Here is a 144,179-nt window from a genome sequence, read left to right as displayed (position 1 = left end):
CCAGGTCTCTAGCGAGGTGGATTTGCTATAGATGGTTTCCTCGTCTTCGCCGACCGCCGTCAGAATGCACTCTGGTTCCTTCTAGGTGGCGTAGAGGCGTTTTATTCGTCGGTAGAAAGAATTCTTATCGAGCACGATATTCGACATTTTCGGGGCCTTTCAATTATCGCATCAAACGGTTTTCGATGCGGGCACACTTCCGGTTGCTCTTCGACTTTTTTCTTTGTTGAGTCCTGTTGTACGGCTGAGACCACTCACAGTGCATCTTCTTCTTCTTCTTCTTCTTCTTCTTTTCTTAATTTAACGTCGGTCTCTGTTCCGCAATCTAGCTGGGGTGGGACGTGCTGTCAAATCAGCCTACTGATCATTCTTATATGAAATTGGTTCAAATCGTAAACAAACCCTGTAGGTTTCTTATGGCTTGTTTACGTTTAGAACCAGTTATGCGAGGTAGGCGACGATTGTTCGTATTTGACTGCCACCTACACCCCCCCCCCTTGCAATCTAGTGCCAATCACGGACGGACATCGATAGCCATCCATTGACGGCTATCGAATGTGCAGGAAGGCAGCTTCCTTACCTGCGTAGGATATCGCACCCATTCAAACACACATGGGCCGGGACCAACGGCGTTACTTCCCTTTCGAAGGAAGACATGACCAGAGATTTTTATGCCTCAGAAAAATCCCACCGACCTCGGCTGAGATTGAACCCCGACCCATTGGGGTGAGAAAGCAGTCACGCTTACCACTACATCACCGGCGCTGCTCACGGTCCATTTCTCCAGCATTTTTCCTGGGTTGTCGTTGGACCGATGTTATCCCAGCGATTGCAAACCAAAACATTCAAGCTGTCAGAAATACCGAGTTGCCAAATAAACCACCATATTCGAATTTTACAAAAAAAAATCGTAGCTTGCTCTATGACCGGCACTGCCGGCATAATCGGTACACTGAGAAAAATGTTGACCTAAGATTGATGTGTGGAGTGATCCACCCCTTGGATTGAATGATACTAATTTTCAATAAAATTTTTTTTAATAAGCATAGAATTATTTGCCGTATCCAGGACTGAATAAAATTTTACCAGATTTTGGGACTTAATAAGTTTATTGAGTTTGTTTGTAAGTTGTAAGTAAGTAAGTAAGTTTGCTGTTCACAGTAAGATATAATTAATTAGCTAAACTAGCTAGCCGTATATGGGACCAAACAGAAAAATACACTTTTCCCATACCGTCTCTTACTCAAAATTAATTATATCTTAACTGAAAATTGAAAATATGATTGAAAAACTGTGAACAGCACAGCTTAAGGTTCAATTTACTTTGAGGCTTTTTGGAAAATTTCAAAAGCAGTTTTTTCCGACGCATTATTTCAGATTGCAAAAAACTCGTACTATTCGATTCCTTTTGATATTTTACACAAAATGACGCGAGCTTTTTGCAATCTAAAATAATGCGTCGGAAAAAACTGCTTTTGGATTTAAACAAAAAATGCATCAAAGTAAATTGAACCTTAAGGGAATTAATTGGGCTTTTTTTAAATACTTTAAAGATTGAACACTCACGAATAACATCTCAAAAGAGTGAAAATTGCTCAAATTATGCGACAAGTGAATTTTAACCTACGAGTATCTCGAAAATAACAACTTTGGGCAATTTAAGCATAATGAACTTTTATGTTGTAAATTTAATGTGTTTTAATATTAACGCTTAAAGATATTCGATAACTGTAGGTGGTATTTTAGAAAATACTTATTTGTTTCAATAATTCATAACTTTAGTGCTTATGATTTGCCCAGCAAATGCACAGTGTCAGTAGGTATTACTTTATCTAAACTACAAAATAAATATTAAAAAAATTATTTTTTAAAAAAATTTACAATTTGAGTAATTTAATTTTTTTTTAATAATTTTTTACAGTGTATATTTTTTCTTGAAAGGCACAATACTTGTCCGCAACTTCTTCGAAGACACCATCTCAATCAAACAAATCGTTCGCAAGACATATGTTTTTCTATTGATGCGTATCATTTTTGCATAAGCCCTTTTCAAGTGTTAGTCGTGTACAAAACTAGGGAACCAAATGTGTAAAATGGCATGTTGGACAAAAACAAACAACTGTGCAAAGTTTCAACATAATCGTAGAATGTTGATCAAAAATTTTTAAAAAAATTCGTCATTTGAAATGGAACTGCTGTATTGGTCCCCTCCCCCTTCTGTTGAGTGAGGGTTAGGGCACGTTCTGCCAGGTTGATCGAGGCAGATTTCATGTGTGAGTAAGTGATGAATATTGTTATGTGCAGTTCACTTTAAAACGTGCGTTTCATATTTCATCACATGTAGTTCCAAAGAGCCTGAATGAAATGTGGCGCTTGCAAAGATCCCTAAATACGATATGACGGAAAATTGATACTAATTGTATAAAACACTAGTTTTTTTTTATCTTTATTATAGAGATTTTTAGCCGGAGGCTAGTTCATCTCTTATAAAACACAAGTAAATTCTCCCACATATTGAAAAAAGTGTTGATTGTTAGAGAACAAATGTAATGTTGCATTGAAATACTTGTGTTAAATTTAAATGTTCCCTCATTTCACTCATTCTGAACGGCCATCCCGTTGTGTTTATATCACATAATTGCTATATCTTTTCCGGTACCATGGAGTCAACAAAGTAAAAGTGAAAGAAGAGTTGCAAAATGGAGCACATGCGATACGAAAATGGAGTGATGCTCGTTAAGAAAATACCCGGAGACAAATAGCATGGGAGACTTTCGGGAGGATAGTAGCGACTAGCAGTGATGCAGAGAAGGGCAACGAGTTCACAAATAGATACGAAAATTGGTCAGTGGGGTGAAGAAACAGCGAATGTTGGTGGGATCGTTTTAAATCTTTAATTTTTATTATTTACTCATATATACAAAATAATGCTGGGATTAGGAGGGACCATCAGGGCACCCGATTGAAGCGATTTGGATGGGGAGAGTAAAATTGTCAACTCCCTGTTGTTAACAGCTCGTGGAAAAAGGGCGGGATCTTCTCCACACTCATTGGGGTATCATTCTGTCGGACGGCTCGTTTTTTGACCAATTGTATGATCATGTGGCTGAAAGGAGATTCTCTACCATCCCGTGGAGGCGTATAGGTGAATTTACCTATCGATCCACCAAACCCGTTTTTGACCCTTCATACAGTGACATGTTGAGGACAATCAGAGGTTAAGGCTTGTACTCGAAAAAAATGCATCATTTTTATCCGTGTGTAACTTTTTTATCCGTGGGTAAAAAATGATGAAAATCTGGGTATAACTAGTTTGGAGTGAATTGTTTACATGTGCAAAATTTCATAACAATCGGTTCAGTGGTTATTGAGATGTCATCGAAACAAAAAGAAAATCGCCGGAGAATTTTGCGCGCCGTCATGGAAAATCCGACTGCGACCATGAGATGGATCGGAAGACAACTGGGAATCACCCATACAACTGTGTCTCGGGTGGTAAAACCGTTTGAGGAGTCTCAGACGACCGAACGGCGGGCTGGAAGTGGAAGAAAATCGAGGACAGCTGACCCTGTGAAGGCCCTGAAGGTGTTGGATTATTTCAAGCGTAATCCGAACCTTTCGATTCGCGACGCGGCTCTGAAGGCAAAGGGTTCCGCCTAGTTTGTTCAGTAAACCATGAAACGAGCTGGGCTTCGTGTATTCAAGGTCCGGAAGGCACCGAACCGGCGTGATCAACAAAACACGGCGGCCAAATCCCGCGCAAGGAAGCTGTATCGAGAGTGGTTAACGAAACCGATGTATGTGGTTATGGATGACCAAACCTACATCAAGGCAGACGCAAACTTGATACCGGGGCTGGAGTTCTACATTGCCAAATCACGGTTTGATGTTCCGGAAGACATAAGGAAGAAGAAAGTGGACAAATTCGCCAAAATAATACTTGCTCTGGCAGGCCATATGCCAATGCGGTAAACTGAGTAAACCGTACATCACAATGGGTACCATCAACAGCGAAATTTACCGCACCGAGTGCCTCCAGAAGCGTCTGTTCCCCTTCCTGCGGTCCCATGGAGGCGAGACAATATTTTGGCCAGACCTGGCATCATGCCATTACGCGCGATCGACGTTGGATTGGTACAGAGACAATAACGTTGTTTTTGTACCAAAAACCGCCAACCCCCCAAATTCACCAAGATTCGTCCGGTGGAAAGATTTTGGGCCATAATGAAGGTCAAAGCTCGAAAATCGTCCAAGGTGTTTAAGAACGAGCTGGAGTTGAAGAAATAATGGATGAAAGTGACCAAAAAGGTCGGCTCCACCATTGCAGAAAATGTAATGAGGGGTCTTAAGGGAAAGGTGCGGGCTTTCAGCGATGGAAAGAAAATTGAATAATGTAATTATGGCGAAACATAATCCATATGTATTAGTTCATTACCTGAAAGTTTTTAAGAAAATCAGACATAAAATGAATTTTTGGCGAATACTTTTGTCTGGTGCATTTTTTTTTTTGAGTACAGGCCTTATTACCCAAGTAACAATTTAGCAGCCTTTTGGCTTTCACACTGATTAATTGTTGTTTTATAATGGTAATAAGCAATCTTTTTTGTTTAAATACAGCATTTGAAAGCTTAACACATTCTTGGTCAGTAGTTTAGCATTTTGCTGTTTTAAAAACCTATTAAGTCTGGCGATAAAGTCAAAACGGGTCTGGTTTTAAAAATGAATTTAATGCAACACTCTATCCCTGTATAAAACTGTTAAGTTAGTCAATCATAAACCTGCTCGGTATTTTTTTTATTGATGCCACGACAAAATACTCCATAAAGGTGTTTTATTATTATAAAAGCAATTATAAAACCGCTCGGCTTCAAACGGGAACAAAAAGCATATTTTGCTGCTTTTTGGTGTCAGTAAAGTGCATCACAAAACTTCCTACTGTTTACAAATTAAACTAAAAATATGGATCCGCCTAGAGACAGAGAAAAACAAATCAATTGGAGCTTTTAAACGAAGAATCACAAGAAAATGCCAAAAGATAGTCGAATAATAAATAATACTAGCGATAGTAGGAGGAATAATTCTAGCGATGCTGTCGACGGAAAGGAAAAGAAATCCAATTCCAGAACTTCCGGGGAGGCCCAGCAGCTCCGACTGAACCGGTCAACAATGACAGAACAGCCGACTGAGAAGAGTGAGTGAATGTGGTTCACAAAGCACTGAAAGCCGTCAAATAATACGCTGAAAATTGATGGAAATACCCATAATATTATCAATGGCGTTTGCGTCACGACCTGAATAAACACAGACAAACCTTCTCCAGAAATCGTGTTTCGATGATGATTCGAATATTGCATCAGTGCCTTCCGAACCATAGCAGCGGTTTCATTCGGCGAAAGGGTTCCTGTTCCAAAAAATCCAAGCAAGCGCACATTAATTTCCTAGGATCATCCGGGAGAAGGGAAACTTATTGGAAACAATTGAGCTTCCACCTGTTCCAAGTTATGCAGATACACTTTCTGGTTAACTGCTTCCAATGGATGATAATCGCCCTTATCGAGAATGCCACGCAACTTGTTGATCCAACGCTGGAGTATAAGCTCGGTGCAATGATCGCGTAACTAATGTCGTTTTCGTTTTTGCGGTGTAGCTACACCGGTGCTACACTGCCGTACACCGAAAAATTTCAGGGTGTAGCTATCGGTTGCACCTTTGTTTACAAACAAATGATGATGAGCTGTCAATGACTCGCGCTTATTGCTGCTTACACTACACCGGTGTAGTGTAGTAAAAACGAAAACGACATAAACTATCGAAATATAAACAAATTTTGACGTTTATCTTTTTTCCAGGCATCATTAATGCCGTCATAAAACTAAACGGAATAGGATAAAGCAAAATGGTCTTAGATAAATACAATTCAGTCTACAAATTATCTTCATTAAAGCCAAATTAAAACGTTTTGTATTTGTTAGGGATTTCATGAAAGCAAAATAGCTTTTCCACAATTAGCCTATGGAAAATCAATTTTTATGCCACCGCCATATTGCTATTATTACATTTGTTTTTTTTTTTAAATTTCTTCGTTTTTCGAGATGTTTTTATTTTGAAAATAACTTTTATCTTATAAATTCATCAATAAGCAGTAATAGAGATTCCAAAAAAATCATTAAATTATCTCGACTGGACGCAATGATCAATATAAAACATAAATATACGTTGTTTCCTAAATTAAAAATAATAAGTAAAATCAACGATTTCCAAAAGCGGACTTATTTTTTCGATCTTTCGAAGCACATTTCACATTAAATTTAATCTGTCACCTAGAAATAGACCACAAAATGAGAACTGCTTTGATAATTTTGGTAATTCTTTCACATTAGATGAGGAAATTTATGATTATTTTTGAAAGATTCATTGGTAAGATCCGATGGTATTTTGGTATCTCTTTTTATCTTGATTTATGCTTTATTTTCAGTGCGGTTAGCAAGCGTCAAAGTCAACAGTTGCTGCCAAATGGCTTTTATTGTAGTTATAATAGGGATTTCAAATGGTTTTCAATGCTTTCGCCGTATAACCTTTTTGCAGCAAATCAATCTTGAAGTGCCTCGAAAATATGCCCTTCAAAACCTTCTTCAGGGTGGGCCAAATAGACAAATTCTAGTCTTAATGAGGTTTTGGTGGATGTAATAAAGGCAAAGCTGTATTGACCAGGATTTTATGAATGTTGTTTTATAGTAGCCTTGTAGTATTTCATAAAACGTAAAATGTTACTTGGGTAAGCTTGATCAAATCAAATAGTGAAGAGTGCCCACTGCTATCGGACTTAGTTTCCGTGCTACAATGAGTGGTAGACAATTATCATACATCATACATACAATAATTCAATCTACTGTTGGTAAAAATTAAGTAGCACTTTTCCATATATCAAGTTCAAGAGCAGCACCAGGGTTTTTGTTTATTATCGCACAGGTTTCAGCTCAATTGATCTTAAGAGAACAAAGTTACAGCATTTCAAAGTTGTCAATTGTGTACGAAACTCGGCCTGCGCTTCTATTATATCGAACAGTACTGTATGTGTAAAATATAGCTAGAAAATTGTTTGTAAACATGTTAGACACATCACTGATGAATAGTTAAGGGTCATTCGCTTGATACCATAAATTCTGTGTAATCAACAACCAGCAACTCCTGTACTTTCCCATTCATAGGCATGCAATCGTTGCCAAACTTCATCTCCCTTCGTTCCCAGCAACTGCACAAGTCTAAGCAAAACATTGAAATTGCTACTGTCATCCCACGAGTAAAATAATATACAACTAGACATCATCATTATTATCATCATTATTATCATCATCATCATCATCATCATCGTCAACTCGCTACGATTCGCATTTCTCCGGCGCAGCCCACCTGTTCGACTGAGAAAAAAAACTATCCACTAATGCGCCTAAAGCGCTATCGCCCCCGATCGCCTACCGGTGCCGCCAGTGAACAATAACAAACAACACTCAACGACGACCCGAAGCTCATATTCCCTCAATTAGCAGCGTATCAAAATTATATGGAACATATACACAAAAACCACGTGCTGCCCGTGTCGCGGGGGAAGGCATTATCGTGTGATTGATTCAATGGTTGGGAAAAGGCGACCGGTGCGGAATTATTTACGCCACTTGAGCACGGTGAATGCAAATTTATGGTTGTTTGTGGTGACGGTTTGGCTATAGATTTCGATGAACTTGGATTCGGGGCTCGTGCTTTCCACAACCTTATGTAACGGTTGTTGTAGTAAGAGGCGATGTTTTAGTATGAAGAAACGACGACGACGACGTGTGCACCGTGTATATGTAAATTGTTTTATGAATTAGATTGCACCGATTTCGTGATTTAGATCGATGCGATAAAGAGGATAACAATTGTGTGGATGGATCAGAGGGTATCAATTTAAGATTGACTGCGAACTTAGGTCGAAGTGCTACTACATTGTTTGTGGTCGTGCGTCGAAGTTGTTGATGTGAATCTAGAGGCATAGCGGCACTATGATCGAATTAAGAATGATGGGAAAATTGTACCGATAAGGGAGACCTTCTAGAACAAGTTCTAGCATTAGAATTACAAAACATACTCGAAAGTTCGTTTTGTGATATTTATCAGTAAAGCTTGAAAAATTCAAAGTCGTAAACAAAATTAGAAAGACAAAAGAGTGGTAGAGAGTCCATGCATTACTGTTCGACCGCTAATCTATACTAGATAAAAAATATATTTTTTAAATCGCTTTGGGAATTGCTACAAGTTCTAAATATTGAATTTAAAATAAAACACCTTGATTTTTTTTTATTAATTGCTTTATTTGTACAGGCTCAATTGAATAAACTTTACAGAGCCGATATAAACTAAACACAAGGTTAATCAAACTTACAATCTAAGGTTAATATTCTTAAAGTAAACATATATGAGCATCATAAACTCCAGATCGCGTCTAGCCAAAATATCCCGAACTGGAACATTAAGTTGTCTACTTTGGGCTCGAAGGGAATCGTACAGCTCAGATCTGACTCCACGATGCTCAGCACAAGACCAAATAATATGATCGGCGTCCTGGTAATCTTGTCCACATTCACAGAGATTGCTGTCCTTCAGCCCAACACGGAACAAGTGAGCGTTTAACGAATAGTGATTGGACATGAGGCGAGACATCATACGAATGAAGTCTCGACCCACATCCAACCCCTTGAACCAAGGACTCTTCGACACCTTAGGGATGATCGAATATAGCCATCGTCCCAAACTCCCTTCACTCCACTTATTCTGCCAGCTGACGAGTGACTGTTGACGATAAATGAAGAAACATTCATCGTAGGCGATTTGTCGATCGTAAATATCGCCTTCCATAGCGCCCACCTTTGCAAGTGAGTCCGCCATCTCATTGCCCAGAATCGAGCAATGAGATGGGACCCATGCAAAGGTGATGACAAAAGATCTTAAAGATAAAGCTCTCGAATTTTCATTAGAAAATACGAGGAGTGCTTTACCGGCCTCATGGAGCGAATAGCCTCGACAGAACTGAGACTATCCGTAAAAATAAAATAATGATCTGGTGCAAGTGAGGCGATCGTTTCTAGCGTATAATATATTGCCGCCAGTTCAGCAACATATACGGAACAAGGAGCTTGAAGCATTCGAGAGGCGCTATGAAATTCGTTAAAAATACCAAAACCAGCGGATGACTCTATTAGTGATCCATCTGTGAAGAACGATCTTGCGGAATCAACTTGGCCAAACTTTGCAGCGTAAATTGACGGAACAATCATGGAACGATGATGTTCTGGGATTCCGTGAACCTCTTGCGTCAGCCACTTCCCAACAGCATTAGGGACAGATAAATCAAAACTGACTGAATTGCCGAAGTCGGAGAAGCATACACGATAAGGATTTTGGAAATTTAAACCTCAGAATTTTTATTTATTTTTAAATCCCGGATCATAATTTATTTTTCTGAGTTCTGTGTTCGAAAAAAATCTATGTTTTAATTAATTAGTTCTGCAGGATTTCTGAAACATTTTCTGACATTTTCTTAGTATCATTTACATCAGAGATGCGTAAAATATGTCGAAATGGCTAGACCTACTGTGCAGCATTTAAGGGGCAAGATGATTCTGAAACATCCAGTCTGTTTAAATCAAAGATTTAAACACGATGCTTCAGAGTCCAATAAATGGATGAAACGTGTAACCTTCCGTTGTAATGTTATTTTTAAATGATTGGTTGTTCTAAGCATGTAGCCTAAAAAGGTTAAGTGATACTGAACTGGTCGGGATATGAGCACTAACTCTTGTCGCAGCCCTATATGGCTTATGGTTATTGCGCCATTACTCACTTTCTGAAAAGATAAGAATGGAAGAAAAGGACGTACGAAATGGGAAAAGAATGAAGGAACGCTACCTCGATCTTTCCTTGTATGAAAGCTGATAGAAAGCTAATCAATCTAGGGGAAACGCTCCTATAGTTGCGGAACGTTAGAAGCTTAGAAGCGTTAGGTTCCTATAGTTGTGCATGGAGACTCAATACACAACTAACTATAGGAACCTAACGCTTCTAACGTACCGCAACTATAGGAGCGTTTATTCTTTATTTAAAAAGCCGACAAGCAATATAACATTATCCTTCTACCACTCCGATCGAGCTTTGTTGCAGAGAGAGTTTGTCGTTTTAGTCGTAACAATCGTTTTGTCTTTATCTTTGGTTGCTTTATGTGTTGATCCGGAGGGTTGACGCGGTCCTTCATGGAGGCCGTGTTCAGAGCCAGATCGGCGTAAGTCAGGAATGTTACATCTGAGCCTACTACTCACCAACGATCAATTGACGAGTTTTGAAAGTATCCGGAGGCCTGCCAAGGTTTTACCGGGACGGGGGCAGCCGCACTATCAACCCACTCGCCATTTCAAGAAGGTGTCATCCTTCTTTACTCAGGAAGCAGAATAGCACGACTTGTCATCCCTGTAGCGTGGTATCCAATCCGTAAATTATTCCATGCCGTGTCCAGTATGCCGTAATTAGGATTTTACTGGCGTCAATCCCAATGTGCCGGTTTGCATTCCTACTGGTTGACTGAGCTGCTGTGTGTGTGTGTGTTTACAATCTAACTACCACTGTCTGGCAGTGTCATTATGGATAAAATGTGCCTATAATCATTTCTTATGAATGCAATAAGGGTTGATGCATATATTATGTCACGCTCTAAGGGGGAGGGGGGTCTAAGATTTTGTGACAAGCAATGCATTAGGTATAGGAAAAACGTGACGATAGGGGGAAGGGGGGTAAGTTTTTCCTCGATATAGCGTGACATAATTAATACATGGGTCCTAAGCTTGAACACGGGAGTTAATAGGTGACAGGTCTACCGCAGCTCCAATAGTCCATTTCAAGAATTAAAGCAGTCCGAAGCTATTGACACACACGATAAACCCCGCTCTAATAAATTATCGATGCTAAGACTTTCAAAACTTACCATCAACCAGTAGTGCAATATTAGATTAACGCATATTTAGCAAGTCTTAAAATTATCGTCTCAATTAAGATGGATAAAATCTTTACAGGACGGAACGAAAAGAACGAAAAGGCAAATAAAGCTGAATGAAGGGATGAGATTTGATCATTTTCACTGAACCACTTTTCAATACAACTTCTGTACTTTCAATTAACACTTTTTAAAACCGATATTGTAGATTTTTCACAATTTTACAAGAACAAAAACGACGCAGCAAAACAAAAACACGTCATTTTTGCATCGCGGCCTACTTCGATCACTAGGACAACCTTCTTGCCTTTTTGACGTTTAATCGTCTTTCACATGGATGAATGCACGGTTTGTTTTCCCACTAATCTATTTCCCTCTTGCTCGTACTCGTTCGATTTAAATGGTGCAGTAGTGTGCGCCGGTTAAACGTCAAAAAGCTCTATGAACCAATCAAGCTGAACATTGCATTAGGCCCTAAGTAACATTGACAGATTCTCTTCGTCGACTTTCTCTTTGTATCGCCACGGCCATGTAAAGACATTCCCAGGTACTCTCAGCACACAGATCGATAAAGGTGTATTCAGATCTGAGCGATATTTCACGCGCGCAGAGAGATTTTACGAAAATACGAGAGGAAGAAAAGTACTAGTTGTCTCTCTCATTCCAACGCAAATTTTGCTCCACTCCGCTAATGTAGGCTCAGATCTGAATACACCTTAAAAGAAGCTTTTATCTAGCATCTAATACGACAAACACAACAAGAAACGGTTATGTGCTCAAGTTATTAACGAAAGAGAAAGTCGACAAAGAGAATCGATCAATGTTACTTAGGACCTAATGCAATGTTCAGCTTGCAATGGGCAAACCTGTGCTGGAACTTGGCCATTCTTTCTCGTTCCCAACTTCTGAAAATAGCACGATTGACATTTCCCAACAGATTACACCACGAAAGCGGCTCTTCAAAATTATGTCTAAGGCAAAGTTGTAACAGTACCGAAACAGGTGAATAAATAAACACCAAATGAACGATGGTTTACCTGTGAAGCAAAATCTGGAAAAACTGATGCATATCCAAAGTCTAGCGCAACATTTCACAACATTGCATCGAATCTTCATTGTAACTCTTGCACAGTTCGTCTCCAATGAGAATCATCGGGCTAGCATATCGATCGTCTTACTTCCTTTGCACCAAAGTTCTTTTCTAGAGTTATACTAGAGTTACTAGAGTTACTGAATTATTGCACAATTTTTCGAGCAAAAACGCGATGAAAAAATCAAATACAGAAAGAAAAATTCCGAAAATTTTACACTCCATTTTTCAGTACATCCGGAAATGGAATGATTTTGCTCGTTCGAAAGTGATTCCGAATATATCTGAAGTGATTCCAAACTTTTATGAATTGTTCAATACTTCTGATGTGATTCCGAACAATTCTCAAGTGATTTAGTACTTTCCAAAGTATGTCAGTTCTTGCGGCATGGATCTCAAAATTTTATGAACTGCTTCAGTACTACGTGTAGTAATTTCAAAATTTTCTAAAGTGATTCAGTAATTCTGAACTTTTCTGAAGTGATACAGTTATATCCAAATTTTTATGTAGTGCTTCAGTACTTTTCGTAGTGATCCAGTACATGCGGAAGTAATTACAATTTTCTCTGGAATTATACAGTATTTTCCACAGTGATTTCGAAATCTAAAAACTATTCTGGAATTGTGATTCCTAAATCGAATTGATCCCAAACTTTTTTCAAGTGATTCAGAACTTTCTGAAGTGGCTCCAAACATTTCCAAAGTGATTCCATACTATCCGAGATGGTTCAAAACAATTCTACAGTGATGCAGTGTTTTTCGAAGTGAACATATCTGAAGTGTCATTATCTCGTGTGATACGTTTTCTCTTGGGAACTTCCCGTTACTAGTTTCACACTCCAATATTTCCTCGAATCACCAACGCAAGGATACGAAAATATTGGCAAATATTGTAAAATTTATCATAAATTCAGACTCATGAGATGTTAAAAATACACTTTATTGAATTGATTACATTTCAAAATCATATGGAACCTCTATTCTTGAGCAACAGTGGATTGCTGGTGAACCACATAGGGAATCAAGAACGATACATACATCATCGGATGTTGCTGCTGCTGTTGCGGCAGTTGTTGTTGTCCTTCCAACGAGCGGCCCTGCACTTGATCGTCGTGCTTACCTTTCTCCGATGCAGCCTGTACCGGAAATCCATACGGCACGGCAAAGTACGGCACGTAGGACTTTGAAACCACCTTGTGCTGCTCGGGTGACAGGCGGAGGTCAAAATCCGGGACGACAATGGGCGCCTCGAATCCAACTTTTGGAACCGCTGCACTCGAGTCAGCCAACAGCTGATTGGTACTGGAAGCGACGAACCCGTTCTTATCGGCACGGTACACGACATTCTGCGATACACGGTTGCCATCCCCGTATTGGTATGATCCAAGCACGGTCCCATCAGCGGTTCGGGATTCGCCTTTCACTGTATGACCATCGTTGTATCCGTACTGGTAGTCTCCGAGCTTGCCCATTTGAAAGAAGTGCTTTCCAACCTCGGGAAGCTTGCTCTGATCGAAAGAAGAACGAATGTCGATAGGCGGAAAGACGTCGGGAGTTTCTGGCGTCGTGGTCGTTGCAAATGCAGCTTTGGGTGCCGTTACGGGAGGTCCAGCCAACAGATCACTGGCACTGTACACGACGAATCCGTTCTTATCGGCACGGTATTCGACATTTTGCGGAACACTGTTGGCATCCACGTATTGGTATGATCCACGAACGGTTCCATCGGCGGTGCGGGTTTCGTCTTTCACTGCATGACCATCGTTGTATCCGTACTGGTAGTCTCCGAGATTTCCCATTTGAAAGAAGTGCTTTCCTACCTCGAGAACCGTGCTCTGATCGACGGAGGAGCGAATGTCGACATTCTGAACGACGGGAGTTTTCAAAAGGGGCTTTCCAACCTCGGGAACCTCGCTCTGATCGATGCAGGGGATGGCGGGAGTTTCTGGCGTGGTGGCCGTTGCCGTGGAAGTAGTGGCCTCCGTTACAATGCCAACTTTGGGAGCCGGTTTAATCAGATCACCCAACTGATCACTGGTACTGGAAGCGACGAACCCATTCTTATCGGCACTGTATTCGACGTTCTGCGTTACGTGGTTAGCATCTACGTAGCGGTACGATCCACGAACAATTCCATCGGTGGACCGAGTTTCATCCTTCACTGCATGGCCATCGTTGTATCCGTACTGGTAGTCACCCTGTTTACCCTTTTGAAGGTAGTGCTTTCCTACTCCGAGACCTTTTTGAGGAGCCGACTCAGCAAAAGCTGCAAAAAGCAGAACTGAAATCAGGATACGGATCATTGGTGTGCTTCTCTTGATGGTTTCCCGTCGAAAGAAATGTTACTTCTGATGAGTCCCTTCAGTGGCTGTTAGGTTTTATAGAATTTATTTAGATTTAATCAGCAAATGCCTGTTGGGAATAGAATATTTTTCGTAACGGGACATGAATATCTGGATTATTTATTTTTTTTTTATTTTTCGGGGAAAACACATATCCTTTGAGGATTCATTCACATGCTAGAACAAGTTTTATTACATCGAGCGATGCTGTTTGATGGTTCTTTGTTTTAACAAGCTAGCCTCATGCGACAAACAAACAAAAACGATAATCATCCCCGGATAAGCGATCGTTCCTAACAGTGATGTCGCTAGCACGTACCTAGTCTGTTTAAACTAATTAAACGAACATTACCGGTAGGCATACAAGCACCATGAGACATTGCAGTGATGGTAACTGCCCGGACTTACATCTCTCGATGTCATAAATGCACGCAACTGCACGATCACATCCATCGATGTAATTACTCGACTGTGAGCCACAGCAAGGTTTGCCGATTACTGTACAATTCATCTCAAGTAATGCTGAGGCGCACGAAGTGGGAAATAATCTGCCAACGCTTAAAATCAACGTCATTTAACATCGGGGACGATGCCCCACATGTCGAAACGATATTTACTACCAGTCATAAACATTCACGAACGGCCAAAGGCGATTTTGACGATTAGCTATCCTTGTCCGGACGAGTATGTATGATTTGCAACATCTGGAAGGTAGTTTTGAATTTTACGACGTCTCAATCGCATAACTAGGCTTCGAACGAATAGCTACACGGCCAATGAGAACGACCCAAATCTGAGTTTAGTGTCGTACTACTCCTAGACTGAGTAAAATTTTCGTTTCCTCATTTTTCGGCAGATTTTTTAGGTTTTCCACAGGAAAACATGAAGCAAATTTACTCATCGCTGAGCTCCTGCACTCTGTGCGATTAAATGAGTAAACTGAACTTAAGTTTGGGTCGATCTCATTGGCCGTGTAAACCGATCGAACGTGATAGAACGTTACATCAAATGCAAGCTTTGAAGTCTGAAACCCACCAAACGATACAAAAATCGAGTGACTGCAAATTGTATCGCTAGACCATACAAAGTGATCGTAGCGAAACGATCAAAGCGAAAACCGCAATTATCAACTTCTGCGTCCCATTCTCCGCGGAGCAATTGTCATAAATTGAAACAAAATCGAACCCCACTGACTGCCCGGCGGTCGTGTGGTTTGGTGCACTTGTCACGCTCTGTTGCAATAATCGTCTGAAACTTCCCGTCGATCAGTACTTGAAAATTGTATCACAGTCATCATTATGGCTCGGAGCTAAAATGTATTATAGACACACACAAAAAAAGGTAAATTTAAAACAAAACATTCGCGGAAGACTCAACTTCTGGTAAACTATAAATAGACGGCCAAACCGGACGGACAGCAACAACAAGAACGGTTATGCTTGGGTAAGTGCAATGGGCACGGTAGCAACTTATCTAAACGATTCTTGCCTTTAAAAAAAATAGTTAAACGTGAGAATCGTCACGGCACGTACGAAGAAAGGCACATATCGTAGGGCACACGTGTAACAGTTTACAGAACAAGTGGTCAGATGGTATTTTCTGTCCCTGGGAGAATGTCAAGCTTTTGGATGGCGGGATGATTTAAAGGAAAGGATTCTGCATATTATCTGAATCACACTCTCGGCTACGGAAACATGATTGCAATCAAATTACTAGTTTCTGGCTAATTAAAGTCACACTTATTTTCCAGAAAATGATTATTTAATATAAAACACGCATATTGAGCATTTGGATTTATTGTAACGGGTCAATCGAAATTGCCTTAAGTATTTTCAGGAAACTCTCCACGAATGTGCCAGATAAAAGTTTTTCGATTTAACATTGCCTTGTAGCATTTTTCATCTGCATCGACCAACTTTGCTCAAGTGTACCCCATTTTTATTCCAGAATGTGACAAAGATTAACCTTTTGACAGAGAACGATAAACAGCCGGCAAATTACGCCGTAATCTTGAATCTCCGCCCCGCCGAAATTCGCACACACGAGTGGAGACTAACTCCTTTTCGTGACACTTAGGTTGGGAGTCAAAACACATGTTTTCTTTAGCAACCGGAATTGAAATTCGGAGAGTCACCATAGCAGTATCTCCCTTCGTGTGCAGTCCTACATCATTGTGCGTAATAATTGTAACAGTTGTTGAAATCTCATCTGCCTGATAAATCAAATTTATTCCATTTGGCCAAAATTCGTTAAAAATCTAATTGGAAAAAATATATAGTTTTTAAAACATATGTAACATCCAAATCCATAAATATTTGAATACCTGAATACCAATTTCTATGAAAGTCTGACAAACTGCGAATTGAGGAATGTCTCCTGACTTCCAGTTTAAATTTTCTTGGCATTTTCCGGCAAGGAAGCTTCATATGTCTATAATATGCAACAGTTTTAATTACTCAAAATATTCAGCTGTTTTAATCGATTTGAGAATTGATATGGAACAGCTCTAGTATGGTGCTGGACACTCCGAACTACTATCATTGAACTGGTTACCCAGAACTTGTCGAGATGTACCCAATGTAGTCCATAGCACCAGCATTGAACTTGTTTTGGTGGTGTCTCATGACGGTTTTGAACCCTAGTTAGAACCTGGTCCCTTAACTGGGGGTACCCGAAACATGTCCAGATGTGCCAATGTAGTCCATGGCACTAGACATGACCAGCATTGAACTTGTTTTGTGATGGGTGACGAATGGGATCGACCAAGTAGAAGGTGACCTGAGGACGCTTCGCATACTACGAGGCTGGCGACGTGTCCCCATGGATCGAGTAGAGTGGAGACGACTTCTTCGGACAGCAGAGGGCATCAAAGCCTTAGTCTGATTGATACGATAAAGTATGATGGACACTTTTCCAAGGACACCCGAAACATGTCCGGGTGAGGCTAGTGTTGTCCTGGGCACTCCAAGTTATTATCATTGGACTTGTTTTTGTCCTGTCATGTGATTTACATTGACGCATGACTTTTGAATCTAGTCATCAAATCATATTTTAAAAATTTCTGTATTTATACAAAAAATTGTTATATTTTTTTTTAAGTATTCCATTCGATTACCTATAGCTTGAAACGGATAATGTTATTGAAATCAAGTCGATAGGTTGTATCGTTAAAAACGTACCGTGTAAATCGCGACTCAGTGGTACTAACCGTGTCAAAAAAACCGCGTAAAAAAACGTGTAAAAAAGACTTGACTGTAATTTGAACTGCATTTGCAAATACATATCATTAGAGAGCAAGACATCAGGTGGCGTCAAATTTTGTTCACCAATTCTAACGTAATGTAATGTAAAGGGACCTTGGATCAAAAACACGATCTTCTGCTCAGTTATCAAAACGGTTACCACTAGGCCATCGAGCCCCTTTCATTACAAGGGACCATCCATAAATGACGTAGTATACAATGCATCTCAAAATTGATCGTACACCCTAGAGGACAATTTTTTGAAACATGGTGAATAGGTATATTTTTTTTAAATCGTGGTTGGTGGTTGAACAGATGTTTATTGATTTATTGCTATAGTTTTGGTCTTTATTGGAAGAGCCTGTATGAAGTTAGATTTATTTTAGTGAAATGCTCGATTTTCAACCTTTTACCTAGTAGACGAATTTTGGTAAAATTAGTGGCATATGAATGATCCTTACTACGACTAAAAATGAGTTAAATTTCAAAATGTTATGATCATTTCATTTCAAGAAAATAAGGATTTTCAAGAAAAAGCGTTTTCCATAAATTGCTCTATTTTTATTTTGTGAAATCAACCAAATATACCTTATACCGAGACAATAATTGATAAATGTATGCTGAGTCAGCTGCCAAAAAATTAGAGACGTATCTATTTAGCTTGTGCTTTTAGAGCCGTTTTCCTAAAACTTAAATACATCTGTACGATCAATTTTGAGATACACTGTATGATGACCAATTTTAGACTCTCCCACCCTCCTCGTAGCGTATTTTGCTATACCTAATACATGCCCACCTTCTCCATCTTCCCTCAAATGCAAAAAATACTACGTCATTTATGCTTGATCAACATCGAAACATTCGAACTCTACAACATGCAGCTATACAAATGGAATCGATGTGTTAAAACATGTAAATTTTGTTAATTACTGTTTATTACAAAATAGACGTACCCGTTTGGGGTAAGATCGGAACTATGCTCCTCCGTCTTTGGCTCGCTAACCTTTTATATACCTGTCGGTAGGTGCATAGAACATGGTTCATATATATTCAACTTAATTGGTTAGTTACTTTTTGCACAGTAGCCGAATTGATTTGTAATGGTCTACATAGTTATTCTGCACTACACTGCTGAGCGCCACCTACAAGGTACTCTCCCAAATTCTATGCCACCGTCTGTCACCATATGCAATAAGAGAGTTCGTGGGGCAATACCAGGCGGGATTTATGGGTGCCCACGCTACCACGGATCAAATTTTCGCGATTCGGCAGGTTCTGCAGAAATGCCGCGAATACAACGAGCCCACACATCATTTGTTCATCGATTTCAAATCCGCATACGACACAATCGATCGAGATCAGCTATGGCAGATTATGCACGAGTACAGATTTCCGGATAAACTGACGTGATTGGTCAAGGCGACGATGGATCGAGTGATGTGCGTTGTTCGAGTATCGGGGACACTCTCGAGTCCCTTTGAATCTCGAAGTGGGTTACGGCAGGGTGATGGACTTTCGTGTCTGCTGTTCAACATCGCGTTAGAAGGTGTGATCAGAAGAGCTGAGATAGACACGAGTGGCACGATATTCAGGAAGTCCATCCAGCTCCTTTGCTTCGCCGATGACATTGACATTATGGCAAGGAACTTTGAGATGATGGCGGAAACGTACATCAGACTGAAGGCTGAAGCTAGACGGATTGGACTTGCCATCAACGCATCAAAGTCAAAATACATGAAAGGAAGAGGTTCTAGGGAAGACAATGTTAGCCTCCCACCCCGAATTCAGATTGACGGTGACGAAATCGAGGTGGTCGATGAGTTCGTGTATTTGGGCCCACTGGTGACCGCCGAAAATGATACCAGCAGAGAAATTCAAAGACGCATTATGGCAGGGAATCGTGCCTACTTTGGACTCCGGAGGACGCTCCGGTCGAATAAAATTTGCCGCCGCACGAAGTTGACTGTCTACAAGACGCTGATTAGACCGGTGGTCCTTTACGGCCACGAGACCTGGACTATGCTCGTGGAGGACCAACGCGCCCCTGGTGTTTTCGAATGGAAGGTGTTGCGTTCCATCTGCGGTGGAGTGCAGATGGATGACGGAACGTGGAGGAGGCGAATGAACCACAAATTGCACCAGCTGCTGGGAGAACCATCCATCGTCCACATTGCAAAAATTGGGCGACTACGATGGGCTGGGCACGTCGTAAGAATGCCGCACGACGACCCAGTGAAAATGGTTCTATAAAGCGACCCAACAGGAACAAGAAGAAGAGGCGCGCAGCGGGCAAGGTGGATCGACCAAGTAGAAGGTGACCTGCGGACCCTTCGCAGACTGCGAGGCTGGCGAACTGTGGCCATGGATCGAGTAGAGTGGAGACGACTTCTTCGGACAGCAGAGGACAACAAGGCCTTAGCCTGATTGGTAAGTAAGTGCATAGTTATTCTGCATGAATTGCCCAATCTTAATCTGAAATATACCAGATTTTGATAAGTGTGAATTTGTGACCCTCTTTAAAATCCTGGTGCAATTTCAGATTGCAACTGTGAAAATCCGTTTCACTCATTTCTCAGAACGGTCGTCCCGGTCGCGTTCAAATTTCCAATATTCCTTGCAATTGGGTGATTTGCCCTTTATTACCTATCGGGGGTCTCAAAGATTCCAGTTTCTTCTCTGGCAGGATCGCCAGAAATGTGAAATTCCGCCGATATTAATTATGGGCAAATCACCCACGACGCAACACCCAACTGTCAGGAAATGTGTATGAAAAGTCATGACCTACCTAGTTATTATCCATCTCATAGCAACCACATTCCTTAATATGTTGTATAGCTGTTGAAGGCTTCAAAACAAATGGAAAGAGCCATATAGAGTGAATATGTGTGAGCTAGCCTTATAATCAGCACTGCAAATAAAGAGTGCTGCCATCAATATTTGGTTAAACATTTGGTCCTTTACCACGCAATCGAACTTCATCAGAATCGTCGTGTGCAGCTTCCAGGATCGCGTTTTGGCCGTCTTGTTTTGTTTATTGTCGCAATTTGGAGTCACTACCTTCTTATAAGTCTATAGTGCGGCTCTTTTTTTAGTTCGACACACGGTTGTAGACGACACTCCCAGCTTTCGACTTTCGATTTCTCCCTGATCCATATTTCCTGGCTGTCGACAAACGTTCTCTGAACACATTTATTACGTTGGTGACAGTTGATATGGCCACTATTAACGATTTCGCTAACTCGGCGTGCGAGTAGTTCGGATTTTTGCGATGCGCGTGCAATATTTTGATAACTGAAGAGAGGCATCATTCTGCACGCACACGCCTACAAAATGGGTGGTGTTCAGGTTTTTTAAATGCTCAATTAAAAGAAATGCGTCAAGTTTACATTTACCAAATTTTGATCGTAACACCCCTTAGGGTGATGGTCTTACCCCGCTTAACGAGCTACGGTCTTAACGCAACAGAGCATCTTTTTTTCAAAATCATTACATATTGTTGATCAAAATTATCTATAACCGTACAAGGATGATGATAAAAGGTTAAGATGACAATATGTGTTCAAAACAACAGGACTCCAATCTTTTAGTGCTGTCAAACCCATAAAATCTGCTGGCAAAAAATAACATCCAGCAGCACACGATAGATACTTAGGTATGTTTCGTTTATTTTCATAGAATTTGACATTTTATTGTGAGTCCAATGTTCAAAATAATGAATAGAAAAAATTACCCTGTTTTGCGCTAAAACTGATTTCTGGTTAAAGTGAGTGGCTTAAACGCACTTCCCCTTAAGGTTCAATTTAGTTTGATGCTTTTTGGAAAATTTCAAAAGCAGTTTTTTCCGACGCATTATTTCAGATTGCAAAAAGCGCGCACTATTCGATTCCTTTTGATATTTTACACAAAATGACGCAAACTTTTTGCAATCTAAAATAATGCGCCGAAAAAAAAATGCTTTTGAATTTTTTAAAAATGCAACAAAGTAAATTGAACCTTAATAACATATGTAACATAAGTTCTGAGAAAAATTCAAAACCATGCCATTTGAAATCAAACAATCAAATTTTAAAATCCTCTTCAATGTATTTTATTCTGTTTATAAACTGTTGAAAAATACATTTACAGTACACTCAATGGACCATTATCTTCGATTCAGGTTCTGGACGGTGTCTATGTCGATTTCTTTTACATTTCGCTTGATTCAATCAGCCATCTGTTGATTTTGAGCTTCCCAGCCATTGTCATACACTATACGCTTGAATACACCCGATTGGAGGCACGTTTGGCGGATTATCCTTTTCCGGTATGAATGGTATTTTTTGCTCAGTTCCAAAATGATGCACTTTCCATTCGCAAAATGTTCGTGACGAAATGCACGGCACCATTTTGGTGTTTTTTCGAGTTGTTGCTGAGTATATTTTGGTGCACGCTGACGTTTTCATAGATTACGTTGTTTAAAATCCGATTGATTGTCATGTTTAAAACGTGAAATTTTCGTGTTGATTGACCAACTTTATTTTCAGCACTTGACAGCATTTCTTTTTATTTTCCGGTTCTTTACCATCACGGCAATCTTCAAAACACGATAAATATTTAGTTAATATTGGCTTCTCTTTGAACACGCTTAGAATTTCACTTGTACTGAGCTGTTCAAAATAATTAACTTCAAAGTTTAATCCGACTAATATCTAAGAACATCCATATGAATTAAAATAGCATGTTAGGCAACAGAACTTTTGTAAAACGGTCTACACTTATTGACGACAAATAAATAAAAATAAAAAAGTTGGTGACTTGTGCACGTAAATTCAACTTGTACTTCATTTTGAATGGAAACTACTGCGCAATTTGTGTTTGACAGTTCAATAGGAGTATACATTATACAAGCTATTTTAAAACTACCCAAATTTGGGTAGAGTCCACCCAGATCGGTCAAAACTGAACCTACCCAAAAATGGGTCAACTATGTTGGGAGTGACAAGTTGACAAATTGACAACATCGACATGAATCCGATCGACTTTGTTTATTTGTCAACTTCAAGTGGGTAGCCCTGTAAATCAATGGGCGTTCATGGGTTAGCTTCTCCAAGCTTCTGGGAGGATTTTGAACCTATTCTACGAACTTTCTGGAATGAAATGAAGTTTCCAAAACTTCCAGGAAGATCATTAACAAACCGGTAAGAAGTTCCGTGAACGAAGATCTGTGAAATTCTAAGAAGTTATCTGAACTTCTGCTGTATTTCCTGAGTTTCTATGAAATTCCCTGAACTGCAACAAAGTTCGATGGATTTTACTAATTTCCTTGAATTCATATGAAGTTTAAAAAAGATCCTGTAATTGCTACGGTATACGGAAAACCTTTACAAAGTTTGCTGAACTACTATGAAGTTCACTGCATTTCTGCAAAATTCTCTAAACTTTTAAAACTTCGTTGATTTTCTGCGAAGTTTTCTTAAGTCCTAAAAAGTTTCCAGAACATTTACAGAAAAGGTTGTCAGAACTATTCCAAGTCAATTGAACTATAACGAAGTGCACTGAAGTTAAAAGAAGATCCCGATACTTTTGTGAAGTTTCCTGAAAGTTAACAAAGTTTCCTTAACGTCAACTAAGTACCCTAAACTTGTACAAAGTTCCCACTTCAATGAACTTTTCCCAAACTTTTACAAAACACCTTGAATGTCTACGAGGTTCTCAGAAGCTTTACAAAGTTCTACGAATTTCAATTCAATTGTCTAAATTTCATTTTTTCGAAATTCAATGAAGTCAAAGAAAAATCCCTGAAGATGATGTTCTCCAAATTTCAACAAAGTTCAGAAGATATATTAAATTTCTTCAACTACGAAAAAGATCCAAGTCACATAGATTGGTGAGAGAAATGAAGGAGCAACTTTTGAAAGAAGGAAAATCAATATGATGGCATATTTTATTCATGATGTCTAAAATCCCAAAACCATTGAAACACTAAAGAACTGCTCATGTTTGAAAGAAGGAAAAGTTCTTTAAAACATTGCATTTAAGTTGCTGATTAAACACTTTTGTTTCACGTAGGACTTCGTCTGTGTACATTTTTATATGGGGGTACACTTTGTGAAAACAGAAAATGGAACATGTAACAAAATTATGAAAGATTTTGAACGTTAATAACTCAGTTGCCCCTGAATCAATTTCAATAATTTTATCACCATTCGATCAGAAATATTTCTACGCATCTGTTAAATTTAAGACATCATCATTCTGCAAAATGTCACTATTGAAAACTTCACGAATGTGCAACTGTTGATATGATAATTAAAATAATTACCGCGATTGCCTGCGAAAAACGATTTCCCTAACGCAGGTGTAAAAGTTGAATTCCATCCGGTCTCACCAAACGGTGTTTATTCAATCACCGCGTGGTGAGTGGTGGTGTTCTCCAGTAAACAACAAAAGGCTCCCCACAAGCAGCTAGCTATCAAGGCTGCCCTCCACCGCTGATCGGATTCAGTTCCACTCACCGTGTGTGGTGGTGTCCGGTCGTCGGCATAATCAGAAGCAGCAGCAGCAGCAGTGCTTTCAGCGTTTGGCGTTGAACATTGTTCTCCAGTACACAACGAAAGGCTGCCTGCAAGCAGCGAGCTGCAGCCCACATGAGCATCCATAGAAGGAGGAAGAAACCGCACCGCTATTGATCGAAATCAGTAGCTCTTCGTGCGTCTCTGTGGGCCATCTATGTCAAGCGCGTCACCCTTATTCCAAACAACGTACAGCTCACCAGCCTCATCTGTGTTTAACACCCTAATAGCTCAGCATTACTCAACCATCACGACAAAACGGTCCTTTTCGGGTCGATCTTGTTTTCCGTGCTGAGCACCAATGATACCGACGCCAGGAAGGCAGCTCCCACACCTAGACCCTACCTATCGACCCATCAACTCATGAACCGGTGACCAACGGCAATCAGAGATGTTATGCCTCACAACATCCCGGTGGCGCCGACTGCACCATAAATTTGTAAGAGATTATTTTTTGGCCATTTGTCAAGGTCATCAATCGGATGTCAGTTCCCATATATGTATAATAGTATGAAGTGTGATATCCACGGCAATATTTTCAAAATTAAAAATCCAGAACTGTCACAATTATTGAAGATTCTGGGACTTGAATCCACTTTCAGGGTCTTGTACATGCAAAGAAATCAAAGATCTCACATGCGGATCAATTCTCAAAACTCGTAGACTTGAAGAAATTTACGAGATCCAAGACTAGGCATAATTAAAAATTCAAAACACCGGCTTTTTTCAAAATTAAAACATCAAAAGGATATCTAATAAATCTCTCATTTTCCCAAAATTTGCTACAAATGCTAATAATCATTACTGATCTATTGCAAACGAGATTTCAGTATTTTTGAACCACCTTATGCTCTACCTTTGCATGAAATAAAAATAAATAAAACAAGCAACGTAACGTTCATTCAATGTTTAAATCATAAAAACAATGTGAAGGACGAAATATTTCGCCATCCCTGATGTTGCGATAGTACTGCAGGAACCATCTATACGGCTCGAAAGCTCTAATTGCCATATAAAGTTATAAAATTGGAAGGTGCACGTGTTCCTACTAAACAAATCACGTTTTGATTACCGTAGAGGACAAGCACCTTCCAAAATAATGTTTTGATTGCATCACCCTGAACCGGTTTCGTCAATTTAATTGAGTTCATACTTAGCCGTGCATATACCATGTTTTGATGTCACTGTCTGTATAGAGCAAGCTATAACGGCCGATAACGGTGCATCACTTCCAATTGCCACGGCAGCGGCCTTTGTCAGCCTGCACTAATCAGCATCCGCATCGTTCCCGAAGCGATATATAAAACGATCACAAGCGGTGGATTAATCACACCAGTTGAAATCAATTCAAGAAATGACGTATTTTAGTGCCAAAATGTATGTCATTCTGACGATGCTATTAAAAATTATAGATGCATCACCGCCCATTTTACGTCAGATGGAGGGTAACCAGTATCTTGTGATGGGCACAAATGGAAACTATCGATACGGATACAACGAAGGACATTCCGCGAAATTAGAAACTCGCTCGGAGGATGGGACTGTTCGGGGATTCTATATCTTTGTGGATGCCAACAGCGACCTTCAACCAGTTCATTACCTCGCTGAGGCAAGAATAGGATTTGTCGTTGTTCCCACGATCAGTACGTCAAAAACCGAGCAGTCGACATTTCCAGAACAACATGTGAAAAGGGCATACAAGCTTTTTGTAAACAAACCTTCTTATGCCCTTTTCTCGCCACCCATATGACACCAACGCAAACCTTTAACATCACCGGATAGGGGACACTTTCCCCTTCCCGATGATATTGCTGGTTTGCGTGGGCGACCCTCGTTTGGCGAGAAAAGGGCCTACAAAGGTTTGTTTACAAAAAGCTTGTATGCCCTTTTCACATGTGGCTCTTGATTTCCTGAGAGCCGAAACGATCCAGCTTTAGATGATGAAAATGAACTGCAACGCACCGTTGATGCGTTCTTCGATCAACCTGAAAAGGTTGTCAACTAAAACAACTTTTCTCTTTTCAATGAATAAACTTGAAAGGTATGCAATCTCACTACTCTCTTTTCGGTCAAATTACAGATCACATCCCCACCCGCTTCAACATCGCCATTATGCTGTTCATGTCCTGCTTCGTGAGCTACATGTTGCGGGTCAACATGTCGGTCAACCTGCTAGCGATGATCCAGCCAACTGCGAACTTGGCACGACCCATTGCCCGCCTGTCGAACGCGACCACCTCGAACGGTACCTCTTTTGCTGCACCCGCAGACGCAGTTATGAATGTAAGTCCTCAAATACCATCATCAGCTGATGCACGACCTACATAACATTTGCCTAATGGCTTCAAATCCTAATACCATCTTTCTTTCAAACGACCTGAAAACCAGTACGGCCCCCGCTACAACTGGTCCTCGCACGATCAAAGCCTGATACTGGGTTCCTACTTCTACGGCTATCTGCTGACGTCGCTGCCGGCTGGAATCCTCGCCGAACGATTCGGACCGCGGAATTTAGTCGGCTTCACGCACGCTGTGAGCGCCTTTCTGACGGCTCTGACTCCTCTGGCGGCATCCTACGGACTGTGGTTCATCGTTGCCAATCGGGCGGCGCTGGGAATCTGCGGGGTAAGTCATCATCATGCATCAATATGTATTTGGAGTGACACCGTGCATGGCGCCAAGCACGAACGATCGCTGTTGCTAGGCGCCCATGAGCGGTGCCTCCGTCGGGGTAGAAAGAAGCAGTGAAAGTAAAACTCGTCGAAAGAAACTTTAAAGGTCAATCCCGACGTGAACGTGCAAGCGCGAAGCGGAGTGGGATTTTCAGCAGCATGAAAGAGTTAACTAGCGCTACACGTTAAGAACGGAAAACCCAAATATAGGTTTGGTTTACCCAGATTGGGCTAGACCCGAGCAGCTCAGAATGTTGGTCAAATTTGCATAACACTAACTCATATATGGATCGCATTTACCCATATTTGGGCCAAGAAATTTACCCACAATTCTGAGTTTGTCCGGTCTACGCCCAATCTTTTTGAGGAATGTGGATAAACTGATCTTAGCGTGTAGTTGATTTTTTTCATTTTGCAACAATGCCCACTTCGGTCCATGCGTGCACGCTCATGTCTGAAACAGCTTGAAGCTCAGCAAGTGCAGTGCCGGTTGAACGAGGGGACAAACCCGGCATTGGTTTATGTGCGAAAATGATTTACCGGTTGAATGGAAACACGGCATTTTGATCGGTCGGTATAAACAAAACTGTAACCAATACGTGCCGTGCATTCAAGACGCCGTATACGTCGGAATAAATCTTCATTGAAGACCTGATGTAACACTGAAACCGGTGTTTTTTTTATACTGAAGGTCAAGGGGTCATGTCAATTAAATACTCAATAAGGGGCAGTTCATAAACTACGCATGGAAGCCTAACAGTGGGCATCGTTGGGTTGCGGCAATAGGCATGAAGCCCCGTTTAGCGCCGACGGTGGAGATTGGGCCGTTCATAATCCACGTAGACCAAAATTTGATACTTTTTAACCCCTCGCTCCCCTTTTGTAGACGATAGTAGACTTTTCTGAAGCTTCCCCCACCCCCCACCGTTATTATGTTCTATTCATCATTTTGAATAGCCTTTGGCAGATAATATTATTCAAAATATTAAAAAAAAAAAATAATATTACCTTGGACTTCCGTTACAGTGAACAACACTTTGTGTAAATTAAGGTGAATCGCTGTGACATCCTTAAAGGGCGAACACGAAATTATTGCGACACATTCAACAGGGCATAACTTTTTTACCATTGGGTAAAAATCAACCAAATTTTGCACACTTTCTCATTGATGTGTATTGTGTACATGCTGTCAAACTCGAAGTCGTGTTTTTCGATTCAACGAAAATGGAGGTGAACCAACGCGAGTTGAGAGAACAAATTCTTTCCAAACACCTGGAATTTCCTGACCTGTCGCACCGGCAGTTGGGAAAAATGTTGAACATTCACCATTCAACCGTCTCCAGAGTGTTGAAGCGGTTCCAGGAGCGGTTGACGTTGGACCACGGCAAAGGAGCTGGAAGAAAACCGGGACCGGAGAACAAAAAGACGGAGGGAAAGGTGAAGCGGATAATTAAAGCAAATCCCAACGTCTCAAGCCGTGATTTGGCTAAAAAGATCGGCATGTCGCAGAGCTACGTCCAGAATGCAAAGAAGAGAGCTGGACTACATACATACAAGGTACAGAACTTCCCAAACCGCGATGAGCGGCAACAATCGACGACTAAAACTCGGGCACGGAAGCTCTACGAGAAGATGCTGACAAAATATGGCTGCTGTGTGATTGACGACGAAACGTATATAAAAGCTGATTTTAAGCAAATTCCGGGGTTGGAGTTTTTCACCGGCAAGAGCAAGTTCGATGTGGACGACAAATTTAAGAAGAAGAAAATGTCGAAGTTCGCCTCCAAATATCTCATTTGGCAGGCCATCTGCTCTTGCGGACTGAGGAGTGAGCCTTTCGTGACAAAGGGCACAGTAAATGGCGAGATCTACAAATCTGAGTGCCTCGAGAAGCGCCTTTTGCCGTTCTTGCAGCAGCACGACGAAGCTCCGCTATTTTGGCCAGATTTGGCATCATGCCACTATTCTAAAAGTGTCCTGGAGTGGCATGAGGCCAATTCTGTCCATTTTGTTCCAAAGGACATGAATCCGCCAAACTGTCCGGAGCTGCACCCGGTGGAGCAGTACTGGGCAATAATGAAGCGGGAACTTCGGAAGAGCAAAAAGACAGTCAAAGACGAGAAGGACATGTTAAGAAAATGGAAAAAAAAACTGAGAAACTGGTACCGGATGACACTGTAAAGACTTTGATGGAGGGCATCAAGCGAAAATGCGTTCAATTTTACACTCAAGGCTCCATCGATTAACTTTTCTTTTGATTTTTGAAGTAAATATATGTATAAAACTACCCTAAAATTTTGGTTTGATTCTTAACATTATAAGAAAATTGGCATGACATTTTCGGTGTCGCAATAATTTCGTGTTCGCCCTTTACTGGAATAAGTTGCAAACAAGTTATCACGACTTTTCAGTGACAAGTGTGCTGCTAGGGAAGCTACTAGAGAGAAGCTTTTCGAAGAAACTTCTAAAATAAGCGTAAAGTCATGAAGCTTCTAGAAGATTTTCTAGAAGCGTCCAGAACAAAGCTTCCAGAAATAGGGTTCTAGAAGAATCTTCTAGAAGAAAGAAGGTACCAGAACAAACATAAGCTTCCTGAACGAACCTTCTAAAAATAAGAATAAGCTTCCATCCAGAAAGAAGTTTGTATATCAAGGTTGTGTAAGGGGCCTCCAGAAAGAAGTAAAAGAAGCTTCCAGAAATAAATTTCAAGAAGAAGCTTCCAGAAAGATACTTCTAGAAGGAGCTTCCAGAAATAAGTGAACTACACTTCCATAATGAAATAGAAGAGACTTCCAGACGTAGAAGGAACTTTCATAAAGATGAATTTCAAAAAAGAAGTTTCCAGAAGACTCTTCTAAAAGAGCTTCCAGAAAGAAGTAGAAGGAACTTGTAAGTTTTTAGAAGAAACATCCAGAAAGAAACTTCTAGAAGGTGCTTCCAGAAAGAAGGAGGCGAAAATTGTAGAAAAAGTAGAAGAAAGTTCCAGAAAGAAGTTTCATGAAGACCCTTTTAAAAAAACCGTCTCGAAAGAAGCATCTAGAAGGAGCATCCATATGGAAACTTCAAGAAGGAGCATCCAGAAAGAAGCTGCTAGAACATATTTCAAAAATAAGCTTCCAGAACTAAGCTTATCTTTTGAGCTCTTCTCTAAGCTTATCTTTTGACAGATACGCGTATTTCGTCTACTACTTGCAGGCTTCATCAGTGCCAAGTACGTGGCAACAAGTAGTTTTGAGTACTTGACACTGATGAAGTCTGCAACTAGTAGACGAAATACGCGTATCTGTCAAAAGATAAGCAATTATAACGGAATTATAAGGAAATCAACCAACACACTCAAAGCTCTTCAATAAGTTTCTAAAAGACGCTTCCAGAAAGAATCGTCTAGAAGGAGCTTCCAGAAAAAGTAGACTAAACATCCAGAAAGAAGTAGAAGAAACTTCCAGAGAGACGTAGAAGAAAATTTGAGAAAGAAGAAGAAGAAATTTCCAGCAAGAAGTTTCTAGAAGACTCTTCTAAAAGAGCATCCAGAAAGAAGTAGAAGAAAATTCCAGAAAGAAGCTTCTAGAAGGAGCATCCAGAACGAAGCATCTAGAAGAAAGAAGCCACTAGAATAAACTTTAAAAATAAGCTTCCAGAATGAAGCTTCTATAAGAAGTTCCTTTGAGAAGCATTTAGAAAGATGATTCTAGAAGAATCTAAAAAGTAGCGCTTCGAATGAAGCTTCTAGAACGAAGCTTCTTGAAAGAAGAATAAGCTTCCATAAAGAAGCTTCTATTAGAAGCTTCCAGAAAGAAGTAGAAGAAGTTTCTAGAAGGAGCTTCCATAAAGAAATTTCATGAAAAAAAAAACTTCTTGAAAGAAGTAGAACAAATTATAAGAAAGAAGTAGTAGAAACTTCTTGAAAAGTTATTGATGTCCAGGCCAAATTTTTTAAAAAACATTTCTGTCCCGACCTTCTCCAATTTGTATAAAACTATGCATGATTGTTTATTATGGTCAATCAATCACATTTGAGCTCAAATTGGAGAAGGTCGAGTCAGATCGATTCGTCATTTGGCGTACGAAACAAAAATAATTCGTCGTTCATAAGTCAGAAGATTGAACTACGTGTGGTTAAATCTACGATTCTGTCTACACATTGATATGACTATTAGGCATCTTGTTGCGATGAAGCAGACTGGAAAGTAAACCTGATAAAATTTGGGAAATTATTATTTGATCGAATGCCTACGATGCCGAAATATCATATTCATACACCTTGATCAACCAATCTTAATCTGAAGTTGAAAAAATGAATACTTCCACGACGAACAGGGGAAATGTTCCATCATTGAACGTACATAGTCTCACAACCACATTGATTGGCCATACTAACCACCGACAGCGTTACATAATCATACTGATATTAAAATCCCGCTTCCACAGGGCGTCCTCTACCCGGCTCTGCACAATCTCGTTTCCCATTGGGCCCCACCGGACGAGAAAGGCAAATTCATTTCCGCCTTGATGGGAGGCACCTTCGGAACCGTCGTCACATGGCCCCTGGTTGGAGTGTTGATCGAAACTCTCGGATGGTCCTTCGCCTTCTACATCCCGGCCGTGATAAGCGCCATCGTCGGTGCCTTTTGGCTGATAATAGTAGCCGATTCCCCTGCCAAACATCCACGCATCGGAAAGGAAGAGCAGGACTACATCGAAAAGTCCCTCGGTGATACCATCTCCAAGCAGAATCTGCTTCCGCCGATGAGGAAAATGATGACGTCGGTACCATTCCTTTCCCTCCTGGTGCTACACTTTGGCAATCTCTGGGGACTGTACTTCCTCCTGACGGCAGCGCCCAAGTTTATGAGTGAGGTATGTATTATCGAAACGCTATTAGGCTATGACGCAAGAGGGAATTAACCATCATTATTAACAGGTTCTTGGATTCAAACTGGCCAAAGCTGGTTTCCTCGCAGCTCTTCCGTACCTTGCCCGAGCCCTGGCTGCATTTGGATTTGGAAGCATCGGCGATTACCTGAGAAAGAAATCGTTCTTCACTGTTACCACAATTCGCAAATCATTCTGTCTGTTCTGTGAGTATTCATTCGCAATTCGCAAGATCCTCCCAGCTAGATCCCACCGCATGACGACGGCCCTAATAGAACTTGTATGGTTATGTTGCTTAACATCGTGTTAAGGGTATCATCCAAACCATTTGTGGAATAGTTCCAATAGGTCATCGTTCGGGAATGGTATTTTCTATTATTAGGGATATAAAGGTGGTTGAACTTGTCTTAAACTTTCCTTCCTTCAAATCATTCATAGTGTCAATGAGTCAAATCATCGGAACTTGATTTGATAATGATCACGTGATAAACAATCTCATTTTTTGCGAAAGGTGTACAGCGAAACCCCTCTCCCCAGTGCGCTCATTTCGCAATCATTTTTTTTACTGCCAGCTGCCTCAGCTGAGAGAAGCAAGGAATGGCCGGAATGCAAACAAACGACAATTGCTAAGCAAAAAGAAAACCAAAGCGTGAAAGAAATACCGTTCGCAGTGGAATATTACCGGGTCGGAGCACGCTTGTATCTGGGCTAAAAAGCAAATCATCGTAGCCAAAACAAAACTGCAAAAACATCCGACCACCCTGGGACCCCGTGTTGGGGTCCCCCACCTCCCTTTCCAATGTTACCTTCTCTAGCCTAGTAGGTAGGTACCGAGTGGAAGCAGCAGCAATGGATTGGCAAATGAGACGCGAATGCAGAAAGAGCAAAACGCCGATAGATATAAGAGCGAATCGCCTCTACTGCCCTCACCATGGGACTGGTCGATGTAGAAAACAGCAACGGCAGCTCGTTGACCGTGGTCAGAAGAGAAGATCTCCCAGTCTCTGAGTGATCGGTGTATATTTATAGATGAATTGACTCTGTGCTCAAGTGGGTTGTGAGTGGTGTGGTTGCCATGCCAAATATTGTTGTAACTTTATTTATAGCGTATATGTGATTTTGGTTTTGACCGCGACAATTCTCGGCTGTGCTGAAACCAATTGAGCTGAGCTCAGCTGAGATTTTGGAATGTGATCAGTATCAACCATCATCAACAGAAAATTAGCTCAACTGGTTAGAGGATAGCCGGGACCGCTATTTCCATGGCACCAACCACCGCGCTATTCGGAGGATTCCTGTACTCCAAACTGCTGGTTTTGCTAGTTTTGAGACGGTGAAAGGAGATGGGGAATCCCTCGACCAGCAGCCGGTTCAGATGCGTGCTCGGTGCCGATGTCCAGTATGAACTTGAAAAGATTCGAATGTTCACGAAGCGACGAACTCGAATGCCGAATGTGATGTAGGCGAGAATAACTATATCTCATGGAAAGTTCCATTGCTTTTTTCACTTTGTCTGCAATCTTGGGGGCTACCCTACCAAATGAGAGCTAAGGCTGTTACCAAAAAAGTTTTCTATAGCGGCAACTCTGAAAAGCGTGAGTGAGAGGTGGCACCGACGAGATTTTTGAATAAAATCGATTTTTCATAGTCATTGCTGAAAAAAGATTACATACACATTCCTATGAGGAAAATTTGTCACAATCTGCTAGATACTCCAATTGTTCATAACGTCTTTTTTTTTTAATTCTCGTAAATCGCGATTTTTTAGGTCATCATCGTCATCAAAAGTGGGTATCAAAATAAGACCTAGCATCAATTTAATACAGCTCATGTACATATTTTTTTCTGAATTTTACTGGTGACGTAAACACCGATGCATGCAAACGTTCCTGCATGTAATCTTTCAACTAGCAACTTGCAGGAAATGTTGATTACAAACATGGAAGAGATGGAATATCTCATAAATTGACGCGATCTATAATGTAAACTTGAATGACATATGACGGTCCGTTTATGTGCATCATAGTAACATAAATTTACACTACTTTTTCAAACTGTTATATTCTGAATAACTTTGGCAGAAAAAGTATACGTCTATTGTTGGTCGTTATAAAGCTATTCATGATTTTGTGGAGAAAGGATAGTCATATTTTTGCGGATTTCCTTTAATTTACACAACAAAAAATTAATTTTAATATCACATCAAAGTAGATGCACTACAATCGTGTCGAAAATATGGTGTAATATTACGTGCCAAAAAGGACAAAATTATCATTAATACAGTGCATGAACTGAAATTACGCTGCTCTTGCTGCATTTGTTTATTTTTGTGTCCATAAAAATTACATGAGATTTTCTACATGATTGAAGTCCATCCTCTTTGATGTAATATTAAAATTTATGTTTTGCTGTGTAGGGGAAATGGATGTAATATCAGCCTGAATGCCCCTAATTTGGTCCCATACATAAATTCAGCAATCGACTAAATTTTCAATAGCTACCAAAAATATGCATTGGTACCCAATGACGCGTTCATCTAGATAAAATTGATAAATAGTAGATTTTTAGCGATGAGCCCAATCTTAGATCCATAAGCCATCATTATAGTCATTTCCCCTATATATTCGCAATGTCATACAAAATCGGTCAATAAATGGGAGTAATTTGGAAAATTTATCAAATAAATAAATTTAAAAAGCACCTTTAAGCAGTTATTCAGATATCAAGTATTTTGCAAGCGTGGATTCGGATCCCATCATCGTCGCCAAATTTTTAGAATAGATTTTGGAATAATCTGTTAACTGAAAAGAACAACTAATACAACAACAGGAGCAAGGAAGCAAAAATATCTCCAATGACAAAATGACAAGCGATCAACGAACCGAATAATGATATAATCTTCTTCATTCCTTTTCATGACAAGCAGACCGTGCAACACAACTCACTCAGGGCGGTAGAAGGAAAAGATCAAATTGTTGGCAAGCTGCTTCACGAAGCAAAGCCGAAGATGATACACGTGTGTTAATGAGATTTTTTTTGTTATATCTTTTTTCGATTCAGATCATGCTATGTCCTCATCCGTGTATATTGCATCAAAGCAGGCAAGCAATATATCATTATCCTTCTACCACTCCGATCGAGCTGTGTTGCAGTGAGAGTTTGTCGTGGTAGTCGTGCACACTAGAAAAAAATGTAAATTTCAGTGCCCTGAGACCGACACATACAAGCGGCCCTTTTGACATAAGAATCAGTTAAAAAGGACGGGAAAATCAATTCAATCAAACGCACTTTTCGTCGAGTTGTCTATGTTTCAGTTTCAGGACTCTTAATTTTACATGCCATTTTTGTTTACGTTCCATGATTTACGTCAAAGCTGAATTACGTCTCGTGTGTAGCAAGAGTTTTGTCCGTATCGTTGGTTGCTTTATGTGTTTGGATTCGCTGAACAGGAGTAATCTCTTTAGCCTCCCTATTGGTGTATGGCTCAAGATCGAATACAATGTGGTGAATATCTTTACACTGAACAGTATCTCACATCTGATTTCAACTTAATCGAACATCTTAACGATAGACAAGAATATAAAATTTAAAAAATTCTACATAAACATCAGTGTTAAGCTAAAACTTGTTCAAGACTCACTGGCGTGCACAGGGTGGGGCAATATTTTTATAAGATTTTTATTTCCACATTTTCGAAGTTATGATAAAAAATATCTAGATTTATTGATAACTTGATTTGAAGTTAAAATTGAAACCCTTTTATTGCGACAATTCCTTTGAGATGGTGCTTGAAAATTTCACCACTAAGGTGCATGAAGAGACAAACTTCAATGAAATTTTTTGGCCAAAAAATTGCACCACATTGGTGAATACAAAAAAATTCTGGTGCAATTTTTTTTTTCTAGGTTGTTCATGGAGCGTTGAAAGAAAAGCGTAAATTTGAGATTAAAAAAATTCACCTTCGTTGTGGTAAATCGAAGAAAAAGCTTTTTATTGAATATTTCTGGTGTAACAATGTCATCAAGGAGGGACTTAACAAAATGAATAACTCTGGTTCTAAAATTGAATCGCGCTAAAAATTTGAAGATGCAGATTTAACTGAAAATTTATGGTGGAAAGTTCGCAACACTGTGGTGAATATAAAAGCAAGGTTTATTATTTTTTTCTGGTGCATAATTTGCATCGTTCTGATGAATGCAAGCTTCATTGAAAATTTATGGTGGAAAATTTGCCCCATTCTGCATGAAGAGGCAAAGCCTGAAAATTGCACCACAAAGGTGCATGGTGAAACAAACTTCACTGACAATGTTTGGTGCACCATTCTGGTGAATGGAGGAGCATGCTCTATTGAAAATTTCTGGTGCGAAATTTGCATCGCTTTGATAAATGAAATGAACAGAAAATTTCTGGTGGAAAATTTGCACTAGTCTGGTAAATGAAGGCACAAGCTTTACTTAAAATTAAGCTAAATTTAAAATTTCTGGTGGAAAATCTGCACTGTTCTGGTGAACGGAAGGGCAACCTTTTTGAAAATTTTTGGTGTTAATTGCTGAATAGAGAAACAAATTTTAATAATAATTTCTGGTGTAAAATTTGCACCATTCTGATGATTGAAGGGATGCTGCTTTACTGAAAATTGATGATGAAAAATATGAAAATAGGGGCAAGCTTTATTTGAAAATGTCTGGTGGAAATGGAAAAAGGAAATCGGCACCAATCAGAAGATTGGAGAAGCAATTTTAATTGAACATCAAAGGTGGAAAATTTACATCGTTCTGGTCAATTCAAATTTTCTGGTTTAAAATTTTCTGGGGGCAAGTTTGTATTGAAAATTTCTGGTGTATGATTTGCAACATTCTGCTGCATGGAGGGGCAAGCTGAATTAAAAATTCCTGATCTAAAAATTGTACAGTTTTGGTGAATGGAGGGGCAAGATTTATTAAACATTTCTGGTAGAAAAACTACAACGTTTTGGTGAATGGACGGACAAATTAAACTTGATTCCCGAGTAGAACGTAGAGGGTATTGAATTCTGAAGACAGTTCCTAAAGAAAAGATTTCTGGGGATAATTTCATGAAAATTCTGCGAATAATTTCTAGTGAATCTTGCAGATAGTTCCAAGATAATTTCGAAAAGAATACAGAGAGAATCAAATTTTGAATGAAATTCCAAAGAAAATTTCAAGGGAATTCCGAGGATAATTTTAAGCTAATCCTGGGAAGAATTTCTGGAGAATACAGAGGAAATTCTTCTGAAACTTAAGGAGAATTTCAGTTCCCAATGTTCTGAGAAAAAAAATGTTATAAAATATTCCGAGAAGAACCTCAAAGATATTGAATTCTTAGGACAGTTCCAAAATATTTCTGAGAAGAATCCCAAAAAAATTCTACGGATAATTTCTAGTGCATCCTGCGGATAGTTCCAAAATAATTTCGAAAAGAATACCGAGAAAATCAAATTTTGAGTGAAATTTCAAAGGGAACAAAATTTCAAGCGAATTCCGAGGATACTTTCTAGCTCAATCCGGGAAAAAAAACTCTGAAACTCTAAAGAAATTTGACTTCCAAGGTGTTCTGAGAAAAAATCATGAAGAGATCTAAGCATAATTCAATTGGACTTCTGAGAAGAATATCAAAAGAGCTCTTAGGAGAGTTCTAAAAAAATCTGCGTTCAGTTCCAAGGGATTTCTGGGGAGTATTCCAAGAAAACTCTGCAAATAATTTCTAGCGAATCCTGCAGATAGTTCCAACATAATTCAGAACAGAATACGAGAAAATTAAATTTTGAGTGAAATTCTAAAAGGATTTTGAGGAAAATTTGAAGAGAGTACCGATAGCCCAATGGCTGGCAGCACTGCTGGAGTACAAGCCAAGTGCAAGGACGAAAATAGCAATATACTTTTATGAAGAGCTTTGAGTGTGTCGGTTTATTTTCTTTTGACAGATACGCATATTTTGTCTACTACTTGCAGACTTCATCAGTGTCAAGTACTCAACACCACTGATCAAGATTGGATTGATCAAGAGCAATATACTTTTTGTTCACTGCTATGAGCACTGTTTGAAGCTTGTACTTGTCGACGCAGTGTGTATGCGAAAGGAGAATGTTCGGATTTATTCTTTGGAATCACCGTTTGCTAACAGCTATTAGCAAATGGTGATTCCAAAGAATAATTCCTGAAGAAATCCGAACAAAAATCAAAGAATTTACTACTACTTTAAAGGATGGACTCGACCGTGGGAGATTGCATGAAATGCAGTAAGTCAAACCAAATAAGCGACATGGTACAGTGCGATACTTGCCAATTGTGAGCCCATTTCTCCTGCGTCGGAGTGACGGACGTTATAAAGGACGCAGATTGGAGCTGTGACAAGTGCAGCAAAGAACTCCAGGTACCGAAAGCACCGAAAAATACCGGAAGCTAGAAAGGGAGCTCGACGTCCAAAAGCGAAGGTGGAACATCTATTTCAGACTCGACCATGGGTCTGAACGATGCAATACGCCAGATGGAGGAAGAACAGCGCGCAAAGGAGAAGGCTTTGGAGGGTGAGATGATTCTGCGAGAAAAGCACCTCGAGATAGAACGCCCAAGTAACAATTTTGGTTTTATGAAGGTCATGTAGACCATGATTTAGACTTTTAGAATGCTATAAAACCTCTATAAAACTGGAAATGTTACTTGGGCGTGTTCTTCTGGAAAAGCGGAGGCAGAAGGAGAAGGAGTTCCTCGAAAAGAAGCTGCTGCCAGATAGGAAGTTGAAACAGCAACAACTGAAGGAGGAACGGGAGATGCTGCAGAGACAGCTGGAAGAAGAAGCCAAGTTCGCTAGTGAGCGTAAGAAGATGCACGAGCAGTTTCAAGACGTGAAGAAGGTCATCGCTGAAGGCGACAAATTGAAGTGTGAGAAGGAAATGTCGTTCGAGAAGAAGGTTCAGTTCTTGTTGAAGCAGCAGGATCAAAGTCGAAGTGGAGCAATACTGGCAACTCGGAGCAGCATGAACAAGAAAGCGCATACGTAAGACCGTAATCAAAACAAACAAAAAACAATTATTATTCACCGAACGTGGTAGCGTGGTTTTATTAAAACATTGTAATTCCTCTAAATAGTATAACGATGAAATAAAATCTTAATTTATTGAAAATTAGTTAGAGTAATTATAGTACAAGTACCGGTCGATCAGTCAGCTTTAGGCTACCTAACCTAAGATATAAAGTGTGAAGATACACGATTAGTTTACAGGAATCGATCTGTCGATCTGCACTAAAGTAAAGCGAGATCCATTTGCAAGAGAGAGACAGATTGGAAACTAAATTTTTTGATTTTTGTTCGGATTTCTTCAGGAATTATTCTTTGGAATCACCGTTTGCTATAAGCTGTTAGCTAACGGTGATTCCAAAGAATAATCTGAAGAAATCCGAACAGAGAATGTGATTCTTATTGGTCATTCATGTCGGTTTGTAGGTGCTATCTCCACCATCTGAAGTGACGTGAGCTGAATCCAACCACCAAGGCAACAACATTGCAGCAAATGTATCATTTCAGTTAAAGCCCTACTATTGCAACCATTTGACGAACTGATCATCATCGACATTGTCGATGGGATTAAATTGCCAATTCCATTGGCTGTCTGAAAGCAGTTTCCATTGAAGAAGATGAACCACCACCGGAGTAAAAAATAAATAAAATTATCTAAATTGAACAGTAGGGAAACAGTGGTGGGTGGACCTCACTATCTCCCATGCACTTTGGAGTACTCCCCATCCCCAGATTAAATGCACCATAGAAAAAACAATTGCCCCTCCTTCACAAGATTCCTGTGCACGCTAGTGGACTATAGCTAATAAAAAAATGTACTTTGGGCAGTGATGTCCTTGAACGCGTTCATACTCTTGGGTCCATACTATGTTCAGCACCTATAAGCCGAACCGAAAGATGACAGTTGCACACTAGACTGGCCCACAAAAATAAAGGTTCTAATTTTCCACGGGCCAACCCCTAGATTTGTGCCATTAGGTGAGAAAACTACTCTCTGAAAATTTCAGCACATTCGGATGTAACGCGAGCTGGTGCTTTTAGTATGAATTGTGTATGGGGAATTTTTAAAAAATACATGAAGAAATGATACTCTAACACTCTATTGATTATAAAAAAGTTTCCTTATTATGGACTTGATTCACATTTTCAAAACTTGTACTTCAATCAATGAGTAACAACTTTGCTGAAGATTGCATCATGAATCCAGTTAGTTTTATTGAGGTATTCGTTTTTGAATGTATATGAGCATATTGTATATGAAAATTTAAACCAAATCTCCTACATGGGCATTAAACCAAAAGCACCAGCGCGTGTAACGTCAAAAAGAGTTGAAACATTCAGAGAGTGGTTATTGCACCAAAGACACGAGCCTGGATGTTGGTATGGGGAAAATATGAACTTTTATTTTTAGTAGTAATCTAGTTGATACGTTGCATTAGCTGCCTGTATTTTGTTGCAATATACGAGCAGAATGCACATAATTAATTAATATCTTCCTAATACTAACTTAAATCGTGACGCTCCCTTGAGCAAAGTTGTTCCTTATAGTGTGCTGAAATTCTAAGCTGAATCGCGTTTGCTGAATCAGTTATAGGGTAGAGCACTACTTCGTCGTAATCGCCCATTTCAGTTCTATCGATCAGAAAAGATCAATAATATCAATGATTTCACCGTGCACAAATCAATAATAGGTTTGTTCCGATGCGTTGGTTCATTAGCTACAACATAAACCCTGTTAGAGCGCATTGTATGAATATTAACGCTCATTGTTCTTAAAAGAAAAGAAGCGCTCCTAGCGAATCCCCTTTTTCTACCATCATCCGTAGGTCGAAGAAAATCTAATGGCGTTTCAATGCGTTTGGACGGAATTGAAACTCGTAGAACGAATTTAGAATCAAGAAGCAGTATTAGATTTTAAACAATATCTCAACAATTTGTGACTCTTTATCAAATCCAACGGTACGCATGGAAAGATGAATAAATTTAGAAGTCATCTTTGACAGAAATATTTTATTTTTTTTTGTTTAAACTCGTTCAGAACAGAGAGGTAAAGTGCGGGTTGTGCTTAGTAGGACGGAAATTAGATTTAAAACCCTATGCACGAAAGAGTGAAGTAATATTATTTCTCCATACATTTCAATAAATATCCCCATATAAATTTTAAATCTAAAGCGCCAGCTCGTATTACATCCTAATGAGCTGAAATTTTCAGAGAGTGGTTTTCTCACCTAATTTCACAAATCTAGCGATTGGCACCACGAAAAAAAAATGATAAAAAATTTACCCCACATAAATGTGGGTCAGTCTATTGCACACCCTCTGTTTGGCTCTCGTGTTGCGAACGTAACCGAACTATGCGTTGAACGAGTGCAGACGGACCGAGCGAATGGGCTTCGTGCAGGTTTTTTAGTAACAGGAGAGGAACTTCGGATCAGAAAGTGGCTCCACTTGTCATTTGCGAACACTAGCGCACCTAGCGGTAAAATGCATCTTCTGTCTGCAGTTAAGATAGGCAGCATGCTACGATAGTGTCAGTGCACATATTTAGAAAGCCAGTGTGGAACGCTACCACATCACTTCGCTTGTTGAGCAGAAAAACGAACCACTTTTTGATTCACCGATTTGTTTGCACTTCCCCTTCTGTTCTGTGTTAGTAGTCATAACTTTCCAACTAACAATTTTCGCAAAGTAAACGCTTTACTCATTTCATTTATACAGCCTCAAGCTGTATTCAAATGTTATACGATATGAGGAAACCTTTATTCAACCTCTAGCAAACTTAGTCAGCTACTTATGGTTGTTGGGACGGTTGGGACAAGCTATTATTGCCTATCCATTAACGCTTCTATACAGCTGTTATCCTGCTGTTTAGTTGTGTGTGGACTTGAAAGGCGCATATTCAATCTTTTCTCGGTTATCCAATAATCACTACACAGCTTTGTATTGAAGCCGAGTTAAATATTGTCTACGATATTTTTTAATGACGGAATATATTGAGTTTATATTTTGCTGTAAATCAAATTAATCCAAATTAGTTACAAGCAACACCACCAAATTATTTACCCTGCACCGGAAATCTGGAATCGAACTCGAGGCGACCGCATTGGCAATCCTTGACACTAACAACTGTGCTACGCCAACACTTTGAACTGATGTAAAAAAAAAATCAACATGCCCTTCTACAACAAAATCGCTGAGTAGAGGCTTTATAATAGTGTACATGACTCACTTTTCTCGACTAGTTACTTCACCTTTGTAAAGGAGCAGAGTAAAAGCTGTAAAACTGCACACGTCTAAAAATAAACCTAGCTGACTGTAAAAATGCGTCCAAAGTAGCGCAGTTGATTAGCTGAGTACAGGTTGTTTAGTTGTTGAAAAAACACTTTTGATGTTTATGTTATTCAGCAAGAGTGGTTGGTTGTGTAGAAGCCATCAAATGCAAGGGCGTAGCCAGGTTTCGAGCTAGAGAGGGGCGAAAAAAAAAATTACCATGGAAAATTTGGCCGAATGCCATTTCACCGAACGCCATTTCCTCGAAAGCCTTTGTGTTGCCGAGTTTAGGGGGGGGGGGCAGTCGCCCCCCCCCCCCCCTGCCCCTATCTGGCTACGCCTATGATCAAATGAGTAATATATTCACTTTATTAGCTTTGTTTTGCAGCTACAAGTTGAAAGTTGATTAGAATGTGTATAAAAGTGAGCTTAGCGTTTATTGGCTGTTGTTATTCAGTGAGATTGGTAAATTGAATAATGGTTGTGAAAAAGTTGAGTAAACGCTCTACAAAACAATGTTGCTAGCTTCTGCTTGTAGCTGTATCTGCAGCCTTTTTTCAGCTACTCTACAGCGCAACGCTGCAAAAGTTGGCTTACAAAGCAGAAAATGTTAGTTGGGTTACAAACGGTGCGTGCCACTTCTCAAACGGGCTATACGCTTAGACGGAGACATTGTGGGACCGCTGTTGCTGAAATTTTTCTTAAAATAATTCATAATCGATCCATTTAAGATGGCCAAGTTTTGAACTCACCACAGCATGCTTTTGGCACTACTGTGTTTTTTTTATACAAGGGGGAATCTGCTCCCAGACACCTGAAAAGAAAACTCATGGTGTGGGGATGGGAGAAGTAGCGCTCCCGACCCACTAAACCTTACCCTGTGCTCTTGGCCCTTGCCCTCCCCGGAACCACCCGAAAGCATTACCTCATGGGAGGGGGCCGGTTGCGCTATCACACTAGTGGTGTTTCACAGACGTGACACTCGCTACTGCACAGTGAGCAGCTGTGCAGGGCCTTCCTCTTATTGTCCGCCGTTAATAGTTCGCCTGAGTTCTAGAGCAGACGTGGCAGCAATCCAGCTGTCCACGGCGGGTCAGGACAGACGTGACTGCGTACCAGCTGCGTGTGCTGCGACTTGGTCAGAGTCGTCTACACTCTAAGAACCCGGTGTCACTCCTGCCTTTGCACAACGAGGGTTTTTGCAGGGCTTATCGACCTCCTGGGACGAGCTGGAAGGGGCTTCAGCGTCCTTACTCTGCTGTAGTTCGTTTAGCCGCAATATCTCTCCCTTGGGTTCGAAAATTAACGTTTCCAGGGCACACTACGAGGAGGTGAACTACTTCATGTCCCTTGGCACTACTGGGTTTTTTTTTATATACAGGGGGGAATCTGCTCCCAGATACCTGAGAAGATAACTCAGGGTGTGGGGATGGGAGCTGTAGCGCTCCCAACCCACTAAACCTTACCCTGTGCTCTAGTCCCTTGCCCTCCCCGGAACCGCCCGAAGGCATTACGTCATGGGAGGGGGCCGGTTGCGCTATGGCGCATCACTAAGTGTTGTGTCAGATGTGACACTCGCTACTGCACAGTGAGCAGTTGTGCAGGGCCTTCCTCTTGTTGATCGCTGTTAGTTGTTCGCCTGAGTTCTAGAGCAGACGTGATAGCCAGCCAACTGTCCAGGGCCAAACAGGACAGATGTGACCGCTTACCAGCTGCGTGTGCTAAGCACTCTAAGAACCCGGTGTCACTCCTGCCTTTGCACAACGAGGGTTTTTGCAGGGCTTATCGACCTCCTGGGACGAGCTGGATGGGACTCCAGCGTCCTTACTCTGCTGTAGTTCGTTTAGCCGCAATATCTCTCCCTTGGGTTCAAAAATTAACGTTTCCAGGGCACACCACGAGGAGGCGAACTACTTCATGTCCCTTGGCACTACTGTTTAAGGATGATCAAATGTAAAATACTGTGGTAGCCACAGCACAGTTCTGTCAAAACCTCAACATTTTAATGTAAAGCCTAGAATCATACACACCTTACCTATACGGGAGCCCGTAAAGCTGCTGCGACAGAGTAATTAAACATAAAACCCTCATACACTCACTAAGCCACATTATGGACGTGATAGGGATTATCCAGTCGGTGGTCACTCCGTAGATGTACGACACTATACCAAACCTAGATGAAAAGTACGATGCTAATAAAGGGTGTCCCACATTAAATTGCATCACGAAAAAAAAACGCTGTAGAAAATTACCCATTGGGTATTTTCTCTTGAATATTTGGGTAGAAGTAGTTTAGAGTGTATTGTTTACACTGTATTTATATCGCTGTCAGTTTTTCAACAGTTGCAAAAAATGTTGGAAGCACATGGAAAATCCTCAACTCTCTCATCGGGACATCGGAAAACCACTCAGGATCGTGCAGTCAACGGTGAGTCGAGTGATTAAACATTACTACGAAACTCTGAGCATCGAACGGAAGGAGAAATGCGGTCAGAATGGATGTTCTATTAGTGATCAGGATCACAAGCGTGTCGTGAAAGCGTTTAAGCGGAATCCCAATGCTTCGGTCAGGCATGTGGCCAAAAAGTTGAATCTGTCCAAGTCTTTCGTTCATAGAAACAAAGACCGGGAGGTACTGCATACGTACAAAGTGCAGAAGGCTCAAAATCGTGTCGAAAAGCAAAATACGGTGGGAAAGTCACGGGCCCGGAAACTGTACACCCAGATGCTGACGAAGCTTCATTGTCTCATCATGGATGATGAGACTTACGTCAAGGCGGACTTCCGGCAGCTTCCGGGGCTTCTGTTCTTCACCGCCCAGCACAAGTTTGATGTTCCGGAGGAAGTAAAGAAGCAGAAACTTTCAAAGTTTGTCAAGAAATATATGATTTGGCAAGCGATCTGCTCATGTGGCAAACGGAGTGCGCCGTTCGTGACTACCGGGACTGTAAACGGGGAGATCTACCTCAAGGAGTGTCTACAGAAGCGCCTGCTTCCTCTGTTGAAGCAACATGAGGGTCTTACGATCTGCTGGCTGGATCTAGCTTCGTGCCACTATTCAAATGTTGTCCTGGATTGGTACGAAGCCAACGGGGTCACTTCCCCCCAACGCACCGGAACTTAGGCCCATCGAAAAATACTGGGCTATTATGAAGCAGGCACTACGGAAGCATCCCAAGGAGGTCAAATCCGAGGAAGACATGAAGAAAAAGTGGGTTTCCGTTCAGAAGAAGCTGCAGCCGGATGTTGTACAGAACCTAATGAGTGGAGTTAAGCGTAAGGTGCGAGCGTACGGTTATGGTATTGAAGTTGAATTAAATAAATGTGCCAAAAACTTACTAATGGGTTATATTTTATTGTCTGAAAGTTTGAAAAGGATCGGTCAACTATGTAATTTTCTACAGCGTTTCTTCCGTGATGCAATTTGATGTGCGACACCCTTTAAAATAAGAGCCTGACGATTCTTCAATCAACTTGGGCCTTATCACGTAACATATGTGGAACTCGATCATCAAAAATCGACCCCATTTCAGTGATTTCATGTGGTATAGAAGGACACCAATCTGTCAAATTGATTATACCAGCTGTAAAATGAGTAAGGGGATCAAGGCGTAGTCAATTTTATTAAAATAATTCTAACTTGGTTTATAATGATGTGTCTTCTTAGTACTCGTAAACTCATGTCTAAGTATTCGCTTAACCATTTACGTTCTTCGTTTAGAATAATATAGCAAACTTTATTTATAATAATTTTGTAACTAACTGTATCAATCTTTGATTTCATAAGGTTTCGTATAAGAAAAAATACGGCTGTGGAAATTTGGAGTGCATTCAATTAACATAATATCCATAATCAATCCAATACAATTCAACCAGGTCGAAGAGATGTTGAAATATTGGATCTGTAAATAGGTAAATTACTGTTTAACAACGATCTTTATTGACTTCTGATCGACTTGAAAATACTAGTGAAAATATCCTTTGAAAAGCCCCCTGTAGAGCTATTCGAAAAAAATAATGGCCGCATTATCAAATGAGTGGTAAACAGTAAACTCCGTCAACCATTTAAACAGCAGAGGAACAAAAGAGACGATAAATTCTCTGGGCTTCACCTCTTTACCCCCATTGCGCATTACCTTGACAATTGACAATTCGCGTTTTAGTTCACTCTGTAACATCAGTCTGTGCGTGAAACATGGTAAACATTTCCTTAAGATACTGTCAATCTTTCCTTGAGAAGACGGTGGCTTTCTGGTACCATGGTGGAATGAAGAGATAAGACAAAACCCGCTAGATTTCAAGCACACATTGTCAGATGCTTATGGGATTTTACATAGGAGTAAAGAGTTGCAGAGTTGCCGTCAACAGCAATGCTTACTGAGCATGCAACGATATATCTGCTTTTCTTTCATAAAGGACAATTCCGTAAACGTAAATGATTACTTGTTCGATGAATTTCTCGAGAGTGAAAACTCACTCAAGTAAACCATCACAATGATTGTGTAGAGCGAGAGTCCTCCTATCCGATAGAATTCGTGGCTTATATTGAATGACTTTTTTTTTTAATGCGTTTATTTTCCAGGCTCATTTGCCGTTGCTTTGCGGAGCCGATATTCATCGTTTGGGCTACAAAATTACTTAAAACTAACGTTAGTAAAGCGGGGGCTGATTACTCGCGGCTATCTCGATGTTAGGGGTAACAAATTGTAACAAACGAGTGGCAGGGTAGGGATTGAGAACACAAGGTTTTTTAGAGCAATGTGCTCTTGATCTAGAACTAAGCGACATACTGGAAAAAAAGACAAACATGGGGGTACACCGATGGAGACCTAATTGATTGACTTTGAACTACGAGAAATTTACGAAAGAAGTCATTGTTTACGTTTTCGACATTGGTCCTTATGAACGCTGAGTGTCGATATCACGTTAATTTTGTTTTGACACATCGATGGCCAACTATGCCAGTTATACCACTAAGGCAACACAAAAAAGGCGTCAACTTTTAGTCAGCTATTTTGCATGAAGTTCCACATATGTTATGTGGCCTTATCCAGGTTCTTCAGTAGGCAATTAGACCTCACTAAAATTGCTCCATGCTCCATAGAGACACATCAAATTATAAATTATGTTGGTTAATAAGCTACTTCATATAGTTATATATTGATTTTTTTTGTTTTTTAAATAATTTATAACAAAAAAAAGTTGAACGGGATCCTTGGTGGACTATTTTTAAACAGGTGTCAAATGAAAGGTAAAAAGATATATTTTCAAATGGTGAAAGATTCAGTGATGCTTATTTTTTTGTTCAAAAGTTTCTTTCCATACACACCGTGAATGCGTTCTGCAAAGTTTCATGCAAATCAGAGAAGGTCGCGTCAGATCGATTTGTCATTCGGCGTGGTAGTTCCAATGACCAATTAGGAATTAAATGAAAATTTTTCCTTCTTTTTGGTGAACGTTCAATAGACATCATGTAACTAAAATTCAGCAATCTGATTGTCAAAAGGTGCAAAAGTCTGCAACGTTTCACCTCCTTCCAGCTGCTCTCCTAACACACTTGAATCACCCGACCTAGTAACGCCATGGGTGAACATTTTCCAGTGTGCTTTTAATTGCATCGTTGTGACATGGAAGCCCCTAATTGCCCTTCGTCTGTTTATGCTGTGACGAAAGTTGTTGCGATTTGTAAGTTGCAAAATATCCAAGAAAGAAAAAATCACCTCATCTAGCACTTTTCACACAAAAGCAAGGCTATAAATAGGCTCCAAGTGGGCTGAAAGAAATATCAACCACCGAAGCAAAGCGATCATACGACCGGGTACTGCGGCCTCCGTGTGTATTAATAGGAATAGACACGAAACCTATTAGATCTATGATTAGTTCAACTGCCAACCACTGCGGTTGCAGAACATGCGAAATGCGACAAAACTGACTGATTTTACTTTAATTGCAGCTCACATAATTCCCGGCCTGTTCCTCATCGGGCTCATCTACGCCGGGTTCGATCCGTTCGTGTGCGTCGCCATAATCACCCTCTCGTTGGGTTTCAACGGCGCCTCCACCATGACGAATCTACAAAACTCACAGGACCTCGCCCCCAACTTTGCCGGTACCCTGTACGGAGTGATCAACTTTGTCGGAACGACGAGCGGCTTCATCTCTCCCATGCTGGTGGCACACTTCACCGCCGTCCAGAGCACGATGGACGAGTGGCAGTATGTATTTGCGATAGGAGCCGCGGCCTACATCATTCCGGCCTTGGTCTTTGTCCTGTTCGGCTCTGCTGTGGTACAAGAGTGGAACGAGCCCAAGCAGCATGAGCCCAAGACAACGACCAAACAGGTGCAAGAGACGTTTTGAATATGGGGAGGCAAACCCAAGCCCTCTTCCGAGGCCTCCTCTTCACCCACAGTGATCCAGTAGCTGTAGAGCTGGTTGGAGCTTTTCCAGCAAGCTTTTCTCATTTTTTTTTTTCTTTCTGTAAATATAGCTGAGTAATGCATGTGTGTTAGGAAATTCACATCTCAACGAATCTCATTTGTAATGATAGTCAACTGTAGCCGTTAAGTGAACCAAGGAGAAGTATTATTAGCTAGGGCTGGCCAAGTTATAAATATCGTAAATTGGTATATAATTTTTCTATATACAACAAACCGGCACGTAAATTATGTAATTCAGTGAAGCAAGCGTGGAGATAGTGGTCCGTTTTTTATGTAACGACAACTGTATGGGCTCTTATGCTCAGCCTAAACTAAACCATTGCGGCATCGAAAATAATATAATAAACATGTCATTCGAAGATAGATTTGCCACAAACCTATCAAACGCAGACCGTTTGATTAATTGCATGAAAATGATTGAGAAATCCAATACCAGAACTTCGCGTTCATTGCAACAGTAATGATCTGGATTGAGGCACGCCAGTGCGGTAAGGTCCTCGACAAGATGGTGAATCTTTTTTTTATATTCTATATGATGAAATTGGCAAAATCAGCTTATGGATGCAAAGAGTAGAAGGAAGTTTAAACCCATAAGAGTAAATAATTGAAATGATGATACGAAATGGATCTGTAAACATGACAAAGTGCGGGGATTCCTGTGCTCACATTGTTTGGGAACAAAGCAATATTTGCACATGAAAAAAAATCAGCTTGTCCGGTCGAAGCAGGTAGGGTAGGATGGTATAAAACACACCCCTGAATTAAAATGGCACCGCGCTGTTTTTCATAGCTTTCCGATCGTTAAATCGTGTAATGGGTAATGGGAAACCATGCCATTTTACGCCAGTGGTGCATTATGGACTGTTCCTCCATACACCTTCAAACATGGCAAATATTTAGATATCGTCGTTTTCGTGCAGCACTGTCACAACTCATAATAAAAATCGGCGAAAATGTCACATTGTTTTCGATTTTTTTTATGTTGATTTTATGCCTGAACTCCAATGTTTTGTCAATCCACCACTAGACGAACATATGGCATTTGGAAATAAGGTGTTAGAGGCACGCTATGTCTGAAGGCAATTATTATGCAAGTTGCATGTACCTCCGATTTTTTTTCACAGGAAGTTAATATAGATGATAACAATCAAATCTGTGAAAGACTTAAAATATTTCATCTTGGGTTTTTTGAGAAAAAGTGTTATGAAGTTGACATCAGGCATCGAAAATCATTTACATTAATTTCGTGCATTCATTTAAATTTGTTTACCAATAACTTTTTTCATAAACCAAATTTTGTTGAATAATATATGCAGTTTTTGTAGGTCTTAATATTTGTTACAACTTTTGTGAACATCTCAAATCTGTATCTCTTATGCATGACGAACTAGAGAGATTAGTGTTTTTCGGAGATTGTAAATTATTCAATGAAAAACAATATTGGTCTCTGCTCGCTCTAGTTCATCATGCATTAGAGATACAGACTTGGGATATTCCCGAAAATTTAAGTCAATATCATGACGTATAAAAACGTGATACATTTTTTTTACGATATTCTGTTGATAGACAAAGTTAAAAGCAAATAAATGTATATAAATACACGGGATTAATATAAAAGATTTTCCATACCTTCGGCTTTCGATGAAGGTGTATAACAAATATTAACGATACAAAACTATTCTCTGACAATACAAATCAATAATATAATAATATGATTTGTTTCAAAAGTGGATTAAAGTAGTCATAAGTATAAGTATTGGCGCTACCATAAGGTTTCACGACTTTTCCATAGTTTTATTTTGCATTTATAAGTATGTAAAATATTAAAACAGTTATTTTTTTATCAAATTGTTTTTTTTTTTTTTTTTTGTATATTAATTTATTTGATAAGGCTCAACCGAATTAACTTAACAGAGCCGAGGATTCATGGTCACTATACAAAACATCTTAAAGCTATAGTCAAAAGGTACAACACAATAAACACTTTATCTTCCGCTATCCAAAAAGCCTCCTCCATCAGAACTGGAGCCGCTTCCAGTAGTTTCATTGTATGGCAAATTGTTGTACGCCAACGAGGGTCAGAGCGCGTCCATTGCAGCAATGGACGCAAAACGTGGTCAGCACTCACACACTCATCACGAAACGGTTGCTTTCCAAAGTCGACGACGCATCGACCGAAAGAACTGCTGATGAAGAACAATGAGGAGGACCACACAATGGTTGCTGCCGAGTAAACAGACGATCGCGTAGCACACATCGAGAGTGGCCTGCTTTTGTCGACAGCCGAGTGAACACTGTTTTATCAAATTGTATTATTTTTAATAATTTCCTTCATTTATTATCAGAACCTATATCTATATATAATGAAAATGTTAAGCAAATGTGATGCAACAAATAAAATGAAGATTACTTTATATGAGCGCTGTTATACGAAACCACAGCTTTCAACAGGTTCTCTTCGTATTTAACATGATTCTCCGCCACTTTAAAGTTACTCCATGTTTAGATGAAATCATGATGCACTGCTTCTGTTGCTGTGATATTTGACAATAATGTGATATTTGACAATATGGAATTTAGGGGTTACTGGAAGGTTTGCGGTAAGCCAACTTTCACAAAAAAGATCAATGGACTTTTCGAAATCATCGTTGAGCTCATCGCCAAAACAATGGCTTATCATTGCATGCATGTTGTCCAAAACCTTTACCTGACGATCTAGATTGCCTCCTATCAAAACTGTGCGTTTATCCACACACTTAATCTAGCTCGGTAAAATCTCCAACAGCCGATTATCTTGGAATTAAATTTTGCTGATAACTCTGCAAAATATCTATTTGTTAGCAAATATCTCAGCAAAATGTTGTTTGTTAGCTGAGTCTCGGCAATTGTTTTACTGAATCTCAGCAAAATAAATTGCAAAACTACTCGGCTGTTGGAATCTCGGCAAAAAAATTTAAGTGTGCAGCAAATATCTACAATGACGCCCAGCGAATCCAAATTGGGCATGCCGAGTTGCATTTGCGGCAGCCGCCCAGTTTGAAGCGTAATTGGGCTCATTTTCGGCCACGTTGTTGTAAACTGTGTTCATGAGGCCCAAAAAGAGGTGTAGAGCAGGTGGAGGACAAATATCCAGAATCTTTGTATCATCATCACCGTTCAAGACAGGTTGATTTACACAGTTGAAAAAGTTTTTGGCATCTTTGTTGATTCCTCCAGATTCTTTCCAACTGTTCACAAAAGTCCTGATGGAACCAAGTGTCCGTGCAAAGCCATTGCATTTCCCTAAATCACTCTTGCGTGCCGTGCAAAATGCGCAAAGAAACGTTGCACTATTTGACATTACTCCAGCCAAAATATTGATAACCTTGAGATCACCTGAAACAAAAGAAAAAGTTGAATAATGATAATGGGACAAATTAAACCTTAATCTCACCAGTCACAATTGCTTTTATTTTATGTAATCCAAGCCTCAACCACAACAGGGAAATGTTTTTGTAGTTCTCTTGAATTCCTGGAGCCAAGGCAAGAATGAAACACTTTCGAACACCTGAGTCTTTTAGTCCGGTAGTGCTCATTCCTTCTTCGATGGTCATGATGATTTTAAGTGATCCTTGTCCGCCATCGATCCCGATCTTGCAAATGATCTCTCCCGCATTACGTCGAGCTTTGACGTACTCAATCAACCCCTCAACACTTGTACACATCACAACAGATCGATTCTCTATTGCGAAGGATTTTCCTTTGCATGAAGTCATGTCGCACTTCATCACGGAAAAGAAATCCTCGAGCTCGGACAACATGAGACCAGGCTGGATAATTTGACGACCGTTCTGTCTCATGTGCTTAGCCAATTTAAGCGTCTGTATTATCATATTATTTATTTAGACGAACCAGATAACATACTGTTATATACTGACTTTATTAATACTCAGTGTTTGTGCAATGTCATATATATGTGCAACTACCCTACCCACTATACCACTACAATATACAAGCAACAATAAATTAGTGTCTCGTATGCCTCCGCCATGGCAGGACGGCAAAGCAATCGGTGTAGTTTTATTTTATTTACTGATCACAACGCAGTAGGGTCCTCCCGTGCGCGATCACTCAGATTTAAGTCCGTTTTAATATTGAGTAAATCTTCGTGAGAGAACTGTGATTTTTTTCCCGGTTGTTTTAAATTGAAATGCGTTGGTTTTCCTGAGACGTTCGAAAAACTAACTTCCGTTAGTTTTTTGTCAGCTACCTCTCTAATGGTTTTGGCAATAAAATGGTCCTTACTTTTGTCCGCTAATTCGGAGAGATTTTGCAGTTTCCGGGTTTTACTACATGTATGTCGTTTCTCCGGGGAAACTTGCGTCAAACATGCTTTGCAGATTTTAATATAACTTTTTTTCTTTTTCAGCGATACCTTTTTCTTGCACATATCTACACATTTTAATTGCGTAGCTCGACAGATGTCACACTCAATATGGTTTGAACTTCTTGTACGTATCTTTACTTTTAGATACACGTGAACCTCAATTCTCTTGAACGGCTCACCTTTCTTACACCGGTAAACGGCAATGTAGCATGCGTGGCACAAAACTTTCGGATACCTTTCGTCTTCTACATTGAACTCCGGTAAAAATCTTCCAACGATCGTCCCTAATAAAGTGGCGTGAATTTTTTTTGGATGGAATCGCTTTTCCGAAGCACAAAAGGCACCCTTTCTCTGTATTTTTCTCGTGAGATTTCTTCATTTTTGCGGATTTGCTTAACGATACGAAAATATCACAGACGATAGACCACAATATTTACACGTGACAAAAAATCAATGCTTACTTAGATTACATGGCTGCCTTTGACTGTCATGCCCATTGTTATCTCTTTTACACTTATGAGGGATGAAAAATGCGAATAATTGTTGATCTAGGAGACAACTTTAATCGATCTTACGCAAAGTGGTCAGAATCAAGATGGTTGTTACTTGAGAACAACAACAACAAATAGAACACTTAAACGGAAAATTAACTACTTGAATCCACTTGTGAAGCAATTTAAAATTGATTTGTATAGTCAGAAAATAGTTTTGTATCGTTAATATTCGTTATACACCTCCACACGGGAAAAAATCCGATCTCCGAAATGAGAAAAATGACTCATGATTTCATGAACACAGCGTATTTTCATGTTATGAAAATACACCATGAATAATATTCATGATATCATGAGCAACTTTTGCGTAACGCAGCAAATATTCCCAAAATCATGAATCATCCGAGTTGAAATCATGAGATAAATTCATGGGTTTAACTTTTAACCAAAAAATGCAAAAAGAATAAAATAAAGCATCAGACTGGATTCGAACCAAGAACCTTGAGATCACTAAACCCATACTTTCACCACTAGACTATCAGTACTTGTATAAGTTGGAAGACAAAAGGCGTATAAGAGATACCTATGTAGTGCGGTTTATGAAGACGGTTTGCCAGTCCGCATCGTGCTCTCTTGCCGTGCGGATCTATTTGCTTTTTGCTGAAGGAAGTGTTACTACTACCTAAAGCTACAACAAATTTAAACAGCACTTTTCAGTGCTCAACCTGTAAAAATTTTCTACCTTGTTCAACTCCTCTTATTCCTCTTCGATCCTTGTTTGGACCCTACCCGAGGTAATCCTTCTTGGATATCGATTTGGAAAATTCCTCTTCGATCCTTCAGATTCTTATAGTAATCTGCTTGGAAGTCGATTTGGATAAAAATTTACTGCCGCCATGGCGCCTAAACGCAAAAGAAAGGGGCAAACTCTTGACCCCCCTTCTGATGAAATTAATTTGAGTAATCAATTTGATATGCTCACGGATGATGAGAATGATCCATCATCCAAGAAAAATTCTAGTAAACTTTCCCGGCTTAATGCCAAGAAGGAAAAGATTCCCCCTATTGTGATAACCACTACCGATTTCCATGCTCTTCGCATGGAACTTTTGAATTTCGTGAAAGTTAAGTTTTCACTACAAATTGGACGTCGGGGTGAATGCCGTGTATTGGCTGAAACCTTGGACGGATTTAAATGTCTTCTCAAGTATCTTACTGAGAAGAAGCACAAATTTTTTACTTACGACACCAAAACTGAACGTGTGTTCAAGGTTGTCATGAAAGGACTGCCCAGTGGTGAATCCCTGGATCAGATCAAAGATGAACTGGCAAAATTACTTGGAGTTGTGCCACTCCAAGTAATCAAAATGAAAATGAAATCCCGTCCTGGCGATTCGCGCAACGGGATTTCTAATGATTTTTATTTAGTTCACTTCAAGTCTAGTGAACTAAACAACCTTAAGGCCTTAGAAAAAGCTAGCCTTATGCTCCATGTCCGAGTGAAGTGGGAACACTTCAGGAAGACTGGAGGAAATTTCCAAAACCTCACCCAGTGCCGTAAGTGCCAGGGATGGGGTCACGGAACTAAAAATTGCTACATGCCAGCTAAATGCATGAATTGTGGTGATTCCTCTCACGCAAAGGACGACTGTCCTGTGAAGGAAGATCCTAAGAAATTTAAATGTTCAAATTGTGGTGAAAACCACAAATCCAATTTTTGGGAATGTAAGACTCGCAAAGCGATCCTACAATCTCGTTCTAACCGACAGGTAGGAAACGCTCCACACAAATTCCTCTGCTGTTAACAACGGTCAGCGAGGAACAAATTCTACATTCGTACCCGTAGGTACAAATATCTCCCCTGCTTCAAATGTTTCATCTGTACCTACTCCCCTCGCTGCTAACAATGTTCAGCGAGTTAATGGAGCTACCTATGCTGCTATTGCAGCGGGTAGAAATCAAAATACTAACCAACGTTCTAACGGAAATTTTGACAATTTTGACTTAGGAAGCATTACTGCCCCCAAAATGGAATTTTTACAGAATTCATTAATTGACATGATTTCTGATATGCTTAAATCTAACTCCATGTTTGATGCTATTCAAACTGGAGTAAAATTTGCAAATAATATTGTCATGACTTTAAAATTCAGTAATGGATTTTAAAGCATTAAATATTGTAAATTGGAATGCTCGATCTCTTAAAGATAATGAAGACGAGCTATTTAACTTTTTGAGAGTTCATAACGTGCATATTGCCGTTATAACTGAAACGTTCCTTAAACCTGCCCATAAGGTTAAGAAGGACGCAAATTACTTGATTTATAGAAATGATCGTCTTGATGGACCCTGTGGTGGCGTTGCCATCATTATTCATAGACGAATCAAACATATAATTCTTTCTTCATTTGAAACAAAAGTTTTTGAAACCTTGGGGGTTTCTGTTGAAACAAAATTTGGACAACTTACGTTTATAGCTGCCTATTTGCCATTCCAATGCGTAGGCCAGCAAAAGAATTTTCTCAAGGGTGACCTCCAGAAACTTACCCGTCATAGGTCTAAATTCTTCATTATTGGTGATTTTAATGCAAAACACCGCTCATGGAATAATGCTCAAAGCAATTCCAATGGTAATATTCTGTTTGATGATTTTTCTGCAGGTTATTACACTATTCAATATCCAAACAGCCCAACATGCAAGAAATCCCTCCACTATTGATTTGGTCTTAACTGATTCATGCCAACTTTGTAGCCAATTGGTTACCCATGCTGACTTCGGTTCTGATCACCTTCCAGTAACTTTTGAAATATCCCAAGAAATAATTTCTAATCCCAACAGCTCTACTTTCAATTACCATAGGGCTGATTGGGAGCAATATCGAACATTTATGGAATATAACTTCGATCCAAACATTCCTTTGCAAACCAAAGATGAAATTAATTATGCTCTTGAATCTCTGACTACTTCTATAGTTGAAGCAAGAGCTGCCTCAGTACCAAAATGCGAGGTTAAATTCGATTCAATTATAATAGACGATGATCTTCAGCTCTTGATCCGTCTTAAAAATGTCCGTAGGAGACAATATCAAAGAACACGCGATCCTGCCATGAAAGTTATTTGGCGGGATTTGCAAAAACAAATTAAAAAGCGATTCTCTGCCCTGAGGAACAAAACTTTTGAAAATAATATTTCTAAATTAGACCCGAGTTCCAAACCCTTTTGGAAACTCACAAAAATTTTGAAAAAACCTCAAAAGCCTATTCCAGCGCTTAAAGAAGGTGGTAAAATTTTGATCACAAATTTGGAAAAAGCTCAGAAACTTGCTAAGCAATTCGAGAGTTCCCATAATTTCAGTTTGGGTCTTACTAGTCCTATTGAGAATCAGGTTGCTCGGGATTTTCGGAATATTTTCTGTCGGGAAAATATTTTTGATGATTCCTGGGGGACTGATTTGGACGAAGTAAGGTCTATAACTAAAAATTTTCAAAATATGAAAGCTCCAGGTGATGATGGAATTTTCTATATCCTCATCAAAAAACTCCCAGAGAGTACCTTGTCTTTCTTGGTAAAATTATTTAACAGATGTTTCCATTTGGCATACTTTCCTGATAAATGGAAAAATGCAAAAGTTGTTCCAATTTTGAAGCCGGATAAAAATCCAGCTGAAGCTACTAGCTACCGTCCAATAAGTTTGCTTTCTTCAATAAGTAAACTTTTTGAAAAGATAATTTTGAATAGAATGATGCTTCACATCAATACGAACTCAATTTTTGCAGATGAGCAGTTTGGATTTCGCCATGGGCATTCAACTACTCATCAACTCTTAAGAGTTAACAATTTAATTCGTTCAAACAAATCTGAAGGCCACTCAACTGGAGTTGCTCTTCTAGACATAGAAAAAGCATTCGACAGTGTTTGGCATGAAGGTTTGATTGCTAAATTGAAAAAGTTTAATTTTCCACTTTATATTATGAAATTAGTTCAAAATTATTTAACTGACAGAACTCTTCAAGTAAATTATCAAAATTCCAAATCTAATCGACTACCTGTTAGGGCAGGAGTTCCTCAGGGTAGCATTCTTGGGCCTATATTGTATAACATTTTCACTTCGGACCTCCCTGATTTGCCTCAGGGTTGCCACAAATCTTTGTTCGCTGATGACACAGGCATTTCCGCTAAAGGAAGAAGTCTTCGTGTTATTTGCAGCAGACTGCAGAAAAGTTTAGATATTTTCTCTTCTTATTTACAAAAATGGAAGATTTCTCCCATAGCTTCCAAAACTCAACTTATATTATTTCCACATAAGCCTAGAGCTTCGTTTTTGAAACCTATTAGTAGTCACATAGTCACTATGAACGGAGTTCCAATTTCCTGGTCAAACCAAGTGAAATATCTTGGATTAATACTTGACCAAAAATTAACTTTTAAAGATCACATTGAGGGCATTCAAGCCAAATGTAACAAATATATAAAATGTTTGTATCCTCTTATAAACAGGAAATCCAAACTTTGCCTGACGAATAAACTTCTAATATTTAAACAAGTTTTTAGACCGGCCATGCTTTACGCTGTGCCAATATGGTCTTGTTGTTGCACTACCAGGAAAAAAGCACTTCAAAGGATTCAGAACAAAATTCTGAAGATGATTTTGAAGTTGCCTCCCTGGTACAGTACTACCGAAGTACATAGAATTTCGAATGTTGAGACTTTAGCACAAATGTCCAACAAAATAATTAATAATTTCAGGCAAAAATCGTTGCAATCCTCAATTGCAACGATTAATTCCCTTTATACTTAGTTAAGATTTAGTTTTAGTTTTTAGTTTTAAGATATCAATTGTTATACTGACATGCAGGTTAAAAAACCTGTTTAAAATACTGAATTGCCAAGACATGAACAATGGAAAAACACTTAGATATATATCATAACAATTAAGGCTGGTACGTTACTGCAGTAACTGGAGCACCTAGGTTAAAATGAAATGTAATTTATTTTGAATTTGGAACAAATAAAGAGTTAAAAAAAAAAAAAAAAAAAGACGGTTTGCCAAGTACGTGTAACGCTTGTAGCGGTCTTGATTCCACTGCATTATGAAATCATGAATTTCTATGACGAAATCATGAATCATTGTTACGATTTCATGGGATGGCAAGTTTTTTCATTTCATGATTTTTTATTCATGAAAATGGCATCGGATTTTTTCCCGTGCATGGAAGGCAGAAGGTATGGAAAATCATTTACATTAATTTTGTGCAATTATTTACATTTATTTGCTTTTAACTTTGAGTATCAACAGAATTTCGTAAAAAAGATGTGTCATGTTTTTATACGTCATGATATTGGCTAAAACTTTTGTGAATATCCCAAGTCTGTATCTCTAGTGCATGATGAACTAGAGCGAGCGGAACCCAATATAGTTTTTCAGTCAATAATTTACATTCTTTGAAAAACACTGATATCTCTAGTTCGTCATGCATAAGAGATACAGATTTGAGATGTTCACAAAAGTTTTAGCCAATATTAAGACCTACAAAAACTGCATACATTATTCAACAAAATTTGGCTTATGAAAAAAGTTATAGGTAAACAACTTTAAATGAATGCACGAAATTAATGTAAATGATTTTCCATGCCTGATGTCAACTTCAAAACACTTTTTCTCAAAAAACCCAAGATGAAATATTTTAAGTCTTTCATAGATTTGATTGTTATCATCAATATTAACTTCCTGTGAAAAAAAATCGGAGGTACATGCAACTTGCATAATAAGTGCCTTCAGACATAGCGTGAGAGGGCTGAGAACTACTTCGGCGTAAGCGCGTATTTCCGTCATCGTATTGAGCAGAATAATCAAAAATAGCTACAGTAACTTATCAGCCTTAAGTGTTATGATATAGGGGAAATGGCTCTAATGTTGGCCTATGGATCTAAGATTGGGCCCATCGCTAAAAATCTACTATTAATCAATTTTATCTAGATGAAGGCGTCATTGAGATGGTACTAATGGATATTTTTGGCCGCTATTGAAAATTTAGTCGATTGTTGCATTTATGTATGGGCCCAAATTAGGGACATTTAGGCTGACATTACATACATTTCCCCTATATCTAAGTGTTTTTACATTGTTCCTGCCTTGGTAATTCAGTATTTTAAACAGGTTTTCCAAACCTGCATGTCAGTATAACAATAGACATCTTAAAACTATAAACTCAAACTAAATATTATCCAAGTATAAAGGGAATTAATCGTTTCAATTGAGGATTGCAACGATTTTTGTCTAAAATTATTAATTATGTTGTTGGACATTTGTTCTAAAGTTTCAAAATTTGAAATCCTATGTACCTCGGTATTACTGTACCAGGAAGGCAACTTCAAAACCATCTTCAAAACTTTGTTCTGAATCCTGTGAAGTGCAACAAACTAGACCATATTGGCACAGCATAAAGCATGAGCGGTCTAAAAGCTTATTTAATTATTATTAGTTTATTCTTCATGAAAAGTTTTGATTTCCAGTTTGTAATCCGATACACATATTTTATATTTCCCTGCCGACCCGGACGAGATTGGATACCCGGTATTAAAAAACCTCTCCCTCGACGGAAAAACGAGGCTACTCGCCCTCTTCAACGATCTATGGCTCACTGTCTCGTATGCGGACCTCTGGAAACAAAGCTTGGTTGTGCCCATTCCGAAGAACAGCACGGCGAGTGAAGAAGCCTCCTCCTTTAGGCCGATTGCGCTCACTTGCTGCGCGGCAAAAGTGATGGAGAAAATGGTAAATCATCGTCTTAAGCAGTTCCTGGAGTCAAACGGCCTCCTTGACGAACGGCAGCATGCGTTCCGGCAAGGACACGGCTCCTCCACTTACTTTGCAGCCCTCGGGAATGTACTTAAGGAAGCCCAGGACAACGGTCACCATGCGGAGTTAGTCTCCTTTGATATTTCAAAGGCGTTCAACAGGACATGGACACCTGGTGTCATCAGGCAGCTCATCGGCTGGGGCCTGGAAGGTCACATCACACATTTTGTACGGAATTTCCTCCTTGATCGTACCTTCCAGGTGACCGTCGGGAACACTCGCTCGGATCCGTTCCCCGAAGAAACTGGAGTGCCCCAGGGATCCAGCGGTAACGCTATTCCTGGTGGCAATGAACGGGGTATTCAGCCGATTGCCCAAGAACGTACACGTAATCGTTTATGCCGACGACATACTCATCGTCGTAACGGGACGAACGACTAAGCGGACTAGGAACATAGCTCAAGCAGCAGTCTCCGCCGTCAGCAGGTGGGCGCTTTCGGTTGGTTTCCAGCTCTCCGCTCCGAAGAGTGTACGGTGCCATATCTGTCACTCGGGCCATCTGATTCGAGGACCACCGATCATCAAGATCACCCGATTCCGCTCAAGAAAACAGTGTAGTACTGGATCGCACCCTAAGCTTCAACCAGCACTTCAGGATGGTGAAAGAAAACTGTCGTAGCCGCATCAACATAGTCAGGACAATCTCCCGCCCACATCGCTCCAGCAGCCGTGAGATCCGCCTTCGTGTCGCTCGGGCTGTTATCGACTGTCGACTTTTCTACGGCCTCGAAATAAGCTGCTTAGCCACCGAGGAGCTCAACCACACCCTCGCTCCGGTATACAATACCTACGTACGCATCGTATCCGGACTTCTCCCTTCCACGCCTGCAGACGCCGCATGTGTGGAAATCGGAATCCTCCCTTTCCATTATCAATCTGCTGCAGCCATTGCTACGAAAGCCGCTGCCCTCGCTGCTAAGACATCCGGGAATGAAAGGGTCTTTCTCCTCAACGAGGGGAACAGAGTCCTCCGCACTGCAGCCAACCGTGACCTCCCCCGGTGGCCAGGGTCCACTGGCATGGAGAGAAGAGTTGGCGATCAAACGTCGTCAACATAGATAAGCGGATTAAGAGTGGATTCCAAGCCGGAGATAACTCTGTAGCTTTGAGACGTTCTGTTGCAGAGCTTCTCGGGTCGGTTTATCCGGGGCACGTTCATCGTTTTACGGACGGATCGCGGTCGCGGGCTGGAGTTGGACTCGGAGTGGCAGGACCGAACACTGCAACGAGTCAAAGTCTACCGGAGGAGTGTTCCGTCTTTTCCACTGAAGCCGCTGCTATTCTAGACGCAGCCATCACTCCGGCAGATCAACCGATCCTCGTATTAACTGACTCACACAGCGTCATCCAAGCGCTGGAAGCCGAAGCCCCGAGTCACCCCTGGATACAAGCCATTACACGGTACGCCCCACCTTCAACCGTCTTTACGTGGATCCCCGGACACTGCGGTGTTCCCGGAAACGAGCCTGCAGACAGACTGGCGGGATCTGGCGCATCCCGTCCCCGCTACACCAGGAACGTAACCCTCCTCGACGTCAGGCGTTGGATTGTGAATACCATTATGGAAGTCTGGCAGCAGGAATGGTTCCAGTCACGGACCACTTTCCTGAGGAAGATCAAGGGAACCGTACGCTCCTGGCCGGACAGCCAAAAGTACAAGGACCAGCGGATCATCTCAATCTGTTCAATCTGCAGCATCCCCGCCTCGGTGGAACACGTGCTGTGTGTCTGCCCGGAGTTCCAGAAGCTACGCGAACAACATGGACTCCCGGAGAACGTCAGTAATCTGCTTGGTTACGACCCCTCGACGTTGGCTGATCGCCTTTCTGAAAGAAGCCCACTTGTATGACCAAATCCAGCCCCCCGTCGGTGGCTGCATTGATCGTGCATTCCTCACGTTTCTATTTTTTTTTCTGCCGTTGGGGTTTCTCCGCCGGACCGGGCACTGTCTCCTACGGTGTAGCTCTACCTTGTTCGTGCACCCAGTCCTCACCACAGCCCCGATCTAATCCTCACCATACATTGAGTTTTTAACATGTTGTCTATCTCATTCATTGGGCAATCAGAGCCGGCTATAATCAGGAAGGTCCGAAGTGAAAATGTTGTACAATATAGCCCCTAGACTGCTACCCTGAGTAACTCCTGCTCTACAAGGTAGTCGTTCATATTTGGAATTTTGATAATTTGTGAGTGTTTGCGTCTCAATGTCGAGTAATTTTTAGAATATCGTATAGAGTACTCGTTAATATGTTGAAAAATCATGGCAGGTAATCTGATTTAATTTGTGATACATAACGAGGGACAAATGATTCACTGTATATAAGTCGGAAATTTGCATTCTATGCTATTTAACTGAAACGTAATGCGATGTATGTCATTCTTAAAGTTCTGTCCAGTTAGAATCCGGAATCACTTATTGTGTTGCAGCGTCACGGAAAGTGACCGCTGCAAGAATTATTTTATATTATTTTACGGTTTGTTTACCTAGGCGCCCACTTTCTGTAGTATAATAAATTTCACGGTGTTTCGTGCAGTGAGTCAAAAATTATTCCAGGTGGAAGCCGAGAGGAGAGAAAAAATTCTGCACACCCACGTTGATAATCCAACGTGGTCCGCAATAAAAATCGCAAAAACGTTGAAAATCGCCAAACGTTTCAGAGAGCGAAACAGCGTGGATCGAGTGCCTCAAGGTAAGCGTCGTAGTGGAACATATGACCGCAAGCTGAACCAGAAGGTGTTGAGAACCTTCAGAGCAAGCCCTGGACTATTAGATAATGAAATCGCACAAAAATACGCTGCTGCTCGCAGTACCGTTCGAAGAATTCGTTTGCGAGCAGGATATCGTTCTTATCGAGCCAGCAAGCAACCAAACAGAACGTTGAAGCAAAGTTTCGTCACCAAAACTCGAGGTCGGAAATTTTACCAGTAGGTTTTGACGAAATACCAAGGATGCTTGCTCATCGACGATAAAACCTACGTCAAAATGGATTTCGGACAGCTTCCTGGTCAAAAATTGGCGACGGCACGAGGAGATGTTCCTACGAAGTTTAAGTTTGCTTTTATGGAAAATTTGACAAAAAACTGATGCTTTGGGAAGGGATATGCAGTTGCGGAGCAAAGACCAAGGTGTTCGTGACGAATAAGACGATGGACTCGAAGCTGTACAAGGAAGAATGCCTCAAAAACCACGTACTACCTTTCATTAAAGCCCATTAAGGTCCCGTGAAGTTTTGGCCAGATTTAGCGAGTTGCAACTACAGCCAGGAAAGTCATCCAGTGATCATCTGGAGCATTCATATTATGAAACTTTTTTGTTATCATCCAAATGAGTCCCCCAGGAATCATCAAAAATATTTCCCCCAGAGAAAATATTCCCATAATCCCTAGCAACCTGATTCTCAATAGAAGACCCAAACTGAAATTATGGGAATTCTAAAATTTCTTAGCAAGTTTTTAAGCTTTTTCCGAATTTGTGATCAAAATTTTTGATCGCTAGAATAAGCTTTTGAGGTTTTTTTCAAAATTGTTGTGAGCTTCCAAAAGGGTTTGGAACAGTGCTGTGAAGGATGGTCCCCCGACGAGACAGGGGATTGGGGCAGGCCCAACAAGCCGCCCTGGAAAAAAAACACAAGGTTGCAAATACTGAAGAAAGAAACACGGATCGGAACAATCGGCACAGACCTACATGACGAAATAAGGACTACGATTGGAAACTCGGAACATAGAACTGCAAATCGCTCGGCTTCCCGGGCTTCTTCTTATTCTTCTTCGCATTTCAAGCTTTTTGCGTGCTCTCAACTTAGTGTTCTAGATGAACTTCCACAGTTATTAATGGAGAGCTTTCGATGCCTGTACCATTTTTGCATTGGTATAATTGTGACTTGCAATCATACTTCTGTGCCCAGGGAGGTCGAGAAATTTTCCAACCCGAAAAATTCCTAGACCGGACCGGGAATTGAACCCAGCCACCTCCAGCATGGTCTTGCTTTGTAGCTGCGCCTTTACCGACTGAGCTAAGGGAGACTACCGGGGCTGCGATAGGTTAATCTGTGGACCCTTTGCAGACTACGAGGCTGGCGAAGTGTGGCCATAGATCGAGTAGAGTGGAAACGACTTCTTCGGACAGCAGAGGACAACAAGGCCTTAGGCTGATTGGTAAGGTAAGTATGATGATCCGAATAACATGCATCAGTTCCAAACTGGGAATGCGGAAAACTGCCGACAACAAGGGGTAATGAACTCTGCACACTGTGCCGAAACACATCACGGCACACTGATCGGCAGGTTAGGGCACACTTTGACAAGTATGACACAGTATGTAATATAAAACGGCATCACTGTTTTTTGCTGACGATTTTCCAATAGTTGCTAAGGTTGAAACTGACTTACAGTACAAGTTTCATTAACAACCCTATTTGTGAAATTAATTTGCGCCTTTGAAATAGGCAACAAAAGTGCTCGAATCAGTAGGTTAGAATGATATTAAGGGGAATAGCATGTCAGTTAATTAATCAGGCAACAAAGAAAATTTAAATACGAATATTTAGAATCATGCACGATAGAACCGGAATAAAAACGAAATTTGGAAAAAAAAATAGGCTTCTGATCACGGAAAGAGCACTGTTGCCGCGAGGCAATTAATTTAGGATCAAGTCTATAAGCCAACTCGCATAGTTGCATAAGTCTTAGCACTGGTCAAGGCCAAGGAAAAGAAATGAAAAGTAGGGCAAAACAACGACAGCTCGTTGAATCCGACTGCACTATTTACTTATGATGCATATGCGCTCGAGTAGGATAAACACGCCCACACGCGACATATCTGCGCATGTAGATTAAGATTAGTTTTCCCTCTTTGTTCATCCTTCACGAAGGATAATTATCTAATGTTGAACGTTACAAATGTTCGAATTCTTATTTGAAGAGCCATATCGAATCTGAGTGTCAAAAAGCAATAAATTCATGAGCATAATGAGAAATCCTGGTTCCGAAAAGGACATGGTATATAAGGACTCGAAAACATAGATTAGCCCTTTTTAAACCCGCGTAGAAATTTAATTATAACTAGCAGAAATTAGCTTAAAGTTCAGTATTCATAACGACATGGAAAATTCCATAGTGACAGGAAATGATTTTACATAATTATAGATCGCTAATGTAACACATTAATTTAAGATCACCTTGTACAGAATGGAAGAATAAAACTAAGTTCGTAGGTTATTCCAGATTCTTAATTTTTTGAATCCGAAAGAACTTTCGGCCTACAAGCGAAAACTTTTCTCGTTAATAGGAGAAAAAAGTAGCTCCTAGAATCAAAAAAAAACTCGATCTTTCCCGTTCAGACCGCCGAACTGTAAAGTCTTAAATCGATAATTTTAAAAGTGAATCTAGAAGCTAATTGAAACGAAGTCTAAGTGATGGTGAAAACAATTTAAACGTAATGAAAAAGCCATAAGTGAAGTGTGTTGCAAAGTAATAAATACATAATTTATTATTTCCTGTTGAAATTAAATGAAAAGCTAATATAATTTGTAAAAAGTAAGAGCTGCAGTAATTTTGAAAAAAAAATTGAAGATTGATGTTTAATTTTTAATACAAATAAAAACGTGAGTCTAGAAACTTCTAACAAGAAAGCGCATCCAGGCAATTGAAACTACGCGAGGGTGGTGGAAAATATTTATTGCGTGTTTGGAGTGCTAATCTTCGCTTATCCACAGTCACCATACGTGATCGCGTCCATTGTTGGAATATTGGCGAAACGGTTTATCGGGCCGAATGTGTGAGTTGCCGATATCTTGAGATAGCTAAATCAGCACCCAAAGCTACCCTAATAAACAAATACCATAAACAAACAATAACCCAAATAGTTGAACTTTTCCACAAATGGTTTGGATGATACCCCAAACACGTCGTTAAGCAAAATAACCATAACAAATTTATTAGGGTATCCATGTGCTTTTGATCAGACTGGGGTGCAACGTTGCCAGAATGGTTTAAAGCTTATCGGTATCAAAGGTTCAAAAAATCGGCATTTATCGGTATTTTCGATTTTAATTAATTATACATTTTTGCCGTTTTTGAAAGCAAAATTTTAACTTTTTGACTAAGATCAGAAAACTCCGGGAGAAAATTCCGGGGAATGTTTGAATTAGCCTTTGAACCAAGCTGAAAAAATACATCCAGGGAAAGAAGAAAGAAGCTCCCTGGACGAAGTTTGAGGAAAGGTCTAAGAAAAGCCGGGAAAACTTCCAAGACAAGAATTGAGAAACTTCTGACGAAAATGTAAAGAAACCATCGGAAAAAAATTGGATATCACATCCAAATGAAGCCAGAAAAGTTTCGGAAATCGGAAGGAAATGCCAGGAGTAGCTATTTCCAATGGAAGCCAGAAGAAGCTCGGAAAAACCTTCCAATAGAAGTCGAAAAAATCCTATGGCTTATGACAAACTTCGAGAAGACGACGGAAGAAACTTCTGGGAGAAGTTTAATTGAAAATCCTGGAGACGCTGGCAAAAACTTACTAAGGTAGATTGGAAGAAACTTCTGGAGAAAGTCGGAAGCTTACAAAACAGTCGATAGAAAAAAGGAAATAATTCAGAGATTTCTGATCCAGCAAATTTTCATGATATTCATAAAACGGCACTGAAGACCCCGCAATGCCCCTGAAGTTTTCGGAAAATTCCTGAAATGCACTTATTAGAATTCCATATTTCCACGGAATTCCTTAAAATTTCTCGAAATTTTCCTGAAGTTAATAAGGCTGATTTGGAGTTTTCTGATCATCCTTCAAATACTCGGAAACAGGGGTTGAAACAGTCGACGTTTTTTACTACACTCGCTCCGTTGTCGTGCGCGACAGTCTGTTTATATTCGGACACTCATGCTCTACCGTCGTCTTGCTCACACAACACGAGCGGTAAAATAACATTCGAGCTAAAAGAAAATTATCAAAATAGCTATCATATGACATGAGTGATTTCGTTGTAATTCCTCAATTTGGTGTAAATCAAACCATTTCTGATCAGAAATATTATTACTAGGACATCATTGCTTGCTATTTTCAGAATTCACACAAGCACACCATCAGCAGCTCTTATTATGATAAAAACTAAAATACATACATTCGTGACGGTCTTCGGCGACAGTGTCGTATGACAGAGCCTGTCATGTGGCATTTTAGTTTGGTACTGTACTATGAAAGCTTGTTTTGCAAGTGTCGGAGGCAAAGGCAGTCAATTATCACAGAAAATGTGTCGACTGCTCGGAACTTCCCTGATTATAATGCTACTACTGAAATTTCTCTAATCATCTTTAAAGGTCTCTGAACTTTCTTGATGATAACGAAATTTCTTACGTGCTCTCACAATTGCAATTGAATTTATTGTAACATTAAAGTTCTCTGATCTTTTTCCACTGCGTCCTAGCAAGAAGTACGGTCGACTTAGTTCGCGCTCCGCTATTTTGGAAGTTTTCTCGCTATTCGCTTGATTTAAATTGTCAGTTTTTTCTCGCTTAGAGTTCCCAGATAAATAATTAACTAAAAGTGAGTTTTTTTCTGAGAAGAAAGTGTGTTTTCGGCATCATCGGAAGGAAAATTGTTTTTACGATTGCCAATTCGCCAACCATTTTGCGCACCATCGGTGCGTGGTAACGCATACCTGCACACGGATCATCGTCATCGAGTGTCAGCATCTGCCTCCGCATTTACACCGCTCATCTATCATCGTGTGTTCAGCTGAGTGCCGACCCTCACATAAGCACACACCATCGAAGACCGCCCGCACACGCTGATCGAAGATCATCCACGCTGCGCGTCGCTCCGCTGCTGCCGTTTAAACGCTCGGTGGTAGTAGTATAGGATTATCAGATAAGTTTTTGTTCTTGTTTCTCTCTTTCGCCCACAGTTAAATTTTAAGTTTGTGTTCTGTGTTTGTAGTTTTTTTTTGTGTATTGTGTCCGAGTGATTATCGTTTCAGTGGTAGAGCGTTTTTCGCTCCCACTAGTACGGCAAAATGGACATTTTGTCGCAAGACGAAATGGACGTTTTGTCGGAAGATGACACCACTTTGCCACGCGATGGCAAGAAGGGTCGAAAACGTACGTCATCTCAGAAGAAAGATGATGTCATCCCTGGTTCATCGTCTCAGTCTGGCAAAGGACAGGCTCAGATAAACCCCCGATCGCGAGCCTATCCAGATGACTCGACTGGCCCATGGGTTGTCTACTTTCAGCCCAGAAACAAACCTTTGAATGTAATGCAAATTACTAATGATCTGACGAAGCGATACTCGGCCGTGACTGAAATCACGAAGGTAAGGCACAATAAACTTCGTGTCTCCGTCTCCAACCTGAAGCAGGCTAACGAGATTGCTGCCTCCCAGCTCTTCACGCTCGAGTACAGAGTTTACATACCAGCTCGTGATGTGGAGATCGAAGGTGTGGTCACCGAAGCGAGTCTGACCCCCGAGATCTTGGAGAAGCAGGCGGTTGGCCGTTTCAAGAACCGTTTGCTTCCCCCGGTGAAGATACTGGATGTCCAAAAACTGGGCTCAGTATCTGTCAGCGAGGGTAAAAAGAGTTTTACCCCCACAGACTCGTTCCGTGTGACCTTTTCTGGTTCAGCCCTTCCTCACTACATCGAGCTGGGAAAACTTCGACTACCTGTGCGTTTGTTCGTTCCCCGGGTCATGAACTGCCAAAACTGTAAGCAGTTGGGACATACGGCCTCCCACTGTGGCAGCAAGGCACGCTGTTCCAAATGCGGAGTGAAGCATGGGGATGACACCTGTGCAGCTACCGCACCAAAATGCGTGTACTGTAAGGGAACTCCTCATGGTATCTCGTCATGCCCGGTGTACAAACAACGCGGGGAGAAATTACAACGCTCACTTAAGGAACGTTCCCGGCAGTCTTTTGCAGAAATGCTTAAGACGGCCACGCCATCGACCATCGACAAAAATCCCTTTTCTCTTTTGTCAGATGACGAGACTGACTCTGACTTGGCTGAGGAGGGAACTTCTTTCTGTCTTTCAGCACGGAAACGAAAACGCATCCGTTCGCGGAAAGTTGAGAATGAAGAACCCCAAATCAGCTTGCCCAAATCAAGGAGTGGTGGAAAAAAGGAAGTTTCTACTCCTCCTGGATTCAGAAGAACTGACTATACCCAGGATTTTCCACCTCTCCCGGGGACATCCAAAACCCCTGATGTCCCATTTTTAAGAACAGAAGCCCCTTCTTCATCTGGGTTGTTCTCATTTGATAAAATTGTGGACGATATTCTCAAGTACCTGAATATTTCTGATCCTCTCAAAAGCATTGTTCTGGCAATGCTTCCTACTGTGAAGACCCTCTTGAAGCAATTGACATTGAAGTGGCCCCTCATTGCAGCAATCATTTCCTTCGATGGATAATTTTCCAAACGAGGTCGGGGATTTGATCACTGTTCTACAGTGGAATTGTCGAAGTCTTATTCCTAAATTAGACTCATTTAAGTTTTTAGTTCACAATAATGATTGTGATGCATTTGATCTTTGTGAAACATGGCTCTCTTCAGATATAGATCTTCCTTTGCATGATTACATTATTCGACTGGATCGTGAGGATTCGGGTGGAGGAGGGATACTTTTGGGGTTGGGGATCAAAAAGTGCTGTTAGATGGATCAGCGGAGAACAGTAGTTCTGCGCCAAATTTTCTTTCTTTCAGGGCACCACAGAGCACAACGGGAACACTCAAGTCTTTATGAATCGATTTCTTTTATTTTTCTCTTTCCTATAATTTCTAATTACCACACCGATACAGAGCACAAGTAACTAGTACAGGCTTCTTTAATTTAATTACTGAAGTAACCTGTTCACTACTTTTATTCTTAAACTTCTAAAAATATAATTCAAAAATAAACTACACTTAACTTTCGGTTTCACTTTGTTTGTTGTGATTCTGCTGGTTCGTTGTCGATGGGTGTCGAGTTGTCGCACGAAAAAGAGGCTGAGCACGTTGACAAGTCGGCCTTTTATAGGGGATTCCTCCATTTTGCAGAAGACCGGATAGAGTGAGACCGACAATTCTCTTTTTAGCCGGGCGCCATGATCGACGAACGAGAATGGTTTATGCTGTCGGTCCATGAGGGTTGACTCCTAGATGGCGCGCCGATACACTTTTCGTCGATGTACGAACAAGTGCCATAGAGTGAATCTTCCACAATTTCCAGGTATTAAATTTGTCGCATGTCAGGATATTATTAAAGGTAAGAGCCTTTGTATTGCTTCTGTTTATATCCCTCCTAGAGCCGTTGTTAATCGAAAACAACTTTCAGATATATGTTCAGTACTTCCTGCTCCATGGTTGATTATGGGAGATTTTAATTCCCACGGTACAAGCTGGGGGGAACTATATGATGACAACCGTTCTACTTTGATATATGACCTCTGCGACAGCTTCAATATGACAATTCCTAACAATTAAAAAGTAATACGTTCGGCTAGCCCATCCTCAAATTGATGTAGATTAGACCTCACACTTTGTTCTAACTCATTATCGTTGGATTGCACGTGGAATGTGATCCAAGATCCCCACGGTAGTGATCACTTGCCGATCAAAGTTTCAGTTGCCAGTGGGTTCAATCCGTCGGAACCCGTTAACGTCGCGTACGATCTTACCCGTAATATCGATAGGACAAAGTTCAAGAATGTGATAGAAGATACCCTAACGTCAGTAGAAGGGCTTCCCCCGTTGGAGGAATATAACTTCCTCTCCAATCTGATCTTGGACAGCGCGCTTCAAGCTCAAACTCGGCCGGTTCCAGGAACGTCTTTCCGTAGGAAACCTCCTTCCCCTTGGTGGAACCAGCAATGTACTGAGGTTTATCGTAAAAAGTCCGACGCGTTTAAGATTTTCCGGAAACGTGGAACACCCGTACATGTCGAAGCATACTTGGCTCTTGAACGCGAACTCAAGAGCCTCATTAAAGCCAAGAAACGCGGATACTGGCGGCAATTCATGGACGCAATATCGCACGAAACGTCGCTGAATACGTTTTGGAACGCGGCGCGAAGGATGCGTAATCGGTCTTCAAACAACCCAAACAACGAGAGCAAGGAGTACTCAGATCGTTGGATTCTCAAGTTCGCGCGAAAAGTATGTCCTGATTCCGTGCCGGCACGGATGATTCCTGGATGAAACGACGAATTCGGTGGATCAGCCAACCTTTTTCAATGGTGGAGCTCTCAATCGCGCTCCTTTCGTGTGGCAATTCGGGCTCCGGGGGCTGATAGGATCAAGTTCAACTTGTTGAAGAACCTCCCAGACGTCGCTAAGATGCGCATGTTGAACTTGTTTTGTCAGTTCCTGGAGCTCAATATTGTCCCGGATGATTGGAGGTGGGTGAGAGTTATAACCATTAAAAATCCTGGCAACCCCGCATCAGATTAAAACTCGTACCGACCCATCGCGATGTTGCCGTGCCTTCGAAAATTATTGGAGAAGATGATCCTTTTTCGCTTGGACAAATGGGTTGAGACGAACCACCTACTTTCAGATACTCAGTTTGGTTTCCGTAGGGGCAAGGGAACGAACGACTGTCTTGCGTTGCTTTTCACAGAAATTCAGTTGGCTTTTGCTAAAAAAAAAAGAGCAAATGGCTTCTGTGTTCTTGGATATTAAGGGGGCTTTTGATTCAATATCGGTTAAAGGCCTTTTAGACAAACTGAACGCTTGTGGCTTCTTTCCATTAATTAATAGCTTTTTGTACAATTTGCTGTCAGAGAAACATAAGGCATGTACTCGAAAAAAATGCACCAGACAAAAGTGTTCGCAAAAAATTTATTTTAAGTCGGATTTTCTTGAAACTTTCAGGGAATTAACTAATACATATGGATTATGTTACGGCATAATTACTTTATTCAACTTCCTTTCCATCGCTGAAAGCCCGCACCTTTCCCTTAAGACCCCTAATTACATGTTGTGCAATGGTGGAGCCGACCTTTTTGGTCACTTTCATCCATTCTGGACGATTTTCGAACTTTGGCCTTCATTATGGCCCAAAATCTTTCCACCGGACGAATCTCTGGTGAATTTGGGGGGTTGGCGGTTTTTGGTACAAAAACAACGTTATTGTCTCTGTACCAATCCAACGTCGATCGCGCGTAATGGCATGATGCCAGGTCCGGCCAAAATAATGTCTCGCCTCCGTGGGACCGCAGGAAGGGCAACAGACGCTTCTGGAGCTACTCGGTGCGGTAAATATCGCTGTTGATGGTACCCATTGTGATGTATGGTTTACTCAGTTTACCGCATTACCATATGGCCTGCCAGAGCAATTATTTTTTGGCGAATTTGTCCACCTTCTTCTTCCTTATGTCTTCCGGAACATCAAACCGTGATTTGGCAACGTAGAACTCCAGCCCCGGTATCTGTTTTGCGTCTGCCTTGATGTAGGTTTCGTCATCCATAACCACACACATTGGTTTCGTTAACCACTCTCGATACAGCTTCCTTGCGTGGGAATTGACCGCCGTGTTTTGTTGATCACGCCAGTTCGGTGCCTTCCGGACCTTGAATACACGAAGCTCAGCTCGTTTCATGGTTTGCTGAACGAACCAGGCGGAACTCTTTGCCTTCAGAGCCGCGTCGTTAATCGAAAGGTTCGGATTACGCATGAAATAATCCAACACCTTCCGGACCTTCACAGGGTCAGCTGTCTTCGATTTTCTTCCACTTCCAGCCCGCCGCTCGGTCGTCTGGGACTCCTTAAACGATTTTACGACCCGAGACACAGTTGTAAAGGTGATTCCCAGTTGTCTTCCGATCCATCTCATGGTCGCAGTCGGATTTTCCATGACGGCGCGCAAAATTCTCCGGCGATTTTCTTCTTTTTTCGATGACATCTAAATAACCACTGAACCGATTGTTATGAAATTTTGCATATGTAAACAATTCACTCCAAACTAGTTATACCCAGATGTTCATCAATTTTTACCCACGGATAAAAAAGTTACACACGGATAAAAATGGTGCATTTTTTTCGAGTACAGGCCTTATGAACTGTTCTCATGGAAACTCTACAGCTTCACGATTTAGCTACATGGGTCTCCCCCAGGGCTCATATTTAAGCCCCCTTTTGTATAATTTCTACGTCAGAGAAATTGTTGCATGTTGCATGTTGCTGCATGCATGTTGCTGCTCTCTGATCAATTTTCTAAATTGTCCCTTAGGCTCCTCACCCGTTGTGAAGTTATGAATCCACTGGTGATTGCAAACTCTGAGATGCTTCTTGAGCTAAACCGTCAAACTCGTTTTATGTCATTGTACTACGTGCAGTGTTGGAAAAGTTCGCGATATTTCACGAAGTTCACCAAGGGAAAAGTTCGGGAGTCATAGGGAACTTTGATGAACTTTTCCATCACTGACTACGTGTACATAACACAGGATGTCAGCCCTTCACAACATAATCCTCATCGTGTATGCTTCTCTGACTTCGGCAATTCAGTTAATTTTTATTTATCTATGACGCAAGAGATTCGTGGAATCCCAGATCATCATCTTTCCCTGATTGCTCCGTAAATTTTTGCTGCAAAGTTTGGCCAAGTTGATTCCGCAAGATCGTTCTTCACAGATGGATCACTAATAGAGGCGTCCGCTGGTTTTGGTATTTATAACGAATTTCATAGCGCCTCTCGAATGCTTCAAGCTCCTTGTTCCGTATATGTTGCTGAGCTGGCGGCAATACATCATACGATAGAAACGATCGCCTCACTTTCACCAGATCACTACTTTATATTTATGAATAGTCTCAGTTCTGTCGAGGTTATTCGCTCTATCAGGCCGGTAAAGCACTCCTCGTATATTCTCATGAAAATACGAGAGCTTCTAAGTGCTTTATCTTTAAGATCTTTTGTCATCACTTTTGTATGGGTCCCATCTCATTGCTCGATTCCCGGTAATGAGAAAGCGGACTCACTTGCAAAGCTGGGTGCTATGGAAGGCGATATTTACGATCGACAGATCGCCTTCAACGAATTTGTCTTCATTTATCGTCAACAGTCGCTCGCCAGCTGGTAAAATAAACGGAGTGAAGGTGGGACGATGGCTATATTGGATCATCCCTAAGATGTCAAAGATTCCTTGGTTCAAAGGGTTAGAGGTGGGTCGAGACTCCATTCGATGTTATATCTCGCCTCATGTCCAATCACTATTCGTTAAACGCTCACTTGATCGGTGTTGGGCTGGGGAACATCAATATCTGTGAAAGTGTACAAGGTAACCAGGACGCAGATCACATTATTTGGTCTTATGCTGAGCATCGTGGAGTCAGATCTGAGCTGTACGATTCCCTTCGGGCTCGAGGTAGACAACCTAATGTTCCAGTTCAGGATGTTTTGTCTGGACGCGATCTGGAGTTTATGAAACTCATATATGTTTTCTTGAAGAATATCAACCTTAGATTGTAAGTTTAATTAACCTTGTGTTTAGTTTGTATTTTATGTGTGTGTGTGTGTGTGTGTGTGTGTGTGTGTGTGTGTGTGTGTGTGTGTGTGTGTGTGTGTGTGTGTGTGTGTGTGTGTGGGTGTGTGTGTGTGTGTTTTTTTTTTTTTTTTTTTTTTTTTTTTTTTTTTTTTTTTTATAGTAAGGTTTAGGAAAGCTTCAAGAAGCCTGGCCTGTAGTGAAGGTGGCACGGTGTGGTATCCACTAGTTGCCTAGTGCAGCTCCACTAAAACCCATTCCTTACTCTCTCCTCTGCCTGGATCCCCCCGGGACCACTGTGAAGCGACTACTTCGGGGGGTGGCTGTGCTCATGCACTTGTCGTACTCTCAGCGCTAGCTGGCGTTGCTAGATCGCTGCTCTTCTCTCCATTTACGCTGCAGCTCTGACATAATCTGTGTGACTGCCCTGCTGACGGCATTCCAAGAGTCCTCCTCTCGACACATTTCATCGACGACATTCTCCACGTTAAGGACGGGCATCTCCGTTCGCACTGCCTCGAACCTTGGACAGTCAAAGACCACATGCTCCGGCGTTTCATCGACGTTGCCACACTCCGGACAGAGGGGTGACGCTGCGTGTCCGAACCGATGCAGGTATTTCCTGAAGCAGCCGTGGCCAGACAGGAACTGCGTTAGGTGGAAATTGACTTCTCCGTGTTTTCTGTTCACCCAGGTCGAAAGAATCGGTATTAGTCTATGTGTCCATCTACCGTTCTCCGTCGTGTTCCACTCCTGTTGCCACTTAGCCAATGACTCCACTCTCACAACTTTCCGTACTCTTCCGGCTTCTCTCTGCCTGTAGCACTCACTGTCCTCCGCCAGGGTGATGCCGATAGGGATCATACCGGCGATAACGCATACTGCTTCCGACGAGATGGTTCTGTACGCACTCACGACTCGCATGGCCATGAGCCGGAACGTACTGCTCAGTTTCCTTTGGTTCTGCTTCGTTTCCAGCGCTGGAACCCAGGCTGGACCTCCATATCTCAGTATCGATGATGACACGCTGGCCAGAAGACGCCTCTTGCTACTGCTGGGACCAGCGTTGTTCGGCATGATTCTAGCTATCGCGTTGATGGCCTTCGAAGCCTTCTCACAGGCATATTCGACGTGGCTGTTGAAGTTTAGCCGGTCATCGATCATCACTCCCAGGTATTTTAACACACGCTTCGAGGCTATGGTGTGCTCCCCGACGGTGATTTCCGCCCGCTGTACCGCTTTACAGTTACTGACCAATAACACTTCCGTTTTGTGGTGGGCTATTTGCAGCTTCGCTCCTTTCATCCAGTTACCAATCATGTCGATTGCCTCGGTTGACAACACTTCCACCTCTTCCAGCGTCTCGCCTGTTACCGTCAAGACGACGTCGTCCGCAAAGCCAACGATCTCAACTCCTTTGGGCAGTTTCAGCGTTAGCACGCCGTTGTACATCCCGTTCCAGAGCGTTGGACCAAGGATGGAGCCTTGTGGAACTCCCGCTGTGATCCTAATCGATCTCTGTCCCATGTCTGTCTCGTAGACCAGAACCCGGTTCTGGAAATAACTCCTCAGGATCCTGCACAGGTAGTCAGGGACCCTCATTCTATGCAGTGCTTCGGCGATGGCCTCCCAGCTGGCGCTGTTGAACGCATTCTTGACGTCGATCGTTATGACGGCGCAATATCGATCTCCTCTCCGCTTCTGTTTGGACGCCTTTTCAGCTCTCTCGACCACTGTCCGAATTGCATCCACCGTCGATCTCCCTTTCCGGAATCCGAACTGCCTCTCCGACAATCCGTGCTCACTCTCCGTGTATTTCGTCAGCCTGTTTAGGATGATCCTCTCCAAGAGTTTTCCGAGTGTATCCAGCAGGCATATAGGCCAGTATGATGCTGGATCCCCCGGCGGTTTTCCTGGTTTCGGCAGCAACACTAGCTTCTGTATCTTCCACCTGTCAGGGAAGTGACCCTCGTTCAGGCATTTCTGCAGCACCATCCTGAACATGTCCGGGGATGACTGGATCGCCGCTTTCAACGCTACGTTGGGGATTCCATCCGGACCGGGAACTTTCTTCACCTTCAATCCTTTCGCCACTACTACGAGCTCCTCGTTGGTGATTTCGACGTTATCTCCCTCTCTTTCTCCGTACGGTGTAGGTGGCCAGGTTGTTGGGTCGTGCTTCGGGAAAAGTCCTTCCACGATGACTTTCAGCTTCTCTGGGCACATTTCAGCGGGCATCGTTGGACCTCTGATCTTCGCCATCACGACTCGGTATGCGTCGCCCCAGGGGTTGGCATCAGCGTCTTGACACAGCTCCTTAAAACAGTTCGACTTGCTCTGCTTAATCACTCGTTTAAAAGCGGCCCTGGCCGCTCGAAACACTTCTCTTCGTTCCTCTCTGTCTGCTTCCGTTCTTGCTCTCTGAACACGTCTTCTGGCTCTGAGACAACTAGCGCGGAGAGTACTAAGTGCCTCGTTCCACCAGTAGACTGGACGCCGTCTGTTATTTGGCTCCAGTTTCCTCGGCATGGTCGTGTCACATGCTCTCACTAACGTTTCTGTCAGCTCGTCCGCATTTAGATCTACGGGACTCCCGTCCACACGAAGTGCCTCAACGAACAAATCCTTGTCGAAAGCTTTCGTCTTCCACTTTCGGTCACAAGTTCTCGTCCTCCGTACTGCCACAGTATTCCGTTGACCGATGCCATATCGTATCGCCTGATGGTCGCTATGGGTATATCCTTCGCACACTCTCCAATCCATGTTTGCCATCAGCGACGGACTGCAGAAAGTAACGTCGATAATGGATTCTCGGCCATCTCTGCGAAAAGTGCTGCTGGTGCCTTTATTGGCCAGCATAACTTCCAGTTTTGCCAGAGCTTCCAGCAGACTGTGCCCTCTTGCATTGGAACACCTGCTTCCCCACTCCACTGCCCAAGCATTGAAGTCTCCTCCGATGACTACCGGTCGTCGTCCGACCAGCTCTTCGGTAAGTCCATCAAGCATCTCGTGGAACTTCTCCATCGTCCATCTGGGGGGTGCGTAACAACTACACATGAAGATTCCGTTGATTTTGGCGATGACGAAGCCTTCGTATGAGCTCGCAACCACTTCTTGAATGGGGTATCTGCCCATAACTTGTATAGCTGCCATCCCAGCTCTATCCGCAACCCAGTTACCGTTATCGGGAGGGACTCGATACGGTTCCGCAATGATTGCAACGTCGCACTTTGTTTCTGTTGTCGACTGCCACAACAGTTGCTGAGCAATGTCGCAATGATTGAGGTTTATTTGGGTTACCTCCATTACTGTTGGCCTGCCATCGCCTTTTTGTATGCTAGGCATTTGAAGCCTCCCGTCGTATGATCGTTACCGTCCTCTTTTTTGCAGAGCATACACCTCGGATGCTTCGTGCAGCCTCTTGCAATATGGCCTTTCTCTCCGCATTTCCTGCACAGATCAGATCTGTCAGGGCCATTGCAGTTCCTCGCCTGGTGACCGAATCCCATGCACTTGAAGCATCGCTCCAATTGCTTGGTAACCCGAGGAGTGGCTTTCAGCGAGCACAATGACCAGCCAACCTTGACCTTGCCCGTCTCCAACAGCTTATTCGCTGCAGCTGTCGAAAGCCGTATAACCGCCGTTTGCATGCCGCCGTACGCCTTCCTCATGCGGATTGACATCGGGACGTCTCCCAGATCGCAGTGCACTCTCAACGCACTTCTTAGCTCCTCTTCTGTGGTGATCTCGTCCAGGTCCCTGCACTCGACCACTGTCTCCTGGGATAGAGCTCTTACGCTCGCCCCTTCGCCAAGAGACTTTTCGACGAGCTCCTTGAAGGCTGAGCTCTTGATAGCAGGATCCTTCTTCAGCTCAAAGAGGATCTCACCTTTCTGGGTTCGCCTGGTTTTCACCACGTTCTCTCCTAGTTGCTTCAACTCCGGATCCTCTCGTACCTTCCGGAGGAGTGCTGCATACGACGTTTTGTCCTTAGCTTCGACGATCAGAGCATCGCCCTTACTTCGCTCCCGACGAGTCCTGGGTATCACCTTCTTCTGTTCAGCTTTCTTCTTCATGTCTTTTTCCTTCCGTTTTTTCCACTTCTCCTTTGGCTTCTCGACGGTACGCCAGCCTTCCTCCTTGTTGTCTTCTTTGTCGTTCTTGACTTTTTTCAACTCCTCTTCCTCTCCTGGAGTTTCCCTTTTCCTCTTCTCCGAGCGTGGATTTCGAGGTCCCTTTGGCGTCTCCTGTATTTCAGCTGCTGCTTTCTCCTTGGCCTCGATCAGTGCCCTTTCGGCAGTTACGGACCTCGTCCTCAGCGCATCCTGTTCACGTTCGGCAGCAATAATGGCGGATTTGATGCCCGTCACCATTTCCTTTATTGCCTTGTGGACGTTGCTCTTATCCTTGATGAAGTCATGGAGTTCATTGATCCTCCTCCTGACCTCCATCAATTTGGTCTTCCCAAGCTGCAATCCTTCTTGGGGTGTGCTACTGCTGGATTTCGGTGTGAACACCTGGCTTAGCATAAGACCTAGCTCTCCTTGGTGTCCTTGCTGCTCACCTTGGGGCTTACTGCTGCTGTTGGAACTCGCTGTTGCCTCCAGGTTCAACACTGGTGATCTCTGCAATATCCCGCTCCTTGCGAACACGTTCGCTCCTCCGTTTTCAATTTCTGGCGTCTTGCCGTCGTCCTTCATATTTTTTTGGGTTTTCTCATTTTCTTCTTTTTTGTTTTTTTCTCCGTTTTTCTCCATTCTGTTGGGTCCCTCCTCCGGGCCGCTATCTCCACTCGTTGTATGTAGTCGCCTATCGTGATCCCATGGTTATCTATGCAAGCAGGGAGGCCATGCTAGGGTTGACACGGTCCTTCATGGGGGCCGTGTTCAGAGCCAGATCGGCGTAAGTCAGGAATGTTACATCTGAGTCTACTACTCACCAATCACCAATTGGTGACGAGTTTTGAACGTATCCGGAGGCCTGCCAAGGTTTTACCGGGACGGGGGCAGCCGCACTATTAGCCCACTCGCCATTTCAAGAAGGTGTCACCCTTCTTTACTTAGGGAGCAGAATAGCACGACTGTCAGCCCTGTAGCGTGGTATCCAATCCATTGTACCGTGTCGTGTCCATAGTTCCATGCCGTATCCAGTATGCCATAATAAGGATCTTACTGGCGTCGATCCTAATGTGCCGGTTGGCACTCCTGCGGGTTGACGAAGCATTTCCTCGATCGCCGTGTTATGGTTACCGCGCCAGTGTTCGCGTCGCACCCCCTCACTTTGCTATTGTCAGAAGGACAACATTGCCCAGGCTACACCACGGGGAGGTGTGAGGTAGGAACTTGTGAGGACCAGTGTGTGTGTGTGTGTGTGTGTGTGTGTGTGTGTGTGTGTGTGTGTGTGTGTGTGTGTGTGTGTGTGTGTGTGTGTGTGTGTGTGTGTGTGTGTGTGTGTGTGTGTGTGTGTGTGTGTGTGTGTGTGTGTGTGTGTGTGTGTGTGTGTGTGTGTGTGTGTGTGTGTGTGTGTGTGTGTGTGTGTGTGTGTGTGTGTGTGTGTGTGTGTGTGTGTGTGTGTGTGTGTGTGTGTGTGTGTGTGTGTGTGTGTGTGTGTGTGTGTGTGTGTGTGTGTGTGTGTGTGTGTGTGTGTCTGTGGGTTTCTTTAATGTTTGTTTTTTATGTTTAGTAGAATTACACTGCTGATATCAAGTTGAATAGGAATAAGTTCATGTTTTAGGAATTATGAAATATTTGTATCGTAAATCATATTTCAAACCTCCTTCTCCCTCTCTCGATCCATGAAACCGTAAATCTCCATTCACCTCGAGACGACCGTGAGTATTCGGTTCAATTCCTTTAACTTTAGATTTTAACTTTAGATTTAAGAGATTAATAATGTAAAACGCAAAAGATAATTTGGCTCTGTAAAGTTTATCCGATTGAGCTTGTACAAATAAATAAATTAACAAAAAAAACACCAACCTTAGAATATTCAACCGACCTTAGATAGCATGATCAAAGATTACAAGTTATCGAGTTTGCTTTAAACAAACCGATCTAGATTGTGATTTAAGTTTTTCTATAGAAGCCTAGGGAATTTTCGGGACGTGCATTTTTATGTTAGAATCCAAGAAGATGAAGAAAGTCAGAAAAGTATGATTCACTTGACAAGTTTCAAATTTGCGCCACGTGTTTGTAAAATCGTATCAGCTTCCTAACTGAATAGTCAATAAAAGTTTTTAAACTCGAACCCCAACTAACATAGATCAGACGTGCTAAGTGCTCTGCAATGTAACATCAACAAGAGCAAAGTTCAAATCCACAATTCACCCAATTCGCCCCATTTTTCGCACGTCGATTTACTTAGCAAACGAAGTATTTATGATATATTTACATAAATTGATATGCTAAATAATATTCAATAAAATGATTATAAAATCAACAGTAAACCTTGCATAAAGTACCAACGTCAAGTACCGCTACATAAACTCTACACAACCTCCGAACACTGTAAATCGCCTAAATGTTGATTTCCGTACGTTCTAGCCAAGAAGTAATCATGCTATGGGTCAAACTAGGTGAGATAGTTCACAAATTGGGATTGAAAATATTGGTTCGATTTGCAATTTTAGAAAAATTTACCAATTTGAAATTTGAACTTAAGAACACAAATAATCGTCATGCTGAGCATCGTGATTTGAAACTATTCACCAGGGAACATGAGTGTGATAGCCTTAACAGAATTCCACTTACATCATTCCCTTTGTTCATCTCAATGAAACCCGCAATCCGCATATTTCGCGAATAACTTGTCACGTAGCCTTTGTCGATTTATGTCCCCATTCAATCATGCTATCATACATTGGCGCTGTTCCCGCGCTGCTGCTGTGTTGCTGCTGATCAACCGCAGTTGACCACCAACCATCAGTTGGCGCGCAAGTCAATCGGTTATCTCGAGCGAGTGGAAGCCAGGCCTGCATTGAACTAGTTAGGTACGATCGTTTTCGCATTTGGCTCGCTTTAGTACGATCCGATCGGTCGCCGCGCGTGAACGCCTTCTTGCTGTGCACAGTGGTCGTATTTTGAGTGTTCTTCGATTATCAAAACATCAATCAACGAGAGAAAGATTGACCCGTTTAATTGTGGTGCCGGACGAGATGGAATCGGAATCGCACTGTCGTTAAGCACCAATTGATGATAAATGTACGTACGTCACTAAATATTCCGATATCCGCCTCCAAATTGTTATTGATGGTTGAGGGTGTAGTGTGCTTGATCGTCCGTAATAGTGGTGAAGCCTGGTACTCATTTGAAAAACGATTTATCGGTAGACGATACCGCAGATAACAATAGTGTTGATGGGCTCCAGACCGAGATAATCGCCAAAGCCGTGTGAAAATGGCAGTTAATTTATTAACCTCAGTGTAAACAATCGCATTCAACAGGTAGAGCAAGCATCAATCTTATACGGAAAAGGTCGGGTGCATCTGGGACACGGTTGAACGAAATCATGCTGGGCAAACCGCGAGGTAACCGAACTTGTTTTGAGATGATATGCATGCGTGCAATCTGGGCGAACGCACGGAGAAGTTGTTTTGCCAAGATCTCAAGCAAGGAAAATACACAAAAGTGAAGTGGTGGCAATGACATTCTCGTAGAACTTACCGCACCTGTTGTTAGAGATGACTTCCAAACTTATTCATGAAATGATAAGCAATAACGATTGTTTGGCTAGTTTATTTACTCCGGTAACATAAGATTTACATCTTGTTCCCGTTTCGTAGAATTGAACTGCGACTGTTTATTCCACTTGGATGATTAAACTTATACGCTCATAGCGTAAAACTAACGTAATTCAAAATAGTTCTTGACATCTTATTCTAGATCTAGCTACACTATCTTCACGAATGATCTCCTGCGGAAGTAAGAACAACGAATCAATTCGACTGCAGATCACGATAACTTTGTTTCCCGCATCGAAAATTGTTCTGCTGTCGTCCATAATCTTAAGCTAAGCCAGTCTTTGTGTTAGATGAGCCCTGCATTGAGCAGCGGACGACTTCCTCTGTGCAAGCATATATTTGCTGATTAGCAAGTGCCCTGTGTAGTGGACCACCGTTAATGGTCCATTTGGCAATGCTGTTTGTTTGTTTGTTTGTTTGTTTGTTTGTAGAAAAAAAGCAGGTTTTAAAACATCAAATGGTGGTGGCTATCCGGTAGCGAATGGACTGAGCAACGGGTATGAAAACGTGAGATAGGCACGCGACTGCTGCCTATTAAATGTGCTTGCGAGACTTAAGGAAGAAATCCGGACTGAACCTAACAGGGTGCAGATAAAATACGAAAAACTATTTAGTCACAAATAAACGGTTCTAGCAGAGATCTGTTGTTTAAAATTATTTTGAAAATTTATGAAAAAGTCTAGAACTAGAGCTAATAAATTATCGCACTAAAGTTTCATGTTGATATTAGTATAGCATTTCCTCCCAATTCTGAAAATCGTAAACTTCACGTATGAAGTAACAAAAAATACTTTGAATGTACATGAATCCTTATTGCCGGGGTAGTGGGGGCGTGAATAAGGAACCGGCAATAAGGATACCCACAGCTTATGGGATTTTCACTAATGGGGGCTGTGGTGGATTATCTCATTTGTTTCAATATATAATGCTATACTGTCTTCGACAAAGTTATTGTACTAGGATAGAACAACACGCCTTTTTTATTGGATTCAGGTTTAATTGGGAACTATTCCGCTAGAGGCGCTTCAATTTTATGTTACTCATGACGGGCGCTATAATATATGGATCTTAGGTCCAACATAGAATATTTCGTGATCCTGGCCATACAGAAAGTTGCTGTCTTGAGCAAAGTTGTTCAAGTGACCAAGTCCTTTCGGATGGTGGCCATATTAGTTCAGATTTTTTTCACTGCGCATCGCTAGTGTGCACATGAGCTTCCTGTATATGCTGTATCTCAAAATCCTGGCCATATAGAAGGTTGCTGCCGTCGGCAAAGTTGTTCAGTTAAATCCAAGATGGTTGCCTTCGGTTCAAGAAAACTGTCAAATACCCTACAATATGGGTATTTTCGGAAAGGAGATGACGTGTAGAGGCCGGAAATCGATGCCAAACGTTTTTTGGAATCCAAGATGGCGGCCATCGGTTCAATAAAAACTGTCAAATAGACTACAATATGGGTGTCTGGAATCGATATCCAGCCTCTACCAGGGAATCAAGAAAATCATATCTTCCGATGCTAACCGACGATAATAACACTAGTAAGCGAAATCATGAGTAGTGTACATCTGATATCATGGGTTATCATTTGTGGTACACACCATGATCAGAAACAAAAATGATAATCCATTGATATGATAACAATCACTGCGTAATGATCTCGAAATCTGCTGTCTTCGGAAGAGTTGTTCTGGAGGACAAATACCCTACAATATGGGTATTTTTGGAACCAGGATAACATTAAGATGTCGAAAATCAATGTCCGCTGCTATTTTAAAATCCAAGAGGCAGCCGTTGGTTTCCAAAAAAAAAGTGAAATGCCGTACAATTTGGGAATTTTCAGAACTGAGATGACGTGTATAGGCCAAAAATGTAATGTCCGCCAGCATTTTGGAATCCAATATGGCGGCAGTTGGATTCAGAAAAAAAAAACAATCAAAATAGCAGAGGACATCGATTTCCGACGTCTACATTACATCTCCGTTCCAAAAATACCCATATTGTAGAGGACAGTTTTTTATTTCTAAAACCAATGGCAGCCATCTTGAATTCCAAAATGGCGGCAGACATCAGTTTTCTACATCTGCATATCATCTCCGTTTCGAAAATACTCATATTGTAGGGTATTTGACAGTTTTATTTGCTGAAATCGATGACCGCCATCTTGGATTTCCAAATGGCGGTGGACATCAATTTTCGACACCTATACGACACCCCAATTCCAAAAATACCAATATTGTAAGGTATTTGATATTGCAGTTGACGGTGATGATCGGAGATTATCGCTATTTGATATGATCATGATCTGTAACACAAATGATAATCGCTATATAGTTTCCAGAACTGTCCATTGTGATTTTTGGGTTTGTATTGATCATGAGTGTAACCAAAATGAGAATGACATTTTCTTTATCTGAATCGTTGATTTTGATTCCCTGGCCTCTAAACATCATCCCCTCTCCAGAAATACCCATATTGAAGGGTATTTGACAGTTTTTCTTGAACCGATGGATCTTGGATTCAAAAATGACGTCTGACATTGATTTCCGGCCTCTACACGTCATCCCCTTTCCGGAAATACCCATATTGTAGGCTATTTGAAAGTTTTTCTTGAACCAATGGCCACCATCTTGGATTCCAAAATGGCGTCTGGCATCGATTTTCAACCTCTACTTGTCATCCTCTTTCCGAAAATACCCGTATTGTAGGGTGTTTGACAGTTTTTCTTGAACCGATGACCGCTATCTTGGATTTTAAAATGGCATCCGAAATCGATTTCCAGCCTCTCTACAAGTCATCCTTTTCTGGTTCCTGTTCTCACATTGCACAGCAACATATTATACGGACAAGCTTTCGAGACATAACATATAAATGAACTTCATGAGCGCTGATGAGAGAGGTCTGAAATAATAATATCACCATCCGAAAAGACTTGGTCACCTGAATAACTTTGCTGAAGACAGCAACTTTATATACGGCCAGGTTCTCGAGATACAGTTTATACAGGAAGTCCACATGCAAACTAGTGCTGCGTAGTGAGAGAGTTCTGAACTAATATGATATTCATCCAAAAGGACATGATCACCTGAACGACTTTGCTCAGGACAGTAACCTTCTATATGGCCATGATTTTAAGATACAGCTTACACAGGAAGCTCATGTGCACACTAGCGCTGTGTAGTGAGAGAGTTCTGAACTAATATGGCCACCTTCCGAAAGGACTTGGTCATTTGAACAAGTTTGCTGAAGACAGCAACTTTCTGTATGGCCAGATTCACGAAATATTCTATGTTGGACCTAAGATCCATATATTATAGCGCCTGTCATAAGTAACATAAAAGTGAAGCACCTCTAGCGGCATAGTTCCCAATTAAACCTGAATCCAATAACGCAGGCTTGTTGGTCTATCCCAGTGAAAAAAAAACTTTGTCGCAGACAGTATAGCTCTATATTTTGAAACAAATAAGATAATCCACAACAGCCCCTATTAGTGAAAATCCCATAAGCTATGGGTATCTTTATTCGTGGATAGCTCGGTAATAAGGAATCCGGTGGTGCTGTACATAATCTACATAGACAGTTTTTTGGGAGTCTTGACCCTCCCCCCTCCCACTGCGCAGACAATTGTCCATACCAGAGTTGCGACCTATCACAATCACGATCGTCAAACAGCTGATGGTAGTAACGCTTTGTACATTCCTATCAATGTGCTCGTCGAAGCTCTCTCCATGACCATCCACCAAGTTGACGAAAGAAGTAAAACGCAACTGGTGAACGTCATCTTCGGTTGTGAACCATCACCGATCTGGTCATTCCCGACAATCACGACACTCATCTGTGCTCGTTTTGAAGCAGTTGCTGCTTTGCTTGCATATGTGAGTGTGTTGGTGAGTGAGCCCAACAACTTCCGTTTAATGTTGCCTGCTTTGTTTGTAACTCACACAGTCACGCGCCTGCCGAGACGAACTTGGAATGCGTAGGTATTGTTTTCATTTTCTTCTGTCGTTTCGCTTTTTCTCATGGTCGTACAGCAGAAGTGTTCACTGTTTTCGTTGTCATCAGCAGCGAGTGTAACGTTTTGCTTGTGAGCAGCGACCATTACTAGTGACTATTGTTTCCCGAGCAGGAACGAATATCTCGATACCTTAAATTGGTATGGATGAGCCTGACATAAGAGGTAAAATACCAAAAAATAATACCAAAAAATGTTCCCACAATACCATTCCAATACCAAATTATGATAATGCAATACCAAAACAATACCACCCAGATATTCTTTTGGTATCCAAATATAATTTTTTGGTATTTACAAAGTACTTTCCATGTAATTTTTTGGTATTATTCTTTGGTATTTTACCTCTTATGTCATGCTGGTCAATACCAAATTTTGGTATCAGATCAGAATAAGGTATTCATTAGTTATTTTCTCCTGCTCGGGTTGCCATGGCTCTACCTCTCACTGCGTGACAAAACGTTCTATCAGCGATAGTCGGTTGATGCGTAGACGAGTTTCACGTGAGTGTCATGATATTTTGCATCACTGGTCAATACAAAAATTTTAAAATTTGTATGGGCCGTGGATAATTGTCAACCCCCCAACTGCCTACGTAGTTAATGAACAGCCCTCATGATCATGACAATAAAATGAGCAACACAATAGTTGGGTAAAGAAGAATTGCATTATAGCACACCTTAGACTGGAAATGCTTTCGGCAACGTGGGGCTTAAGGTAGTGATAAACGTCTCTAGAACAATTCCACAGCCGAAAACAGTATATGAGCAAGCCAAACGAGCACTCTTTTGCCTGTGGATTTGAGGAAATACCTCAAGTACGCTTATCCATTAATGTATGAGCTAGATAAAGGAGTGTACGTTTGATTAGTACTGTCGCATTAATGGCCCTCGCTCAATTTCAACATCGGTCCAATTTTCAATCGATCCTCGTCAGAACATTCTCTAGCTATTAAATTGGTTGCACTAAAGCTTCATGTTGATATTATTAGTATAGCATTTCCTCCCAACTTTGAAAAACTTTGTGTTTTGACCAGAAGTTGGGAGGAAAGTGTCGTTGTCCACTGTGAGCGAGTGAGAGTGATTATACTCATGATCATGAATTTTCTGAATACTCTCTCCCTACCATCCAGCAAGATTATTAAGTAGCTACTAAGGTGTACTACCGAGAAGCGTAGCGACGGGCAAGTAAAAAAGTTACGCTCTTCTGCATCGAGGCAAACACCATTTTTGCGGGATTGTTGTCCGGCATTCTTGCAACGTGTCCCATCCGTTTTACCCTTCCGTGCGGCTTTAATGGTTTTCTGGCTACTGGGCACGACACATAATTGCGCCAGCTCGTGGTTCATTCTTCTTGTCTATATCGAAATCCGTACACCTCAAACAAGATGTATAAAATTGGTGTGTTGTCATTACAAGGCGAATATGAAAACCAGTTTTTCGGTAATGGAAAATTTAATACCGGTAAACCAGTAAAAACCGGTGATAGACAAAATTTATCATAAATGGGAAATGCCGCTCATAATCAGAAAATATGCTATATTCCTTCTATACGTTATGCATCTGAAATGATTTGGTCTGTATAGCATATCCCACACCCAAGTAACATTTTAAGTTTTATGAAGTAATACAAAGCTACTATAAAACAACATTCATAAAATCCTGGTCAAGGCTACTTTGCCATTGATGCATCCACCAAAACCTCATTAAGACTAGAATCTGTCAGTTGGCCCTTCCTGGAGAAGGTTCTGAAGGGTATATTTTCGAAGCTCTTCAAGATTGATTTACTGCAAAAAGGTTGTATGAGAACCATTTGAAATCCGTATTTAAGCTACAATAAAAGCTATTTGGCAACAATAAAAACCATTTTCAAACCATTTTCCCTAGCCGCTTGCTGAATCCACTAGAAAAATCATCAATCAAGATAGAAAAGGATTCAAAAGTACCATCCGATCTTACCAATATAATTGAAATACAAACTGATCATATAAAAAGCCTATTCAATTTCCAAAATTATTAAAATTGTTCTCATAAAGTGGCCAAGTTAAAGGTGCCATATTAAATCTTATGTGAAATGTACTTGAAAACATCGAAAAAAAAATAAGTACGCCCTCGAAAAACGTTGATCTCACTTATTATTTTTAATCGAGAAGAAAAATTAATTATTCTTCAGATTGATCATTAAGCTAAGCCGTTTTTCGATTTTTGTGTTTCAAATATCTGCTCATTCCTAAATTGACCAAAATAAAGTTATATCCATGGAAATACACATTGAAAACGAAGTTTGTAAAAGTCAAACTAAATAATTGTAATATGGCGGTGGCTTAAAAGTTGGTTCGCATGGGCCATTTGTGAAAAAGTTGTTTTGCTTTAATGAAATCCCTAACAAATTCATAAGGTTTTAAAATAACTTTTATGAAGAAAACTTCCTGACTGAATTGTATTGATCTAAAGCCATTTTGCTTGATCCTATCCCGTTCAGATTTATGGCGGCATTTATGAAGGCAAAGTTGCCTGCAAAGAGTTAAACGTCAAAGTTTGTTTATCTTTCGATAGTTGCGGTGTTCGATCATTGCGGTTTTACTTCAGCCTTCTTCCAGGAATATTCTCCCGCTGAATTGGAAGCCGTTATTAAGGAAGTGTGCGGAACTGTTTTGCAACATTTTGCATATATTGCAACAACAACATCTGGAAGCTCAATCGTTCCCGTAAAATATCCCCTTCTTCCAGATGATTCCCGAAGTGCACCATCAAACGATGCAGTTGAAATTAAGTACGTTTGAATGAAATTTCGAACCTTTCGCTGAATAAAATAACTGCTATGAATCGGAAACCAGCCAATCTCAACGACAGTTTCAACGGTTTGCTGTAGGAACAAATGCAAATTATTTCGTTGGTTTGTTTTTAGACTGTTTCATAAAGGAGACGGTCAACACCGGTCAGAACGTGATGCAAACGCCAGTCGTTGCTGAAATTGACTTCCCTTCGTTGTTAACATCGCTTGAAATTTTCATCCTACTTCGTCTACTCTTCGAGATTTCCTTGTCATAAATATTGCTTTTATTCTCTATGAGGATCCAACTTTTAAGTTCAATTTGGAAACATAGTAATTGGAGATTTTATGGTACACTGTAACAAGTCTAAACAACAACAATATATGCTTTTTACACTCATTTAAAACCTAATTGTTTTATGGTTGCTTTTATAATGACAGAACAACTTTAAAGAGTATTGATTTACAGAACAGTTTTATGGAGGTATTGAGAGCTGCTTTAAATTTATTTTTTAAACAACTTTCTCGACAGACTATAAAAGGTTTTTAAAAACAGTAATAAGCTGAATTACAAACCAGAAATGTTTTACACTTTGAAATGCTGTATTTAAACTAAATGGATTGTTTATTTCCGTTATAAAACCATCATTAATCAGAGTGGATGCCAAGTAGCTGCTGAATTGTTACTTGGGAAGTCATCAGCAAGCCGGCCATTTACGCTTTTTGTAATATAAGGTTGAGAGTAACCGGGGCAAGTTGTGGACTTAAAAAATCCACCATTGGTTTGCAACATCTTGGAGTTTGACGCCTATATTGATATGATTCCGGACATGTCCCGAAATGGTCACTTCCACCGGGGAACCCAGAACCTGCTCCAGGATAGCCATCACAACTTTTGACCAAGCATGGGAAAATTCATTCACTCGCGCTAGCTCCACAAAACCAAAATAGCCATCCTCACATACAAACAGATTACCGAAGAAGTGTAAATTCTTCCAACCAATTGACTTTGCATGGAGACTCGGAACTGACAGCAGTAGAATGAATGAAAGATAAACTGAAAGGCAGCCGAACAATTTTCAATTGAATGCGTAAAACCCGAACGCTATCGATTTAAATAGCCGAGTGAGATATTTTTTTGGCTCACTGAATTAAATCAGTTGAGTTACGCTTACGTTGTTACAGTCTACTACTTTTCTTCATGTTATAACCAATTTAAATGTGTCAATTGCGATATACCTAGCTGCGGTCCAATGCAAGAAAATTGTAGACCGAAAAATGTAGAGTGTATTAGGGAGGTAAATTAGTTATGTCAAAAAAAATAGGAATCAGATTGCCGACTGGACTCGAACCACGAACGTTGCGATTATCAGACCTGTGCTTTCTCCACTGCTCTCTCCATGCTTCTGAATATGGTTAGCCTAAAAGCAAAGATCAAGCGCTCATTTTCTCGCATACTCGACTTTGTATACTTTTTCTGCTGGAGAGATTCGAGGCAAGTGTGTGCGTCGTTCTACAAGCTTACTGTCGAAATATATACTTATAGTCGAAAGCGTAGATAGAACACGAAATAAAAGAAGACAAAAAACCATTACATCGCCTGCATGGTCAATTTATATCATTCGTTGCGATGTTCATGAACAGAGGATGATAGGATGTTGGATGTTGCTTCCTTGTGCAAAGATATTTAAGAATAGAAGGTCTTCAAAACTATCGATAGTTTATGCCATATATACTGACTAGATGGTGCTTAGATGAAAATGATTAAGTTGTGCCTTCTTAAATACACATTACAGGGTGATTCATAATAACTGTCACTTTTAAAGTCGGTCATAACGATTAAACGCTTGCATTATTTTTTGTATCAGTATATTCCAGATATACTACATATATAACCTTCAACTTAGCATACTTTAATTCAAATCTCTCTCTCTTTACCTTTTATTACCAACCACATTTATCACGAAAACGAACCACAGCTGGCACGCAAGTTTTAGTTCTAGCACTTTTGGAGTCCTGGCGATGCGTCTAAGCACAGATATTGAACGAATTTTCCACGCATGGTTCCTTTTTACCAGTATAATGATGCGTAAAATAAATGTTTCATTCTTTCAAAGAGATTTCAGTGTCTAAAAGATAACACACGATTTAATACAAATTTATGACATGCTCCATTTTCACGTCCAAGACTGCTTGAAATCGAAAACGAATGAAATTTCAAATCCTACTATCAATACAAGCTGATAGTGGCACACACTTTAAAACAAACATATCTGAACATATACCCATTTTACCCATTGAGAATTGCATATTTCTGAAATCGGTGACAGTTATTCTGAATCACCCTGTATATAACGATATCTACAGATCCTCCACATTTAAATGGTTCCCGTCTTGAGGAAAGTTTTGTCCATCAGATCAACTTTCCTACAACCTATTCTAACGTAAAAAGTTTAGTTCAGAATTCACTCATATTGAGTTGTTTGTCCTAATCTAATAATCATACGTACTAAAGACTGGAACACGCGATAATTGGTCGACAAAAAAATCGTTTATTTCAGTCTAAAATCATGTCACAAAAATCTTCTTATTTTTCTTTTGGTAGTTCATTTCATATATTTAAAGGAAAAAATGTTCGTTTATTCTTTTGGTTTGCCAATTTCGAACTGCCGTGCCTTCCGCTTAACCTCTTCCATTAAATTTTGCACAGTGGTCTCATCGACCTTATTCGCCGCCGAACGCCAGTTAGATTTAAACTGCTGCTCGTTTTCCATGGATTTATTAGTTTTTTTTTATTTTTTTAAAGATTACGTTTGACCAAGGCCCAATACCGTTCGATAGGGTGGAGTTCTGGGTTGTTGGGACGGTTGTGGTCTTTGGGTACCACAACCACGTTGTTCGCATCATACCACTCGATTTCCTTTTTTCCATAGTGGCAGCTCACCAAGTCCGACAAGAACAGCACAGGTCTATTATGTTGCTTTAGAAATGGTAGCAGCCGCTTTTCCAGGCACTCCTGGACGTAGATATCTTGATTGGTGGTTCCCGTTGTAATGAAAATGCCGCTTTTTAGACCACACGAGATATTTTTTTGGGACCTTCGATAGTTTTGAAGATGGTTTTGAAAATTTCAGCCACCTTCCCTTTTCCTGATGCGGTATAAAAGTCCTGTCCCAGAAGCTGTTTGAAATCCGCCTTCACATAAGTTTCGTCGTCCATGACGACACAGTCGAACTTTGTGAGTTGATTCGTATACAGCTTTCGGGACCGCTGCTTTGCCGACGTGTTTTGTTTTGTTTTGTTCGCCACTTTCACCTTCTTAAACGTCGACAACCCGGCTCGTTTCTTGGCCCGCTGCACAGTAGTATGGGAGACATTGAGCTTACCAGCGACGTCCCGGATGGAGAGGTTAGGATTCCACTTATATTTCACCGCCACCTTCTTCGTCGTCACTGCCACGTCCGTCTGCCACCACTTCCAGGCTTGCTGGCGGTCGACAGACGCTCCCCGAACACTTTTAAAACGTTTGTCACGGTCGATTTGGCCACATCCAGCAATTTTGCCAACTTGGCGTGTGAGAACGTCGGATTCTCTTGCTGCGCGAGCCAAATGTTGACACGCTGCTCCTCTTGCTTGGACGTCATTTTGAAAACTGGAGAGCAAACGGAGAAAACTCATCAGAGCAACCATTGTGTATAAGCTTCCAAATGCAGCATTTCAGGTTTTTTATGCATTTTTAACAGAAATACACCAATTTGAAGTTGACAAATTTTTGCGCGTTTCAGACTTTAAGATAATCCCTAAATCCCTAGCTCTTTCATATTTTTCTACATTCTGATTTCCTAATGCAATTGAAATGTTTGATGGTGTTCTTTTTCTGCTAATTGATATTAAGTTGCATTTTCATTTTTTTTCATAGGCTTTTTACACCATGTGTACAATCATAGGCGTAGCCAAAGCGGGTCAGTTTTTTTTCATCCCTCTCTAGCTCGAAATCTGGCTACGTCCTTGTGCAGAAAATGTGTATTTCACTCTGGAATATATTGATGTCTTCATCATTTCTTATTTCGAAAAAGAGCTTCAGGTCGTCGGCATAGATTAGCAATTTTATTTTTTTTTGATAATGAATGAAATGTCGTTTACATACAGAACCCAAGTAACCATAGGCACGTTATTTCGCCTTTTTGGCTATATACGGGCCTCATCAGAACTTGCAAACACTGGTGTAGCCGTTGTTCAGCTGTATATAGCCAAAAAGGCGAAATAACGTGCCTATGGTTACTTGGGAATTAAAAGAAGAGGTCCCAAATGATTATTAACCTCACGATAGGTCTTGCTCATCTGGACAACTTTGCTCAAGACGGGAACCATCCATATAAGCAGGATCTGTAGATAGCGATATATAAGGTGTATTTAAGAAGGCACAACTTGAGCATTTTCATCTTAGCGTCATCTAGTGAGTAAATGTTGTCATCAACCATCCATAGTTTTGAAAACCTTGTATTCCTCAACATCTTTGTAAAAGGAAGCAACATTCTTTATGGTTGGGATCTTGTGATATAAACATCTCTTACATTAAAATATGCCACTTCATGGCTATCAGCATACCTGCTTTTCTGCTCAAATCAAGGTTTATCTGCAATCTGAGTTCCGAATGCCAATTTCTGTTTTCTGGAGCATCAAATCGACTTGCAGCCTTGAACAAAGTTATTTATTATAGTTTTAAGTATAACATATTTTAATTTCATGCAAATCGGTTTATTAAGAAAAAAGTTAGAATGATTTTAGTCGGTCATCATTTTCTCCCATACTAATTTGACGAAAATCCCGAACAAAATTGAAATCGTTGGCGCGACCTCTTAACGTTGACCAATTTAACTGATTCTTTGCACAAATGTTTGTTTTTGTGTTATGAACTGAACTAGGGGGTGGCCTATCAAAAATATCATTCTTTTTCCATAATGAAACACCCTACTGTGCATGCCAAGCATGATTAGAAGCATATTCTAGAAGTTAAATTTAGAAGTTTATTTTAGACTCTTGACCGCCGCTCTGCTCCTCGACACGGGCAGGACAATAAATCTGAGCTACGAAGTAATGGAGCAATTTTCCAAAGTTTTGGATCAAAATAAAAAAAAATATATGTCTAATTTATGGATCAGTCCTATATTTTTAGTGCACAAACTTTATATTCTATGGATCAATTTCGTTAGTTTCTGGTTCATTGCTGAACGTTTTATGGATCATTTTCAATATGTTTATGAGTAATCCGTACAATTTCAATTCTTATTCTTTAGAAATTTAGCGGTAAATTTTTACAATTGTGTTGCTAAATTTTATATAAAATATGGATCATAGTAACATTTTTTATGGATCATTCTCACTTTTTTGGGATGTGTTTTTTTAAGGATTTTTTTTTTTTCAATTTTTTATCGGTCGTTTCATCAATTATAAAGGTGCATACTTAGGACTGCCTTATTATTACAATTGCCACTCAGCCCTTTGCCTGCTTGCTGACCAAACAATAAATCATTTGATCCGATTGATCGGTGCCTACTGCCCATTTCTTTTGTTCTGCTTTGCTTCACTTTGCCCATTTCTGTTGAACAATTTGCTTGACATGTGAGTATTTTGAGATTTTGAATATTTAGAAAAAGATGGAGCTAATTTACCGAATCACTCTGATAACTCATATTGATAAGGTGTATAAATTATCGTCATCTAAATTGGACTACAAATCACGTGAGCTAATTTCACCACCTGTTCAAATCCCTAGCGCCGCTTCCAATAGCGAGTCCAACAAGCTCCAAACAACTGTGATCGATACGTGCAAGGTCATCTGTAAAGTGGGGGATTTAAAACAGAGGTGACTATATAGCAGTAGCAATAGTCGTCGAAGCTGCCACATGCGTTTATTCAACACGTCAATTGAACATACCGATAAAGCCCGCTTGCAACTTTCACGAATCTGTAATTACACATCAAACGAAAATGCTTAGAAACGAAGTTCGAGCTGTACCCATCCGTCACGCAAGCTGGATGAAAACTATGAAGTCCAGAGTGATTCTTCCAAACATCCTACGAATCACAGTAAGAGAATCTTCTCATCGATTCGGCTAGCGAAATTCAAAAGGCACAATGTTTGTCAGAAACTCGTTTTACAACAAAAGTTTAGAATCTCTTAGAACGTTCTGCTGAATGGATCTAGAAAAAGTAGCAGTTCGTTCGCCCGCATACGATACGAGCCGGTATTGCGTGCGAAAGCAAACGTAGTTTGTAACGACAGTTCCAATTATCGAGTTAGGCAACCAACTAATTGGCGTAATGTGCTGGGTAATTGCAACTGTAATAGAAAATAATATACATTATCAATTTAGTGGAATCAATACACTGAGTTGCCACCAATTAAATCAACGATCGATGAATTTGATTAGTTATGGAATCCCCATCGACTGGGGGCCTTCCGATAACCAATATTGCGTCTCAACTGGCATTTTGCATCTGCCCTCACTCAGCTCAATTTCCGTTGAGCATTTTCTTCTTATTCTTCTTCTTTGCATTTCAAGCTTATTGCATATCGCATATTAGCTTATTGCGTGCTCTCAACTTAGTGTTCTAGATGCACTTCCACAGTTATTAATAGAGAGCTTTTGATGCCTGTACCATTTTTGCATTGGTATAATTGTGTGGCAAGTCCAATCATACTTCTATGCCCAGGGAAGTCGAGACATTTTCCAACCCGAAAAATTTCTAGACCGGACTGGGAATCAAACCCAGCCACCTCCAGCATGGCCTTGCTTTGTAGCTACGCTTTTACCGACTGAGCTAAGGGAGGCCCCGAGTTGAGCATTTTCACAGTTGTTAATTTATTGAAGACATTCTTGCACCATTTTCGAATGATATTCGATGGGAAAATTTACCAACCCAAACCCCCGTAACCAAATATGCTATCTCCCACAGGCGTAGCAAGAGTAACAGGGGACCACTGTTCCCACCCCCTGATTCAGCAATAAAATAAACAGAATTTTTTGTTAGTTTGTTAGTTCAAGATTCCAGAAAAGTGTACCCAAATTTTGGATAACAAAGATTGATCTAAGATATTTTTTGAATCCGTGAATTTATAAAAAATGTCATCAGATGTGAGTTTTGATATTCTGAAAGTCTTTCAAGAGTCTGGCACTTCAAAAAAAATCTTTATTTTGAGATGAATTCCAAACAAATTTTAAGGATAATTCAAAAACAATTTGAGAGATAATTCCAAGAGATTAAAGACTGACTAAAAGTAAATTGGTACGCACAAACAGACCTGTAATTCGTGAATCAATAATTTTAAACTTAAGTCACTGAATGGTTGCTTTACAGAACTTTTATTAAAACTTCAAAGTTACAGCATAAGATGGTTACATTTCTCCAGTTCGAACGAAATCTCGAACCTTCCGAACCTTGGTAATATCATAGAGGTAACTCTAAGACTAGTAGGTCCCGAAGAATCGTGCTCAACTTTTTGGCTCAGCTCTGGTACTATCTTCGGTCCCAAGCTAATCGATTCACCCCTCGAAACATAGGATGATCCACTAACCCCTCATTTTATCTGTCAAACTTTCATAGCGAATCAAAACAAACATTGTGTAGTACTAGAATTCCGACTAGAATGGGATACGTTAATCGTTTGCTTGGGACCAATAGGCTAGTCAAGTAGTGAGCCAATTTTAAATCGATAGTTTCGTATTGATTGTTGGTAATATTGCCTATTTACAGATGTAACATTTCTTCTCTCGAGAAAATATTTTTGATAATTCCTGGGATACAGATTTGTACGAAGTAAGATCTATAACTAAAATGTTGAAAAATATGAAGGCTCCAGATGATGATGTAATTTTCTAAATCCTCATAAAAAAAACTCCCAGTGAGTACCTTGTCTTTCTTGGCAAACTTATTCAAGAGTTATTTCCATTTAGCATAGTTTCCTGATAAATGAAAAAAATGCCAAAGTTGTTCCAATTTCAAAGCCGGATAAAAATCCAGCTGAAGCCAATAATGTTGCATTCTTCAATAAGTAATTTTGAATAAAATGGTGCTTCACATCAATACGAACTCAATTTTTGCAGATGATCAGTTTGGATTTCGCCATAGACATTCAACTACTCATCAACTTTTAAGAATTACCAATTTAATTCGTTCAAACAAATCTCCCAACCCAGGAATTGTTATACTTATAGCAACATGAAGCTTTAGTGCGATAATTTATTAACTAGAGAATGTTCTGAAGAGGATAGATTGAAGTTGCTGACAATACTAATCAAATGCGCACTTCTTTACCTAGATCATATGTTAGGTATGTTCTCAAATTTACAGGCAAAAGAAATCAAATCTGCAAATCTGAAGGCCGGAGTTGCTCTTCTAGACATAGAAAAGGATTCGAAAAGTTTAATTTTGTTCTCTGAAATAAGTTAAACGTTTACACATGAAATTAGTTCGAAATTATTTAACTGACAGAACTCTGCAGGTAAATTATCAATATTCCAAGGCTAATCGACTACTTGTTAGAGCAGGAGCTTCTCAGGGTAGCATGCTTGGGTCTATATTGTATAACATTTTCGCTTCAGACCTCCCTTATTTGCCTCAGGGTTCCCACAAATGTTTGTTCGCTGATGACACAGGCATTTTCGCTCAAAGAAGAAGTCTTCGTGTTTTTTGTGACTGCAGAAAAGTTTAGATATTTTCTCTTCTTATTTAACAAAATGGAAACTTTCTTCCAACGCTTCCAAAACTTAACTTATAATATTTCCACATAAGCCTAGAGCTCCCTTTTTGAAATCTAGTAGTAGTCACATAGTTACTATGAGCAGAGTTCCAATTTCTTGGTCAAGTCAAGTGAAATATCTTGGATTAGTATTTGACTAAAAATTAACTTTTAAAGATCACATTTAGGGCAGTCAACCCAAGTGACATTTCTTGTTTTATTGCACTCTATTAGTGGTTTTTGAGATCAATTTTATAAAACCGTCAATAAAATTAATAGCTCCAGCACAACCTTTTGATAACCGCTATAAGATCGTCTTCCACATTCCACTGCGTCCTAGCAAGAAGTACGGTCGACTTAGTTCGCGCTCCGCTATTTTGGAAGTTTTCTCGCTATTCGCTTGATTTAAATTGTCAGTTTTTTCTCGCTTAGAGTTCCCAGATAAATAATTAACTAAAAGTGAGTTTTTTTCTGAGAAGAAAGTGTGTTTTCGGCATCATCGGAAGGAAAATTGTTTTTACGATTGCCAATTCGCCAACCATTTTGCGCACCATCGGTGCGTGGTAACGCATACCTGCACACGGATCATCGTCATCGAGTGTCAGCATCTGCCTCCGCATTTACACCGCTCATCTATCATCGTGTGTTCAGCTGAGTGCCGACCCTCACATAAGCACACACCAACGAAGACCGCCCGCACACGCTGATCGAAGATCATCCACGCTGCGCGTCGCTCCGCTGCTGCCGTTTAAACGCTCGGTGGTAGTAGTATAGGATTATCAGATAAGTTTTTGTTCTTGTTTCTCTCTTTCACCCACAGTTAAATTTTAAGTTTGTGTTCTGTGTTTGTAGTTTTTTTTTGTGTATTGTGTCCGAGTGATTATCGTTTCAGTGGTAGAGCGTTTTTCGCTCCCACTAGTACGGCAAAATGGACATTTTGTCGCAAGACGAAATGGACGTTTTGTCGGAAGATGACACCACTTTGCCACGCGATGGCAAGAAGGGTCGAAAACGTACGTCATCTCTCCCTGGTTCATCGTCTCAGTCTGGCAAAGGACAGGCTCAGGTAAACCCCCGATCGCGAGCCTATCCAGATGACTCGACTGGCCCATGGGTTGTCTACTTTCAGCCCAGAAACAAACCTTTGAATGTAATGCAAATTACTAATGATCTGACGAAGCGATACTCGGCCGTGACTGAAATCACGAAGGTTAGGCACAATAAACTTCGTGTCTCCGTCTCTAACCTGAAGCAGGCTAACGAGATTGCTGCCTCCCAGCTCTTCACGCTCGAGTACAGAGTTTACATCCCAGCTCGTGATGTGGAGATCGAAGGTGTGGTCACCGAAGCGAGTCTGACCCCCGAGATCTTGGAGAAGCAGGCGGTTGGCCGTTTCAAGAACCGTTTGCTTCCTCCGGTGAAGATACTGGATGTCCAAAAACTGGGCTCAGTATCTGTCAGCGAGGGTAAAAAGAGTTTTACCCCCACAGACTCGTTCCGTGTGACCTTTTCTGGTTCAGCCCTTCCTCACTACATCGAGCTGGGAAAACTTCGACTACCTGTGCGCTTGTTCGTTCCCCGGGTCATGAACTGCCAAAACTGTAAGCAGTTGGGACATACGGCCTCCCACTGTGGCAGCAAGGCACGCTGTTCCAAATGCGGAGAGAAGCATGGGGATGACACCTGTGCAGCTACCGCACCAAAATGCGTGTACTGTAAGGGAACTCCTCATGCTATCTCGTCATGCCCGGTGTACAAACAACGCGGGGAGAAATTACAACGCTCACTTAAGGAACGTTCCCGGCAGTCTTTTGCAGAAATGCTTAAGACGGCCACGCCATCGACCAACGACAAAAATCCCTTTTCTCTTTTGTCAGATGACGAGACTGACTCTGACTTGGCTGAGGAGGGAACTTCTTTCTGTCTTTCAGCACGGAAACGAAAACGCATCCGTTCGCGGAAAGTTGAGAATGAAGAACCCCAAATCAGCTTGCCCAAATCAAGGAGTGGTGGAAAAAAGGAAGTTTCTACTCCTCCTGGATTCAGAAGAACTGACTATACCCAGGATTTTCCACCTCTCCCGGGGACATCCAAAACCCCTGATGTCCCATTTTTAAGAACAGAAGCCCCTTCTTCATCTGGGTTGTTCTCATTTGATAAAATTGTGGACGATATTCTCAAGTACCTGAATATTTCTGATCCTCTCAAAAGCATTGTTCTGGCAATGCTTCCTACTGTGAAGACCCTCTTGAAGCAATTGACATTGAAGTGGCCCCTCATTGCAGCAATCATTTCCTTCGATGGATAATTTTCCAAACGAGGTCGGGGATTTGATCACTATTCTACAGTGGAATTGTCGAAGTCTTATTCCTAAATTAGACTCTTTTAAGTTTTTAGTTCACAATAATGATTGTGATGCATTTGCTCTTTGTGAAACTTGGCTCTCTTCAGATATAGATCTTCCTTTTTATGATTTTAACATTATTCGACTGGATCGTGAGGATTCGCGTGGAGGAGGGGTACTTTTGGGGATCAAAAAGTGCCATTCTTTCTATAGAGTGAATCTTCCACAATTTACAGGTATTGAAGTTGTCGCATGTCAGGCTATTATTAAAGGTAAGAGCCTTTGTATTGCTTCTGTTTATATTCCTCCTAGAGCCGTTGTTAATCGAAAACAACTTTCAGATATATGTTCAGTAGTTCCTGCTCCACGGTTGATTATGGGAGATTTTAATTCCCACGGTACAGGCTGGGGGGAACTGTATGATGACAACCGTTCTACTTTTATATATGACCTCTGTGATAACTTCAATATGACAATTCTTAACAATGGAGAAGTAACACGTTTGGCTGGACCATCTTCGAATGGAAGTAAATTAGACCTCACACTTTGCTCTAACTCATTATCGTTGGATTGCACGTGGAATGTGATCCAGGATCCCCACGGTAGTGATCACTTGCCGATCAAAATTTCGATTGTCAGTGGGTTCAATCCGTCGGAATCCGTTAACGTCGCGTACGACCTTACCCGTAATATCGATTGGACAACGTTCAAGACCGCGATAGAGGAAGCCGTGTCGTCGGTAGAAGGGCTTCCACCGTTGGAGGAATATAACTTCCTCTCCAATTTGGTCTTGGATAGCGCGCTTCGAGCTCAAACTCGGCCGGTTCCTGGAACGTCTTTGCGTAGGAAACCTCCTTCCCCTTGGTGGGACCACCAATGCACTGAGGTTTATCGTAAAAAGTCCGACGCGTTTAAGTTTTTCCGGAAACGTGGAACACCCGTGTATTTCGAAGCGTACTCGGCTCTTGAACGCGAACTCAAGAGCCTCATCAAAGCCAAGAAACGCGGATACTGGCGGCAATTCGTGGACGGATTATCGCGCGAAACGTCGATGAATACGCTTTGGAACGCGGCGCGAAGGATGCGTAACCGGTCTTCGAACAACGAGAGCGAGGAGTACTCAGATCGTTGGATTCTCAAGTTCGCGCGAAAAGTATGTCCTGATTCCGTGCCGGCACAGATGATTCCTCGCGAAACGACGAATTCTGTAGACGAGATCAGCCAGCCTTTTTCAATGCTGGAACTCTCACTCGCGCTCCTTTCGTGTGGCAATTCGGCTCCGGGGGCTGATAGAATCAAGTTCAACTTGTTGAAGAACCTCCCAGACGTCGCTAAGAGGCGCATGTTGAACTTGTTTTGTCAGTTCCTGGAGCTCAATATTGTTCCGGATGATTGGAGGCAAGTGAGAGTTATAGCCATTAAAAAGCCTGGAAAACCCGCTTCAGATCATAACTCGTATCGTCCCATCGCGATGTTATCGTGCATTCGAAAATTGTTGGAGAAAATGATCCTTTTTCGCTTGGACAAATGGGTTGAGACGAACCACCTACTCTCAGATACTCAATTTGGATTCCGTAGGGGCAGGGGAACGAACGACTGTCTCGCGTTGCTTTCCACAGAAATTCAGTTGGCTTTTGCTAAAAAAGAGCAAATGGCTTCTGTATTCTTGGATATCAAGGGGGCTTTTGATTCAGTATCCGTTGAAGTCCTTTCAGACAAACTCCACGCTTGTGGCCTTTCTCCATTAATAAATAACTTTTTGTACAATTTGCTGTCAGAGAAACATATGAGCTTTTCTCATGGAAACTCTACAGCTTCTCGATTTAGTTACATGGGTCTCCCCCAGGGCTCATGTTTAAGCCCCCTTTTGTATAATTTCTACGTCAGAGAAATTGACAATTGTCTAAGTGACAACTGCACGTTGAGACAACTTGCAGATGACGGCGTAGTGTCTATGACAGGGCCCAAAGGGGTCGACCTGCAAGGACCCTTACAGGATACCTTAGACAATTTGTCTACTTGGGCTATTCAGCTAGGTATCGAATTCTCCACGGAGAAAACTGAGTTGGTCGTTTTTTCTAGGAAGCATAGCCCAGCACAACCAAAGCTTCAACTTTTGGGTAAACCGATCACTCATTCTATGTCCTTCAAATATCTTGGGGTCTGGTTCGATTCCAAATGCACCTGGAGATCCCACATTGAGTATCTGAGACGAAAATGCCAACAAAGGATCAATTTTCTCCGAACAATTACCGGAACGTGGTGGGGAGCCCATCCGCAAGATCTTCTAACGTTGTACCGGACAACGATTTTATCGGTTTTAGAATACGGTAGTTTTTGTTTCCAGTCGGCGGCTAAAACTCACATCATCAAACTGGAACGTATCCAGTATCGTTGTCTTCGTATCGCGTTAGGATGCATGCACTCGACTCATACGATGAGTCTAGAAGTGTTGGCGGGCATGTTGCCACTATCGGATCGGTTTTCGGAATTGTCCCTCAGGCTCCTCACCCGTTGCGAAGTTATGAACCCACTGGTAATCGAAAACTTTGAAAAGCTTCTTGAGCTGAACCCTCAAACTCGTTTTATGTCATTGTACTACGTGTACATAACACAGGATGTCAGCCCTTCACAGCATAATCCTCATCGTGTATGCTTCTCCGACTTCGGCAATTCAGTTAGTTTTGATTTATCTATGACGCGGGAGATTCGTGGGATCCCAGAACATCATCGTTCCATGATTGTTCCGTCAATTTACGCTGCAAAGTTTGGCCAAGTTGATTCCGCAAGATCGTTCTTCACAGATGGATCACTAATAGAGTCGTCCGCTGGTTTTGGTATTTTTAACGAATTTCATAGCGCCTCTCGAATGCTTCAAGCTCCTTGTTCCGTATATGTTGCTGAGCTGGCGGCAATACATTATACGCTAGAAACGATCGCCTCACTTGAACCAGATCATTATTTTATTTTTACGGATAGTCTCAGTTCTGTCGAGGCTATTTGCTCTATGAGGCCGGTAAAGCACTCCTCGTATTTTCTCATGAAAATACGAGAGCTTTTAAGTGCTTTATCTTTAAGATCTTTTGTCATCACCTTTGCATGGGTCCCATCTCATTGCTCGATTCCGGGCAATGAGATGGCTGACTCACTTGCTAAGGTGGGCGCTATGGAAGGCGATATTTACGATCGACAAATCGCCTACGATGAATTTTTCTTCATTTATCGTCAACAGTCACTCGTCAGCTGGCAGAATAAGTGGAGTGAAGGGAGTTTGGGACGATGGCTATATTCGATCATCCCTAAGGTGTCGAAGAGTTCTTGGTTCAAGGGGTTGGATGTGGGTCGAGACTTCATTCGTATGATGTCTCGCCTCATGTCCAATCACTATTCGTTAAACGCTCACTTGTTCCGTGTTGGGCTGAAGGACAGCAGTCTCTGTGAATGTGGACAAGGTTACCAGGACGCAGATCACATTATTTGGTCTTGTGCTGAGCATCGCGGAGTCAGATCTGAACTGTACGATTCCCTTCGGGCTCGAGGTAGACAACCTAATGTTCCAGTTCGGGATATTTTGGCTAGACGCGATCTGGAGTTTATGAAACTCATATATGTTTACTTTAAGAATATTAACATTAGATTGTAAGTTTTATTAACCTTGTGTTTAGTTTGTATTTTGTACGTGTGGGTTTTTTTATGTTTGTTTTCAAGATGAATAGAAATTAGTTCATGTTTTAGGATTAATTAAATATTTGTATCGTAAACCACATTTCAAACCTCCCTCTCCCTTTTCCCATCCAAAAAATTGTAAATCCCCACTAACCTCGAGACAACCGCGAGTATCCGGTCCAGCTCCTTTAACTTTAAATATAAGAAATCAATAATGTATAACAAAAATGATAACTCGGCTCTGTAAAGTTTATTCGATTGAGCCTGTACAAATAAAGTAGTTAATAAAAAAAAAAAATAAGATCGTCTTCCAGCTTAGTGGAGCACTCTTGATAAGGTTTATAAAGCATTTTTGAAAATCACAATAAATCTGTCTTAAAACCTTTTGTAAGAAAGCCCTATACTCTACAAAAGGTTCTCATAGCCTCTTTAAGAATAATATTGCATGCAAGCAGTTTTATTCACTTTGGTGAAAATCAGTTATAAATCCAATTTAATTTTTATTGCATCAATGCAACTGCCATAAATTAGCTTGTTGTTGTTCTGTTCTGCTGAAACTTTTTTTTTCATATGGTAATCTTTAGCTGTAAAAGTAGGTTTGAGTGTTGGTGTCAAAATCACCATGCAATCAATTTTGTTTCATGGCGACATTAGTGAAAATCTTAAAGAAAATATATGCCCTTTTAGAAGTTCCAAAACATATGCGCTTGAAATTTTGTCGTGTATATTGGGATAATATGAGCGTTAAATAAATGCGCCTCCAAAATAATTCAAGTTAACAAAAGAGATTGTTTTTGTTGAGATAGTAGTGTAAGCTGTGCTTCATCTGTTCTTTATATCTGTGGCAGAGTAGAATTTAACCAGCTTCGTAGTAGTTTACACTCACCGTGTAGAACTTTTTATTCTCTGCATATGTACTGTACTTTTCCCATTCATTCTAAAATAAACGATTTGCAATACGGACGTGTCTGCGCGTGTTCTTTCTTTAATAGGTTATGGGCCTATTCACGAAAGTTTATTCGTAGTGCGAAAAAGTTTTTTTCTACGGTACGCGAGTGGTAAACATGCCTGGAAGCGGATCCGGAAACTGTGCTGGCGCAGGAGGACGGAACCGAAGAAGCTGTTGAGGCTGCTTGCGATCGCCGTGCGAGAGCAAAAAATCATTTCGCTTCTCGACAGTCCGCATCGTGCTCTCTTGCCGTGCGGATCTATTTGCTTTTTGCTTAAGGAAGTGTTACTACTACCTAAAGCTACAACAAATTTAAACAGCACTTTTCAGTGCTCAACCTGTAAAAATTTTCTACCTTGTTCAACTCCTCTTATTCCTCTTCGATCCTTGTTTGGACCCTACCCGAGGTAATCCTTCTTGGATATCGATTTGGAAAATTCCTCTTCGATCCTTCAGATTCTTATAGTAATCTGCTTGGAAGTCGATTTGGATAAAAAATTTACTGCCGCCATGGCGCCTAAACGCAAAAGAAAGGGGCAAACTCTTGACCCCCCTTCTGAAGAAATTAATTTGAGTAATCAATTTGATTTGCTCACGGATGATGAGAATGATCCATCATCCAAGAAAAATTCTAGTAAACTTTCCCGGCTTAATGCCAAGAAGGAAAAGATTCCCCCTATTGTGATAACCACTACCGATTTTCATGCTCTTCGCATGGAACTTTTGAATTTCGTGAAAGTTAAGTTTTCACTACAAATTGGACGTCGGGGTGAATGCCGTGTATTGGCTGAAACCTTGGACGGATTTAAATGTCTTCTCAAGTATCTTACTGAGAAGAAGCACAAATTTTTTACTTACGACACCAAAACTGAACGTGTGTTCAAGGTTGTCATGAAAGGACTGCCCAGTGGTGAATCCCTGGATCAGATCAAAGATGAACTGGCAAAATTACTTGGAGTTGTGCCACTCCAAGTAATCAAAATGAAAATGAAATCCCGTCCTGGCGATTCGCGCAACGGGATTTCTAATGATTTTTATTTAGTTCACTTCAAGTCTAGTGAACTAAACAACCTTAAGGCCTTAGAAAAAGCTAGCCTTATGCTCCATGTCCGAGTGAAGTGGGAACACTTCAGGAAGACTGGAGGAAATTTTCAAAACCTCACTCAGTGCCGTAAGTGCCAGGGATGGGGTCATGGAACTAAAAATTGCTACATGCCAGCTAAATGCATGAATTGTGGTGATTCCTCTCACGCAAAGGACGACTGTCCTGTGAAGGAAGATCCTAAGAAATTTAAATGTTCAAATTGTGGTGAAAACCACAAATCCAATTTTTGGGAATGTAAGACTCGCAAAGCGATCCTACAATCTCGTTCTAACCGACAGGTAGGAAACGCTCCACGTTTCCGACCAGGTATAAATTCCTCTGCTGTTAACAACGGTCAGCGAGGAACAAATTCTACATTCGTACCCGTAGGTACAAATATCACCCCTGCTTCAAATTTTTCATCTGTACCTACTCCCCTCGCTGCTAACAATGTTCAGCGAGTTAATGGAGCTACCTATGCTGCTATTGCAACGGGTAGAAATCAAAATACTAACCAACGTTCTAACGGAAATTTTGACAATTTTGACTTAGGAAGCATTACTGCTCCTAAAATGGAATTTTTACAGAATTCATTAATTGACATGATTTCTGATATGCTTAAATCTAACTCCATGTTTGATGCTATTCAAACTGGAGTAAAATTTGCTAATAATATTGTCATGACTTTAAAATTCAGTAATGGATTTTAAAGCATTAAACATTTTAAATTGGAATGCTCGATCTCTTAAAGATAATGAAGACGAGCTATTTAATTTTTTGAGAGTTCATAACGTGCATATTGCCGTTATAACTGAAACGTTCCTTAAACCTGACCATAAGGTTAAGAAGGACGCAAATTACTTGATTTATAGAAATGATCGTCTTGATGGACCCTGTGGTGGCGTTGCCATCATTATTCATAGACGAATCAAGCATAAAATTCTTTCTTCATTTGAAACCAAAGTTTTTGAAACTTTGGGAGTTTCTGTTGAAACAAAATTTGGACAACTTACGTTTATAGCTGCCTATTTGCCATTCCAATGCGTAGGCCAGCAAAAGAATTTTCTCAAGGGTGACCTCCAGAAACTTACCCGTCATAGGTCTAAATTCTTCATTATTGGTGATTTTAATGCAAAACACCGCTCATGGAATAATGCTCAAAGCAATTCCAATGGTAATATTCTGTTTGATGATTGTTCTGCAGGTTATTACACTATTCAATATCCAAACAGCCCAACATGCTTTTCTTCTGCAAGAAATCCCTCAACTATTGATTTGGTCTTAACTGATTCATGTCATCTTTGTAGCCAATTGGTTACCCATGCTGACTTCGGTTCTGATCACCTTCCAGTAACTTTTGAAATATCCCAAGAAATAATTTCTAATCCCAACAGCTTTACTTTCAATTACCATAGGGCTGATTGGGAGCAATATCGAACATTTATGGAATATAACTTCGATTCAAACATTCCTTTGCAAACCAAAGATGAAATTAATTATGCTCTTGAATCTCTGACTACTTCTATAGTTGAAGCAAGAGCTGCCTCAGTACCAAAATGCGAGGTTAAATTCGATTCAATTATAATAGACGATGATCTTCAGCTCTTAATCCGTCTTAAAAATGTCCGTAGGAGACAATTTCAAAGAACACGCGATCCTGCCATGAAAGTTATCTGGCGGGATTTGCAAAAACAAATTAAAAAGCGATTCTCTGCCCTGAGGAACAAAACTTTTGAAAATAATGTTTCTAAATTAGACCCGAGTTCCAAACCCTTTTGGAAACTCACAAAAATTTTGAAAAAACCTCAAAAGCCAATTCCAGCGCTTAAAGAAGGTGGTAAAATTTTGATCACAAATTTGGAAAAAGCTCAGAAACTTGCTAAGCAATTCGAGAGTTCCCATAATTTCAGTTTGGGTCTTACTAGTCCTATTGAGAATCAGGTTGCTCGGGATTTTCGGAATATTTTCTCTCGGGAAAATATTTTTGATGATTCCTGGGGGACTGATTTGGACGAAGTAAGGTCTATAACTAAAAAGTTTCAAAATATGAAAGCTCCAGGTGATGATGGAATTTTCTATATCCTCATCAAAAAACTCCCAGAGAGTACCTTGTCTTTCCTGGTAAAATTATTTAACAGATGTTTCCATTTGGCATACTTTCCTGATAAATGGAAAAATGCAAAAGTTGTTCCAATTTTGAAGCCGGATAAAAATCCAGCTGAAGCTTCTAGCTACCGTCCAATAAGTTTGCTTTCTTCAATAAGTAAACTTTTTGAAAAAATAATTTTGAATAGAATGATGCTTCACATCAATACGAACTCAATTTTTGCAGATGAGCAGTTTGGATTTCGCCATGGGCATTCAACTACTCATCAACTCTTGAGAGTTACCAATTTAATTCGTTCAAACAAATCTGAAGGCCACTCAACTGGAGTTGCTCTTCTAGACATAGAAAAAGCATTCGACAGTGTTTGGCATGAAGGTTTGATTGCTAAATTGAAAAAGTTTAATTTTCCACTTTACATTATGAAATTAGTTCAAAATTATTTAACTGACAGAACTCTGCAGGTAAATTATCAAAATTCCAAATCTAATCGACTACCTGTTAGAGCAGGAGTTCCTCAGGGTAGCATTCTTGGGCCTATATTGTATAACATTTTCACTTCGGACCTCCCTGATTTGCCTCAGGGTTGCCACAAATCTTTGTTCGCTGATGACACAGGCATTTCCGCTAAAGGAAGAAGTCTTCGTGTTATTTGCAGCAGACTTCAGAAAAGTTTAGATATTTTCTCTTCTTATTTACAAAAATGGAAGATTTCTCCCAACGCTTCCAAAACTCAACTTATAATATTTCCACATAAGCCCAGGGCTTCCTTTTTGAAACCTAGTAGTAGTCACATAGTCACTATGAACGGGGTTCCAATTTCCTGGTCAAACCAAGTGAAATATCTTGGATTAATACTTGACCATAAATTAACTTTTAAAGATCACATTGAGGGCATTCAAGCCAAATGTAACAAATATATAAAATGTTTGTATCCTCTTATAAACAGGAAATCCAAACTTTGCCTGACGAATAAACTTCTAATATTTAAACAAGTTTTTAGACCGGCCATGCTTTACGCTGTGCCAATATGGTCTAGTTGTTGCACTACCAGGAAAAAAGCACTTCAAAGGATTCAGAACAAAATTCTGAAGATGATTTTGAAGTTGCCTCCCTGGTACAGTACTACCGAAGTACATAGAATTTCGAATGTTGAGACTTTAGCACAAATGTCCAACAAAATAATTAATAATTTCCGGCAAAAATCGTTACAATCCTCAATTGCAACGATTAATTCCCTTTATACTTAGATAAGATTTAGTTTTAGTTATTTAGTTTTAAGCTATCAATTGTTATACTGACATGCAGGTTTAAAAAACCTGTTTAAAATACTGAATTTCCAAGACAGGAACAATGTAAAAACACTTAGATATATATCATAACAATTAAGGCTGGTAAGTTACTGTAGTAACTGGAGCACCTAGGTTAAAAATGAAATGTAATTTATTTTGAATTTGGAACAAATAAAGAGTTAAAAAAAAAAAAAAAAAAAAAAAAAAAAAAAAAAAAAAAAAAAAAAATTTCGCTTCTCGACCCGGTTAACTATGTCCACGTGAAGGAAGCGAAATCGGCGAAGGAAGTTTGGGCCAAACTGGAAAGTGCATTCGACGACACAGGTCTAACGCGACGGGTCGGATTGTTGCACAAGTTTGTAAAAACAGAGCTGTCTGCTTGCTCCTCAATGGACGATTACGTCAACCGGATTATGACCACTGCTCATCAACTGAACGGGATAAATTTCCCGATCTCCGATGAATGGATAGGAACGTTGCTGCTGACTGGTCTCCCCGACGAATATCACCCGATGATCATGGCTCTGGAGAACTCGGGAACGCCGATTACCGGGGACGCAATAAAAACAAAGCTGCTGCAGGAGGTAAAATGTTCGGCTGAAGATGCGGCATTGGCTGCTAGTCGACGGACGGGAGCAGCTGGACGCAGCGGGAAATATAAGCAGCAAAACGAGCCGAGGAGTGATCCCCCCAAAGGACCAAAATGCCGAAAGTGCCACAAGTTTGGACACATTGCTCGTGATTGCAGGAGTGCCAAAAAGGAGGATGCTTTCTGCGTGGTGCTGTCAACCTTTTCATCCACGAAGGCATCAGAGTGGTTCATCGATTCAGGTGCAAGTGTGCACATGACGAATAACCCGAAGTTTCTGGAAAATTTGCAGCCAGCGACTGGGTCAGTTGTCGCTGCTAATGGAAACGGGATGAAGGTAACGGCAAGTGGCTCGGCCACGTTGAAGCCAGCTTGTCAGGAGAACAGTATTCCGGTACACGATGTCCAACTGATCCCGGATCTTTCAGTGAATTTTCTCTCCGTGAACCAGATCGTCAGCAAGGGATATACGGTTGTGTTTACCAACGCTGGATGCAAAATTGTGAACAGCGACGGGAAAACAGTGGTCACAGGCAGGCACGAAAACGGATTGTTTTCGCTCGAGCAGCAGCAGGACATGAAGAATGCTTTGGCTTGCTTGTCAGCAACCAGTGTGACGGTTTGGCACCAACGACTGGGACATTTGAACCTAAAGAGCGTTCAAAAGCTAGCCAACGGATTGGTAGATGGAATCACAATCAACAGCACAGACGCGGGAGGTTGCAAGGTATGTTCAATGGGTAAACATTGTCGCCCAAGTAACACCAATTAATATATTTATGTTGAGTAAACTTCTTTCCAACCAAATCCAGTCATGCAAAGGTTATTTAAACTGTTATAGAACATGTGTGTTGCTAGGGCGGCATCCCTTTAGCAAGGAAGGTTCGCGTGCAGCAGAAATGCTCGATGTGGTACACACCGACATTTGCGGGCCCATGGAGGTGAAATCTCTTAGAGGAAGCAGATATTACATCGTCTTCGTGGATGATAAGTCTCGGAAGATGTGGACGTACTTCCTCAAAACGAAATCGGGACCAGAAGTTTTGAGAACTTTCCGAGAATTCCACGTAATGGTTGAGCGCCAATCCGAGCGGAAGATCAAGGTTCTTCGCAGCGACAACGGAAAGGAGTACGTGAATGATGGATTTGAGAAGTACTTGAAGCAGCATGGCATTCAGCACCAGAAGACTACAGCATACACTCCGGAACAGAATGGTATGGCGGAGCGTGCAAACCGTTCAATAGTTGAACGCGCTCGATGCCTACTGTACGAAGCAGGACTGGCGAAGACGTTCCGGGCTGAGGCCGTACATACTTCCGTCTACCTGCTGAACCGATCCCCAACTCAAGGTCACAACTCTACTCCTGAGCAAGTCTGGTCCGGGAAGAAACCCAATTTGTCACATCTTCGGATTTTCGGTACCAAGCCAATGGTACAAATACCCAAGGAATGGCGACGCAAGCTCGACCCCAAGTCTTGGGAATCCATTTTTGTTGGGTACGACGACTACATGAAAGGATACCGGCTCTACGCTCCGCAGTCGTGTAAAGTGTTCACCAGCCGCGAAGTCTGTTTCATCGACGAAGATACACAAAGCGCACCGGATGAAAAGCAACGTCAGATCTTGGTCCCGCTAGACTTCGAGTTCGTTTCTTCATCGCCAGCTGCAAGAGGTTCGGACAACCGCTTGGTCGAAGAAACCGAGGACGACGACACTAAAGACGAGTTCTTCACGGATTACGAAAGTGGAAGCGAAGAAGAGTTCAACGGCTTTGACATTTCACAAGAAACCGTGATCGACGTGACTCCTGTGCTCCCACCGCACAAAACTTCAAATCCACCTCAGTCACAGGTGTTGAGACGTAGCGGTCGGGAGCACAAAATCCCAGGCAAGTATAATGACTTTCAAGTTACGTACAAAGGTCTGCCGCATTCTCAACGTTTACAGGAGGCTAATACGAACGTGGACAACTTGGATACACCAGTGCAGCTGACACCCTAAAGCCTGTTCGGTGGTATCGCAACCGCAGTCGACATGGCCGTAGCTGAGGGACCACTACCAAATGGCGATCCGGATACGCACCAAGAGGCACTGTCGCGGGAAGACGCAGCACTCTGGAAGCAAGCGATGCGTGAAGAGTATGCTGCGCTCATGGCAAACGACACCTGGACCTTGACCGAACTGCCTGCTGGTCGGAAGCCGATCAAATGCAAATGGGTCTTTAAGACCAAGCACGACGCAAACGGCAACGTGGACAAACACAAAGCGTGCCTAGTCGTAAAAGGCTTCTCGCAGCGAGAGGGGGTGAACTATGATGAGACCTACTCACCCGTGGTTCGTCATAGCTCCCTGCGGTACCTTTTCGCCTTGTCCGCCCGGCATGGACTGGCTATCGAGCAAATGGACGCTAAAACGGCGTTTCTCCAGGGAGAATTAAAGGAGGAGATTTACATGGAACAGCCTCCGTGTTTCCAAAACTCCCGTCAGTCAAGACTGGTTTGCCGATTGAATAAAGCTCTATACGGACTCAAACAGTCCAGTCGCGTATGGAATGCTAAACTCGATGCTGCGGTGCGAAGGTTTGGATTGACTTCGTCAAAGTACGATGCGTGTCTCTACTATCGCATCGAAGGCAACCGGATGATATTTATTGCAATCTACGTAGACGACGTGATTATCTTTTCCAACGATAAAGCGTGGACTGCCGAGATCAAGATGAAGCTGGGTGACACGTTTTGCATGAAGGACCTAGGACCAGCAAGTTCATGTCTCGGAATACGGATTACTCGTGACAACGATGCCGTAGCTCTGGATCAGGAGGCATACATCGAGGCGATGCTGTCCCGATTCAACATGCAACATGCGAAGGCAGTGTCAACTCCGATGAACTCAAGCTTGAAGCTGACCAAAGAGATGACTCCGCAAACCGCGGATGAAGCTGCAAAAATGAAAGAGGTGCCGTACCAGGAGGCTGTAGGCAGTTTGATGTATCTAGCGCAATGCACCAGACCTGATGTCCTCTTCGCCGTTAACAAACTGAGTCGCTTCAACACGAATCCAGGAGTCAAGCATTGGGAAGCGGTTAAACACCTGTTTCGGTACTTACGAGGTACGTCGAAGCTCAAGCTGCAGTACACCAAGGGTTGTAGTACTGACCTGATTGGTTACTCCGATGCCGACTGGGCTTCGGACTTGGATTACCGCAAATCGACTAGCGGCTACATCTTCATGCTGCAAGGAGGTGCGGTGTCGTAGTGTTGCAAGCGGCAACCCACAGTTTCCCTATCTACTTGTGAAGCCGAGTACATGGCTTTATCTGCCGCCGTACAGGAAGCCATGTGGTGACGTGGTTTGATGAAACAACTTGGACTGGATCAAACCATCGAGCTTTGCTGCGACAATCAAAGCACTATATGCATTGCCAAAAACGCAGGGTACACGCCACGTACCAAGCACATAGACATACGTCATCACTTCATACGAGACGCCCTCGACCAGAACATCGTTCGGCTGAAGTACGTGAGCACCGATCAACAGATTGCAGATGGCCTAACGAAGACTCTTGAACGGATCAAGCTGGAGCGAAACCGAGTTGCTATGGGGGTGGACGCATCAGCTTAAGAGGGAGTGTTGAGATAGTAGTGTAAGCTGTGCTTCATCTGTTCTTTATATCTGTAGTAGAGTAGAATTTAAGCAGCTTCGGTGTAGTTTCCGCTCACCGTGTAGAACTTTTTATTCTCTGCCTGTACTGTACTTTTCCCATTCATTCTAAAATAAACGATTTGCAATACGGACGTGTCTGCGCGTGTTCTCACTTTAATAGTTTTAGAAATAAATTAATTTGATGGAATTTTACAGAAAATAGATCTCAATAAATAAATTCATAACAATGCACACTGGAAATCAGTCCGGATCTCTAATTTAGCCATTATTTTATTGAAATTTCTTGGATTTGACTTGTGCATAATGACAATATGGCGACAGAGGACAGCAGGCAAGAAAAACACCAAGCGCAATTTCTTAAAATGTCTAATGCCACCTTTTTTTTTTTTGGTTTATTAGAGAGATTTTCCCTAATGCTTACATTGGATGGAAGCAGAACAGAAAAGCATAATGCATGATTTTATTTCGAGCACTATTTTCTTTTTACAAGAGCAATTCATTTTTTTTTATTTAAGTGTAAACGTATATTCCTATTCTACGGGTGCAACCGATGAATTTTACAAACATTTGGAAAAGTTTTGAATGGTACATTAAACTTTATGAAAAGTTATGCTTGATTTCAACTTTTTGTCCTAGAACTGTCACCATTCCATGTATTTCGACCAAGATTCGACAGTGTCACCCCATGAAAAAAAAATGAAAGAAATGGAAAGAAAATTTTCAATGCTGATTGTTGAATTGTTGTGACCATCCACGACTGTAAATCTGATAAGAGACATTTTTGGTGTAGCAATGTGTCCATTCAAAGTGAAGATGGTTCAGAATGGTGAGGAGGTACAATCTATACAGCTTTCTTTGTAACATCCGCAGAAAATGCAGCGGCATTTTTTTTCTTGGTTGGAGTTATTCACGAAGGTTTGCGGCTGACTGTAGCAAATAAACGGGCTCATGCTAAAAATTTTGTTGATTTTCTTTGCGCTCCGCTTGGAAGTACCGGAAAGTTTTGATTCTTTCTATGTTTTAAAAATAAACCGCCTATTTACACTTCTGACAAGTTGCAACTGAATGCTTATAATTGTTTTTAAATAACTGTTTCATGGCCAACTAGTTTTATTGCGCTTACTTATATAGCAATAAAAGGATTTATTTTTGGGTTTTATAAGGGCAATTCAATTTGCTTTTTTTATACTTCAAGGCAATCATAAAACCTTTCATAAGTGAAAATAGCATAAGCATCAGTTGTTTTTTTTTTATTAGCTTTATAGGGGTTTTGTAGATAGCTATGAGAATGTTCCATGACTTGCATTGTATTTGACCGTCATAAAACTACAGGTAGTTGCAATAAAACCTTTATACATTTTGAATATAGTCAAGCAGCTCTAGATTTGTTACTTGGGAAGCCAAATGTAATAAATATATAAAATTTTGTATCATCTTATAAACAGAGAATCCAAACTTTTCCTGAAAAATAAACTTTTAATATTTAAACAAGTATTTAGACCAGCCATGGAGGTTTAGAAAACGTGTGTAAAACACTGAATTGCCAAAGCAGAAACAGATGTAAACACACTTAGGTATATATATCATAACAATTAAGGCTGGTAAGTTACTGTGCCTAGTAGCTGGAGCACCTAGATTAAAATTAAATGTAATTTGAATTTGGAAAAAAAATAGCTTTTTACAGATGGGACTGACTTGCGATCAGGGGAGTAAAGTAAGCGATTAACGAGCACCACACGGTATACCTTAAGGGGGATTTCCGGTTCAATTGACCTAAACTTTGGATTTTTTTTTTCCAGGGAACTGGTAAGAGTTAGAGATCTGAGTTTTTTGTCAAATCTTTATTCATTCTTGCTGGGTATAGTTCAGAGAATGAAATGAACTAGAATCTTTGAAAAATCTCAAAATTTGACAAAATGGCGGGCATTTGAAAAAAAGTCATTTACCTAGTTACCGCCATTTTGTCAAATTTTGAGATTTTTCAAGGATTCTAGTTCATTCCATTCTCTAAACTATACTCTTCAAGAAACTGAGCCGATTTTCTTTCTAGGTGACGATTTGCGACCTCTAGGCTGCTCGCAGTTTTGGGAAGTACCCGCCGGGCAGCCGCCATATTGGACGCCATTTTGGATTTTTGGACTTGAAAAAATTCCCAGTTGTAGAGCAAGAATGAATAAAGATTTGACAAAAAACTCAGGTCTCTAACTCTTACCAGCTCCCTGGAAAAAAAATTCAAAGTTTAGGTCAATTGAACCGGAAATCCCCCTTAAGCATTCATCTTGAAGATTAACGAGAAAGATTTGAAATTACGCTTATGTGAAATTATTGAAAGATAAAAGTCAGATGCTCAGTGGGGCTGACAAAATCGGGTCCTTACTGTACACAGATAATTGACGAAAGGAAAGGTCTAACTTCAGCTCTATAAATCCAATCCATTGGATAACCTTTTGTCCTTGTTGCTTGCTAATAAATTTCCATAATCTTTTCTAACTCCTCTAATCTCTCATTCTATTTTACTCCACAGCACATCTACGAGCAAATTTTCAAATCCACATGAAGTTATAGAACCCCTCAGCAAATTAGCTCCCAAGCGATCCTCACCGTGGCATCCGAATTGAGTGACGCATCATCATGGTACTAAATCCAAAAATCCTAAAGGGTAAGTTCGATCAACTTCTAACGGCAACGGTCACATAAAGCGTTTCATATTCTACATTCGTCTTTATTAAAACTTAACGATTATCAACTCAGTACCTACACTTCTAAAAATCTACGGCACACTCCCAATACAAACACCAACCAACAATACAGTCAGCTAGAGGTTCGTGTTGGCAAAAAAAAAAAGTTCAATTCCAAGGGCCCCTGTACGAGTAACTTACACACTATATGGACTATCGATACGGCTGCAGCACGATCGGACAATAACGAAAACAAAATACGATGACGGTCAATCACTGGCGATCATTATCCCATGTGGCATGTTTGGTGAGTAGGTAATAGACGACAGCAGATAGCAATAGTAGGAAGGTTATTAAAAGTGAGAATTACGGAAAAGGAAGCAAGCCACCACCAATGGCACGATTACGACGGCGGATCAGTTCTGTTTTTCAGGCACGCACTTCTGATTGTCCGGATCGTACATGTATCCATTGGCGCAGCAAAATCGATTCTCGTCACTCATGGGCCTGTAATCCAGAAAGATATGCGGTTAACATTCAAACTCCATTCCGATAATAGAATGCCACTTACAATCCTTGACGGCAGAGAAAGTAGTGCCGCGGATCACGTGGATCCGGTATAATGCCATCGTATGGACACATCTGATAGCCTAGCTGGTTGTCCACCGATTGCGACTCAAGATGTCGGTTCACTCGCGCGAGATTCTGCATGTTGGCAAACATTTCCATAAACGCAGCCTGAGGGCACGGAGTCGTTTGGGCCATTCCGGAAGGCATCATGTTCATATAATCATGCTGAGGAATGTGTCCTCCACAAGGAAAGCATCCACATCTTCCTGGAAGACCGTTGCAGGGCCTACAGTTGGAATTGCAATTTGAGGGACAATTTGAATTACAGTTTGAATTACAGTTTGGATTACACGGACGATTTCCGGTCGAGCAGGTAGCTATGATCCCCAATCGTGATCGTGCCGGGTCATACTGTGCTTCTGGAGGAGGTGGCTTGACCACCACCGGTGGTTTCGGTTCGGTAAACAGTGGATTGCAGCTCCCGGCATAGGAACTGCTGCTCTCGGAAAATAAGAGCCTTTCATCAGCGTGCTCGGAAGGATTCGTCAACTTGGCCAGCGCATGATCCGAATCAACGAGAAAGATCGAAGGCGTGCAATTATCACAACCATAACTACGGTCTTTAGAATACAAAAGTTTCGACCCGGAAGAGTCCTTTCGCATTTCGGTATAACCCGAAGCGGCAGTTGTTGCCGGCGGTGAACATCTCGAACAGAGCGGTTCCGACAGAGTTGGAATTTGTCGAAGCACAAACGAAGACTTGCTGTTGTACGAATCATCACCCTCTGGTGGAAGCTCTTCATCGCTTGGCTCATCCGGGTCTGGCACTTGGGTATCGGCCAGGGTAGAATGTGCGCTACCAGCGTCTACCATATGCAAATCGACAACGTCTTCATACGAATCAACATCTCCGTTGTGGATGCTTCGTTGAGCAATCGCCGAAGGTCTCTGGTCAATCGGAAGTTCCAATCCCTTAAGGGAAGCTAAGACCACCGCCGTTAGTGGATACTGTCCATCGCCGCATAGATTCGTTGGGTCATCTTCATCGTAATATGCTACGGCGATCCCTCCGAGGTATTGGTTCAGTACGTAGCCCACTTTTTCCTTGATCGATTGCTTGTTCTCATACGAGTACCAGCTCAGTTCACGGAAGGCATACGGGCAGCGGGCGTTGTTTTCAAAGATCTCCAACGAACCACTGTAAAGCTTGTGGCAGATCTTGAAAAATGGACGTATTTTCAATCGAACCACCGGTGTCCCCAGTTGGTATTCTTTCTGTTGGAATAGTTTGTACGTCAAGGATGTTGTTTGAATAATGATCACGATCTTTTCGCTAGCCAGGCCTGCCATCTTCCATGCATTGACGTGAAAGTCCTAGAAACAAAAGGATGTCAATATAATACTTCCTACTGAAAAGATTGGGACAGGGTTCTCAACTTACCACACTGTTGGAAGATCCAGCGTTTATCGCGTACAACGGCGCGATCAATGAAGTCTTCTTTAACTTTCTGAACTCGTTCGTACTCAGTATCACATAATGTGCTGACTTGGCAATCTCTTCCACCGGGTAATTTTTCCCAATGACCGCAGGATTACTCGGAACAGTCACCGTTAGAATCAGATTTTCCTGATCACAGGCTGCTCTCAGCTGCCTTACTAGCAGCGAATAACTCACCTGAAGAAAAAAAACAGGTCACAAACCCTTAGTTAAAATCATCTGGCAAACTTATTCAAACTCTCTCACGTTATCCGCTTGAGTTGGATACATCCAGGAAATGTCCAACCCGTTGAAACCGGTTTCCTTCGCAAACTGCACCAGCTGTTGCACGAACCTTAACAACCTGCCATCGTCCTCGGACAGGTGGGAAAACAGCTCCGGAGGAACAGCCGTCCCGCCAAACGATGCCAAAAACTGCACCCCGGGACGATCCCTGTGCAACCTCTTGAAGTAAGACTGATCCACTTTTCGAAACAAGGAAAAACAAACACATTAACATTCATCACTTCCAACAGTCCTTCATCAGAAACTCACATTCTCCACTGAGGAAAGGCAACGGTTGCCCCTCGGGACTTATCATCAAATCAGACACAATCAAATAGGCACTCTCGGCATCCGGTAGGTTCAACGTTGGTAAACTAGCACTTTTCACCGTCAGAAACAGTTTGGGTTCCTGAGCCATTATTTCCGCGAACGAAATGCAGAGCAAGCCCACAAGAACCGTTGGCAGTAAGCGAAACCACACGGGAAACCGCACCATTTTTACGTCACTCGTAACTTGCAACCACCCAGCTTGGAGCAGAGGTTCCCCTCGAAATCGGCCTGACTAGAGAAAACTGTGCGCGGAGGCGAAGGAAGGCTTTTATATGAATCGCTTACAATCACCGAATGGGGTTGTTCAACATGGGTTGTTTTCGGTTGTTGCACGCTCTTGAAGCTTACTTTTCTATACACAACCGTTCTCGGTGGACAATTTCACTTGGTTCGATACAGCATTGTTGGGCGTTCACCGCTATCTGTAAAGTGGGTAGGTTATTTTTTGCTGCTTGAACTGTCCAGCAGTTGCGGAAGATTTGGCGTTAGTTTTAAATAAGTCACGTGCTATATAGCAGTTGAAGGTTGCTACACTTCAACAGTAGTTCAAGGATCAATATGTTCAAGAGACAAACAAAGCTGCAGGTGTCTATGAAAAGATGCATACTGCATGTTTGGTAGAATCACAACTGAATCACAGGTTTTTACGGTACTTCGTCGTATTTTTCCATTTCTTTGTTCATAAGCGCATTGGAGTAGTTCCAGGTCAAACAGCAAAAAACATTTTTTTGATGCTACGTTCTCCGATTTGCATGAACCTCAAACAAAAATAAATACATTCAAAGTGTTTTATGTTAAGTCATACGTGAAGTTTGCGATTTTCAGAGTAAGTTGGAAATGCTATCTAACATGAAGCTTTATTGTGATAATTTATTAGCTAGAGAATGGTCTTAGAAGAGGCTAGGTAGATAGTTCCGTGAGAATACGGCAGTATGAAAATTGAATAGAAGTTGAAAATGAGCGAAGGACCATTAATACGACAGTACAAAGTCAAACGCACAACTTCTATTCAATTTTCATACTGCCGTATTCGAACGGAACTATCTACCAACCCTCTTCTAAGACCATTCTCTAGCTAATAAATGATCACACTAAAGCTTCATGTTAGATAGCATTTCCAACCAACTCTGAAAAATAAATACTTAAATATCTTCAAATTTCCTCGTTTAACGTTTATGTAAATTTTAATGCTCATAGAAAATTAAAACTTATGAAATATTTAAAGCCTTGGACCAGGGGTGAGACAGCTCCTAATCATGAACAATGAACCTATGCAAAATTTGAGCTCAATCGGACATGATTTAGGGGTGGCGCAAACGCGTCAAAGTTTGACTTTTTTCACTCTCAAAAATCTCCCATGAAATTTCGGAAATCAAAAAAAAAATTTGATGCCAAATGTCTTAAAAATGCATGAAACGTCGAGATTTAGTGTTATAGATAACTCTAAATCTCGACGTTTCAGGCATTTTTAAGACATTTGGCATCAAAATGCATGAAAAATTTTTTTTTCATAAATCGACTTTCTGGGACTTAGATTTTTTTTTCATGAGTTCTATATGGAATATAGAAGATTGATGAGTCGGCTTCTAAAACTGTTCACAATTGTCTCCAACCTGCTTATATATCGAATTAAACCACCATTTAGGATCTAATACGAAATAATTCAATTTTGGATTTGGATTTTCTGTTTATAATAGGTTACAAACATTTTAAATATTTATTACATTTGGCTTGACTGCCATAAATGTGATATTTAAAAGTTAATTTTTAGTCAAATACTAATCTAAGATATTTCACTTGACTTGACCAAGAAATTGGAACTCAGTTCATAGTGGCTATGTGACTACTACTAGATTTCACAAAGGAAGCTCTAGGCTTATGTGGAAATATTATAAGTTGAGTTTTGGAAGCGTTGGGAGAAAGCTTCCATTTTGGTAAATAAGAAGAGAAAATATCTAAACATTTCTGCAGTCTGCTGCAACTAACACGAAGACTTCTTCTTTGAGCGAAAATGCCTGTGTCATCAGCGAACAAACATTTGTGGGACCCTGAGACAAATAAGGGAGGTCTGAAGTGAAAATGTTATACAATACATGAATAAGTGGTTTTGGCCTACCGGTAATTAATGTTTACTCTCATATTCACTCCTTTTAGCCGGCGCCGGTGGTGTATTGGTAAGCGTGACTGCTTTCTAACACCCCGATAGGTCTGGGTTCAATCCCAGCCGAGGTCGGTGGGATTTTTCTGAGGCATAAAAATCTCTGGTCACGTCTTCCTTCGGAAGGGAAGTAAAGCCGTTGGTCCCGACCCATGTGTGTTGAATGGGTGCGATATCCTACGCAGGTGTGGAAGCTGCCTTCCTGCACATTCGATTGCCGTCAATGGATATGGCAATCGATGTCCGTCGGTGATTGGCACTAGATTGCGGAACAGAGACCGACGTTAAATAAAGGAAAGATATTCACTCCTTTTTTCTGTAAAATACTGAATACGAATGATGATTCGAAAATAAATATGTTATTAAATAGTTTTAACTTTTGAATAGCATTTCGAAAATTTCAGTTTAAGCTGGATTTTTTGGATCGGGTGAGTATTAAAATTTCCATACCCGACCATCTCTACTACTGAGCATGCAACCCTTTCATAAGAGCCAATGTCGCAAACGTAAACAATGACTTTTTCCGCGAAATTCTCGAGAATGGAAATTAGATTCAAATCCTTGTATCATTTTTTATGCCTCATAATTTCAAAACTGTCAAAAAGAAATTGACAGTTCTAATTTACTCTCTCAGGTATACTACTACTTTTTCGCTACCCGGATATTATTAGGTGGGCAGATTATTATACCTAACGACACCTTCCACTACCTTGACTAGATGCGAAAGGTACCTAGATGACTGGTTTAATCATATAAATAGCTGTATTTGGTTTTATTACCATCATTCTAAGCTAGTCTTCTTTCTCGTATGGAAGTGTCTTATATTGTCTCAGTTTCTCTCATAAATATTGCATGGTATATCTGTTACATTTTCATAGCTGCTATTCTGAATTTTCTATTAAATGTTTCTTGTCAAATGAAGAAAGATATGTTTGATACGTCGGGTACTCCGCAATGATCCATGAAATGTGTTCCTTTTTTTCGACGTCTTTCTTAGCCATTTTAATAAGACTTTCCAGGTATTGAAAAATAGCAACAGTTTTTGTTTATGCTTATGTCATTTACCAAATGTGTTAAGTTTTTTTTTCTTTCAAGCATCCTTTAATTCCTTTATTGTTAGGAAGGCACTAAGCTTGCAACTTTTTTTTTTCAGCACGCAAATGAAAAATATATTTACGAAAAACTTCACTATACACTATATGCCAACAAGTTAACAGAATAGCCGAACGACGGCAGATATTCTCCAACTAGCCAATTGTCAACCTATTCTCTATCAGTTCTCTGCTTGTTGTCTTCTTCAAACGCACAACTGATTGATATTACATCCTCAGATCGCATCCTTTTTTATACATAGTTAGAAAAAGTCAAGGTAGAAAAGTTTACGTAGAAATAAGTACTTGAGACCGTTGCTTGCCTGTAGGAGAACACTGTTTGTGTGTATTTTTTAACACTCCGAATACAATGCCTCCGAAAAACGTGTAACGGCAAGTTTGCAATGGCACAACTTAGCCATTTCTTAATGAATTTCAAAAATTGTGGTACCTTTAGAATTACTAGGGTTTCTAGATGATTTTAATTGCAAAAAACTCAAAAATAAAGTCGTCTGCTTTTTTAAAAAGCGAAAAGAGTTGTTACACGTTTTTTGAAAGGTGTGTTTGTAGGGTTTTGCAAGTGGCGCAAGATCTGTAATTTAGATTAATGGGCACAAATGTTCACAATTAGCCAGAATACAGTCATGGTTCCTATATATGCATCCTAGAGACGACGGAACGGTCCTCGAAAAATCCGGAACATCCGTAAAAGTGGGCAATCCATGAACCTGATCCTAGAGCTCTGCGGTTTTTTTTTTTTAACATTAGGAACTGTGATATAAACAAATATTTGGGGTCGTGACATAAACATGTACCTGGATGGCCATAAGACCGTCCTCCGGAAGATCCGGAACATCCGTAAAAGTGGACAATCCATGAAACTGATCCTAGAGCTCTTTTGTTTTTTTTAACATTAGGATCTGTGATATAAGAATGAATTTGGGTCATGGACCAAGATGGCCATCGGACCGTCCAGCGGAAGATCCGGAACATCCGTAAAAGTGGTAAATCCACGATCCTGATCCTAGAGCTCCGTGGTTTTCTTGAAAACATTAGGAACTGTGAAGATAGAAAGAATTTGTGCTTGTGACATAAACATGAACCTGGATGTCCATAAGACCGTCCTCCGAAAGATCCGGAACATCCGTAAAAGTGATCAATCCATGAAACTGATCCTAGAGCTACGCGTTTTTTTTAATATTTGGATCTGTGATATAAGAATGAATTTGTGTCATGGACCAAGATGGCCATCGGACCGTCCAGCGGAAGATCCGGAACATCCGTAAAAGTGGTAAATCCACTCTCCTGATCCTAGATCTCCGTGGTTTTCTTGAAAACGTTAGGAACTGTGATATTAGAATGATTTTGGGATCGTGACATAAACATGGATCTTGATGGCCATGAGACCGTCCTCTGGAAGATCCGGAACATCCGTGAGAGTGGAAAATTCACGAAACTGATCTAAGAGCTCCGTGGTTTTCTTGAAAACGTTAGGAAATGTGATATTAGAATGATTTTGGGATCGTGACATAAACATGGACCTTGATGGCCATGAGACCGTTCTCTGGAAGATCCAGAACATCCATGAAAGTGGAAAATTCACGAAACTGATCCTAGAGCTCCGTGTTTTTTTTTTAAACGTTAGGAACTGTGATAATAGAATGATTTTGGGATCGTGACATAAACATGGACCCAGATGGCCATCGGAACGTCCTTCGGAAGATCCGAAAAATCCGTAAAAGTGATCAATGTATGGAACTGATCCTAGAACACGGTTTTTTTTTTTCGTAAACACTTGGAACTGTCATATATAAATTAATTTGCAGTCGTGACATAAACATGTACCCAGAAGGCCATGGGAGCGTCCTCCGCAAGATCTAGAACATCTTTAAAAATGGTCAATCCTCGAAACTGATCCTAGAGTTCTTCGGTTTTTTCGAAAGCATGTGGAACTGCGATATAAGAAATATTTTGGGGTCATGACGTAAACATGGACCCAAATGGCCATGGAGCCATCCTCTGGTAAGTCCAGAACATCCGTAAAAGAGGTTAATCAATGAAACTGATCCTAGAACTCCGCAGTTTGTTTTTCCAAAAACATTAGGAAATGTGATATAAGAATGAATTTGTGATCGTGACTTAAACATGATAGATAGCCATGGGACCGTCGTCCGGAAGATCAACAACATCCGTAAAATGGTCACTCCATAAAATTGAGATGTGGAAGCATTACTATGACGAGCACCTCAACGGTGATGCAGCAGAAAACGAAGGTGGCACGGCAATAGACCTTGGAGCACGTGCAGAAGACGACAGGCTACTGGCCCCTGATCTTCAAGAAGTTGAGGAGGAGATCGGTTGACTGAAGAACAACAAAGCAACTGGTGTAGATCAACAACCAAGTGAGCTATTAAAATACGGTGGTGAAGCACTGGCTAGAGCGCTGCACTGGGTAATTGTCAAGATTTGGGAGGAGAAGATATTACCGGATGAGTGGATGGAAGGTGTCGTATGCCCAATCTACAAAAATGGCGACAAGTTGGATTGCTGCAACTACCGCGCGATCACACTGCTGAGCGCCGCTTACAAGGTACTCTCCCAAATTATACGCCGCCGCCTGTCACCATTTGTTAGAGATTTCTTGGGCAATACCAGCAGGGATTCATGGGTTCATATTAGTGATTCGGCAGGTTCTGCAGAAATGCCACAAATACAACTTGCTTACACATCATTTGTTCATCGATTTCAAATCCGCATACGACACAATCGATCGTGATCAGCTATGGCAGATTATGCACGAGTACGGATTTCCAGATAAACTGACGCGATTGGTCAAGGCGACGATGGATCGAGTGATGTGCGTTGTTCGAGTATCGGGGACACTCTCGAGTTCCTTTGAATCTCGAAGGGGGTTACGGCAAGGTGATGGACTTTCGTGTCTGCTATTCAACATTGCGTTAGAATGTGTGATCAGAAAAGCAGGGATAAACACGAGTGGCACGATTTTCAGGAAGTCCATCCAGCTTCTTGGCTTCGCCGATGACATCGACATCATGGCACGGAACTTTGAGACGAAGGCGGAAACGTACATCAGACTGAAGGCTGAAGCTAGGTGGATTGGACTTGCCATCAACGCATTAAACACAACATACATGAAAGGAAGAGCTTCAAGGGAAGACAATGATAGCCTCCCACCCCGAGTTCAGATTGACGGTGACGAAATCGAGGTGGTCGATGAGTTCGTGTATTTGGGCTCACTGGTGACCGCCGAAAATGATACCAGCAGAGAAATTCAAAGACGCATTATGGCAGGGAATCGTGCCTACTTTGGCCTCCGGAGGACACTCCGGTCGAATAAAATTCGCCACGCAGTTGACTATCTAAAAGACGCTGATTAGAACGGTGGTCGTCTGCAGCCACGAGACCGTGACTATGCTCGTGGAGGACAAACGCGCCCTTGGATGACGGAACGTGGAGGAAGCGAATGAACCAATAATTGCACCAGCTGTTGGGAGAACCATCCATCGTTCACATTACAAAAATTGGGCGACTACGGTAGGCTGGGCATGTCGTAAGAATGCCGCACGACGACGCAGTGAAAATCGTTCTCGAAAGCGCCCCAACAGGAACAAGAAGAAGAGGCGCGCAGCGGGCAAGGTGGATCGACCAAGTAGAAGGCGACCTGCGGACCCTTCGCAGACTACGTGGCTGGCGAAGTCTGGCCATGGATCTAGTAGAGTGGATACGACTTCTTCGGACAGCAGAGGATAACAAGGCCTTAGCCCGATTGTAAGCCATAAAATTGATCCAAGAACGAAAAACCGTGGAACTGTGATATTAGAATGAATTTGGAGTCTTAACATAAACATGGAACCGAATGAACATGGGACAGTCCTCCGGAAGATCCGTAAAAATGGTCCATCCATTATACTGTTTCTAAAGCTCCGTAGTTTTGTCGAAAACACTTCTAACTGTTATATATGAAAGAATTTAGGGTCGAGACATCATCATGAACCTGGATGGCCATTGGAACTTCCTCCAGAAGATCCTGATCATCCGTAAAAGTGGATCATCGATGAAACTGTGACAAAACCGTGGTTTTTTTTCGAAAACTCTGGAACTGCGATTTAAGATAGAATTTAGGGTCGTGACATAAACATGGATCCGGATGGCCATGAGACTGACCTCCAAAAGATCCGGCACATCCGTAAATTTATCATACTGTGAAACTGATCCTAGAACTCTGCAGTTCTTTTTTAAACACTGTGATATAAGAAACCTCTGGATCACTTTTACGGATGTTCCGTATCTTCCGGAGGATGGTCCTATGGCCATCCAGGTCCGTGTTTTTTTTTATCTTTATTAAGGAGACTTTCAGCCCTGGACTGGTTCATCTCCGGTACGTGTTTATGTCATGACCTCGAATTCTTTCTTATATCGCAGTTTCACATGCTTTCGAAAAAACCGTAGAACTCTAGGATCAGTTTCAAGGATTGACCATTTTTAAAGATGTTCTAGATCTTGCGGAGGATGGTCCCATGGCCTTCTAGGTACATGTTTATGGCACGACCGCAAATAAATTTATATATGACAGTTCCAAATGATTTCGAAAAAACCGTCGAGCTCTAGGGTCAGTTTCATACAATTACCACTTTCACGGATGTTCCGGATCATCCGGAGGACGGTCCTATCGACATCCATGTTCATGTTTATGTCACAAGCCCAAATTATTTCTATCATCACAGTTCCTAATGTTTATAAAAAAACGTGGAGCTCTAGGATCAGGATCGTGGATTTACTACTTTTACGGATGTTCCGGATCATCCGGAGGACGGTCCCATGGCCATCTGGGTCCATGACCCAAATTCATTCTTATATCACAGATCCTAATGTTAAAAAAAACACTGAGCTCTAGGATCAGTTTCATGGATTGTCCACTTTTACGGATGTTCCGGTTCTTCCGGAGGACGGTCTTATGGCCATCCAGGTACATGTTTATGTCACGACCTCAAATATTTGTTTATATCACAGTTCCTAATGTTTTAAAAAAAACCGCAGAGCTCTAGGATCAGGATCATGGATGGACCATTTTTACGGATGTTCCGAATTTTTTGAGGACCGTTCCGTTGTCTCCAGGATTCATATATAGGAACCATGACTGTATTCTGGCTAATTGTGAACATTTGTGCCCATTAATCTAAATTACAGATCTTGCGCCACTTGCAAAACCCTACAGACACACCTTTCAAAAAAACGTGTACAACTCTTTTCGCTTTTTAAAAAAGTAGACGACTCTATTTTTGAATTTTTTGCAATTAAAATCATCTAGAAACCCTAGTAATTCTAAAGGTACCACAATTTTTGAAATTCATTAAGAAATGGATAAATTGTGCTATTGCAAACTTGCCGTTACACGTTTTTCGGAGGCTTCGTAGTCGGCGTAAAGTTTTTTACCCACCGTATTCGGAGTGTTAATTAATACCCAAAAGGAAGCCAGATAAACAATATGCTTTATGCGGGTACTTTTTTGGCTCCTCTATAGGGTAGGTTTAAATTCCTACCCACATATAAAGGGTTGTCCCGTATTAGGTGGATATGTTAAAAAGTCATTGTACTTTCGTCAGATTGTACTGTAAACTAAACAGCACTAACGGTTGTCCTGTACAATTTTCGGAATTATTCTACGATTTATATCTGTCTATGCTTCTATTTTACGTGGTCTCAGATACTAAAAAGTAATATCATCAAACGTTTTGAAGTTTGGATTCTTAAAAATTCCAAAACACAACATGATGATATTTTCAGATACATGCGTTTGGTAAAAAGTAATGGTTTTTACATACCTATTTTGGGGGCATCAAAAAAAAATTTGATTTCCGAAATTCCCCCTTGGGAGATTTTCGAGAGTGAAAAAAGTCAAACTTTGACGCGTTTGCGCCACCCCTAAATCATGTCCGATTGAGCTCAAATTTTGCATAGGGTCTTTTTTCGAGGCAATAAACATTTTGTATATGGTTTGTTAGCGAAATTAAAAATTACCATTTTCGCTGGTAGTCTAATACACACACTTTACCTTCTGTTCTTGCATCTTGTAAATAAGAATTATAATTAAAATATCGCATAGCTTCATAAATCCGAAAAATAGCATTTTAGCTGTAATGAGCATTTGCAAGCTTGAGCAAGATCTCTGTCATTTGCATTCTCACTTTTCACATCACAGCAACATATGAAGATGCGAAGCCGAAAAGCTGCTGTCAAGCAAAACAACAACAAACAACCGGCTTGATGCGGTAGAAGAACTCGAACCGCCTGACCAAATACTCCAGATCCAGCAAATTATACGTACCCGCCGCCGTTCCCGTTCCCATCGTTCAACAACCTGCCGTTCTCTGCGATACATCACCGAGATTCTGCTGCGCCCGTCGAAGAAAGTCTCCGTTGAATTACTTCTTTAAAGGAAATATTTCATCTAGAAGGAAAAAAGTTGTTTTTTTAAACTATTATTCATTATATTCGGAGCATGTTTCGTTCTTTGGTTTCTCGTCAGCAAAGTCTATACCCGAGCAGGAACGAATATCTCGATACCTTAAATTGGTATGGATGAGCCTGACATAAGAGGTAAAATACCAGAAAAGAATACTAAAAAAGTGTTCCCACAATACCATTCCAATACCAAATTATGAAAATGCAATACCAGCACAATTCCACCCAGGTATTCTTTTGGTATCAAAAAATCATGTTTTGGTATTCACAAAGTATTTTGTATGTAATTTTTTGGTATTATTCTTTGGTATTTTACCTCTTATGTCATGCCGGTCAATACCAAATTATGGTATCAGATCAGAATTAGGTATTCATTAGATATTTTCTCCTGCTCGGGTAGCGATGATCCTGTACTTGGTTGGATCGGATTTATTCTTGAGAATCTTCAGATCGCCAACAACCCTTTCCTTCCACTCATTCTGAACCATCTGCAGTAGCTTGGAGCAAACGCAGAACATTTGTTTTTTGTCTTCCTCACCGGTTTTTACTTCGATTTCGTCGGTTAGATCGATGATGGGTTGGATGAGGATCGTACTCACCGGAAATATTGGGAGCTGTGTCTTTATCTTCCTCCTCCTCTTCGACTTCAGCAGTGTCGACTGTGTTGATGCTCTGGCTGAACATTCTGGGGTAGTGGTTGACAGCGTTTCCTTCGGAGCTGGAATTGTGAATCGGATGTTAATCGGTTTTTATCCAACAGGGAAGATATTTCCTATGTATGCCAGTGATTTCCCACAACGATTTCACGTTCTCCTCGGTGGACATCTGAAAACGATTTCTGTGGTTATTTTACGAGAACAAATCGCATATGTCCACCTACCTACAGTTAATTCACATTCAACGTTTTGAAACGGAGGAATACGAACAAAACGCACTTCCAAAACAATAACAGCAACAACAGCATCCAATCGGCACAGAGAAGCAGATGAAAATCCACGCCAATGCACCCCCTTTCGTCGCTTTTCCAGCATCGTTCAAGCCATTTTCTGAACAAAATATGGAATTCACATCGTTTCAATAGCTGAACAATTCTATTTTGTTTACAAACAAGAGTTACGTCTAATATGTGAAAGGGATAACCGGAGTAAGCCAAGGAGTGACCAGACAAAAACATCGATGAACGTCGACTAAATTTTGAGGTATAGTGAGTTACTCGCGAGTTACTGGCTGCAAAACATCAACTCAGAGTAAAGCTGTCTCACCCCTTGCCTTGGACACTTGAAAATTTACAAAAATCGAAGAACAACAAGGATTGGTTCAATATTTGAAGGTTATACGCTTTTTTACTTGGGGCAAGACAGTTTTTGATCATGAGTAAAATCGGAGCTAATTTTGAGTAACTTTGAGTAACTCGAGTTGCTCAACTTAATGTTGATACACATAGCAACCGATACTGTCAAGCAAAGCAAAGCAACAACATTTTAAACGGTGCGCTTGCAATGCTTAACTGGGAAGATCTTTCGGCAATGAAAGGACAATTGCACGTGTACGAAAGGAACTACAAGCTGCCCCCTCAAATTCTGTGGAAGATTTTTATGGTGACCTTACGGAACAGTCAGAGCTGTCTTGCTTTACTGCCATGCCGATGCAGTTCTATTACAGGGGGGATTCTGTACAATACCTAGGAGGGTTCCAGTCAATCGCAAAGGGGATTTATGACAGTCTCAGTAGAGATTCCGAACAAACCTAGGGGGAATTTCAGACAATCCCAGTTCGGCTTCCCAACAATATCGAAGAGGACTTCGGAAAATCTAATGAGGGAATGTGTGTGTACCATCCCAGGGGAGATTCCGGACAATCACAGGAAGAATTTCACTCAATATTAAGAAGGATTCCTGACAGTCCAGGGGGATTCCAAATAATCCAGTCAATCCAAAGGGGGATTCTGGACAATCCCAGTATGAAAAATGAGATGTGGTGGATCTTGCACCCCTTCGACGATCGCTCATTAACAAACTACAAATAAGTTTCAGAATAGAATCAACTATGAAGTTGGCCAGAACTAACCTATTTTGACCTAGGATGAACAGTTAAATAAAATACCGCATTCAACAATGCTCCTTTTGTGCTAAATATAGATCATCACAACAACACCAGAAGATGAAAATTCAACCCGTTTCTGATCACCCTTTTTCAACTCGTGTCTATTGATGGTTTTTTGAAGAAGTATCAGTGGAAACAACGAACGCTTCTGGAGAGAATTGACCTAACTGTGACTTTTTCCAGCTAAATATTCTCAGAAATTTAAATATTCCTCTATAAAATGTTGCTAATCACGGTATACCGTGGTTATTAATAATTATTATTAATGATGAGTTTCCTCATTTCAGGCATGTAGTGCAACAAAATGTGAAACCTCTTTGACCGATTTTGTGAGATTGAGTATTAATTTTCATGAGCTAAAATTAATCTTCAGAAAACATTTGGTCGAATTCCTACTTCCTAAGTCTTGAATTATCATTTCCAGATTCTCAGGAAGCTAGTTTGACTACCCGAGAAGCAGCATGTTAAACATATGTTATATTAAATATGACCACGTAACGTGGGTAGATCACCTTTTCGTGGTACGTTACGGGATGTAAGATCTACCACCGAATCTTAGTCTTGACTACTTCAAACTAGGGGTACAGGATTTTTCAGTAATCAAAGGAACACATCTTAGTCCTTGTTACTTTTTATGCCTTGTTTATAGTGATAAGTCCTCGGGTTGCCTGTACCGAGGATGATCTTGAAACAAGGAAAAAATGAGTTAGTTAGTCTTCATCTATGTGATTCCTAATCTTCTATTCATTGTTCTCTAGTTTGAAGTGGTTAAGACTAGGGTTCTGATGCATGGTCATTATCGGTGTCATTGCTTATTTTTATTGCTAAGGAATCCCATTTCGACTGACAAAGGGGCGCGCCTTTGGAGGGTATTCCAACACTCCGAAGGGTATAAATAGCGGGACCTTTCATTTAGAATCGATTCCTTGCGATGAAGGCAAGAATGACAACTGTATCAACACCGAATACTTCATCATTTCTCAATACGACATGCACTAAACTAAGGACACGGGCTATACTACAATAGATCAAATTACTGGTCGCAGTAGTGTTATGTCCCGAACAAAGGAAAAAAAAATATGACCACACAACCCAAGTATTACTTGGGAAAAATATAAGAGCCTATCCTGAGCGGGGTAGAAATACACCACCGTCAGGAAAGCTGGAAGAAACTTCCGGAGAAAGTTGGAAAAACTTTTGGGGAAAATTGATTGAAATTTCCGGAGAAAGTTTGACGAATCTTCCAAACGAAAACTTCCAAATTTCTGACACAATATGTGAGAAATTCCCGGTTTCCACTTCCAGCGGTAGCCCGTAGGACTTCTTAGGGTAATCTGAAGATACTGTTGGAACGAAAAGTTGATGGAACTTCCGTTGAACAATGGAAGAAATTTGCGGGAGAAGGTGGAAGATTCTTCCAGGGCAAGTTTAAAAAAAATTCCAGGAGATGTTGGAAAAAACTTCCATGCAAAGTCAGACGAAACCTTCCAGAGAAATCATAGGAATCCTTCCGAAGAAGCTGGTTGAAATCTTCAAGGGGAAGTTGGAAGAAACTTCCAGAAATTGTCGGCAAAATATTCTGGGAGAAATCCTGACGAAGTTCAAGTTTTAATAAATAGCCACCGAAAATTATAACTGGTTACTGCATAAAAATATTTCCCGATTCCCGGAAAGAGTCTGCAGCTATTTTTAGATTCCCGCGTAGCTATAAATGGCTGGGAAATGGAAAAACTAACACCACCACATCACCAAAAGCTTCAAAAACATTACACTTTAGCCATCCATCCCTAGAAAGCAAAATAGACCTAAACCTCCCCTGGCCTGGACAAGATCCATCTAATAGCGAATTCGTTTATTATCGGGGTTGGAACCAGTTCCAACCCGTGCGAACCCGAACTTTTTGTCAGTGCGAACCTCAACCCGTGCCAGGTTTTAAAAACTGACGTTTGCTAGAAAACAAGCAGACCCAATCTTGATACCCGATCCAAGTTGGAACTGAATAATAAACGAACTCGCTATAACTTGAATCTTTTGATGAATGAAAACTAAATCTGGAAATCAAAACATTCTGTCAGACGGCGATTGTTTGAACATTATTTGATGAACAATATTAGACTACTTTGTTTATTTTTGAGTAAATATGAGTAACTCAAATCTACTCACTGCAAATACATCGAAGTAACTACGTGGACAGGACGGGGCAATAATGAACAGGCCGAGACTTAACGAACAAAAGAATGTTTTATTAAAGCAAACTTGAATTGCTCACATCGAGCTCTTGAATTGGAATGACAGCGAAAAATAACAGGAGTGACCAGGTCAGGTAATCCAACGACTACTTTGATTTTACCTCCAGCATCGTCCGAAGTTCCTCAAATCGTCCGACGTCCAACGATTTAGTTAAGAAGTCAGCCAACTGGTTGTTGCTGGCAATCGGCTCCACCAATAGCTTACCAGCAGCGACATGATCACGAAGAAAATGGTGTTTAATGTCGATGTGTTTGGCTCTCTTACTCTCCAAGTTCTTGGAAAGACTGGACGGTGCTCGTCGTGAAAAGTAGCACGAAAAAGTGTTTACCAGTGCGATGGCTGATGCAAAGTTTTCCATTCCCCTGCTTAATGGGACGAATTGGCAAACTTGGAGGATCCGGGTCGAAATGTTGCTGTCCCGTGAGAACCTGTGGCACGTGATTAGTGATGATCCTCCGATAGTAGCGAACAGGACGGTTGTTTGGCAAGCAGACGACAGAAAAGCGAAAGCGACGTTGATCCAGCTGTTGGATGATAGCCAGCTGTCGCTGGTGAAGGACTGTGCTCTCGCTTGGGATACCTACAATGCGCTGAAGAATTACCATCAGAAAACGACACGTTCTGTTCGTGTGTCATTGCTTAAGAGGCTGTGTTCCATGAATCTCGCGGAGAATTGCGATGTCGAAAAGCACTTGCGCGTTTTCGATGATCTTTTCGATCGCCTGGATGCAGCTGGGATGAACTTGGACAAGGACACCAAGGTATGCATGCTGCTTAGGAGCCTTCCTCCCTCGTACGATGGTCTAGTGACAGCATTAGACAGCCGATCGGATGACGACATTTCACTGGACGTTGTGAAGTCAAAGCTCGTTGATGAGTTCAATCGGCATATCGAAAGGAAAGGTGTTCCAGTCAAGGTAGAGAAGGCGATGCGATCCGCGGAGGGTAGATCGAGCAACGAAACTCGTACCTGCCACTACTGCAAGAATGTTGGCCACCTCAAGCGAAACTGCCGGAAGTTCCTGGTGTCGCAGCAGAAAAAGGATGGGAGTTCCTCGAAGGCGGAAGGTAACGTGAAGGCAAAAGCTGCTCAGAGCGATGCGAGGAGTGTTGCGTTTACGGTTGCAGGTTGCAAGTCGTTCTTCAGGTCGTTAAACGAGTTTGCTGGTGGTTTTATCACACTGGTAGACGGTAAGCGAACACAAATTCAAGGCGAAGGATCTGGCATCGTGTACGGCATCGACGGAGCAGGTAAGGTGACCAAGATAGATGTAAATGACGTGAAATTCGTACCCGGTCTTGCTACCAACCTGATCTCGGTTGGTAAGTTGACCCAAAAGAGGTTTAAAGTGGTTTTTGATACTGACGGGTGCGATGTTGTTGATACGGATGGTACCGTTGTCGCAACGGGAGGTTGTCATGGTGGGCTATACTACCTGCGCGTTGCAGAGGCATCGATGGCTGCATCGGAAGGTCAGCATAAAGTGGATTGCCAACATCAGTGGCATAGACGGCTGGGCCACCGCGAGTGGGCTGCTGCCGAGAGAATCGTCAAAGAAGAGTTAGCTACGGGCATGAAGGTGAGTGACTGCGGGTTGCGATTGGTGTGTGAGTGCTGCATGGAAGGCAAGTCGGCCAGGCTTCCATTTCCTCCGGTTGTTGATCGGAAAGCATCGCAAGTACTGGACATCGTTTATACGGACTTGTGGACTGTATCACTCCTAGTGGAAACCGATACGTGATGACCATCACGGATGATTACAGTCGTTTTACCGTAACGTACCTCCTAAGGAACAAGTCAGAGGCAGCACAAAATATTAAGGACTACGTCAGATGGGTCGAAAATCTGTTTGGTCGTAAACCGCGCGTGGTGCGATCGGATGGAGGGGGAGAGTTCATCAATAAGGAGCTGCGTGGGTTCTATAAAGATGAAGGAATTCAACAGCAGTTCACCACCGCCTATTCCCCTCAGCAAAACGGACTTGCTGAACGAAAGAATCGTTCGCTAGGGGGAAATGGCCACGTGCATGTTAGTCGATGCAGGATAGGAGAAGCGCTTTTGGGGTGAGGCAATTCTCACAGCAACCTACCTTCAAAATAGGCTTCCCTCCAGATCCATCCAGAAGACTCCCTATGAGCTTTGGTGGGGGAGAAAACCTGATCTCAGTCATCTCCGTGTGTTCGGCAGTGTAGCGTTTGTACACGTGTCGGATACCAAGCGAAAGAAGATGGACAGCAAGGCAAGAAAGCTTACGTTCATCGGCTACGCGATTGAGCAAAAAGGGTATCGATTTGTGGATCTCGAAACGGATTTGATCACCGTTAGCCGCGACGCTCGGTTCATTGAGCTTGGAAACGGATCGTCGTCGGTGGAATTTTCAGTTGCTGAATCGAAGAAGACTCCGGATGAAAACATACAGCTGATTCCCTTCAAAGAAGAGAAGGAAGAGCCAGATAGTCAAGAGACTAATGACAGTTACACATCGGCATCTGAAGACAACAGTGAAGATGAGGATGAAGGTGCACCGAGTTCGGATCTTCGTCAATCGAAGCGGTCTAATCAAGGAAAACGACCGCGGTACTTGGAAGATTTTGATCTCGAGTTCGCCGTTGGAATTGCAGCCTGTGCAGTGGAAGGCCTTAGTGAACCTCGTGAGAGCGACTGGACCGCAGCGAAGCGTGTTCTTCGTTTTCTGAAAGCAACGAAATGTCATCAGCTGCAGCTAGGAGGCGAGAAGGATCAGAACCTAATCGGGTTTTCGGACGCCGACTGGGCGGGTGACGTCAAGAGTAGAAGATCAACGTCCAGAATGGTATTCAAGTTTGGAGGCGGAGTTGTTACATGGGCTAGCCGACGCCAATCAAGTGTTACTCTTTCGTCGATGGAGGCTGAGTACCTAGCCCTCAGTGAAACATGTCAAGAAGCGATATGGCTCAGACAGCTCCTCAATGATTTCGGTGAAACCCAGAATCAACCCACCCTCGTAATGGAGGACAATCAAGGGTGTTTGGCATTCGTGCGTTTCGAGAGAAAAAGCAGACGCAGCAAGCACATAGACACAAGAGAGCGTTTTGTTCAGGAGTTGTGTGTGAAACAGCAAATACGACTAGAGTATTGTCCGACTGATCAGATGCTTGCAGACATCATGACCAAGCCGCTTGGACCGCAGAAGCACCGGGAGTTTTCTGAACTGCTTGGGCTAAAGGAGAACTGAAGAGATATCCATTGAGGGGGAGTGTTGAACGGGACATTGCATACCTCTTCTGTACACATCGTTGATTCCCGTCCTCACCTCATGGAGTTCACCTACCATACGCGCAACCTTGGTTCGGTACGTGACAGCTGCGAGTAAAGTTCATCTTCATAGAAAAGCGTAACAACCGCGTGTATTCTTTTAATCGCTTAATAAAGTAAACTTGTTTTTTCTAGTATTTCGCGTGTGCGTTATCTCTCCGTAATTCCGAATTCCCGTATGGCATTCCACTGTATAGAACCTGGACTTGCCGTCAGATGCGAGAAATGAAAGAAGATTTTTCGAAGATTGATTCGCTAGTTGGAGATTTGGTTAAGCATCTAAACTTGAGATTTAGATGTGTCTCCCCCCCTCGACTTGTGGGCCGTTTTCAGTTGACTTTGCCGTGTTTTAACTTGGCCTTCTTCGGATAGAGATTCTATCTATAAATCAAACAACTCGTTCGGTTGATAATCACAAACGATTTAACTCATATATATTTCTCCTGGCCAGTCTTGTAAGCGGTCACGGTAGTCGACACATTTTCTGTGATAATTGACTGCCTTTGCCTCCGACACTTGCAAAACAAGCTTTCATAGTACAGTACCAAACTAAAACGTCATATGACAGGCTCTGTCATACGACACTGTCGCCGAAGACCGTCACGAATGTATGTATTTTAGTTTTTATCATAATAAGAGCTGCTGATGGTGTGCTTGAGTGAATTCTGAAAATAGCAAGCAATGATGTCCTAGTAATAATATTTCTGATCAGAAATGATCTGATTTACACCAAATTGAGGAATTACAACGAAATCACACATGTCATATGATAGCTATTTTGATAATTTTCTTTTAGCTCGAATGTTATTTTACCGCTCGTGTTGTGTGAGAGAGACGACGGTAGAGCATGAGTGTTCGAATACAAACAGACTGTCGCGCACGACAACGAAGCGAGTGTAGTAAAAAACGTCGACTGTTTCAACCCCTGCTCCTGGCATCTGTTCCATATCTCATGCATTCCACTTCAACCCATTTAGTATAGCTATCCACCACTAGCAAAAAAAATTTCTTTTCAAAATAGAAAAAATCTGCATGTACGCGGGAAAATGGTTTTTTTGTCGGAATCCATTTGGAGTATTTTGCAGGTTTTGTAACCGCTGTCATTTCATTGCAAACGTTGCAAGATTTCACAAATCTTTCGATATCTGAATCCAATCCGAACCAAAACACACTTCTACGTGCCAGCTGCTTAATCTTACTCATACCGGAATGATTCATATGGAGAAGTTTTAGTACTTTATTTTTCATAGCATCAGGAATCATAACTCGATCTTTAAACAAAATGCAACCATCTACAATTTCCATTTCTTGATGAATAGCATACGCATCTTTAATTTTTTTTATCGAAACGTTCTGGCCAGCCCTTATCAATAAATATTAAAAGTTGTTTTGTAAAATCATCATCTTTTGTTGCCAGAGCAATTTCATTGTAATTTATCGGAAATTCATTCGTGAAGTTTAAACTTTTAACACATTCTTCATCTAAATTTGCTGGAATTGGTTCAGGAAGCGGAAATCTGGAACAAAAGTCAGCGTTCCCCAATCTGCTTGAAGGACGATAAATTATCTCGTAATCATAGATAGCAAGTTCTCTCAAATAACGCTGTAATCTTGTTACAGAGATAGAAGTCTTCCCTTCTTTCCCAAATATACCGATGAGAGGCTTATGATCTGTATAAATAGTGAATTGTTTTCCGTACAGGTATTTGTGAAATTTTTTTACAGTGCTTACAATAGCCAAAGCCTCAAGATGTGAAATTGGGTAATTTTTTTGAGCGTTGTTCAATGAAAAAGACGTAAAGCATACAGGCCGTTCTTCGCCGTGTATCACATGCGCCATCACGCCTCCTAAACCATAAGAGCAAGCATCAGTTACTATTGCTACCGGTTTTTCAGGATCAAAGTACTCCAGTAGTTTAGGTTTCAATAGGTAATGTTTACAAACATTGAATGCCTTTTCGCACTGCGTGCTCCAAATATATTTAACATCTTTTTTAAGCAAATTATAAAGACAACTGATTCTGGATGATAAATTTGGGATAAATTTGGCATAATACGTTACCAGTCCCAAAAATGCCTTTAATTCTGTCACGTTTCCAGGAGCTTTCGCTTCGCGAATAGTTTTAACTTTGTCAGGGCAAGGTAACAACCCTTTGTCCGTTATTACATGCCCCAAGTAAGGCAACTCATTTACAAAAAAATTGCATTTATCTAATTTGACTTTGATATTAGCTTTGGCTAACCTTTCCAGAACTAAATAAAGTTTTGCTTTGCAATCTTCTAAATTTTTTCCAGAGATCAATACGTCATCCAAGTAGCAAACAACGTTTTCCAAACCTTGGAGCACTTGGTCCATTACTTTTTGAAAAATAGCTGCACTAGAAGCAGCTCCTTGTGGCAAACGTTTGTAAAGATATAAACCCTTAATGGTGTTTATCACCATAAACTTCTTGGAACGCTCTGATAACAAGAGTTGGGTGTAAGCACCAGCTAAATCTAGCGAACAAAAAACTTTTGAACCACTAAGGGTGGCAAAAATGTCTTGAATCAGCGGCAAAGGGTAAGAATTCGTGACAATGACTTTGTTTATTGTGACTTTACAGTCAATAACAAGACGAATACTCTGGTCTTTCTTGACCACCGCAACTACAGGTGAGGCCCATTCGCTGGCTTCAATTGGTTCAATAATTCCATCGTTCTCCAAATTATCTAAACAATCTAAGACTTTCTGTTTCAGCCGTAAAGGAACATCGTATGCTTTCCTAAACATCTTTTAAAACCAAATCACCAACATAACCTTTGATTGGACGAGACAAATCTTTATCAAAAACCGAAGGAAACTTACGCTTTACGTCGTTTACTATCTCCTCTTCCTGCAGCGAGTTGATGCAAGTTGTAGCCAGTGTTTGTTGATTGAATGCTCTTCTCCAGTCTCCAAAAAATATGTCCAGCCAGCTTCTTCCAATCAGAGGCACGAATTTGTTATTGCATCGTAAAACAATCAAAGGAAGACGTTGGTTTAATCCGTTCAGCTGCACAAAAACATTCGCCTTTCCCAAAACCTGTAACTTTTTGCCATCAATAACCACCAACCTTTTGTTGCACACCTCCAGGCTTAAATCTTTAAATTTTCTTAGGAAAAGTTCTTCTGAAATTACACTTTCCGCTGAACCGCAATCCACTTCCATAGTAAGGGATCTGCGTTCAATTTGTGCGTCAACATAACAGGGTTCATTTATCTTATTGATTGAAGAAATCATCAAGCATGCAAAATCCTCTTCATCAGAATTGTCCTCTAAATCAGTCTTTAGTCGCTTGAAAAGCCCAGAAGAGTCTGAAGTACTAGGCTTGGGAGAGCCAACAAAATTTACATTTGGTTTACTTTCACGTGGGTTTTTTTCTTTAAGACGAAAACAATACTTTTTTGTGTGTCCTCTCTTCTTGCAATGAGAGCAAAAATATGCTATTTTCCCTGGACTGTTATTATCTCTGCTGTCATATCTGCGATCATATCTATTGTAACCTTCATTTCTAAACCGAACAAAACGATTCCTACTATCGCTTCTACTCCTTCCTCTGTAACCCGATCCTCGACTTGATCTAATAGGTGATCTACGACCAAGCCTTGCTATGACGCCTAGTCGTGGTTCATCGTCCCTTTTCAACGTATTGGTTCTGTCCGACGCTATTTCTTTGTTTACTATTATTCTCTCGGCCTTGCTAGCTGTGAGGTCTTCTTCGTCGAATAGGCGATTCTGCATTTGACGGTCATAAGTCCCTATAACAAGCACATCTCTAATTGCTCTGTCTTTAAATGTACCAAAGTCACATTGCTCAGCTAAAGTTTTCACATCAAGTACGAAATCTACTTTGTCGTAATGTTTTTTCAGGTTTTCCGTGATTTCTTTGTACGTAAGGTCTTTGAAATCGCGACCGGGGAATAACAGTTTTAATCGAGAAAAAACTTCAGTGCCACAAACAGCTAAGAAGGATGATTTATAATCATCCGGGGCAAATTTGTTATGATCAAACATCCATTCAAGTTGCTCCAAATATTGAGCAAAAGGAATGGTTCCCGGCAAAAAAAGGCTCGGTACTGGTGGACAATGGCATCTTGAACAACAGGCGATGACAGCACCGAACTCACCAGTAGCAGCAACAACAACGTTTCCTCCGATGATTATTGATAGCAGCAGCAGCGATGTTCTCACCACCACAGCAGCTAACAGCAACAGTAGCAGAACCAACAGCAGTAGCAAATACGCCACCACTACAATAGCAATACTGTAAAGGTCAACGTACGATGTCGCAACTAAATCCAATTGAAGTTTTCACTGAACAATTTTCCTTCTAATGCTCTTTTTCTCTCTTCTCACTTAATGTACGTTTTCACAATGACTTCCACGGATGCCGCAAATATCACGCCTCACTATTCCTGATGGCACAAAACGAAGATAAACTAAATTAAAATGATATGAAAACCGGGTGAACAGAATAAAAGAATCAGCGTTACGAAACAGCCAACTGCGATTTTTTTTTTTTTTCACAAAATGGCGTTGCTGATAAAAATACGCTGCATAAGGATTTTCTCTTTGTTGGCTAGATACAATTTGACTCGGTCCAAAATTTTAACAATCACTGAGTGAGGAAAATCACTGATGTTTATAGCAAAACTAGCAAAAATGTCTACAAAAAGGTATGAAAACCACGCCACTAGCAGAACAATAGAGCTCAACGTTATTCTTCTGATAACAAAAAAAAATTCTTACTCTTGCTCGAATAAAATGTCTACCACCCGATGATAAAAATGTGGGCTTTCACAAATTTCCCCGTTGATAATTCGTTTATCCGGGTAAATACTGCCACTACGATAATCTTCACTAAGTTTTCACTAAATTTCACTTTTTACACGCGTTGAAAGATTCCTATTCCATCCTCGTCTCCACTGTTTTAACTTGGCCTTCTTCGGATAGAGATTCTATCTATAAATCAAACAACTCGTTCGGTTGATAATCACAAACGATTTAACTCATATATATTTCTCCTGGCATCTGTTCCATATCTCATGCATTCCACTTCAACCCATTTAGTATATGCCGAATGTAAACAAGAATGAAAAAAGCACACGCTAAAAATTGTTTCTCTAATTCTATATTGCTGAAATAAACATGCGTTTGAATTTAATTCTACCATAAATATTTTAGTTTTAAACATGTTTTCAATTTAATTTGAATAATTCATATGTTAAGAGCATAAACATTTATATTTTTGATTTAAATGAACCAAATTCGTATCCGTGATTAGATGTGCCGTGCGATGATTTATTTAAAAAATCGAATACGCCGTTTTGAAAAATTTGGTGACTTTCAAAACTGCCAATTTCCAGCCCACAGTGAACAAATGTGCGAAGTATCATGGAATTCGGAATTCAGAGAGGGGAAAAATAAATCGATTCGTCAATTAGCATGTATTTGCTTTGGTAAAAGAAATTCCAAAATCAATAATGTCACTGCCTAGATCTAAGCCTGCAAACTTCCACGTCCACAATGATGTGCAAATATGTTTGGTGAAGCAGTCCCACAAAGCGATTATAAAAAAACAATTTGCAGATTGTACACCACGCGCAACGCATGTCCTAAAAACTCGCAAACATGCCACAAACACATAGCATCGCGTAAATTGATGATTAATTTTGTTTATTTTTAGAAACCTCCTCAATTTCCTTTGTCTTTCAGGAACCATCCCGAAGCGGCTGACGGTCGCCGTAATGATCTTCGTGGCATGTGTAACATCGTTCATGATGCGTGTCAACATGTCGATCAATATACTTGCCATGGTTCAGCCGACGGCCTCGCTTGCAAGGCTGCCAACAAACCACACCACAATCATACAAGCGGCAAAACTAGTTAATGCTAGCAGCAGTACGGGGGATGAATCACCGATCACAGCCACGACTGTTGCAGCACTCCTTTCCGTTGACAATGGGACGACCGTTTCATATGATTCGTCGCGCATTGAGAAAGATCCGGAACTGCAGAATTTCGGTCCCCGATATAGGTGGGATCAGAAAACCCAAGGCAACATCCTGGGGGCTTACTTCTACGGATATCTGCTCACTTCGCTACCAGCTGGACTACTAGCCGAACAATTCGGGCCGAAATTGTTGATTGCTGTTTCCTTTGTAGCGAGTGCCATCACAACCGCCGTAACGCCAGTGCTGGCCGAGGTAGGAGCATGGGCTGTAATAGGCTCGAGAGGTATGATTGGCCTGTTGGCGGGCTGTGTCTACCCATGCCTGCACAATCTCATATCCCGTTGGATACCGCCGAATGAAAGAGGCAAAGTGATTGCCTGCATCGCTGGTGGAAGTACCTTCGGAACTGTGATCACATGGCCCCTAGCCGGTATCATAACCGAAAAATTCGGTTGGGCAACCTCGTTCTACGTATCGGCAGTGTTTGTCCTGGTAATTGCGATCATTTGGGTGTATCTGATTGAGGATTTACCGGCTCAGCACAAATCCATAACCGCAGAGGAAAAACAGTTCATCGAAGAATCGTTCGGTGGGACGGTATCAAAGGCAAAGTCCAAGCCACCTTTCGGTAAGGTGCTCATTTCGCTACCCTATCTGTCTCTCCTGCTGCTGCACTATGGAAATTTCTGGGGCATGAACTTCTTCATCACTCAGGCTCCGAAGTTCATGAACGAGGTTCTAGGGTTCAACCTGTCCAGCTCCGGATTCCTGTCCAGCTTGCCGTATCTGGCACGAATGTTCTCCGGATTCTTCTTCGGATACATCGGTGACCTGATCCGAACAAAGGACCTCATGAGCACAACCGCTATCAGGAAGTCATTCTGCTTGTTCTGTAACATTCCTCACTGCAGCTGTCGTGAATCACCATTAATAAATCCTTCCATTTTCCAGCTCACCTCATTCCGGGAGCAATTCTAGTGGCCCTTCCATTCATCGGCCAGAATCCATTAGTGTGCGTAGCATTGATCGTGGCATGTTTGGGCGTCAACGGAGCATCCACCATCACGAATCTTGTCAATGCCCAAGATCTCGCTCCCAATTTTGTAGCCACCCTCTACGGTATGATGAACTTCATTGGCACTACTGCTGGATTTGTTGCACCCATGCTGGTGGCACATTTCACTGCGGAGATGGTAAGTCCAGGTTGTAATTAACAATTGGAAACAGTTTACTCATGCACCTTTTTGCAGAACACGATGGAGCAATGGAAGAACGTTTTTCTGATAACTGCTGCCATCTACATAGCTACCGGAGTGTTTTTCATGTTTTTTGGATCAGGAAAGGTTCAAAGCTGGAATGAGGTCAGAGATCAAGCTTCGGCAGAGGTTGCTACTGCAACGGGCCCTCCGGACGAGTGTAGTAACGTTAAGAAAGAATGACTGGTCCTGTGCATTCATTGTCAAGCGTGTCAGTATTGTTCTAGGAAAGTGTAGTGATAATTGTGTAGTTTAGCGAATATTTATTTATGTTTCTTGATGAAATAATAAAAACCTGAATTTTTCCACCTATGGTAAAATCTAAAGGGTGTTACGATCAAAATTTGGTCAAACATGAATGCGTGTAAATTGATTAAACGTTTTATTAAAAAAATCAAATTGTTTCTTTTTTTAAATTTAATTCGCATAAAATACAGAGAAAATATTCAGCTAAGCTTTCGGTTGACCGTATTCGAATTTCCGGACCTTTCGTTTGACTCCTCCAATCAGATTCTGTACAGCCTCCTCGTCCACTTTGTTCGCAGCAGAACACCAGTTTGCCTTA

At 41.1% G+C, this 144,179-nt stretch overlaps 3 protein-coding genes across 3 annotated transcripts in view; 2 read left to right on the top strand and 1 right to left on the bottom strand.

Annotated features, from left to right (window-relative positions):
- Window positions 1–48,868, top strand: part of LOC135711705 (sialin-like) — a 55,977-nt gene extending 7,109 nt beyond the window's left edge. The window contains exons 2-6 of the mRNA XM_065234659.1: window positions 26,323–26,525; window positions 26,631–26,867; window positions 31,343–31,771; window positions 31,836–31,992; window positions 48,048–48,868. Of these exons, the coding sequence (XP_065090731.1) occupies window positions 26,323–26,525; window positions 26,631–26,867; window positions 31,343–31,771; window positions 31,836–31,992; window positions 48,048–48,454 (1,433 nt within the window). The 3' untranslated portion in view covers window positions 48,455–48,868. The remainder of the gene's footprint in view (window positions 1–26,322; window positions 26,526–26,630; window positions 26,868–31,342; window positions 31,772–31,835; window positions 31,993–48,047) is intronic.
- Window positions 48,869–81,650: 32,782 nt separating this feature from the next.
- Window positions 81,651–143,970, top strand: LOC135711702 (putative inorganic phosphate cotransporter). Its single transcript, XM_065234655.1, has 5 exons — window positions 81,651–81,908; window positions 116,189–116,323; window positions 142,120–143,250; window positions 143,310–143,551; window positions 143,609–143,970. The coding sequence occupies exons 2-5, from the start codon at window positions 116,296–116,298 to the stop codon at window positions 143,795–143,797; spliced, it is 1,590 nt and encodes a 529-aa protein (XP_065090727.1). The 5' UTR covers window positions 81,651–81,908; window positions 116,189–116,295; the 3' UTR covers window positions 143,798–143,970.
- Window positions 116,725–119,092, bottom strand: LOC135711609 (endochitinase-like). The gene is made up of 5 exons (XM_065234479.1): window positions 118,945–119,092; window positions 118,657–118,883; window positions 118,354–118,587; window positions 116,914–118,286; window positions 116,725–116,849 (listed from the first exon to the last, which is right to left on the bottom strand). The coding sequence occupies exons 1-5, from the start codon at window positions 119,090–119,092 to the stop codon at window positions 116,759–116,761; spliced, it is 2,073 nt and encodes a 690-aa protein (XP_065090551.1). The 3' UTR covers window positions 116,725–116,758.
- Window positions 143,971–144,179: the final 209 nt, after the last annotated feature.

This window comes from Ochlerotatus camptorhynchus, unplaced genomic scaffold, assembly GCF_037179485.1.
Source record: "Ochlerotatus camptorhynchus isolate MF236.1 unplaced genomic scaffold, CSIRO-AGI_Acam_v1.1 ptg000434l, whole genome shotgun sequence".
In the NCBI taxonomy this organism is placed as follows: domain Eukaryota; kingdom Metazoa; phylum Arthropoda; class Insecta; order Diptera; family Culicidae; genus Ochlerotatus; species Ochlerotatus camptorhynchus.
This window is presented reverse-complemented; position numbering and strand designations above follow the sequence as displayed.

Coding starts and splice junctions, on each gene's coding strand:
- LOC135711702 (XM_065234655.1), top strand. CDS start 116,296: ATGGTACTAAATCCAAAAATCCTAAAGG. Junction 143,251..143,309: donor GAAGTCATTCTGCTTGTTCT/GTAACATTCCTC, acceptor TCCATTTTCCAG/CTCACCTCATTCCGGGAGCA. Junction 143,552..143,608: donor CACATTTCACTGCGGAGATG/GTAAGTCCAGGT, acceptor ACCTTTTTGCAG/AACACGATGGAGCAATGGAA.
- LOC135711609 (XM_065234479.1), bottom strand. CDS start 119,092: ATGGCTCAGGAACCCAAACTGTTTCTGACGGTGAAAAGTGCTAGTTTA. Junction 118,884..118,944: donor GCCTTTCCTCAGTGGAGAAT/GTGAGTTTCTGA, acceptor GTTTTTCCTTGT/TTCGAAAAGTGGATCAGTCT. Junction 118,588..118,656: donor ATCCAACTCAAGCGGATAAC/GTGAGAGAGTTT, acceptor TTTTTTCTTCAG/GTGAGTTATTCGCTGCTAGT.